Source organism: Amblyraja radiata, chromosome 13 (genome assembly GCF_010909765.2).
Source record: "Amblyraja radiata isolate CabotCenter1 chromosome 13, sAmbRad1.1.pri, whole genome shotgun sequence".
Lineage (NCBI taxonomy): Eukaryota > Metazoa > Chordata > Chondrichthyes > Rajiformes > Rajidae > Amblyraja > Amblyraja radiata.
The window spans coordinates 8,867,064-9,011,242 of NC_045968.1; the positions used below are offsets into that span (position 1 = coordinate 8,867,064).

Genomic DNA, 144,179 nt, shown 5'->3' on the forward strand with positions numbered 1-144,179 from the left:
TCTCAACAATAATGCAATAAGTGGAGCCCCAACTCCATTTGCCAGAAGATAGACACAAAATGCTGGAGTAACTCAGCGGATCAGGCAGCATCTCTGGATAAAAAGCATGGGTGACGTTTCGGGTTGGGACCCTCCTTCCAATTCAATAATTTCACAGCTTTTTTTTAATTGATTAGTTTGATCTTTTTCATTGATCTTTTATTTCTATCATTGAAGTCTTTGAAAAGTAAGAATAAGATCAAGATGAGATACTGTTCGTGAACCAGGATCTAACCCAAATCTCTCTAATGTAGGACAAATACGTGGACTTCCATTGGGTACGGTATCACTATGTTGTTATTTTATGTTCCCACTTTTAAGAGCACTTGTTTAGAAATGGACCCATCTGTACATGGTTTAGTCACTAGGGGCGCTGCACTGGCAGCAGCCTCTACCTACAGCCTGTCTGTTATTTCTATCTTTAAAAAAAATTTTAGTTAGTCTAAAGTCTTGTGTTGGGGGAAACTTTAACTTTTCTATGTGGGGGAGGGAGGCAGGGTAAGGGGGAAACCGTTTCCCAGTCTCTTCCTGGCGGGGACGCGACTATTTCTCCGAGTCGCGTCCTCGCCCCCCACCTCGCGGCCTACCAGCTGGATCGGAGCGGCCTTTCCTGCCGGGAACCGGACCAGGGCTGCTACAGCGGCGGCGCAGCGCTGGAGTCACCGAGGAGCGGGCGATGCCGACCTGGGTCGCCGTTTGGAGCTCCGGATCGTTGGGCCGCTGCTCCAACATCGTGGAGCTCTGGTGCGGGGAGCTTCCAACGCGGGCGGCGCTGACCGTCATCGTGGAGTCCTGGGGCGCCTTGCAGAGGGCCGCCAGCAGCAGTCTCCACCCGGCGCGGCCTGCGGACTTTGGGAGCCGCCGACTCCGGTAGGAGGCGGCCGACTCTGGTGTCCACGCCGCTGAGGACGTCCCGCAGCCCCGACGTCGGACTTACAACACCCCGGCGAGCGGTCCTGAACATCGGGCCGCCCGTAGCGGCAACTGCGGAGGGCACGGGGAGGCCCTGACCACGGGGAACAATGGAGGAAGAGACTGACTTTGGTGTCTTCCCACACAGTGGGGAACTTTGATTCTGTTGTGTGGGGATGTTTTATGTCAAACCCTATAGTGTGTTGTGTCCCTTTTTTTATTGTATGGCTGTATGGGAATTTCATTTCACTGTGCTATCTGGCACATGTGATGAATAAATCTATCTTGTATCTTGTACCTTGAACACATTGTAGATAATAACAATGTTCTCCCTGCTAATTTGTGATATTAATTAATTCCAGGGCATTTGGTAGCTATTTTAAACCATAGGTTTAAGTTTAGTTTAGTTAAGGGATACAGCACGGAAACAGGACCTTCGACCCGACGAGTCCGGCCGACCAGCGATTCTCGCACATTAACATTATCCTACACACACTAGGGACAATTTACACTTATACCGAGTCAATTAACCTACAAACCTGTACGTCTTTGGCGTGTGGGAGATCTCGGCGAAAGCCCCTGCGGTCACAGGGAGAACATATAAACTCCGTACAGACAGCACCTGTAGTTGGGATCGGAACCGGGGTCTCTGGCGCTGTAAACGGTGTAATGCCCCTGTCCCACTTAGGAAACCTGAACGGAAACCTCTGGAGACTTTGCGTTCCACCCAAGGTTTCTGTGCGGTTCCCGGACGTTTTTGTCAGTCTCCCTACCTGCTTCCACTACCTGCAACCTCCGGCAACCACCAGCAACCTCCGGGAACCGCACGGAAACCTTGGGTGGGGTGCAAAGTCTCCAGAGGTTTCATTTCAGGTTTCCTAAGTGGGACAAGGGCATTAGGCAGCAACTCTACCGCTGCGCCACCGTGCCACCCTGGTGAGAGTGCCGCCCCGGTAAGGTGAGGGGAGAAAGATTTAATGGGAACCTGAGGGGTAACTTTTGAGGGTGGTGGCGTATGGAACGAGCTGCCGGAGGAGGTAGTTGAGGCAGGGCCAACGCAATGTTTAAGAAACATTTAGATAGGTACATGGAGAGGACAGGTTTAGAGGGATATGGGCCAAAATCAGGCTGGTGGGACGAGTGTAGATGGGGCATGTTAGTCAAGTTGTGTGGACAAGTTGGGCTGTAGGCCTGTTTCAACGCTGTATCACTCTCTGACTCTATGGCTCTATTGGAAAACTGGCCCAGGTAATTTCACACGTACTGTAATTCCTATGGGAATGGTTGACATGTGCCTGGAATCAGCCACACACCTAATCGCATCATAGATCATGCATGGTGCCTGTGGCCCTTCAGCCTTTATTGTTCACCCACAGAGAGCCAAGGAGCACACAGTGCAGGGTTTTGACATGAAATGACAATTAGAGGGTCTGCACTGTGACCTTGCATAAAGCATCTCACTGCCTGAGCATCTCAATGTGCTCAGCAAAGTGTCGGTATAACTAATTGCAAATGTGGGGCCAAATATAATTTGCAGCAGGCTGCTTACATTTATTCTGCCTTGTCATCCTGACCAGTAAATTGGAGACACAGGAACTGCAGATGCTGATTTACAAAAAAACCCACAAAATGCCAGTGTAACTCAGCGGGTCAGGCAGCATCACAGGAAACACATGGACAAGTGACATCTCGGGTCGGGATCCTCCTTCAGATTGATTGTGGTGGGGGAGCTGTGGTGGGGGGCTGTGGGGGGGGGGGGGACTTGGGCTATCTTCAAATATGTTTACGATGAGAAAACAGCCCAGAAGATTAACAACACAACAAGATGTTTTATATTCGTGTTCAAAAGGGAACTGCAGATGCTGGAATATCGAAGGTACACAAAATTGCTGGGGAAACTCAGCGGGTGCAGCAGCATCTATGGAGCAAAGGAAATAGGCAGGGTTTCGGCCCGAAACGTCGCCTATTTCCTTCGCTCCATAGATGCTGCTGCACCCACTGAGTTTCCCCAGCAATTTTGTGTACCTAAGATGTTTTATATTATATGGTTTACTTAGTTTATTGTTATGCATATTTATTTTAATTGCTTCATTTATTGGCACTATTAATAGAGGTAGATGAATATATAAATATGCAAAGAAGTACGAGAGAATTTGACAAGATACATCTATCATCCACAGAGGCAACTATAACGGCAGGTACTTCAATAAGGTCTTTGTGTCCTTTTAATTCAGATGATAGATACATGCTGATATTGCACTATTGAAATGTATATCATTTTGAAACATGGGGTGAGGCAGAGGTTCACTTGCAACCTCCAACCTCATCTACTGTATCCGGTGTTCCCGGTGAAGGCTCTTATATTTTGGCGAGACCAAGCGTAGACTTGGCGATCGTTTCGCTGAACACCTATACTCAGTCCGCCTTGACCTACACGATCTCCCGGTTGCTAAACATTTTAACTCTCCTTCCCATTCGCACACTGACCTTTCTGTCCTGGGCCATTGTCAGAGTGAGGCCACACGCAAATTGGAGGAACAGCACCTCATATTTCGCTTGGGCAGCTTACAACCCAGTGGTATGAATGTGGATTTCTCCAGCTTCATGTTACTCCTGCATTCCCTCCCCTCCTTTCCCCCCACCCCTTTCCCCATTAGATGAGCCATTATGGGCTCCACCTTTCCTGAGGTCACCTGTTGTCAGCCCTGATTTGTTCTGGCTCTTTCTTACCTCAAGTTTATTTCCCCCCTCCCTGCCCCCCTCACCAACACTCCCACCTCTATTTTCAGTCTGAAGAAGAATTCCGAACCGAAACGTCACCGATTCTTTTTCACCAGAGATGCTGCCTGACCCGCTGAGTTACTCCAGCATTATGTGCATTATCTTTAGGATACTATTGTTGTTTTTTTCCGAGTTTTGAACTTTAGTGTTCAAGAAAGTGGCACAGTTAAAGATGTGAAATCATGAATTAAATAAGCAAACATGTGTCGTAAAAGGACATATTCATGAATGAATGAGTAATGTTGCTGTTGACTTTGTGAAACTGGTATTGAAGATGGTGTTTCTCCGCACTGTGCTTAAGAACTTAAATGCACACGTTCTTGGGAGATCCATTCAATATGATCATAGCTGAGTGTAGGGAGTGGATGTGAAAGTGGGATAACATAGAACTAGTGTGAACGGGTGATCAATGGTACGTGTAGACTCAATCACCTATTTCCATGCTGTATCTCTAAATTAAACTAAGCTAAATTAAAGCTTAATGACATAGTTAGCGTAAAGGAAATGTGCAGAGTGTGGCTGTTGAAATGAGGGGTTTGCAAAGGGTAGAAAGAATGAGAAATAAGGTTTAAATATGGTTGCTGCAAAGAGAGAACATTAGTTTAGTTTAGAGATACAGTGCGGAAACAGACCCTTCGGCCCACCGGGCCCTCGGTAACCAGCGATCCCCTGCACATTAACACTATCCGACACACACCAGGGACAATTTTTACATTTACCAAGGCAGTTTACCTTCATTCCTTTGGAGTGTGGGAGGAAACCGAAGGTCTCGGAGAAAACCCACGCAGGTCACAGGGAGAACGTAGAAACTCCGTATAGACAGCACCTGTAGTCGGGATCGAACCCAGGCATCCGACGCCGCATTCGCTGTAATGCAGCCACTCTACTGCTGCGCCACTGTGCTAGCCAATTGTATTTGAAGAATATTTAGCTTTTACATTGTACAGAAAATGTAAATAAATGTGACTAGTTCATTAGAACCCACATAATGGACCAATTCCACTTGTTTGGAGCATAATGACATTAACTACAGTATACAGGTCTGCTGCCGATTTTCCGGCACCCTTGGTTCCAGAGCTTTTTTCTCTGAATTGTGTATTGTTGCTGTATATGTAGTTTTTGTTTCATGCTTGTTTTGACTGTAAGGTGTCCATGAGAGTCATAAAAGGCGCCCATAAATAAAATGCATTATTATTATTATTATCCGCTTTGCCGGACCAACAGAGGTCACGGCCTCCGACTAGTACCAGACAGTCTGCCTAGGCCGCTGAGGGGCCGAGATACCGGCCTGCAAAGTCGGCCTCAGAGGTCAACTATGGGAGTTCCAGAGCCTCGTCCACAGGGGAGCAAATTCGACCCACCGATCGCCCGCAGAAGTCGCGATGAGGTTGAGATCGGCCGCCACACCCGGACTAGGCAGCACTTTTACGGGGGGACTTCCGGGGGTGGGGGTGGGGGGGGAGGGGATTTCAACTACGCTCCCATAATTCTCTCCGGATTAAAGGAGGTGTCGGACCACCAGCTGCCGAAAAATCTTATATAAAAGATGATATATATAATATTTTGTCAGAATCTTTTCCCCAGGGTGGAAATGTCAAAGATGTGCATAGCTTTAAGATGAAAGGTGCAAGGTTTAAAGGAGATGAGTGGGCAGGTTTCTTACACAGATGATGGTGGGTGCCTGGAACGTGGAGATATGATAGTGGCATTTAAATAGGCACATGGATATGCAGGGTATGGAGGTTTATAGATTATGTTAAGGTCGATAATTTTGGGCCAAATAGCCTGGTCCTGAGTTGTACTGTTCTATTTTCCTAAATGAGCTTTACGTACTGATTTAAATTTAGACTAGTCCTTTGCCATGAATTAATATGGCGCTCATAATACAAAGCATCAATTTTCTTTAAGAATGAAGATATCAATCTAGTTAATTAAACTGTAAAATCAATTTCTTATTAATGAAATTAAACTTAATTGAGAACAAAAATGACGTCTTGATATTCTTCAGCAGCGATGTTTTCCATGTTAATCTCTGCATGAAAATGAAGATGAAGGTCAAACGTGTAGAAAAGACTACCTGGAAGATGAGAATTGAAGCTCTGGTCCTTTTGGGACTGCAGTGGTAATGTGCTTAGAAAGGGTACAATATTTTCAAATTGCATAATAGTCATCAATTGCTGTGATATTTTACTCTTTATCCTTCATCGCAAGGTAATTTTGACACTAAAGCCATTTCAACTAATTTCAAAGTTAATAAGCCTTCATATAAGACAGCTGTCAGGTACACTTGTTGTTTCCTTGTAGGACAATGATAAAGAACACATAAGCTGCAATCGTATTTTGCAAGACATTTTCTTTTGTCTCTGCAATTTATCATTAATTTATCATTAATCACTGGCATCAATTAAATCATCCAGTATCTAATCCTGAGATGCTGGCCATGTAAAATAGCACAAGAGACAGAAAGGAAGTTGTCAACCTCTGGCAATGAGACATTTTTATTTTGATCTATATTTTGCAAGCGTTGCCAGGAGCGGAAGATTGAGGAGAAAATATTATCTTTTGCATTGTTACAGCTGCCATAATGCCCTGCTACACAGTAATCCTCAGGTACAGATTTATGTACTAAAATTATTCGGATCAAACTCAGGGGAGATTTGAAGCCACAATCAGCAGTAAAGTCTGGATACAAGAATACAATTCCCCGAGCCCAACCTGGACTCGCACCCATTTCTCTCCGTCTACCTCTCCTTCCTCTTATATGTCTTCACAATTTGCTCACGCCTTTTGTCTTTTCATCTCTAGCTTTTGTCCAACCATCTGCCTATCAACCTCCCCTCTCACCTGTATCCACCTATCACTCGCTCGTTACTCCAGCTTTGTGTCCATTTTTGTAAACCATCATCTGCAGTTACTTGCTTCTACATTTATCCTGCCCTCCTCTCTTCCAGCTTTCTCCTCCCCCGACCCATCACACCATAATCAAGGTACAGGAGTAACTCGGCAGGCCAGGCATCATCTCTGGAGGACAGTCTGAAGAAGGGTCCCAACCCAATATCAAATATCCATGTTCTCCTGAGATGCTGCCTGGCTCACTGAGTTACTCCAGCACTTTGTGCCACCAGGAGTGGGCAGCACAGTGGTGCAGCGGTAGAGCTGCTGCCTTACAGCGCCAGAGACGCAGGTTTGATCCTGATTACGGGTGGTGTCTGTACTGAGTTTGTACGTTCTTCCTGTGACCATGTGGGATTTTTCCAGATGCTCCGGTTTCCTCCCACACTCCAAAGACATGCTGGTTTGTAGGTTAATTGGCTTTGCTAAAATTGTAACTTGTCCCTAGTGTGTAGGATAGTGTTGTACGGGGCGATCACTGGTCAGTGTGAACTTGGTAGGCCGAAGGACCTGTTTCCATGCTGTATCTCACTAAAGTCTAAAGTAAACTCTCTTGTGTAGCAGTGAAACTGATATTTACCCTCTGACTTATTTCTATTTTCTCTCAAATATTTATTTGATACCGTGCTGGACGGATAGAGCATAGAACAGTACAGCACAGGAACTGGCCCTTTGGCCCGCAGTGTTCATGCTGAACGTGATGCCAAATTAAACTCATCTCCTCTGCCTGCACATGAGTCATATCTCTCCATTCTTTGCAAATCCATGTCTGCTCTTACCTTATCTGTCTCCACCGCCACCCCTGGCAATACCTTACAGACACCCAAATCTCTGTGTAAAAAACTTGCCCCGCACATCAATAGAACTAAAAGTCTCATCTTGACCACTTCCTGTCTGCACTGTATATTGATTTTAGAAAAAACGCTACCCTATATCGTTATGATTTTTGGCCATCTTACTCACAATCCTCCGCTGAGGCAGCCCCGAGGATTTTTCTGATCGACGATAAATAAAAATGTTATGAATGTTTAAAAAATCTTGAGATCAGCTGATTGGTCCTCTTGCATGTCAATCACCACAATTAAGGTAATGCTCCTTCCGGGGGAGGCAGGACTATAAAACCCCAGATGCCTGGACGTGAGTCAGTCACTCTGGAAGATCGTGAGGGAGAGTCCACGACTGTGATTCTAAGCTGTGAATCAACTGAACTGTGAGTCTGCAATGTACTTGCAATAAATGATTTGTTAGGAGGTTGAAATGCTATGAAATTGAATTTGCTGGCTTGCACTCTGCTTGAAATGCTCTGAAAATTTAATTTGCTGGCCTTCACTCTGCTTGAAATGCTGTAAATAATCTTTGGTAAATTTTTACCCCATAGTCTCATCTACATTGACGAAAAAATCTAATTATAACCAGAAACAATATCTGCCATAATAATTATTATTCATCTAATTTCTGCCAGAAACAGAAGAAAGTCTTATAGGAATTTTACTGTGGCTTAAAAATAAAACAAAGAATCACTCTGCTTTTAATAAATCCCCATTAGAAGCCACCAACTGTCATTGACCACGTCCTTGATTCTATGCTGTAATAAATCTGTTAAAGTGTGGCAGGTACACAAGAATCTGGGTGATAAATGTGAGGACTCCTATTGTTGCTGCAAGTTCAGTTTGCATTTTTTGTTAAACTCCCTTTGGAAGTGCAATGTTTGAATAGCCCTCAAACACTGAAGGGAGTAAATAACTCACATTTATGGAAATGCAAATATTTGTGAAATGTTTGTCAGTTGAGAATCACCATTCTTGTAAACAATGATTTAAACTGGACAAAATACCAAACTGCAGTTAACTACCTTCTTTAGACTTTAGACATACAGCATGGAAACAGGCCCTTTGGCCTACTGAGTCCACACCGATCACCCTGTACACTAACACTATCCGATACCCTGGGGACAATTTATAATTTTACCAAAGCCAATTTTACCAAAGCCAAGTTTATCCTACAAACCTGTACTTCTTTGGAGTGTAGGAGGAGGCCAGGGCACACATAGAAAACCCACGTGGGCACAGCGAGAATGTACAAACTCTGCATAGGCAGCATCCGTGGTCAGGATCGAACCTGGGTCTCTGGCGCTGTAAGGCTGAGAAAGCTCTGCGTCACTGTGCGGCCCCACTAGAACTTTGAGTTGGACATGCAGCTGAGGTCAATGTGACTTCAGACTGTGTACAGCAGATTTAGGAAGGTGGTTACAGCACAATTTAAAGTATGCAGAGAGAGACTGGTTGACTACCGGATAACCCAGGAGAACATCCTCCTCCCAACCCTTCTCCCCCATCTCTTTAATTAACAAACTTTGACTTTCAATGGTGATGAGGTTGCAGGCCCTTTGGAAGAATGAAGCCTGAGCCAGGAATGTAGCAGTGAGTTGCAGATACGTTTTGAGCGGCCTTTAAATAAGCACATACAGGGAATGGAGGTATATAGACCACGTGCAGACAGAGGAGATTAGTTTGGCATCATGTTCGGCATGGACATTGTGGGCCAAAGGGCCAGTTCCTGTGCTATCGTGCCCTGTGTTCTATCAGCGGCTCAGTTACACAGGAAGAGAGCAATTAGGATAATGGATTCAATAGAGGGATAGACAAGTGCTTTCAGGGTTGCATGTTGTCTTCCTGGTGTTAAGGTGCAATTAAGTGGAGCAACCTGATCGGAGGTGAAGAACCATATGTGGTCCAGACCCATGGCAACAACATGAGGAGGGACATGATATTTTAGAGAACTAGATAAAAAGTTGAATATACTGACCTCAAGAGAAGAAATCTCATCATTGCACCGAGTGCCATTTGCTAACGTACATGAGTCATAGTAGAATTAGGCCATTCATCCCATCGTGTCTAGTCCACCAGTAATACTACCAGGACGGTCACGGTGGCGCAGCGGTAGAGTTGCTGCCTTACAGCGAATGCAGCAGCCGGAGACCCGGGTTCGATCCTGACTACTGGGTGCTGTCTGTACAGAGTTTGTACGTTCTCCCCGTGACCTGCGTTGGTTTCCTCTGAGATCTTCGGTTTCCTCCCACATTCCAAAGACGCACAGGTTTGTAGGTTAATTGACTTGGTAAATGTAAAAATTGTCCCTAGTGGGCGTAGGATAGTGTTAATGTGCGGGGATCGCTGGTCGGCGCAGACCCGGTGGGCCGAAGGGCCTGTTTCTGTGCTGTATCTCTAAAGTAAACTAAATAGGCTAATCTTTCCCTCTCAATCCTGTTCACCTACCTTCTCCCCATAGCCCCCCGACACCTTACCAATCAAGAATCTGTCAATCTCCGCCTTAAAAATACTCAATGGCTTGGCCTCCACAATTGTCGGTGGCAATGAATTCCAGATTAATCACAGCTTGGTTTGGGCACAGCTCCATCCAAGACCACAAGAAATTGCAGCGAATGGGGACGCAGCCCAGACCATCACACATCACACAACCTCTCTTCCATTGCCTCCATTTATACCTCACGCTGCCTCGGCAAGACCAGCAGCATCATCAAGAATGTGTCACACCCTAGCCACTCCCTCTTACCCCCTCTTCCATCAGGCACAAGGTATAGAAGTGGGAAAACGCACACCTCCTGATTGAGGGACAGTTTCTTCCAAGCTGTTATCAGGCAACTGAACCATCGTATCAGAACTAGAGAACATCCCTGAACTACTTTATTGGTGACCCTCGGACTATGTTTGGTCCGACTTTACAGGCTTTACCTTGCACTAAACATTATACGCTTATCATGTATCTGTACACTGTGAACGACTCGAATGTAATCATGCTCTACTCCCTCTTCACTCACGACTGTGTCCCTGCATTCGACACCAACACCATTGTGAAGTTTGCAGACGACACAACAGTGATTGGGCTGATCACCAACGGCGATGAAACAAAATACAGAGCGGAGGTGCAGAACCTGGTGGACTGGTGCGCCAATAACAACTTGGCACTAAACACCTCCAAGACCAAGGAGCTGATTATTGACTTCAGGAGGTCCCATAATGGAGAATACGCCCCAATCTCCATTTATGGGGAAAGTGTGGAGAGAGTGTCCAGCTTTAAGTTTCTGGGCACTCACATTTCAGAAGACCTCACATGGTCCACAAACACCGCCGCGCTGGTCAAGAAGGCACAGCAACGACTGTTCTTCCTGAGGACATTAAAAAAGACTGGTCTGCCCCAACAGCTGCTGACAACGTTCTGCCGCTGCACCACAGAGAGCATACTAACGTATGGCATCTCTGTGTGGTATCTCAGCTGCACGGAGGCGGAGAGGAGAGCTCTTCAGCGCGTCGTCAACAGAGCGCAGAGGATCACCGGGACAGAGCTACCAGCCTTGGAGGGCATCTACCACACGCGGTGCCTCAGGAAGGCCCTCAGCATCCATAAGGACTCATCACACCCCTGCCACGGTCTGTTTCAACTACTTCCCTCCGGCAGACGTTACAGGGCCTTCTACGCCTTAACCTCCAGACTCAGGAACAGTTTCATCCCAAGAGCTATAGCGGCTCTGAACCGGCCCTAATGAGTGCCCCCCCCCACCCACCCCCTTTGGACAGTCTCCCTCAGATGGTCACGTCAATCAATTCAGCTTGTTTATTTATGTATTGTATTTATTTACCTTTCTTGTACATCAGTGGAGCTGCACACTAAATCTCGTTGCACTGACGTGCAATGACAATAAAATATACATATTATTATGTATTGTCTTTCCGCTGACTGGTTAGCACACAACAAAAGCTTTTCATTGTACCTTGGTACACGTGACAATAAACTAAAACTGAAATTTTTACTAAAGGAATTCCTTCTCATCTACTTTCTAAAGGTTTGTCCTTTTATTCTGAGGCTCTGCCCTCTGGTCCTAGACTCTTCCACTGATGGAAACATCTTTCAGTGTAACTCAGTACATGTGACAAAAAACTAAACTAAGAGTCAGATACTTTAGATAGAATGGGAGAGGGTAAGACATTTTATTCACACTTGCCTTCTTTGCCCACTTGAATGTGCAGAGTCCACTGGTGTCCTTTGGATTCTCCTAAAACGATTGATAAATTTGGAGCAAAATATTAAAATGCAGATGTTTTATTCCTCCAGTTCTTATGGAGCAAAGGAAATAGGCGACATTTCGGGTCGAGACCCTTCTTCAGACTGATGTGGGGGGGTGGGGGGGGGGGGGGAGGGGAGGGGGGGGGAGGAGGGTGGGGGGGGGGGGGGAGGGGAGGGGGGGGGAGGAGGGTGGGGGGGGGAGGAGGGGGGGGGAGCACCCTCACATCAGTCTGAAGAAGGATCTCGACCCGAAATGTTCCCTATTTCCTTCGCTCCATAGATGCTGCCTAACCTGCTGAGTTTCTCCAGCATTTTTGTCTACCTTCGATTTTCCAGCATCTACAGTTCCTTCTTTAACATTCCTCCAGTTCTGCTTAGTTTCAGGTCACTCAGTAATGCAGATGTAAAAAATAAAATCTCCTACAGCAAGGGAACATTGGACAGTATATTAAGCAGTGAGCAATACCGATGATTCAGAGACTTTTCAATATGAAAGAAATGTGACTGCCAGTTTTTTTAGTTTTAGAGATACAGAGCGGAAACAGGTCCTTCTGCCCACCGAGTCCGTGCCAACCAGTGATCCCCGCACACTAATACTACCCTAACACACCAGGGTCAATTTCCTATTTATACCAAGCAAATTATCCTATAAACCTGTACATCTTTGGAGTGTGGCAGGAAATCGGAGCACCTGGAGAAAACCCATGCAGGACACGGGGAGAATGTACAAACTCTGTACAGACAGCACCCATAGTCAGGATCGAACCTGGGTCTCTGGCATTGTAAGACAGCAGCTCCATTGCTGCGCCACCGTGTCGCCCACAGATTGTCCAACCTGTCCAATAATTGACGGGTTGGACAATCCAACCCATTTTTTGTATAATCCGGGATGTTTTAACCAAGGAGGAAAAGGTTTTAATAGCTTCAGAAGCAAATCTCAAAGGTTATGGGGGGGGGGGGAAACACCAGAGATGGACAAACAATGGGCTTTTACTCATGATTCAATGCCTATATTGAGTTGGAAGAAGTCACCACCACCACTGACACATTGAGATAATTTCACCCTGTTTAATAGTAAGATTAAACGAGAACTTACCAGTTTGAAGTTTGATCTGTATTATATGAGGAGTTACGATGATGGATTACGTGAAGAACCAGCTCAGCGCGCATGCGCGGCATACTTCCAAGCAGCGGTGTAGAATCACAGATAGACACAGTTATTGAAGTTAACATAGTAAAGAAAAGGAGACATCAGTTATCAGTTTGACCCATATTATGAGGGTGGGAGCTGAGGGTACGTAATCCCTCATCGTAACTCCTCATAAAATACAGATCAAACTTCAAACTGGTAAGTTCTCGTTTAGTCTTACTATTTTACTTCGGAGTCACGTGAGTGACTACGTGAAGACTTCAAAGCTCTGTGATTTCAAACCATGTAACAGTTTTATTTCACTCACTGCCGAAGTTCTTGAAGGAGGAAGTGTTATCGTAATCAACCAATGAATCTGTTTGTAGAAAAACACAATGGTATTTTTTAACAATAACAACAAAGAAATTAAATTGCTCCCCTGGGCTTAAATTAAATATTTGCAGTCCGTAAATCTTTACTGCAAATAAAACAGGTTTTGCCAACGGCTTATTATAAAATTTCTGAACGGTCTTTCCCTCCACCATCCTGCTGTAGCCAGGATGTGGTCTATAGGCATGTCCATTCTTTTAGCCGTCGACGTGGATGCTGCCCTGGTGGAATAAAATTTGTACATGTTAGTGTTTATCCCAGCAGTTTTTAGCACCTGCTTGAGCCATCTCGCAATGGTTTGGCTCGTCACCCGACCATAAGGTTTTTTATGACTGACCCACAAGGCTTTTCATCTCCCTCGAATATTTTGGTTGTGTCTATGTAGGATAGTAGGTGGGTCATGGCACATAACCGTGGTTCTGGTGGGTAAGCCCGGAATTCCACGACTGGATTAGGTGTTCCTGGTCTGCTCTGTTTGAACAGTCGCTGGATAACGACAGATCTGGTCTGGAGCTGTGATCATGTTGTCCAGTCGCAATAGGTGTAGTGACTGGACCCTCTGTACAGATACAAGTGCCATCAACATGAGTGTTTTGAGCATAGATTGTTCCAGGTTAAGGGGTCTGGCTGGTGGCCATCCCCTGAGGTATGTCAGGACCACACTGACATCCCATGTATGGGTGTACCTTGGTCTAGGGGGTTAGAGTTGTAAATACCCTTCATTAGTTTGTCCACCAGCGGGTGGGACCCCATGGCCTGTTGTCCTGGAGCTGGTTTTAAATAGACAGGCATGGCACTTCTAGCCGTGTTGATGGCTCTGTAGCTGAGTCCTTCATCGTGGTGAAGGTTTCACCAGGAATTCCAGTACGTTGGTAACTGTAGCGGTTGAGTAGGTGGTCCCTTTATCCAAGCAGTGTGAACTGTGTGAAGATAAAGCTCTAGATGTAAAAGGGGCAAAAACGGAAAGGAAGGGTAGTAAAAATCATCTGAAAGTGCTTTATCTAAATGCACGGAGTATTCGTAATAAGATAAATGAATTAACGGTGCAATTAAGTATATATAGTTATGATATCGTGGCCATTACGGAGACATGGCTGCAAGGGGATCAGGACTGGGAGTTAAATATAGAGGGGTACTCGACAATTAGGAAAGATAGACAGGAAAGAAAGGGAGGAGGGGTGGCCCTTTTAATAAGGGAGGGAATAACGGCAATAGAGAGGAAGGATATTGCGTTGAAGGATCAGGATAGTGAAACAGCTTGGGTACAGATAGAGAATAACAAGGGGAAAAAAACACTAGTGGGTGTAATTTATAGACCTCCAAACAGCTGTGACGCTGTTAGTCAGAACATAAATCTGCAAATAGTTGACGCATGTAAAAAGGGAACTGCTGTAATCATGGGGGACTTCAATTTTCATATTAATTGGGCAAACCAAACTGGGCAGGGTAGACTAGAGGAAGAGTTTATAGAATGTATTAGAGACGGGTTCCTAGAACAGTATGTCACAGAACCAACAAGGGGGGAGGCAATCTTGGATCTGGTCCTGTGTAATGAAGCAGGATTAATTAAAAATGTCATAGTTAGGGACTCGTTGGGAACAAGTGACCACAATATGGTCGAATTCCATATTCAAATAGAAGGGGAGCAGGTTGAAACTCAGGCTAGGGTGCTTAGTCTAAATAAGGGGGATTATGAAGGTATGAGGACTGAGCTGATCAAAGTTGACTGGGATAGCAGACTCAAGAATAAGACGGTACATGAGCAGTGGTGTACGTTTAAGGGTCTACTGTATAACCTTCAAGAAAAATTTATTCCTATGAAGAAAAAAAGGGGTAAGGGTAAGAACAGTCAGCCATGGCTCAGTAAAACTATAAAGGATAGTATTCGCCTGAAGGCAAGGGATTATAAGGTAGCCAGAGATAGTGGGAGGGTAGAGGATTGGGAAGCATTTAAAGGTCAGCAAAAAATAACTAAGAGATTAATTAAGACGGGGAAAATAGACTATGAAAGGAATTTAGCGAACAACATAAAAACTAATAGTAAGAGTTTTTATAGCTATATAAAAAGTAAAAGGGTGGCTAAGGTGAACGTTGGTCCATTGGAGGGTGAGACTAGAGAGTTGTTGGTGGGGAACATGGAAATGGCAAAGGCATTAAACGAGTATTTTGTATCAGTCTTCACCATAGAAGACACAAAAAATATTCCAACGCTGGATAAACAGGGGGCGGTAGGAATGGAGGAGCTAAATACTATTAAGATCACCAAGGAGGTGGTATTAGGGAAATTAATGAGACTGAAGGAGGATAAATCCCCTGGGCCTGATGGATTACATCCAAGGGTCTTGAGGGAGATAGCGGTGGGGATTGTGGATGCATTGGTGATAATTTTCCAAAACTCCCTGGAGGCAGGAACGGTCCCAGTGGATTGGAAAATGGCCAATGTAACACCTATATTTAAAAAAGGAAGTAAACAGAAGGCGGGTAACTATAGACCGGTTAGTCTAACATCGGTGGTGGGTAAAATGTTAGAGACAATTATTAAAGAAACACTAACGGGGCACTTGGATAAACATGACTTCATCGGACAGAACCAGCATGGTTTTGTGAAGGGGAAGTCCTGTTTAACGAATCTGCTCGAATTCTTTGAGGAAGTAACAACCCGGGTGGATAAAGGGGAACCGGTGGATGTGGTATACTTGGACTTCCAAAAGGCTTTTGACAAGGTGCCACATAAGAGACTATTGCTAAAAATAAAAAATTATGGGATTGGGGGTAATATATTAGCATGGGTAGAGGATTGGCTAACAAATAGGAAGCAGAGAGTGGGGATAAATGGTTCATACTCGGGATGGCAACCGGTAACTAGCGGGGTTCCACAAGGGTCGGTGCTGGGACCTCAGTTGTTCACAATTTATATAAATGATTTGGAGGAGGGAACCAAGTGTAATATATCAAAATTTGTGGACGATACAAAAATGGGAGGAAAAGTAGGGGATGAGGAGGATAGGAAGAGTCTGCAAAAGGATATAGATAAGCTAGGTGAGTGGGCAACAAATTGGCAGATGAAATTTAATACTAATAAATGTGAAGTCATTCACTTTGGGAAAAAAAATGATAGGGCAAGTTATTTTCTAAATGAGGAGGAGCTGCGTTGTAATGCAACGCAAAGGGATCTAGGGGTATTAGTACATGAATCACTAAAAGTTAGTATGCAGGTGCAGCAAGCAATCAGGAAGGCCAATGGAGTTTTGGCCTTTATTGCTAGGGGGATTGAGTATAAAAACACGGAGGTCTTGCTGCAGCTGTACACAGTATTAGTGAGACCACATTTGGAATACTGTGTACAGTTCTGGGGTCCATACTTAAGAAAGGATGTACTAGCCCTGGAGGCAGTGCAGCGAAGGTTTACAAGATTAATTCCTGCAATGAGGGGATTGACATATGAGGAAAGGTTAAGTAGGCTGGAACTCTACTCTTTGGAGTTTAGAAGAATGAGAGGCGATCTCATTGAAACATATAAGATCGTGAGGGGCCTTGATCGGGTGGATGCACCGAGGATGTTCCCAATGATCGGGGAAACTAGAACTAGGGGACATAGTTGCAGAATAAGGGGGGGCTCTTTTAAAACTGAGATGAGGAAGAACTTCTTCACCCAGAGGGTGGTTAATTTATGGAATTCACTGCCCCAGGGAGCAGTGGAAGCAGAAACTTTAAATATATTTAAGACTAAAATAGATGGTTTTTTAGCTGCCAAGGGGATAAGGGGCTACGGGGAGAGGGCAGGGATATGGACCTAGGTATGGTTAGTATAGTAAGACCTGAGTGATCTCCTGGACAAGTGTCGATCGCCTGGATTGGGGTCGGAGAGGAATTTCCCGGATTTTTTTCCCGAATTGGACCTGGGTTTTTATCCGTTTTTTTGCCTCCCCCAGGAGATCACGAGGTTCTTGGGGTGGAGAGGGGTGATAGCGGTATAAAGGGGAGGGTAGTGTCTTGTGTTCTGTGTCTTGTGTCTACTGTTTGTGGGTAAGTGTGTCTGTTTAGTGTTCAGCCATGAGCGAATGGCGGTGCGGGCTCGACGGACCTGGTGGTCTACTCTCGCACCTACTTTCTATGTTTCTATGTTTCTATGTAACAACCGTTTCCATTTTGAAATGTATATACTTAACAACCATATTTAGTGAAGTTAAGTCAATGATGATGCGACATCCACCATCTTTTTGGGTTTAGTGACGAATATTTGAAACGAATTCCAAGGGTTCATGTTTCCCATGATACCCTTTGTAATTAGTCTCACCAGTACAGCTTGTCCCTCTCGTTTCTTTAACGGAGAGGGAAAATACCCTCTGGGGTAAATGTTGAACTGGTGGCAATTTTTCTAGTATGAATTGTATTTTGTATCCACTAAAGCCATTGAGTATATACTGATCACTTGTGATAGACTCCCGTGCTTCTTAAAACAGGTGTAATCTCCCCCGTTAGTATTAAGCCCCTATTTTCTATACGTTGGTAGGAACCAGACCCACCTACCTCCATGGTTATGGGTATTCTTCTGTTTCCTGCCGGTCCAACGAGTCTTGCACGTTGTCTGACGTGGTGGTGGTGTTGGGGGGTGGCGCATTTTCCATGGGGCCTGCTCTGGGCCTTGGCCTGAAAGGCTTACGGGATTGGCATGCAGGCCCCGAGCTTTCACCAGTACCATGAGGTGGACCCTCCTGGTGGACGCGTTAGAGGTACTGCTGACTGGTTTACGTGTGGTGCTCATTCCAGACCCTGCCGTCTTGCGCCGATATTTTGGACACTTCGTCCAGCCAGACAGCAGGATCTGTGGTTGTGAGGTCGGCGTTCTTTGAGGGCAGGTTTTGTAACTTCCTGAGAAGTTGCGGAGCACTGCGAACAGTAGGTCAGGTGTTTTGCCATACTACCGTGACCCTCTGGAAAGAGCATGCGAAAATGATAGCCGACGTCGGGGATATCAAATTCATTTTTTGATATTTTGGCTTTTTTAAAGCGATGCTCAATGTACCCTCCAATAATGGTGGCCACTTTGAGTAAATGCAATTTAGGGGAAGCGTGATGAAATCCAACGCCTCATGACTACCTGTCTTGGAGATTTTTGAAAAGAACAGGTAGTAAGCTGGCCATCAGTTGAGACTGAAAAGCCATCTCGCTAGTGGTGGAGCCACATAGCGGCCACACCCAGCAGCTCTTCCTGATCCTGTACCTCAAGCATACTCCCGATGTTGTTCAGCCGGTGACCCCTCTTCATGACCAGCCCAGCCACTGGTCACCCCAAAGCTAACCACACTAAGGAGGAAGCGATGGGCAGTGCCTAGGCACTGTGGAGGGTATGCCTGAACCCTCCAGCGAGACTGCCCCTCACGTAGCGTGTCTCGCAGGAGCTCCTGCTCCAGGAGCCACTCAGGTGGCTGTCTCTCTCCCATGCGGGTGGAGAGACGTCCCCTCCGACAAGTCGGAAGCCACCGGCCGGATGCCTCTTCGGATGGCTAAACATCCAGCCCGCAGCTAAGGCACTAGCGGGACTGGGCTCGGCGATGGGGATAGCGGAGCGCCTGGTAATAGTTCCTACCGCCTGTTACTGCCCCCCTGCAATGGAACGCTCCTCTGTTGAAGTCGAGCGGGGGACAGGTTCTTCTAGAGCTTTTGTGCCTTGTAGAAGCGAGAGCGCCCCTCAAGCAGCGCGTCTCGCAGGCACCTGCTCCGAGAGCCGCTCCAGCAGCTCAGGCGGCTCTCTCTCCCCTCGTGCGGGTGGAGAGACGTCCCGTCCGAAATCGGGAACACCTGCCGGATGCCTCTTTGGGTGGCTATGCATCCAGCCCGCTGCTCAGGTACTAGCGGGCTGGGCTCGGCACGGTGTCGGGGAATAGCGGAACACCGGGTAAACGCTCCCCTCCCCGACGGAAAAACGTTCCTCCTTGAACGGGGGACAGTTTTGTTCCAGAGCCTTTTTCTCTGCCTGTAAAACACAAGCAGAAAAAGGCTCCCCTGTAATAGAAACCCGACCTCAGGGTACTCACCTGACGGTCTGTTTCATTCTGTAGCGGGAGCGCCTAACTCCCGTTGCAGCCGCTGTTGCACTGCTGGCGTTAATGCCGCGCATGCGCGCTGAGCGGGTTCTTCACGTAGTTACTCACGTGACTCCGAAGTAAAATTTGCAATCAATCATTAGAAACAAACGTAACTGCATCAAACTATGCACCATGAGAAAGAAATGATTTTGAGCAAACTTTATTGAGAATCCATAATACATCACCATGGATTTCCCCCTGAATAATGCAGCAAGGAAATGTTAATGTTCATTTAAGACATCAATGCAAATATTAAATTAATTGTCCTTTGGTTAATTATTACCAGCATAAGGCAACAATGGTCTATCATAAGCAGACCTCAGATGTATATAAAAGATGTCATATTACAAACTGCCTTATTTTATTGCGAAAGCATTCATTTATAGTGCCTTCACTCAATAACACTTTCCTGTAATTTCAGTATAGTGCCAGAGTACAATACATGGCAACACATTTCAGGCTTTTAAATAGCAATTGGAAGTTGTTTTTTTTTAAATTGTTCCTCTAATCACTCTATCATCAAATCAATTCAGTAGCAAAATAAAAAGAAGATGCCCGTATCTTTTTTTCTTTACAAGTAGCTGGATTGGTAAACCATCCTATATTTTAACACCAAGCAATGACAACAGCGGTGTTCAAATTATGGCCTGATATCTTTGAGTTGCCACCTAACCTGATATTTGGTAATTTGTGTAGCTCAGGACCATTAATTTCAAAACAGTTAAATCATGCAAAAGATAGACACAAAGTGCTGGAGTGACTCAGAGGGACAGGCAGCATCTCCGGAGAGAAGGAATGGGTGACGTTTCGGGTCGATATCCTTCTTCAGGCCCTTAAATCATGCAAATCTTTAGCAAATTGAAAGTGTTTTTAATAAAATTACACATATGTATATTTTTACAATAAAAGATCCACATAAACCAGAATGCAGTACATGAAAATGATTTGTCAGAATTGAGCTTAGACAAATACCATAACTGAAGAGTAAATATTTGACCCTTGTAGTTATTGCTGCATCTAGGCCTTTATTGCTAGTGTCACACTGGTTACATTTCTATTAACTCGTGACTGTGGATTCCCAACTTTAACTGGTGAACATTTTTAAAACAGAATGCTTCTTACTGCATTATTTGAGCCACAAGGTTATTGAGGTGCAAATTTAAGACTGCAGCCATGAAGTAAGTTTAAAATCCGTCCCAGAGTAGTCAGCAAGTCCATAGATACACAGGATCTCTTCTTAAAAAAAACCATCTGGATTCTTAAAATCATTACGGATCAAGTCATGATTGCAATTCTGCTTTCCGTCTGACCACCACCTAAGCCTGAAAAGAACTCCAGTGCCAGACAAATGTGAATGGGAATGAAGACGTAAGATGTGTACAGAACCATGGCCACGATGATGAGCAGAAATGAATTGAAAATTGTCTGTTCCCAGGGCTCCAACACATAACTACATGTAATAAGCAGGTATTGGTAATATAGCCAGGCCAAGGTATCCTTCAGACCTTTCATGTCCATATCTCCCACTGTGTGGAGGGCAGGTTAGCCTGTACAAGTAAAGAGAGAATTTGGTTAGAATCAAAGGGGCAGAAATGGCAGGCACATCATTGGTACTATATTCTGTGCACATGTAAACCTTAGTGACAAGGAACTGTCGATGCTGGAATTTTGAGCTAAACAAAGTAGTGGAGTCTCAATGGTATGAACATCAGATTCTTCAATTTCAGACCACATTTGTCCACCCCATCTCATTCTTGCGACACCCCCACCCAATGTGCACCCATTGATGGCAGAGCCTGTTGGCAGCGGGCTCTGCAGTCCGTCTGTCTTTTTATTTTATTTTTGTCCTGTTAAGTGGATGTCTTGGCTTTGTTTTTATATTATTTTTTTAGCTGTGTATATGTGGGGGGAGGGGTAAACATTTTAATCTCTTCCCTATACGGGGACCCGACTTTTCTTTGTCGAGTCTCCGTTGCTGTTGGGCCTAACATCGTGCAGCCGGCGGCCTCCAACAGGAACCTGGAGCTCCAGTCGCAGGGCTTGTGGACTCACCATCGCGGAGCTGGCCGACTTCTGAGTGCGGAGCGCTGTGGTGGCGCGCGGCTGCGACCCAACTTCGGAGCTCGGACGCTCCAGCCGCAAGTCTGTGGACGGTAACATCAGGAGCTCGCGGGTCCCTAGTGGGAGACCGCATTTCGGAGCACCCGCAATGGCAACTTTGACTGCCCTAGTCAAGGGGTTTAAATCGACACGAAGCGGGGCTTTACATAGCCCGGCGCGGCTTTAACCGCCGCGGGACATACCATCGCCCACCAGGGGGCTCTAACATCTAACATCAGGAGCCTCGATCGGCTCGATGCAGCAGTTTGGCTGCTTGACTGCCGGAGAGGAATGGGCACAGAGAACAGGGAAGAGATAAGACCTTGCCTTCCATCACAGTGAGGAGGTGTGGGGGGATTCACTGGTTGTTTTATGAGAAAATGTGTTAATTGTGTGTTTTTTTTTTTTTTGTTTGATGACTGCAGAAACGTAATTTCGTTTGAACTTATGTTCAAATGACTATAAACGATATCTTATCTTATCTATCTTTTGCCAACTATCTCTTCCCTCTTCCAACCACACCACCCCCCCCCCCCCCCCCCCGGCCTTACACATGCCGCGGGCAACACAGTGACACAGAGGTACCGCCAAATACCCGGGTTCGATCCAGACTGTGGGTGTTGTATGTACAGAGTTTGCACATTCCCCCTGTGACGGCATGGGTTTTCTCTGGGTGCTCTGGTTTTCTCCCACATTCCAAAGAAGTATAGGTTTGGAGGTTAATTGGCTTCTGTAAATTGTAAATTGCCCCTTGTGTGTAGGACTGTGTGGCCAGGTTCAGCTCCAATTCCATAATCAAGTTTGCTGATGATACTGTGGTGGTGGGCCTGATCTCCAATAACAATGAGAAGGCCTACCGGGAGGAGGTGGCTGATCTGGCACTCTGGTGTCAGGACAACAGCCTCCTCTTGAATGTCATAAAAACTAAGAAGCTGATTGTGGACTTTAGAAAGGCACAACATCCGAGGACGTATACGCCACTGGAGATAAATGGGGCTACTGGATAGGGCGAGCTGCTTTAAATACCTGGGAGTCCACATCACAAAGGATCTGACATGGACATCACACGCTCCCGCACTGGTAAGGCAAGGCAGCGCCTTTACCACCTCAGGCAGCAGAGGAAATTCAGAGTCTCACTGAGGATCCTTCAGTGCTTCTACTCAGGGGCTGTAGAAAGCATCTTGTCCGGCAACATCACAATCTGGTTTGGGAACTGCTCTGCCCAGGACAAGAAGGCTCTGCAGAGAGTAGTGCGTTCGGCCGAACGCACTATGGGAACTACACTCGCCCCCTTGCAGGACCTATACACCAGGAGATGCAGGTCCAGAGCCAGCAACATTATGGGGGACCCCTACCACCCCAGCAACGGACAGTTCCAGCTGCTACGGTCAGGCAAACACCTCCGCTGTCATGCTATGAAAACAGAGAGGATGAGACGGAGTTTCTTCCCACAGGCCATCAGAACTGTAAACTCTTATCTCACCAGGAACTAATTTACTGTACTAATTAACTGTGGTGTGTCTTTTTTAAATTGCTGTTTTTTTCCTATTATGTAAATACTGATTCTGTTCTATTCTGTTCTGTAGCATTTTGCACAATCCGCAGGCATTGCCCCTTTCATTTCACTGCACATCTGGTATGTGTATGTGACAAATAAAGTTGACTTGACTTGACTTGACTAGTGATGGCGAACATGGTGATCGGCGCGGACTTGGTGGGCTGTTTTCACGCTGTATCTCTAAAGTCTAAAGTCACTCCTCTTCTCATATCTGACAACCTTGTCTCCATTGAATCTGTGTCCTTTGTCCACTCATTTCCCTCACAAGTATTTGCATCCACCTATTACTTGCCAGACTTGCTCTTTTTAAGCTTTTTACCCCTTACTATAATCATTCTGAAGAAGATTCGCAATCCAAAACGTTGCCTATCCATTCCCATTACGATTGCTGCCCGACCCACTGAACCCAGCACTTGGTATTTTGCAACTGTAAACCTTTCTAGGGTCACAAACCACCCGAATACTCACAGGGGAAATATGCAAACCAATGCAATCTGAAATTAAAACTAAGTGCTGGAAATTGAAAGTCCTGCAGCAATTCTGGAGAAGGAAAATGTTTCGAGTTAATGATATTTCCAAGAGAGAAAATATAGACTTGTGTCAAAAGTTAGTTCAGAGAGCAATTTGAGCAAGTAGAAGCTTTCACTGACTTAGAACTCAATTCCATTCGTGCCTTAGAGCTGTTGCATTCAACATTTCAATTATTGTACCCTAGTTAATAGCCTGATTCTGCCAAATAGAACTCGAAAGCTAGAGGATTAAAGATTAATTGAGCCTGTGCTATAAACAGCCATCTAGAAACATTCTATGGAAAGTATTCATTCCATGTGATAAAACAATGTAGTTAGTATCAGGTCTAACTTTATACGTGGCATTTATATGCATTACTTTAGACTTTGGAGATACAGAGTTGAAACAGGCACTTCGGTCCACCGAATCAGCGCCGACCAGCGATCACCCCATACGTTAGCACTATCCTACGCACAAGGGACAATTTACAGTTTTACTGAAGCCAATTAACCTATAGACCTGCACGTCTTTGGAATGTGGGAGGAAATCGGAGCATCCAGAGAAAATTCAAGAAGGGAGAATGTACAAACTCCGTACAGACAGCACCCATAGTCAGGATCGAAGCTCGGTCTGTCGCTGTAAGACAGTAACTCTACCGCTGCGCCACTGTGCCACCCTTGTTACAATAGCGGAACATTTTCTGCACTCACATCCTCCTTTCTGACACATGGGTACCTATCTGTAGGCCAAAGTTCCATAAATGAGGCTTTTTTTAAACATCCAAATATTTAATTTTTCACAAAGTTGAAACTAAAAAAATAACTTGAGGTTACAGAAATTGACAGAAATTTCTAGTTCTGTATTTAAAATCCTTGTGACAGTTGTCATATTACACTTCATTGTCCAAGGGCTAATCCATTATAGGACAGTGACATTACCAGTCATTCAACCATTGCAACTTGGGCTTTCCCTTATGCCCAATGGCAGGCTACACTTGTTATAACTTAATTTTGTTCTGGTCTGATTTATTGTTCGTATGTCGCGTGTGATAAACACACAGGTGGAGAAACACGAGATACGATAGTGTTTAAGACAATTTTAAAAAGGCACGTGGATCTGCAGGGAATGGAGGACTATGGATCATTTACAGGTAAATGAAATTAGTTTATCATGGCATCATGTTTGGCAGAGACAGTGGTCCGAAGAGCCTGTCTCTGTGTTGAACTGTTCTATGTTCCACATTAGAAGGAACACCAGTAGGTCACAAGTTTCTAGCTCACTCCAGGTTTCAATAAACTGATATGATCTTACCTCAACTTTGTCACTGCTCCCCAGAATCCATGACTTTTGACCTGCCTATTATCCCACCATCTATATGTAGTCAGACTTCAATATATCCAATAGCACATCTTCTAAATTGTCCAGCAGTAGAGAATTCTAAAGAATCACAAAAAGGACTTTCCCTTCCAATCGGAATAAGGGTCTTGACCCAAAACGTCGCCTATTCCTTCTCTCCATAGATGCTGCCTCACCCGCTGAGTTCCTCCAGCTATTTTGTCTACCTCCCTTCTTCTTAAATAACCAACAAAGTGTTTTAAAATTATGTTCACAGGTTCTAGATTCTCCAGATGCCCTGTAGAACACTTGCCGTTGGGTTGTATCATACCTTTGTTTGGGAACAGCTCAGCCAAAGACTGCAAGAAATTGCAGAGTTGTAGTTGTAGTCCCGTTCATCACACGTATCAGACTTTCAACATTGACTCCACCACACTTACCATTTGTTCTTCTAAATTGCAGTGGGTACAAGTTCAATTTTTTCTCAAAACCATCCATCCATTGCAGAAGTCAACTTTGTGACGCTGATTCAAACTACTTGTTTGTGGGGTGGCACAATGGCGCAGAGTGTAGTTGCTGCCTTACAGCACCAGAGACCCGGGTTCGATCCTGTCTGTACAGAGCTTGTTTACGTTCTCCCTGTGACTGCATGGGTTTTCTCTGTCTGCTCTGGTTTTCTCCCATACTCCAAAGGCGTAAGATTTATAGGTTAATTGGCTTCAGTAAAATTGTAAATTGTCCTTAGTGTGTAGGATAGTGCTGGTGTATGGGGTGATCACTAGTCAGAGTGGACTCGGTGGGCTGAAGGGCCTGTTTCCACACTATTTCTCTAAAGTATACTTCAAATGCATGTAAACCCTTATGAAAGAAAAGCACAGCACCAATGCCCTATACACGTTAACAAACTTTCCAAAGTCATATACTTCCTTCCCACCAAAGGAAGCTGGAGTACCTGGAGGAATCCCATGCGGTCACAGGAGAACGTGCATTCTCCACAGTCAGCACCAAAGGTGGGATCAAACCCAGGTATCTGATGCCGCTGTGCCGCATGTTTTATGCCTAGGAAGAGAATCTACGAATGAATGAAGCTAAAGGTAACCAGTGCATGGATAGGTGTTTCAAGAGCAGCAAAATGCACGTAGGCAGACTTAATAGAGACGTGAGGCTCAATTCAAGGCCAAAGTAGGATGTAGTAGTTATTGGAGTAGTGTGCTCCAGGCTTCATTCAACAGCTATACAGGAGGGCAAACTGAAAACTGAGGAATGGAGTTTCTGCCACGCGTGTCTGTAGAGATATTGATGAAAGGAAAACTATTGCAGGTAAACATTTTATCCCTGACAGAAAACCAAGAGAGGACCTGATGAAATCTCCACTCAATCGCAGGTTATTTGTAAACCACTGGGGTACAATGTCAACAAGTGCCTCTCTCCCCCCCACCCTCCCTCCACAATTAACCTTCCAACTATTCCTCTATGGATACACGTCCCCTTTTAACATCATGGTCTAAGCATGACAAAGCTAGGCAATATTTAAGTGATCATTATTTTTGCTTAACGTGGACTCTTGTTAAAACGCCACCTCGGTCTTGATGTTTGGCCTTTCAAAACACATTGGCAGACGCATGGAACCACATGCGGCCACAGTTTTGTGCTTTTAAGAGTTGGTCCACGCTTCACTAGTTTTTCCAGGCTACAGACTCCTGTGTGTACCAATTTCCGGCCACCAAGCTGCCTCTGTGAAATGGCTGCTAATATATTAATTATTGGTCTTCATTTCTTTTAGGAGCATCAGATATAATCTCCAAATGACACTGGGCCAGTTTCAACATACAAAGAGTTGTCCAGCGCCAGATGGAGAAATGTTTTTGCATGCTTTCTGCGCATTTTCTCCTCTCGTCTACAACAGGGGGAAGAGACAAGGCACGATTCTGCATTGTAATAAATATCACCGCTGTTCTTTTATCAATAATGAAGCGACTAGATTGGCCCTGGCTGCTTCACAACGGCACTGCGGCTACACTTAATCCTGCTACGGTTCTCCCCGCATTTGTAACGCTCCCTGAAGCAGACTCCCTTACTGCACCATTCCCCTCATCTCCTCTCCAGTTCTCTCTCCCCCCACTCAGCCACAGTGTGGTTCCCCGGCTACTCCTGCCGTCCTGTCCCATCCCGTCCTTACTCACCGGACTCCTGCCGCCGCCGTAGCTCCCTCCTGCCCCCTTCACCCCGGCGTGTGGACCTTCTCCCCACAGTCGCTGCTAACACTGCAGGACACGCACACAGTGCAGAAATGCTCCCGCTCCATCCCATCTACTCGCGGACCCCGCAGACCCAATTCCCTCCTACCATCCCCATGTCTCCCCCTTCCCCCCGCCAAGTCCTACGCGCCGCAGTCTAACCAACCTCCGTAAACCCAGTTTGCCCCGCAACCACTTTCCCCTCCGCAGCTCGTCTCCACCAGCCCCCGCACCGCCAATCCCCTCCCCATTCCCCCCACCAGCTCCCTTCCAATTCTCACCCGCTCCTTCCCCATTCCCCTCTCCAGCTCCCAATTCTCCTTCCCTTCATCTCCCACCCCATTCCCCTTCCCTCCCGCTCCATTCCATCCCCCACCTCATTCCCCCTCTCCCACCCCACTCCCATTCCACCCTCCCAATTGCCCTCTCCAGCCATAGTTTCCTCCCTTCTCACACGGTCCACGCTCCCCACCTTCTACCAGAGCCCCAGATATTCCCAGCCACCCACCGTGACCCTTTGCAACCTCCAGTCTCAGTCGGATGCGCTGTCTAGACTGCAGCCCCGATCTCTCCACATGCACTGTGTCCGGTGATGGGGTGTTTCGATTTTAAATGCCTATTCTATTCCAGGTCTGACAGCAACCGGCCGGAATTATACTATTGGGGCAGACTCAACCCAGTCCTGAATTAACCGGTATCTTCAGGTTTAACACCCATGGTCCAGGGCGAGACTTCAATTGACAACAACTTATCGATACACGTGGGGTTTAAAAACTCCTCTATTATCTTATCGATTATCAGGTCATTACCACAGTGTGAATATCCTACTTGTTGATCTTTATTAAGAAATAGAAGTCACTGCCAAAATAACTTTGAAACAAAATATTATACTGCCTTAAAAGAACACTAAACAAATCCTAGCTGACGAAGGGTCTCGACCCGAAACGTCCCCTATTCCTTCGCTCCATAGATGCTACCTCACCCGCTGAGTTTCTCCAGTATTTTTGTCTACTAAACAAATCCTATCTCACTTCAATGTAGAATGAAATCGATCACAGGCTGGCAATATTATCTTGGAGTTCAAATGGTTGTGATAAAAAGTTGAAATATTTTGCTCAATTAATGGTATCCTTTAAAACAAACTCCACACACATTCTTGTCTACTGTCTGTGGGTACAACTCTGGGATTAAAAGGCTTGTGGCAGCTTTGAGTTAGAAAGTATGTGAAAATGCAGAGCTGTTTTACAGACCGAAGAGATAATTTATTCACATGCCTCAGGAGTAGCAGTCTAGTTTGATCTGCCAGATTTACCCATGTTGTTGGGCGGAATTAGGAGTTTCAAGTGAAGGTGGAAATCATAATCTTTCACTGAGTTGATTGCCGCTGCTAGAATAATTGAGCCTAACATTGGACTCATAGAGTCAAAGTCATAGAGTGATACAGTGTGGAAACAGGCGCTTTGGCCCAACTTGCCCATACCGGCCAACATGTCCCAACTACACTAGTCCCACCTGCCTGCTTTTGGCCCATATCCCTCCAAACCTGTCCCCTCCATGTACCTGCCTAACTGTTTCTTAAATGTTGCGACAGTCCCTGTCTCAACTACCTCCTCTGGCAGCTAGTTCCATCCACCTACCACCCTATGTGTGAAAATGTTACCCCTCAAAGAGTTCAGTGCGAACGTGCAAACTCAGTAAGTTCAGTTTTATTCTGTAACCACAGAAGGTACACAAAAAAGCTGGAGAAACTCAGCGGGTGCAGCAGCATCTATGGAGCGAAGGAAATAGGCAACGTTTCGGGCCGAAACCCTGTAACCACAGATGTTGGTTTACAAAAAAAAGACACACGGTGCTGGAGTAACTCAGCGGTCAGGAACATCTCTGGAAAACATGGATAGGTGACGTTTCGAGTCGAGACTCCAGCACTTTGTATCCTTCAATATCATAATGGATTCTAATGGAGGGATGGGGGGGTTGTTGAAAGCTGAAAAAAAGGTAGAGGAAGGCCAATGCCTGGCAAGTGATAGCTTAATACAGTTGAGGGTTTTTTAGATTGGTAGATGGGTGAACAAAGGTATTTTCTCTCCTTTTTATCTCTAGCCTTTGTCTACCCAAATGCCAATCACAAAACACTCCTTGCCTTTGTAAAGCTGTCGCTTGCCAGGCTTGGTCCTGCCCCCACCTCTTCATCAGCTCTCTCCCCCCCTACCTCAACTGGTCTGACGAAGGGTCCAGATGTGAAATGCCACATATCCATGTTCTCCACAGATGATGCCTGATTTGCTTAGTTTAGTTTAGTGTAGAGATACAGCGTGGAAACAGGCCGTTCGGCCCACCGAGTCTGCACATCGACCAGCGATCCCCGTACACTACCACTGTCCTACACACTAGGGACAATTTTTTCCAAAGTCAATTAACCCACAAATCTGTACATCTTTGGCGTGAGGGAGGAAACCAGAGCACCCAGAGAAAACCCATGGGGTCCCGGGGAGAAGGTAAACACCGTACTGACAGCACCCGTAGTCAGGATCCAGGTCTCTGGCGCTGTAAGGCAGCAACTCAACCTCCCTCTACTTACTCCAGCATTGTGTTTTTCCCAGCAGGTCCAGCAGCATCTGCGAAGGGAATGGATGGGTGACATTCCTATTGCAGTCTACCTGAAAGAAGGATCCCGATTCAAAACATTGCCTATCCCATCCAAACATGCTGCCTGATCCCCTGAGATGCTCTAACACTTTGAGTTATTTTCTTGATAGCTATAGATAAGTGGCAAGATTAACAATATTCAATGTCAGTTACTTCTGTGCGAATCTGATACCAATGCTTAACCCACTTCTCAAAGAATTTCGAGGTGGATCTTGTCAATTTGACTGTTAGGCCCCTCATCATGTTTGATCTTACCAATCAGCTTGAAACTGGCTTTTGCAGATGGTCCTTCTCCAAGCAGGTGTTGAGAGCAGCCAGGAACACAGCCAATGCCAGAAACACTCCACACGTCAGACAATGTTTATGGAAAGGAAATCTGAGAATGTTTCATCAGGACCGTGGCTTGAAATTAGTTTTTTTTAGTTTAGCAATACAGTGCGGATACAGGCCCTTTGGTCCGCCGAGTCCACACCGACCAGTGAACCCTGCACACAAACATTATCCTACACACACGAGGGACAATTTACATTTATAATGGCCAATTAACCTACAAACCTGAACGTCTGGAGTGTGGGAGGAAAGCGAAGGTCACAGTGTTGAAAGATGAGACCTATACACAGGAGTAATAATTCATAGTCTTTATTGTAGTACAAGCGGAGGGAAGATTACATGCTATCATCTCTGTGGTCAGCAACATGTCTGCTGGGAGACAGTGACGCGCTATCTTAACAGTACTAACAGTCCAAGGTAGGGATGAAGATCTGAACTGGACAACATAAGGAATGTGCAGCATGCCTAATTTATGTGGTGAAGACAGACTAATCTACACACGGGGAGAACGTAGAAACGCCGGACAAACACTCATGGTTGGGATCGAACCCGGGTCTCTGGCGTTATAAGGCAGTAGCTATACTGCTAAGCGAGTGTGCTGCCCTAAAGGTTAACTCCGTTTCTCTTTCCACAGATGCTACCGAGTGTTTCCAACATTTTTGCTTTTTATTGCAGGTTGCATTCCAGTGTTCTTTTTATTCATAAGTTTCTATATGCATAAGTTTCTATCTGCATTAAGATGGAGAGTGACAAGGTTAATTCAGAGACAAGGGGCTGAACTTAAAGAAAGGTAACTTTGATAGTATGAGACGGGAATTGGCTAGGATAGACTGGCAAATGATACTTAAAGGGTTGACGGTGGATATGCAATGGCAAAGATTTAAAAATCTCATGGATGAATTACAACAATTGTTCATCCCTGTCTGGCGTAAAAATAAAATGGGGAAGGCGGCTCAATCGTGGTTAATGTGGGAAATTAGGGATAGTGTTAAATCTAAGGAAGAGGCATATAAATTGGCCAGAGGAAGCAGCAAAGGACTGGGAGAAATTTAGAATTCAACAGAGGAGGACAAAGGGGTTAATTAAGAGGTGGAAAATAGAGCATGAAAGAAAGCTTGCGGTGAATATAAAAAGCTTCTATAGATATGTGAAGAGGAAAAGATTAGTGAAGAGAAATGTAGGCCTTATAGTCAGATACAGGTGAATTTATAATGAGAAGCAAGGAAATGGCAGACCAGTTAAACAAGTATTTTGGTTCTGTTGTCACTAAGGAAGGCACAAACAATCTCCCAGAAATACTAGGAGACCAAGGATCTAGTGGGAGGGAGGAACTGAAGGAAATCCACATTAATCAGGAAATGGTGTAAAATAAATTGTCAGGACTGAAGGCAGATAAATTGTATTGTATTCAAATTTGTATTCAAATTTATTGTCATTGTCTCAATTAGAGACAACAAAATGAATTTTCCTTACAGGCAGTATCATAAAAATAAATAAATAATAAATAATAAAACATATTAAAAATAAAATTGAATTAAAAAAAGAAAAGCACAAACACAGAAAGTCCACGACACAACATAACACAGTGGCACCAAGGTGAGGAAGGCACCATAGTCCAGCCATCCTCCCCTCCGATCTTCCCAGATGTTCATCCGTGGTCTGGGCCTTCCGAGCACCCGCAGTCGCCGCACCGGGTGGCCCGATGTTCAGGCTGGTGGAACGCCGACGCCGATCCCCGACGGTGAACATCCTCCTCCTCAGCGGCCCGGACCTCCTGATCAGCCGCCTCCCACAGCCGGAGTCCGCAGCTCCCGAGTCCGCAGGCCGAGCCGGGCGGAGTCGCAGGACCCCGCGTTGTTGATCAGCGCCGCCCGCGTTGGGAGCTCCGCAAACCGCAGCTCCATGATGTCGATGCAGCAGGTCCAGCACTCCGGGCTCCAGACGGCGATCCCCGGTAAGGCATCACCAGCCCCGCGATGTTACAGCGCTGTCCCACCGCTGCTGGAGCTCTGGTCGATCCCGGCAGGAAAGGCCGCGCCAATCCAGTAGGTAGGCCGCTGGGGGGGTGAGGACGCGACTCGAATAATAGTCGCGTCCTCTCCAGGAAGCGACCGAAGGACGGTATCCCCCTTACCGTGCCCTCTTCCCCCACATAAAGACATTTAAAAAAACATAAAAAATACTTTAACATAACTAAAAAAAGAAAAAAAAAAAAAGATTCCGGGCTGAAGGTGGAGGCTGCTGGCACCAGCGCCACCGGAAGTACAACAAGGCCTGATGGTCTGCATCCCAGAGTACTCAAGGAGGTGACTTTAGAAATCGTGGATGCATTGGTGATATTTTCCAATGTTCTATAGACTCTGGATTAGTTCCTGTGGACTGGACGGTAGCTAATGTAACCCCACTTTTTAAGAAAGGAGGGAGAGAGAAAACAGGGAATTATAGACCAGTTAGCCTGGCATCGGTGGTGGGGACGATGCTTGAGTTGATTATGAAAGATGTAATAGCAGCGCATTTGGAAAGCAAAGTCAGCATGCATTTATAAAGGGGAATGTATGACTCCAAATGCTGCCTGACCCGCTGAAGTTACTGCAGCACTTCGAACTTTGCTCAGGGAATAGAAGGATATGGACCATGTGCAGAAGTTGGCAATAGTTTAATTTGGCATTAGGATCATTGCACACCTGGTGGGCTGAAAGGCCTGTTCCTTTGCTGTACTGTTCTACCTTCTATATTCAGGTTTCCACCAACTGCAGTTTTTATTTTTTTAATTCATTTTGAGAGCAGATAATCAGAAAGATTTGGTGGAATACTCGTTTGCTGCCAGAGATTCAGCCTCTGTTTTAGGTGCTGTGTTTTCAGTTGGTAGGAGAAACAGAGCTTGCAAACAGAATAGCAGATCTTAGGAGGATGTATGAGCAGACCAGATGACATACTTTATCGTAGATGACATAAAATGGGAAGATTTGTAAAGTGCTACTTAAGGGCCTGTCCCACTGACGAGACTTTTCAGCGATTGTCTTCAACCTTCAAGCTCGAGGTCACTCGCCTGAAAAACCTCGAGCTGGATCGACCGTCAGTGATGAAACAACGAGCCAGATCGACCGTCTGCACACACACAAACACATCGCAAAGGCGGTGGCCAGGGAAAGCGGGGGAGCGCTGTCTGAGATTTACACCCGCGATGAACAGGAAGGTAAAAGACGGCTGGCACCAGTATAGTAAGTCCTTTAGAGAGCGCGGAGAGGATGGGGGAGGGGGGGAGAAGGGGAGAAAGGGGGAGAGAAGGGAGAGAAGGAGTGAAGACACTTTTAAGAAGCCAGACAACTTTTAATAAAGTTTAGTGGGAATTTAACATTACCGGTCGGCCTACTTATCTTTTTTTTCTCAATGAGCTTTACCTTTGATTGCCTTTGATTACCTAGGAAAGCATGCCGACCTACTATAACCTACCTCAACTAAACCTACGAGTAAAAAAATATCGATTTTTTTCCATGGCAAGTGGAAAAGTGGACAAATAGATAAACAACAGAAAAGGCTTAAACAATACAAAAGGCTTAAACAATATAGGAAAGCCAGTGTTGTATTGCAAAGACAATATAGATCCTACTTCTTGATAAAGAACCAGAAAGGTGACTTAAGAAGACGAGTAGATGAACAACAGAAAAGGCTTGAACGATGCAAGGCATTGCAGAATCTCATGAAACACCAAGAGCAGATAAATAAGCAGAGAAGGGAAACTGAACAGCAGAGGAAGCTGCTAGAAAATGGAAACTTGCAGCCATGGGTCAGATCCCACCTACCAAGAGGAAAACAAAACAAATACATGAACCAGAAAATGAGAACTCATAAAGCAAGGGGTAATGTATTTGGTTTAAGTATAATACCATTGTGTAACAGTGTATTATTCAATGATGGGTAGGAATAGTCCCCGAGGATTGACGTACTGCGCATGTTGTTCCATTGTTTAAAAAGGGTTCTAAGAGTAAACCTAGCAATTATAGGCCTGTTAGTTTGACTTCAGTGGTGGGCAAATTAATGGAAAAGATACTTAGAGATAATATATATATAAGCATCTGGATAAACAGGGTCTGATTAGGAGCAGTCAGCATGGATTTGTGCCTGGAAGGTCATGTTTGACTAATCTTCTTGAATTTTCTGAAGAGGTTACTAGGGAAATTGACGATGGTAAAGCAGTGGATGTTGTCTATATGGACTTTAGTAAGGCCTTTGACAAGGTTCCTCATGGGAGGTTGGTTAAGAAGGTTCAACTGTTGGGTATAAATGCAGGAGTAGCAAGATGGATTCAACAGTGGGTGAATGGGAGAAGCCAGAGGGTAATGGTGGATGGTTGTTTGTCGGGTTGAAGGCAGGTGACTAGTGGGGTGCCTCAGGGATCGGTGTTGGTGTCACAGTCTGCCCTCTCCTCATTCTCATCCACTTCACCTCCCAGTACTTTTCCACCGGTCCCTCCTTCTCCTCACCTGCCTGCCTGCCACTCCCCTCTCATCAGCCCAACTCTCCTCACCTGTTGCACTCAGTTGCCTCTGATCACCAATTAACCCGGTATATAGACTCTCCTCACCGTTCACACAGTGCCAGATTATCTCAGCCTTCATGCAAGACTCTCCAGCGATTTCCCGACTGCCTTCACGGATTCGAACCTGCCTGCCCCTCTTCGGAACCCTCGCTCAATCCTGAGCCTCTGTGTGAGTATGGTGTACCCATTCCTGTGTTTACTACTCTGTGTTACAGTATCGGAATAAAGTCATTACCAACTATACCTGCCTGATTCTGTGCTGCTATTGGGTCCAAGCTATACCCGTTACAGTACAATCTGGCCAACAATGGACTCAGCGCACACAACGTCTCTGTCAAACCGCTTCGAGAGGATTGAGCACACGCTCCTGCAGCACGAAGCTATGCTCACTGTCTCCAACTCCGAGGTTCGACAGGCTGTGACAAAGCAAGAGCAAGCATTGGTTGCACTAGCCACCCAGGTCCAACAGCTGACGACTACCCTCGCCCAGGCTACACCCCATGCTTCGCCTCCGGCTCCGACAGCACCAGCTCCCGGTCACCAGGACCATCACCTGAGCCCCGGGTGGGAACCCTGGAGCGCTACGCTGGAGACCCGGAGGGCTGCAACCCATTCATCACGAACTGTTCCATTCTCTTCGCCCTACAGCCCTACACCTTCGCCCAGGAAGCGTCGAGAGTGGCGTTTACCATTAATCACCTGACTGGCAGAGCTCGGCTGTGGGGAACGGCTGAATGGGAGCGACGCACGCCGGCTTGCTCCTCTTTCCAGACCTTCGCCGCGGAGCTTCGCAAGGTGTTCGGTGAGGTTTCGATGGGTCCGGATGCTGCGGGAGGTCTGCTGGGGTTGAGCCAGGGGAACCAGAGCGTCGCTGACTTCGCCATCGACTTTCGCACCAGGGCCCGTCAGAGTGATTGGAACGCCCCGGCCCAGTGTGACTGCTTTCTTGCTGGGCTTGAATGACTATATCAAGGATGAGTTGGTGTCCCACGACCTTCCTTCTTCTCTGGATGGGCTTATCGAGCTAACGACCCGTCTGGACCGACGCATCCTGGCGAGACGTCGGGAGAGGCGACAGGGCCTGGCGAGTCATTACATCTCCAAGTGTCCAGTAAAAGGGCCAGATTCACCAGTAGCGGAGGAATTACTGGTGAGTCGAACCTCTGAACTTTCCTCTGCCCGACGCCCTCTGTGTCATGCCCGTCTGCTGTTGTCTGATGGTTCTCACACCCTCGCCACCTTCATAGACTCTGGTTGTGACATTAATCTTATGGACAAGGAACTAGCCCGCCAGCTAGGCATCAGTTGTGTTCCCCTGCCTGAACCTGCTCCCGCCAACGTCCTCGACGGCCATCTCCTGGGGACTGTTTCTCACCAGACGGTCCCAGTGCGCATGCTCCTGTCTGGTAATCACCATGAGACCATCCAGTTCCACATCCTGCAGTCTCCCCGTCTTCCCCTCATCCTGGGTTACCCCTGGCTTCGGCGACACAACCCCAACAACGACTGGAGGACGGGGGTCATCTTGGGTTGGAGCCCTTCCTGCCACCAAGTGTGCCTGAAGCAAGCCTCAGCTCCTCAACCGGCCACCTTCTCCAGTTCTGCTCCAGATCTGACGGGGGTCCCAGCCGAGTACCATGACTTTGGGGAGGTTTTTAGCAAGTCTAGGGCCACCTCCCTTCCTCCTCATCGGCCCTATGACTGTGCCATAGACCTCCTGCCTGGTTCCGCTCCTCCTAGGGGTCTCCTTTACTCCCTGTCCCCCCCTGAGAGGCGCCATGGAGAAATACATAAACGACTCCTTGGCTGCTGGTCTCATCCGTCCCTCCTCGTCTCCTGCTGGGGCTGGGTTCTTCTTCGTGGAGAAGGACAAATCTCTGCGTCCCTGCATAGATTACCGGGGGCTCAACGGCATCACGGTGAAGAATCGCTACCCTCTCCCACTCATCTCTTCTGCTTTCGAGCTCCTGGAGGGGGCCACCATCTTTTCGAAGTTGGACCTACGCAACGCCTACCACTTGGTCGGCATCAAAGAGGGAGATGAGTGGAAGACCGCCTTCAACGCTCACTCGGGACATTATGAATACCGGGTGATGCCCTTTGGCCTCACCAACGCCCCGGCCATCTTCCAGGCTTTGGTCAATGACGTTCTCAGAGACATGTTGAACAAGTACGTGTTCGTCTATCTTGATGACATCCTCATCTTTCCACGGACCAAGGAGGAACACGTACACCATGTCCAGGCAGTTCTACATCGGCTCCTGGAGAACTCGCTCTTCGTTAAAGCTGAGAAGTGCGAGTTTCACTCCCCGTCAGTCTCCTTCCTAGGATACATCGTTGGCCAAGGGAACATCAAGATGGACCCCGCCAAGGTCTCTGCTGTCACCTCCTGGCCTGTTCCTGACTTCCGCAAGCAGCTCCAAAGGTTCCTGGGGTTCGCCAATTTTTACCGACGTTTCATCCGTGGCTACAGTACTGTGGCCGCACCCCTCACGGCACGCACCTCCTCCAAGGTTCCGTTCCGGTGGTCTGCCACGGCCGACAAAGTTTTTCAGACACTCAAGACACGGTTTACATCGGCCCCCATCCTCCAAGTTCCGGACTCAGAGAGACAGTTCGTGGTGGAGGTGGACGCCTCCGACGTGGGGGTGGGAGCTGTTCTGTCCCAGCGGGCTGCCGGGGACCAGAAGCTCCATCCATGCGCCTTCTTCTCCCGACGCCTGATCCCTGCTGAGAGGAATTATGACATTGGCAACCGAGAACTGTTGGCGGTTAAGTTGGCGTTGGAGGAATGGGGTCACTGGCTGGAGGGAACCGAGCAGCCTTTCTTGGTTTGGACTGACCACAAGAACCTTGAATACCTCGTCAGCCAAGAGGCTCAACTCTCGTCAGGCCCGCTGGTCTCTCTTCCTCACCCGCTTCAACTCCTCCCTCTCCTACCGACCTGGGTCCCGCAACGTGAAGCCCGATGCCCTCTCTCGACAGTTCTTGTCGAAGGAGGAGCCGGCCTCTGGCCCCAAGACCATCCTCCCGTCCTCGCACAGGGTTGCCTCCCTCACCTGGGAAGTGGAGGAGAAGGTCAAGGCGGCCTTGGAGAACCAGCCGGGACCCAGCGCATGCCCTCCTGATCGCCTGTTTGTGGTTTCTGCCCTGCGGTCCGACGTCCTTCAGTGAGCCCACAGCTCTCGACTCACCTGTCATCCCGGCATTCAGCGGACCAAGGAGATGGTGCTACGGAGGTTCTCGTGGGCATCGCTGGAGGAGGACACTCGGGAGTTTGTCAACGCCTGTCCCGTTTGCAACCAGCACAAGGTCTCACACCAAGCTCCTGCGGGTCATCTGCTTCCACTGCCTGTACCCCATCGACCATGGTCCCACATCTCCCTGGACTTCGTTACCGGCCTGCCCCCATCCAGTGGTCACACCACCATCCTGACCGTGGTCGATAGATTTAGCAAGATGGCTCACTTCGTGCCCCTGCCCAAGCTCCCGTCAGCCAAGGAAACTGCCGAGCTCATGTTACTCCACGTCTTCAGGCTCCATGGTCTCCCCGTCGATGTGGTCTCCGACCGGGGACCCCAGTTTGCCTCTGTGTTCTGGAGGGAGTTCTGCACGCTTGTGGGGGCCACCGTGAGTCTGACATCCGGATTTCATCCCCAGTCCAACGGCCAAACTGAAAGGAAGAATCAGGAGATGGAGACGGCGCTGCGGTGTATGGTGTCCAAGCATCCCTCCTCCTGGTCTCAGCAGTTGTGGGTGGAAATTAAGCCTCAAACTGAGAAATTTCTCTCTCCTACCAATCATAGAAACATAGAAAATAGGTGCAGGAGGAGGCCATTCGGCCCTTTGAGCCAGCACCGCCATGCATTGTGATCATGACTGATCATCCCCTATCAATAAACTGTGTCTGCCTTCTCCCCATATCCCTTGACTCCACTAGCCCCTAGAGCTCTATCTAACTCTCTCTTAAATCCATCCAGTGATTTGGCCTCCACTGCCCTCTGTGGCAGGGAATTCCATAAATTCACAACTCTCTGGGTGAAAAAGATTTTTCGCACCTCAGCCATAAATGACCTCCCCTTTATTCTAAGACTGTGGCCCTGGTTCTGGACTCACCCAACATTGGGAACATTTTTCCTGCTTCTAGCTTGTCCAGTCCTTTTATAATTTTATATGTTTCTATAAGATGCCCCCTCATCCTTCTAAACTCCAATGAATACAAGCCTAGTCTTTTCAATCTTTCCTCATATGACAGTCCCGCCATCCCAGGGATCAATCTCGTGAACCTACGCTGCACAGCTTCAATCACAAGGATGTCCTTCCTCAAATTAGGAGACCAAAACTGTACACAATACTCCATATGTGGTCTCACCAGAGCCCTATACATCGTTAATAATCCTTCGTTTAAACCGTCTAATTTAGATAAGGCGTTTGCGCAATGGAAAAACTCAGGAATTAAAACGGTGGGAGATCTCTACGAGAAGGGGATTTTCCTCTCGTTTAAAGAACCACGGGAGAAATATCATTTGAAAGCAAGCAATCTTTTTAGATATCTTCAAATCCGAGATTATGTGAAAACATATACACAAGACTGTAGTTTTATGGGTCCAGATATACTAGACGATTGTTTGAATAGACATGCCGACAGAAGTAAGTTAACATCTTACATTTATAACACTCTTTTAAATGCGCATACCCTATCTTCTGAGGTGTATAGGCGAGCATGGGAAGACGAGTTGAATTATTAATTTCAAAGGATATCTGGGAGGAAAGCCTACTACAGGTGCACAACCTTTTATCCGAAGATCCAAATAACGAAAACCTCCGAATAGCGGACATTTTTTCGGTCCTTGAAGAAAGGTCCTTGAAAACGTTCACCGAGGGCGGCCCGCAGAGGTGACAGCGGAACCTCCGGTCGGTCCTCGAAGAAAGGGGAACTAAATCCCCATTCATAAAAGAGAAGGTGAGGGTATATTGCGCGGGAGGGTTAATAATTGACAATATGCTGCTGCCTGCCCGCTGAGGTAAAAAGTTCCCACGATAGACTCACGATACACAGTGTATCGTGAGTCTTGCGTGGGAACTTTTTAACTCAGCGGGCAGGCAGCAGCAGATTGTCGCTCCCTTAAGTTTCACCTCACCTACACCCCTCTGCTTCCCGGCCATGTGTGTGACCCCTTCCCTCCCCTCTCCAGCTCCCCGCTCATTGCACCGGCGCGGGGGCTTTGCACTGTCTTCACGTCGTCGATACCAGCAGGGCAGTGCCAGTCACCGGAGACGTCGGGACCAACGGGACACCGACCCCCAGGCCCACTGCAAGCACGGAGATCCCAGAGACCCACAGCCAGCAGCAGCCCAGCCCCGTTCCAACTCCAGAGGAAAACTGCAAACTGGCCGGAGACGTCAGGACCACCAGAAGCCGTTCGCCGAGCTGCGCCCCCTCATCGGGACACCGACCCCCAGGCCCACTGCAAGCACGGAGATCCCAGAGACCCACAGCCAACAGCAGCCCAGCCCAGCCCCGCTCCAACTACAGAGGAATCTGGGTTGCGGATGACGGGGCGCAGCTCGGGGCTTCGTAGGGGCCCATCGGGGAGCGGGTTCCTGTTGGTCCTGGCGTCTCCGGCCACCTGCCATCCTCTGGGAACTGTACCGCCCTTGCAGGAGAGTGGGGTTGTTTGCAGTTGCAGAGGGAGGGGGCAAGGGCGGTACAGTTCCCAGTCTCAGCTCCAGTCCAGGGGGGTGGCCGGAGACGTCAGGAACAACGGGACACCGACCCCAGGCCCACTGCAAGCACGGAGATCCCAGAGACCCACAGCCAGCAGCAACTCCAGCCCCGCTCCAACTCCAGAGGAACACGTAGGGGCAGAAGCTGATGGTGTGCAAGGTACGTCTTGTTCTTGGGGTGGCGGATGAGGGGGCGCAGCTCAGGCTGTGGGCGAACTGCCACTTGTCGCCGTAGCGGCCCATCGGGGAGCGGATTCCTCTGGAGTTGGAGGGGGAGGGGGGTATTGTGCTGTTTGATCGCCCCCTGCTATCCCAGGGACAGGGAGACACAGCGGCTTTTTAGACCGGTGGGCAATCACTTCCAAAGTTCTGCCCACACAGTCAGTACACCTCTCCTACACTGCATTTCATACAAACATTTATTCTGCAAGAAAAAACTACATTGAAGACTCAAACTCGCGACCGAGTAACTGCCGGGATCAAGGCGCAAACTCGTGACATAGCTCGGGGATTCAAGAATCCCCGAGCTAGGCGCCTAAGGGCATGTAGCCCCGCTAGGGTGACATGAGTGCGAGAGGTGATTCAATGCTGCGGGCACATTTACAAATTCAGGAATTCATTCAACACACTGCATTTCATACAGACATTTATTCTGCAAGAAAAAGCGACATTGAAGGCTCAAACTCGCGACCGAGGAACTGCCGGGATCAAGGCGCAAACTCGCGACCTTGCGGATATGAGCCGAGCACTCTACCACTGAGCCAGCCATTAAAATCTACGCTAAAGAATTTCCATTCCGAAGGCCGACAAATTCTGAATTACGAAAAGTGTCTGGTCCCAAGGCTTTCGGATAAAAGGTTGTGCACCTGTACTACATACATGTCAGGCACTCCCTGATACAATTTAAAATACTGCATAGGCTTTACTACTTAAAGACTAAATTGAATAAGATCTTCCCAACCGTCTCCCCTATTTGTGATAAATGCCATCTCCAAGAAGCGATTTTAACCCATTCCTTTGCTTCCTGTATAATGATACAAAACTTCTGGAGGGGAATATTTGATATCTTCTCTAAAATACTTAAAATTAAACTGGAATCAGATATATAACTGATACCATTAAGTATGTCAGAGGCCTGTTCTAAGTTAATGATATTTCAAAGACGTTCCCTTGACTGCGGGCTAATAACTGCAAAAAAACTCATACTCAAATTTTGGAAAAAGACAACAGTTCCCACAATGAAGGTGTGGATTACTGACATACCCGAGACACTACATTTATAAAACATTAGGCTTGTTTTGGCTGAAAAAGCAGATACATTTCTCAAAACATGGTCTCCTTTCACTGAATATCTGCAACAGAATGGTTGAACATAAATTTAAAACGATGCTAGGGATGGGTGAGGGGCGGGGGGGAAGGTATATCTCCATCTTTCTTTATCTTATTTCTCTTCTGTCTTCTTGCACTTCTTTGGTGGTGTAGGGGTCTTTTTTCCCCCTTTCTTTTATTTCTTTTTCTTCATTCTCTCTTTTTTTCTATTTTTTTAAGTTCAGGTTTCAATGTTAAAAATGAAGCTGTACAAAAATTGTATAACTGTCATGTCGATTGCTTTATTCTTGTACAATTGCTTCTAATAAAATAAGCATAAAAATAAATAAATAAATAAATAAAGAGACTCGCAAATTAGGTCGCCGCAGTGGGACAGGCCCTTTAGTTTGCAAAGATCTAAAATGGGAATGTTTACCCCATTTAATACTTACAGTCAATAACATTAAAAATATATCGAGTGACCACAAATGTGGAACTCTGCCCACATCTGTGGCTTTGTTGTTTGCTGCTGTGACTTTGATGCTTTATTAGAATTGCTGCAATTAATTATGAAAACACTCAACAAGCACAATGAAATCGGTCCTCATTTCAAGCAGCAACCTTTAATTCCTTTAATTGCAACAAATATATGTCCAGCAAAACAATTCTACATTAGCCTAAATTGTCATAGCCACCAAAGTGGTACCCCTGTAGTTATTCAGCAAACTTGATCTTGCCCTTGATGAAATGGGTGGCAAAGCAATCGGAATTAACTGTGTAACTATGCTGGGCAGAGTTTGGGGATGTATCAGAAAACCTTCAGTAAATTACCCATTAATATTGAAAATATGCCATGTTCACAAAAGCAGTTCAAATCCAATCCACTAATCCAGATGGGCAATTTACAACCTGACGATTTGAACGTTGATTTCTCTAAGTTCAAGTAACTCCTGCATTTCTCCCCCCTCCCTCCTAGTCATCCTACTAGTTTCGCATCCTTGTATCCATGTCAATGTGCTGGAGTAACTCAGCTGGTCAGGCAGCATGTTCATAACTTCCAGGAGCAGAATAAAGCCATTCGGCACATCAAGCCTACTCCACCATTCAATCATGGTTGTTCTATCTTTCACTCTCAATACCATTTTACTGCATTCACCCCATAACCCCTGACACTTTACTAATCAAGAATCTGTCAATATCTCCGCCTTAAAAATATTAATTGACTTGGCGTCCACAGTCGTCTGTGGCAATGAATTCCACAGATTCACCACACTCTGACTAAAGAAATTCTTTCTCATCTCCTTTCTAAAGGTATGTCCTTTTATTCTGAGGTTATGGTATTTCCGGAGAAAAAGGATAGGTGATGTTTCATGGTCGTGACTCTTTCAGGTCGGAGCTCTGCTTCAGACTGATGTTGTTGTGGGATGCAGGATATTGTTAAAGTGGTGGGGTGCCACAAAAAGGCAATGCTGGTGGTGATATTTAAGTACGAAACAATGATAGAAACATAGAGACATAGAAAATAGGTGCAGGAGGAGGCCATTCGGCCCTTCGAGCCAGCACCGCCATTCATTGCGATCATGGCTGATCGTTCCCAATCAATAACCCGTGCCTGCCTTCTCCCCATATAATAATAATATCTTTTATTGTCATTGCACGTCAGTGCAACGAGATTTAGTATGCAGCTCCAACCGATGAAAAAGAAAAGTAAAATAAATAAATAAGCTGTGTGTCATGACCATCCAAGGGAGACAGTCCATGGGGGGTGGTGGGCACTCAGCAGGGCCGGTTCAGAGCCGCTATAGCTCTTGGAATAAAGCTGTTTCTGAGTCTGGAGGTACGGGCGTAGAAGGCCTTGTAACGTCTGCCGGAGGGAAGTAGTTCAAACAGTCCGTTACAGGGGTGTGATGAGTCTTTATGGATGCTGACGGCCTTCCTGAGGCACCGTGTGTGGTAGATGCCCTCCAAGGCTGGTAGCTCTGTCCCAATGATCCTCTGCGCTCTGTGGACGACGCGCTGAAGAGCTCTCCTCTCCGCCTCCGTGCAGCTGAGATACCACACAGAGATGCCATACGTTAATATGCTCTCTGTGGTGCAGCGGTAGAACGTTGTCAGCAGCTGTTGGGGCAGACCAGTCTTTTTTAATGTCCTCAGGAAGAACAGTCGTTGCTGTGCCTTCTTGACCAGCGCAGCGGTGTTGGTGGACCATGTGAGGTCCTCTGAAATGTGAGTGCCCAGAAACTTAAAGCTGGACACTCTCTCCACACTTTCCCCGTAAATGGAGATTGGGGCGTATTCTCCATTATGGGACCTCCTGAAGTCAATAATCAGCTCCTTGGTCTTGGAGGTGTTTAGTGACAAGTTGTTACGTGTGCACCTGTTGTGTCGTCTGCAAACTTCACGATGGTGTTGGTGTCGAATGCAGGAACACAGTCGTGAGTGAAGAGAGAGTAGAGCATGGGGCTTAGTACACAGCCCTGTGGTGTGCCGGTGCTCAGGGTGATAGTGGAGGACAGGTGCGGGCCCAGTCTCACTGCCTGCGGTCGCTCCGTCAGAAAGTTCAGGATCCAATCGCACATCGGCGAGCTGAGGCCTAGCTCGTGGAGTTTGGTGGTGAGCTTGGTGGGGATGACCGTATTGAATGCAGAGCTATAGTCAACGAAGAGCATCCTCACGTACGTGCCCTGTCTGTCCAGATGAGTCAGGACAGTGTGAAGAGCCAGAGAGATGGCATCCTCTGTTGATCTATTTGCCCTGTATGCAAATTGATGAGAGTCCAGTGAGGCAGGGATGCTGGATTTGATATATAACCATATAACCATATAACAATTACAGCACGGAAACAGGCCATCTCGACCCTTCTAGTCCGTGCCGAACACATAATCTCCCCTAGTCCCATATACCTGCGCTCAGACCATAACCCTCCATTCCTTTCCCATCCATATAACTATCCAATTTATTTTTAAATGATAAAAACGAACCTGCCTCCACCACCTTCACTGGAAGCTCATTCCACACAGCTACCACTCTCTGAGTAAAGAAGTTCCCCCTCATGTTACCCCTAAACTTCAGTCCCTTAATTCTCAAGTCATGTCCCCTTGTTTGAAACTTCCCTACTCTCAGTGGGAAAAGCTTTTCCACGTCAACTCTGTCTATCCCTCTCATCATTTAAAAAACCTCTATCAAGTCCCCCCTTAACCTTCTGCGCTCCAAAGAATAAAGCCCTAACTTGTTCAACCTTTCTCTGTAACTTAGTTGCTGAAACCCAGGCAACATTCTAGTAAATCTCCTCTGTACTCTCTCTATTTTGTTGACATCCTTCCTATAATTAGGCGACCAAAATTGTACACCATACTCCAGAATTGGCCTCACCAATGCCTTGTACAATTTTAACATTACATCCCAACTTCTATACTCAATGCTCTGATTTATAAAGGCCAGCACACCAAAAGCTTTCTTTACCACCCTATCTACATGAGATTCCACTTTCAGGGAACTGTGCACAGTTATTCCCAGATCCCTCTGTTCACCTACATTCTTCAATTCCCTACCATTTACCATGTACGTCCTATTTTGATTTGTCCTGCCAAGATGTAGCACCTCACACTTATCAGCATTAAACTCCATCTGCCATATTTCAGCCCACTCTTCCAACTGGCATAAATCTCTCTGTAGACTTTGAAACTCTACTTCATTACCCGCAACCCCACCTATCTTAGTATCATCTGCATACTTATTAATCCAATTTACCACACCATCGTCCAGATCATTGATGTACATGACAAACAACAGTGGACCCAACACAGATCCCTGTGGCACCCCACTCGTCACTGGCCTCCAACCTGACAAACAACCATCCACCATTACTCTCTGGCATCTCCCATTCAGCCACTGTTGAATCCATCTTGCTACTCCACCATTAATACCCAACCATTGAACCTTCTTAACCAACCTTCCATGAGGAACCTTGTCAAAGGCCTTACTGAAGTCCATATACACAACATCCACTGCTTTACCCTCATCAATTTCCCGAGTAACATCTTCAAAAAATTCAAGATTAGTTAAACATGACCTTCCAGGCACAAATCCATGTTGACTGTTCCTAATCAGACCCTGTTTATCCAGATGCTTATATATATTATCTCTAAGTATTCTTTCCATTAATTTGCCCACCACTGACGTCAAACTAACAGGTCTATAATTGCTAGGTTTACTCTTAGACCCCTTTTTAAACAATGGAACAACATGCGCAGTACGCCAATCCTCCGGCACTATTCCCGTTTCTAATAAAATATGGGAGAGGACCAGCCTTTCGAAGCACTTCATTGGGATTGGAGTTAGGGCAACCGGGCGGTAGTCGTTCAGGTTGGTGACTTTGGGCTTTTTCGGCACCGGCACTATGGTGGCTGTTTTCAGGCACTTGGGGACCGTTGCCAGAGATAGAGACAAATTGAAGATTCTCGTGAATACCTCCGCCAGCTGTACAGCACAGTCCTTTAGTACCCTTCCCTGGACTCCATCCGGGCCTGCAGCCTTGCGTGGATTGATCCTACGCAGAGCGCACTGTACCTCCTGAGTGCTCAGTGTTAAGGCCCGTCATGGCCGGGGTTATTCCACTTCTGGTGGTGTTGCCAGTTTCGAACTGGGCAAAGAAGGTGTTCAGTTCGTCAGTTCGTTGGCCAGTGTGATATCACCGTGGGGGCAGGCGGGGCTGCTCTTGTAGTCAGTGATGTCCCTGACACCCTGCCACATGCTTCTGGTGTCCGCGACATTGAAGTGTTCTTCTACCCTTTGCCTGTGGATGTCTTTGGCCTTTTTTATGCCTTTGTTCAGGTTCGACCTGGCCGCACTGTAGGCAGAAGTGTCCCTGGATTTAAAGGCATTGTTGCGTGCCCTTAGCAGATCCTGAACCTCCTTGTTCATCCAGGGTTTCCGGTTTGGGAACATCTTTATTTGCTTGTCCACTGTGACAGTCTCCACACAGCAGTTGATGTAGGAGAGCACAGTGGATGTGTACTCCTCCAAGTCTACCTCTGTACCACTGGTATCCCTTGATTCCACCAGCCCCTAGAGCTCCATCTAACTCTCTCTTAAATCCATCCAGTGATTTGGCCTCCACTGCCCTCTGTGGCAGGGAATTCCACAAATTCACAACTCTCTGAAAAAGTTTTTTCTCACCTACCCTTAAATGGCCTTTATTCTAAGACTGTGGCCCCTGGTTCTGGACTCGCCCAACATTGGGAACATTTTTCCTGCATCTAGCTTGTCCAGTCCTTTTATAATTTTATATGTTTCTATAAGATCCCCCTCATCCTTCTAAACTCCAGTGAATACAAGCCTAGTCTTTTCAATCTTTCCTCATATGACAGTCCCGCCATCTCAGGGATCAATCTTGTGAACCTATGCTGCACTGCCTCAATCACAAGGATGTCCTTCCTCAAATTAGGAGACCAAAACTGTAAGCAATACTCCAGATGTGGTCTTACCAGAGCCCGAGACAACTGCAGAAGAACCTCTCTACTCCTATACTGAAATCCTCTTGTTATGAAGGCCAACTGCTGTACCTGCACGCTAACGTTCAGTGACCGTTGTACAAGGACACCCAGGTCTCGCTGTACCTCCCCTTACCTTACCTAACCCCATTGAGATAATAATCTGCCCCCTTGTTTTTGCCACCAGTGGATAACCTCACATTTATCTATATTATACTGCATCTGCCACGCATCTGCCCACTCACTCAACCTGTCCAGGTCACCCTGCAACCTCCTAACATCATCTTCACAGTTCACACTGCCACCCAGCTTTGTGTCATCCGCAAACTTGCTAGTGTTGCTCTTAATTCCCTCTTCCAAATCATGAATGTATATGGTAAACAGTTGCGGCCCCAACACCGAGCCTTGCTGCACTCCACTCATCACTGCCTGCCATTCTGAAAAGGACCAGTTCACTCCTACTCTTTGCTTCCTGTCTGCCAACCAATTTTCTATCCACGTCAACACCCTACCCCCAATACCATGTGCTCTAATTTTAGTCACCAGTCTCCCGTGCGGGACCTTATCAAAGGCTTTCTGAAAGTCTAGGTACACTACATCCACTGGCTCCCCTTCATCCATTTTACTTGTCAGTATTAAAAGCAGTATTTGAAACAAATATCACTATAATGCTACTCCTCCAATGGTGAGTCTCATTTAATGGTGCCCAGTTGCATTGGTTTGTGTTTAGAGTGATTGGTATAGCTGAGGAGCTATTATAAGCTTCGCCGAACACCTCCGCTCGGTCCGCAATAACCAACCTGACCTCCCGGTGGCTCAGCACTTCAACTCCCCCTCCCATTCCGTATCCGACTTCTCTGTCTTGGGTCTCCTCCATGGCCAGAGCGAGCAGCACCGGAAATTGGAGGAACAGCACCTCATATTCTGCTTGGGGAGTCTGCATCCTGGGGCCATGAACATTGAATTCTCCCAATTTTGTTAGCCCTTGCTGTCTCCTCCCCTTCCTCGGGCTCCTTCTCCTACTTTTTCCTTTCTTCTCTCCGCCCCCCCACCCCCCATCCCCCATCAGTCTGAAGAAAGGTTTCAGCCCGAAATGTTGCCTATTTCCTTCGCTCCATAGATGCTGCTGCACCCGCTGAGTTTCTCCAGCATTTTTGTGTACCTGAGCTATTATTAGCTCCTGTTTTTTACCTACGAAGAGTAATTTATTTCCAAGCAGAGTGAATGCATCAACCTGTTCATCAAGTTCAGCAAGATGTTTTGAAATAAACAGTTATCTAAAGGCCAATTAGTTACATTATGCCTGGTAAAGGGGTGTAAATAATGTCTTTACAGGCCCAATCAACATAATTGAACGGGTTCTGTGTGTGAATTATCCCCCTTTTACTGAATATCAATAGATGCTGGAAGGGAAATAAAAGACTGCAGATGCTAGAAAGCTGATCAAACTAGAAATACTGGAAAACTTAGCAGGTTGGACAATGTCTATGGAAAGAGAAAGAGTCAACATTTCAGGTAGACAAAAATGCTGGAGAAACTCAGCGGGTGAGGCAGCATCTATGGAGCAAAGAAAATAGGCAATGTTTCGGGTCAAAAACCTTCTTCAGACTGATGTGGGGGGGGGGGGGAGGAAGAAAGGAAGAGGAGGAGAAAGTAAGGACTACATGAAATTAGAGGTCAATGTTCATACCACTGGGGTGCAAATTGCCCAAGCGAAATATGAGGCGCTGCTCCTCCAATTTACGGTGGTTCTCACTCTCGTCATGGAGGAGGCCCAGGACAGAAAGGTCGGATTCGGAATGGGAGGGGGAGTTGAAGTGTTGAGCCACCGGGAGATCAGGTTGGTTATTGCGAACCGAGCGGAGGTGTTTGGCGAAGCGATCGCCAAGCCTACGCTTGGTCTCACTGATGTACAGCAGCTGACATCTAGAGCAGTGGATGCAATAGATGAGGTTGGAGGAGGTGCAGGTGAACATCTGCCGCACCTGGAAAGACTGCTTGGGTCCTTGAATGGAGTTAAGGGGGGAGGTAAAGCGACAAATTGGAGGAGCAGCACCTCATATTTCGCTTGGGCAGTTTGCACCCCAGTGGTATGAACATTGACTACTCTAATTTCAGGTAGTCCTTACTTTCTCCTCCCCTTCTCAACTCTCCCTCTCCCTCTGGCTCCACCTCTTCCTTTCTTCCTCCTCCCCCCCACCCTCACATCAGTCTGAAGAAGGGTTTCGACCCGAAACATTGCCTATTTCATTCGCTACATAGATGCTGCCTCACCCGCTGAGTTTCTCCAGCATTTTTGTCTACCTTCGATTTTCCAGCATCTGCAGTTCCTTCTTAAACATTTAGTCAACATTTCAGGTCCACTTTATGGAATCAATATTTCACCTATGTTAAGTTAGATAAATTAAGAGGGGCATCCTCATTTCAGGAAACAAAAATAGAAGTTTCATTGATGAAGATACCTGTTATGGCATTGCGATAATGCCACTGCACGACCCAGTTCAGTTCAGTTTAGTTTTTCATTCATTTCAGTTTAGTTTATTTAGTTTAATTTATTGTCAGGTACAGTGAAAAGCTTTAATTCGAAGGCAATGTTGTTATCCAAAGTTAGTATTGATGGTCAGGTCGGGGGGAGTTCCCCCGCCAAGGGTACCATGTAATCCCGTGCTACCTGCTCCATGGTCGGATAGTCGGCGACCAAAACGTCTCTCACACCTGGTTTGCCAGGAGAGGAGGGGGCTGTGGACCCCCAGCAGGACCAAAAACAAAACCTGTCAAAGGGTGGATGATCTCCTAGTGAGCCAGCCATCCACACTTCACTAGACGTTGCGATCACTGTCGTACATAGCATTGTAAGGCACCAACGATGATGATGATGATAGTATGGTGATGGAACTTTTAATAGTTGGAAAGGGTTAGTGTAGCCCTTGAAATGGAGTTGATGTAGACAAGTAATGCCTTTCACGTGTCAGATGTCAAATCCAGCTTTATATAAATGGAACAGCAGTTCTTTGTGGCACCCGATAGCTGAAAAGGTGCATTATCCATAGCAGTTCATGAAAAGGAGAGATATATTTCCATGTGAATTATTCTGTCTGCCATGATGTATTCCTGTTGGGTTCTCTGATGGTTTCTGAAAAGCAAGCAATGTAGAGTATAGACATAAAGAGCTGGAGTGACTCAACGGGTCAGGCACCATTTCTGGAAAAACTCAGCGGGTCAGACACCTTTGGAGAAAATGGACAGGTGATGTTTTGGGTCAGGATCCTTCTTCAGACATACAATGTATTGGGAAATTTGATTATGTTTGCTGAATGCAGCAGGTCAAAAGTTTAATCAATATATTGAGGCACAACATTTTGGGAAAAAACTAGTCAGCCCTGCAGTTACTAATCAATCCTAAAATGACATCCTTATTATCTCTGATATAGTAATTGAATGAGACACAAACATACCTCTACATATATAACATATCAACTCAATCCTCATTCATTAAGAAATTGAACCACCCACCTATTACAGAGAGCATGTCTTTATCTGCGTCCAGGGTGCATAGAAACATAACATCCTGAATGAGACCTGATTTGTTTTGCAAGATCATCTCATGAAGCTATGGCAAAGCAAACAATGTCCATTTCCATTTTGAGCATAAACAGGATGCAGCCATATTGATTAAGAAGCAGCTTCACTTCATCTTGAAGACTATTTAGGCAAGGATATATTTTCTAATATTTCCATATAGAAACTTTATTCTTTCTTCATACCAAATGGAAGGCACAGTGGATATGTACATCACATCATCCATCCCAAGATGGATGTTATTCCAACAAATATGGGACATTTTGATTTACAAACAAGAATGCACCCAAATAAGTAATCAAATTAAGACAAAACTTACTTTGTGATGACTTTAGAGATACAGCACAGAAACAGGCCTTTTGACCCAACGAGTCCAAGCCGACCAGCGATCACCTCGTACACTAGCACTATCCTACAAACTAGATTATTTACAATTTTCCCAAAGTCAATTATTCTACAAACCTGTGTCTTTGGGGTGTGGGAGGAAACCGGAGCGCCCGAAGAACACCCATGTGGTTACAGGGAGAACATACAAATGTACAGACAGCGCCCGTAGTCAGGATCGAACTCGGGTCTCTGGGGCTAGAAGGCAGCAACTTTACCGCTGCGCCACTGTGCCACAATCTAAGTTCTTCTATTTCAGATGCAAGTTTCTCTGTTATAAATTTATGTTATGTTTTATTCACAGTTATAGAGTTTATACCATAGCATTAACATAATAAAATGCTCCGAAGAGGATTAATAAAATAAAATTGAAGTCCCATATGAATAGATACTGGTGGAATTGACCCATATCTTGGTCAAAATAAGAGGTTAAAGGAGTAAACTTGGACAAGCAAATCAAATTAGAATAATGGAGATGATATTTCAGAGGTTAGGGCTTGAAGGCACACCCTGCAAAGAGAGAATTATTAAAACTGTAGTTAAATCAGTCAAAACCAGATGTGTGTGGATATTTCAGTAAGGTGTAGGATTGGCAGATATTAGTGAGATATGGAAGGAATGTGAACAATATGAATCTTAAAATCAAAGCACTAAATTATTGCTTAATCTGCAACCAGTGCAGGCCAGAAATGCGAATGTGAATCAGACATACCTAGCCAAGAGTTCCATCACCTACAGGTTAAGGGAGTGTAGCAAGTGGGAATCCAGCCTTGAGTGCAAAAGAATAGTGGGCAATTAGAGGAGTCAAGCAGAGGTAACTGAAGTCTTGGTTAAGGATTTGGCAGCAGATAAACAGAGGTCGGGCAGAGCCAGTTGATGCTATAGGACATGGAACAGAGAGCAATACAGCGCAAGAATTAGCTCTCTGGCCCACAAGATCCATGCAGAACATGATGCCAAGTTAAACTAATCTCCGCTGATTACACATGATCCATATCCCTCCATTCCCTGCCTATCCATGTGCCCATTTAAAAGCCCCGTAAAAGCCCCCATCGTATCTGTCTCCATCACCACCCCTGCCAGCAAGTTCCAGATGAAGGATGTGTTTACATGTGTTCAAAAACAGTCTTTATTGGAGCATGAAGCAAAAATGTGCCCATTCTGGTTCAGTCTCATATGAATAGATGAGAAGATTGTGTAACACCCAGTGCTGGATGTTACACAATCAGAGAGACAATGTTGAGATTGTGTTGTGGGCATAAGGAGTGATGGTAAGGCTTGTCGGTGTATTCAGAAATGAAGGGGTGCATTTAGATGAGAAATAGGATGTGTCAGTGATTAGTCCATAAAGGGCACGCAGAACTAATAGTTTGGGAGCATCTCCAAACAAGACTGCAAGAAATTGCAGAAAATTGTAAACGCAGTAGAGACCATCACACAAACCAACCTCCCCTCCATTGACTCCATTTACACTTCATGCTGCCTCGGCAAGGCCACCAGCAAAATCAAGGACGAGTCTCACGCCGGTCACTCCCTATTCTCCCCTCTCCCATCAGGCAAGAGGCGCAGAAGTGTGAAAACGCACACCTCCAGAGTAAGGGACAGTTTTTCCCAGCTGTTATCAGGCAACTGACCCATCCTATCAACAACTAGAGAGTGGTCCTGAGCGGTTATCTACCTCACTGGAGTGGAGAGACCCTTGGACTATCTTTAATCGGACTTTACTGGATTTTATCTTGCATTTAACATTATTCCCTTCACCCTGTATCTATACACTGTGGGTGGGTCGATTGTAGTCATGTATTGTCTTTCCACTGACTGGTTAGCATACAACAAAAGCTTTTCACTCTATGTCAGTACATGTGACAACTAACCTAAATAATGAATGATGTGGGAATGGGAAGCAAATGCATTGCAGATGATTCTCTGAACATGATTGGAGAGAAAGGATGAAACTAAATGAGTGCAATCCACCAGCTGTATATCCCTAGACAAGTATTAGAAATGGATGCTGTGGTCACATGTGCAAAATGCTGTTGGCTAGTTGGAAAGGACCTTTGATAAGGTGTCTTAAATGACAGATGAATCTGACAGTAGAAACTTAAAAAACCCAGATTACTTAAACAGTCTGAATTTTAAACTTAGCTTTGCACCTATTAAAATATGTTGATCTCAAAACTGAAGCAGTTTATTCCAAGTGGTGTCATACCTGAATACTTGTTGGCATCCTGATCAATCTTGCCTGAGGCTAAATTATATTATGCGTGCATACACACTGCAACACATTAAAGGCACAGCTAAACAAAATGTTGCCTCTGAATAGCTACCTAAAGTGAAGGCTTCAAGGCTGTGGGCCGAGGAGCTTTATTCTGCAGTTTCGTGACCCAAGTCACCAAACTACATGAAATTTTCACATATTGAGTAAAAATATTTATATAAATCACCCCTGAAACTCGATATGAAGAAGACTTGCACATTTTTTATTAAATTAGAGAAAAACCGGAAAAATTTCGGGAATTTTTTAGTCCAATCAAAGCACGTTTAACATTGAGTTGTCTGCCAGTTGGCCAATCACGCGCTTTGTTTCAGGCTAGCACACAAAATGGCTCAGGGGGCTTCACAGATGCCTGTTTTACTGGAGATTCCGATTTGTTGTTCTGTGGAATAAATGTCGGAAACCTGCAGCAGGTAATTGTATTTAGTGGGAAAAGCATTAAAAAGGCTGAAGAAAGTGCTGCGAAGTGGATTAAAGTGCAAGAAAGCCTTGAAAGTCCCTGCTGATGTGCTGGAACACAAAGAAGGCCCCCATTAATCAACTCTAACTGAAAGGTAAGATTCAAGTCTGAATTTATGAAAATCCATCAGTATGGACTTTAATTAATTTAATATAATGTGAATAAATTCATTCATTCATTCCTTATTCATTCATTCATTCACTCACTCACTCATTCATTCATTCATTCATTCATGAAATTGAGGGCCTAAACTATAACACAGTCAATTAAACATTGTCACTAATGCCAGCTTGTTGTAGATTAAAAACTGCTCTAAGATCTTTGGTAATAAGTCTTTAACAACTAATCTCGGAGCTGCCTGCGAAAACTTACCGGGAAAAAGTGCTCCGATCGCGGGACCTAGGTACTCGCGGTAAATAGCGATCGATATCCCTCCGTTTTTCTCCCGTTGTCGGGGTCTGAAAACGACCGCTACAGACGGCACTATGTATAGCCTCCCCCCCCCCGCCCGCGGAGATGATCCGCGGCTCCGCGTCGCGAATCGACCGCTTATTAATTGAGTCCGCGGCTTCACTTTACCGCGAGTACCTAGGCCCCGCGATCGGAGCCTTTTTCCCGGTAAGTTTTCGCAGGCAGCTCCGAGATTAGTTTTCGCAGGCAGCTCCGAGATTAGCTGTTAAAGACTTATTACCAAAGATCTTAGAACAGTTTTTACTCTACAACAAGCTGGCATTAGTGACAATGTTTAATTGACTGTGTTATAGTTTAGGCCCTCAATTTCATGAATGAATGAATGAGTGAGTGAGTGAATGAATGAATAAGGAATGAATGAATGAATTTATTCACATTATATTAAATTAATTAAAGTCCATACAGATAGATTTTCATAAATTCAGACTTTAGTCTTACCTTTCAGTTTGAGTTGATTAATGGGGGCCTTCTTTGTGTTCCAGCACATCAGCAGGGACTTTCAAGGCTTTCTTGCACTTTAATCCACTTCGCAGCACTTTCTTCAGCCTTTTTAATGCTTTTCCCACTAAATACAATTACCTGCTGCAAGTTTCCACGACATTTATTCCACAGAACAACAAATCGGAATCTCCAGTAAAACAGGCATCTGTGAAGCCCCCTCAGCCATTTTGTGTGCTAGCCTGAAACAAAGCGCGTGATTGGCCAACTGGCAGACAACTCAATGTTAAACATGCTTTGATTGGACTAAAAAATTCCCGACATTTTTCCGGTTTTTCTCTAATTTAATAAAAATGTGCAAGTCTTCTTCATATCGAGTTTCAGGGGTGATTTATATAAATATTTTTACTCAATATGTGAAAATTTCATGTAGTTTGGTGACTTGGGTCACAAAATCCTATTTCTAGACACATTTTTGATGCTCGGCCCACAGCCTATTTCCCAAAAGAACCTCTCCAATTTCCTGCATTCTTGCTTTGCTGATTTTTATGGTCAGCCTTGGAAGGATACAAAAACGATGCTCATTTTGATGATAACAGTCTGCCTGCATGTTCATCCTATGAAGCAGAACCAACTCTTACTTAAGCTTTATTATCCCCTTTTTAAACCATTTTTAAAGTGTGTGAATCCATAAAGTTAGTTATGTACCATTGCCATAATGGAGCCATGGAGTCGTGCAGCATTTAAGTTGGCCCTTCAGTCCATTGAGACTATACCAACCATCAAACATCCATTTACACCTCTCCTACACTAATTCCATTTCATTGCCTCCACATTTCCATCAATTCCCCCCCAGATATTCTGAAATCAATGTTATGCATTCAACCCTGGAATATACTCGGTACAGATTTCACTTTGCAAACATATATATTTAGTTTAGTTTAATTTTGAGATACAGCATGAAAATAGGTCCTTCGTCCTACCGAGTATAATCCGATCATCGATCACCCATTTACACTAGTTCTGGGATATCCCACTTTCTCATCCACTTCCTACACATTACAGGCAACTTACAGAAGCCAATTAAACTACAAACCCACGTGTTTTTGGGATGTGGGAGGAAACCGAAGCACCCGGAGGAAAACCACGTGGTCACAGGGAGAACGTGCAAACTCAACACAAACTTCACCTGAGGTCTGGATTGAAACCAGGGTCTCTGGCAGTGAGGCAGCAGCTCTACCAGCTGCACCACTGTGCCACCCTAGATATAGAATCATAGAATCATAGAAAGTAGGTGCGAGAGTAGACCATCAGGTCCGTCGAGCCCGCACCGCCATTCACTCATGGCTGAACACTAAACAGACACACTTACCCACAAACAGTAGACACAAGACACAGAACACAAGACACTACCCTCCCCTCTATACCGCTATCACCCCTCTCCACCCCAAGAACCGCGTGATCTCCTGGGGGAGGCAAAAAAACGGATAAAAACCCAGGTCCAATTCGGGAAAAAAATCCGGGAAATTCCTCTCCGACCCCAATCCAGGCGATCGACACTTGTCCAGGAGATCACTCAGGTCTACTATACTAACCATACCTAGGTCCATATCCCTGCCCTCTCCCCGTAGCTCCTTATCCCCTTGGCAGCTAAAAAACCATCTATTTTTGACTTAAATAAATTTAACGTTTCTGCTTCCACTGCTCCCTGGGGCAGTGAATTCCACAAACTAACCACCCTCTGGGTGAAGAAGTTCTTCCTCATCTCAGTTTTAAAAGAGCCCCCCCTCACTCTGCAACTATGTCCCCTAGTTCTAGCCTCCCCGATCATTGGGAACATCCTCGGTGCATCCACCCGATCAAGGCCCCTCACGATCTTACACGTTTCAATGAGATCGCCTCTCATTCTTCTAAACTCCAAAGAGTAGAGTCCCAGCTTACTCAACCTTTCCTCATATGTCAATCCCCTCATTGCAGGAATTAATCTTGTAAACCTTCGCTGCACTGCCTCCAGGGCTAGTACATCCTTTCTTAAGTATGGACCCCAGAACTGTACACAGTATTCCCTAGCCTCCCTTAGCTCACTGTACCCTTACTAAATCACTGTACCTTTAACCAAAAAGCAGAAATGCTAACCTGAGGTTGCACCCAATCAGCTGCTTCCTCTAGTCTGCTCCCACCAATCAGCGGCTTCCCCAGAAACCCTCCCTATGGAGTGTGGAACGTCACGGGATTTGGTAAGCTCCGACCCTCCACCGCTGCCTCCAACGGTCCTGGGTCTCCGCGTGAACAAGCCCCGTGCCCGACTCAAGCCCCCACCGCTCCGACCCTCCACCGCTGCCTCCAACGGTCCTGGGTCTCCGCGTGAACAAGCCCCGTGCCCGACTCAAGCCCCCACCGCTCCGACCCTCCACCGCTGCCTCCAACGGTCCTGGGTTAAAATGTAAAATTGCTACTGAAGAAAATTAAATCATTCTTGCAATGAATCAGTGAACTCGTGAACAAGACGGAGCCTCCCATAGTTAGATTTTCAGATAACATCTAAAACATTTGGCAGAATTCCAGAGGGTTTTAGATGACAATAATGTCTCAACAATATCTTTACACCAAGAGTTTGGTGCAGGAAATCTTTACATGAACTTTGACGCACCTGATTGAAGAAGATTGAAGTTCTAATTTTAAGATTACACAGCTTAACATCAATGATGCCAGTCACAAAACTCGATCACCCTCTGGAAGTTGCTTTTTCTCACAACTGCAATGAAAACAAAAATAAATTTAACCGAACAATGTTAGAGCAACTATTAAGAAAAAACATAAGGTACTGGAATAAGTCAGTGGGTCAGGCAGTATCTGTGGAGGGATGGATAGGCAAAGTTTCAAGTTATTACCCAGCTTCAGACTGCCCCTTCCATCAGACTGAATGGTCCTGACCTGAAACACTGCCTATCCATTCTCTTCACAGGTGCTGCCTGACTCGCTGAGTAACTCCAGCACTTTGTGTTTTGCTAAATGTTCCAGCATCTGCAGTTCCTTGTATCTCTATATTAGCATTAAAATATTTTTGCACTGATAAAGTTTAGCATTTGGCCAATTATTACGCATGACTAATCATCTGCCCTTTATGGATTTAGGGATTCCAGGAGGAAAGACACAAAATGCAGGGGTAACTCAAAGGGTCAGGCAGGATCTCTGGAGAAAATGGAGAGGTTACATTTCAGGACGTGACCCTTCTCCAGATTGATTGGGTGAGAGGGGGGGGGGTGGAGGGACTGGAAGCATGACAAGATCAGGACAAATCAGGCTCAGCAACAGATGACCTCAGGCAGGTTAGTTCCTTGAGCGGCCAATTGTTGGCAAGGGACGGAGTGATCCCAACATGGATACATCGTTGCGAATTGGTTAATCTAAATCTGGGATGTTACCTAAAATTAAAGACTACAATGTAAACTGGCCAAGTAAAATGTGAGGAGCTGTTCCTCCAATTTGTACGTGGCCTCACTCTGGCAATAGACGAGGCCCAGGCAATGCTGGATTTAGATGAAGAGAGGCCCTAGGCTATTCCACTTGTGAGGCCCCTCCCAATCCCCTATGTAAGGCCCCTCCCAATCAGCCTATGAAGCCTATAGGTAAATCCAGCCCTGCCGAGGCCCCCCTAGATCTCGAGGCCCTAAGCTTCATACATAAATCCGGCCCTGGGCCCAGAGCAGACATGTCAGTATGGGGAATGGGAAGGGGCAGATAAAATGGTCAGCAACCGGGAGATCCAGTAGGCCTTGGAGGACCAATTGCAGGTGTCAGCGAGACGGTCAGTGAGTCTATGCTTGGTCTCATCGATGAACAGGAACCCACATCGGGAACACCAGATGCAGTAGATGAGTTTAGAGGAGGTGCACGTGAACCAAGTATTTCACTTGGAATGACTGTCGGGGTCCCTGGATGGAGTTGAAGGAGGGGGTATAAGGGCAGTTGTTGCATCTTTTGCGGATGCAGGAGAAAGTTCCTGGGGAGGGGGTGGTTTGGGAGGAAAGGGATGAGTGAACCAAGGGGTTGTGGAGGGAGCGGTCTTTGTGGAAAGCGGATAGGGATGGAGATGGGACGGTGATTCGTGGTGGGATTCCTGGAAGACTTTTAATTTCAATGACAGAACCACAGCAAATTTACCAAGACCAGCTCTGAATTCTTTAAGTGATTGAATTAGTGCAACAGACCAAGATACAGAAGCTAACGATCTGGAGCTTATATAGCCTAGTATTGGAAAATGGGTGTTAGGATTGCAATGGACAATTAAACCCGTATCTGTTCAATGGTGCAGGTTGCACTCAAATTTAACACAAGCTGGAAAGGGTACAGAGAAGATTTATGAGGATGTTGCCAGGACTAGAGGGTCTCAGCTAGAGGGAGAGGTTGAGTAGGCAGGGACTCTGTTCCTTGGAGCGCAGGAGGATGAGGGGTGATCTTATGAGGTGTATAAAATCATGAGAGGAATAGATAGGGTAGATGCACATAGTCTCTTGCCCAGAGTAGGTGAACCGAGGACCAGAAGACATAGGGACATAGGTTTAAGATAAAGGGGGAAAGATTTAATAGGAATCTGAGGGGTAACCTTTTCACACAAAGGGTGGTGTATGTATGGCAGAGGAGGTAGTTGAGGCTGGAACTATCCCAACGTTTCAAAAACAGTTAGACAGGCACATGGATAGGACAGGTTTGGTGGGATATGGACCAAACGTGGGCAGGTGGGACTAATGTTGCAGGGACATGTTGGCCGGTGTGGGCAAGTTGGACCGAAGGCCCGTTTCCACGCTGTATCACTCTATGACTAATGCAAAAGCTCATTATTATCAGTCTGAAGAAGGGTTTCGGCCCGAAACGTCGCCTATTTCCTTCACTCCATAGATGCTGCTGTACCCGCTGAGTTTCTCCAGCATTTTTGTGTATCCTCATTATTATGATTCTATTTTTCAGCTAGCACTAAACAGGGTGTTCATAGCCTCAATGCATCATCGCAGTGCCAGTTCAAATCCGTTGAAAGCCAACCCAGGCCACCCAAAGTGGGAGTCATTGCAGCTGTCCTAGTTGCGAGATGTCACCTTAGCAATGACTGGAGCTTGTCACAGGAAAGCACATTGCAAGTATGTTCATTCCTGGCACAAAACTGGAGAGTGGGCTCCGTCATTGTTTTATACAAGTTTGAATCCTTTTGAGCATCCAGAGTGGCAAAGGGCTATACACAGGCGACCAAGACAGGTACTGAGAGGAAACAATTATTGAGTTAATGAAATATAGCCTAAAAACCTCACAGGTTATGGGGAGGGGAATGGAGTTGAGAGGAAAAGATGGATCAGCAAAGATTAAATAACAGAGTAAACTAGTTGGGCCGAATGGCCTAATTTGATTTCATGACATGAACTTATGAAAGATGCAGTTCAATGGTCTCACACAGCTAATTGTGCATGGAAGTCAGAAAAATAAGTTCTTCAAACGTCTCATTCTAGCGATTGCATGACTACTGCGTCGTCCTATTACTTCGTTATTCTTATTTTTCTCTCACCCACAACCTCTCTGATAGAATCAGAAGAATGATAGACGTGTGACGGGAGAGGCGGCGGCCACTCGGTCCATCTAAAGTCAATGCCGGCTCCTCGGCCGGAGCAACTCACCGGCGTTTGACGCGCGCGGGAAAACACGGAACCCGCAGTGCGGGCGGTCTCGCAGCGCGCGCGCCGAATCTCAGCCCCAACTGCCGCACCGGGCTCGCGCGTCCCGTCACCCGAACCCAACGGCCGCGCCGGGCCCGCGTCGTCGTCCGCGCGGCGCCAGAAGGCTGCGGGCGGGCGGGCGGGAGGGGTCGAGTGTGAGGGGAGGGCCGAGATTAGTCAGGGTGGGTGTCATGGGTTGTGGGGAGAAGGCGGGAGAATGGGGTTGAGAGGGGAGAAGGTAGATCGGCCACGATCGAATGGCGGAGTGGACTCGCTGGGCCGAATGGCCTAATTCTGCTCCTATCACTGATGAACTTGGGTGAGAAGAGTCCAGCACCATCGAATGTGAGGACGGGCCCGTGCCGTCGAGTGTGAGGAGGGGCCCTGCCATCAAGTGTGAGGTGAGTCACACCCTATCGAGTGTGAGGAGGGGCCCACGTCGTCGAGTGTGAGGAGGGGCCTATGCCATCAAGTGTGAGGAGGGTCACACCCTATCAAGTGTGAGGACGGGCCCACGTCATCGAGTGTGAGGAGGTTCACACCCTATCAAGTGTGAGAAGGGGCCCGTGGCATCGAGAGAGTTTGGGAGGGACCCGCGCCCCCTTGAGCGAGGAGGGCCATCGAGAGCGAGGAGGAACCGCGCCGTCGAGCGTGAGGGGAACCTGCTCTGTGGAAAGCAACTCAGCCAGCAAGCCTAGATTAGTCAGAGTGCCTGGGGTTATGGGGAGAAGGCAGGAGAATTGGGTTGAGAGGGAAAGATAGATCAGCCATGATTGAATGGCGGATAGACTTCATGGGCTGAATGGCCTAATTCTGCTGCTATCACTTGCGAACTTGTGAGAGTAAGGAGGGAACCACGCCCCCTTGAGCATGGAGGGCCGTCGAGAGCACAGAGGGATCTGCGGCGTTGATAACGTGACAGAACCTGCAGCATCGAGTGGGGTGGAGTCCGTGCAATTGAGAGTGAGGAGGGACTTGCACCGTCGAGAGGAACCTGGTGGAGAGCATAGATTAGTACGGGTGTCAGGAGTTATGGGGAGAAGGTGGGAGAATGAGGTTGAGAGGGGAGAGATAGATCAGCTATGATTGAATGGCGCAGTAGACTCGATGGGCCGAATGGCCTAATTCTGCTTGTGACCGTGAGAGCGTGGAGGAACCCACGCTTTTGAGAGAGTAAGGAAAGACCCACGCCCCCTTGAGCGAGGAGGAATGAGGGCTGCTGAAAACAAGGAGGAACCTGCTCTTGAATGGCAGAGTAGACCCAATAGGTCAAATGGCCTAATTCTGCTGCTCCTTGCGAGCTTGTGATTGCGAACCTGTGAGAGCGAAGAGGGACTTATGCCAACGAGAGTGAGAGGAAACCTGTGACGTCGTGAGCAACCCGGTGGGGAGTTGTCGAACGTGAGGAAATACCTGTGCCACCTTGAGCGGATGGGACCCACGCCGTTGAGAGCAACCTGGAGGCGGGCCTTGATTCGTAAGGGTGTCATGGGTTATGAGTAGAAGGCAGGACAATGGGGTTGAGAGGGAACGATAAATCAGCCACGATTAAACAGCAGAATAGACTTGATGGGCCAAATGGCACAATTCTGCTCCTATACCTTGTGAGAGTGAGGAGAACCCATGCCGTCGAGACTGAGGAGGAGCCCGTGCAGCTGAGAATGAGGAGGGACCCACAGCACCTTGAGAGAGAAGGGCCGCAGAGCATAAGCAGATCCGTGCCGTTAAGGGGTTTCCCCTACCCTCATAACGGCACGGATCTGCTTACGCTCTCAGCGTAGCCAGGAGTGAGGAGGGACCCGCGTCGCCAGGAATGAGGAGGGACCCGCTCCGTTGAGAGTGTAGGTGGAATTGTGCCGTTGAGGTGAAACCTGCGCCGCCGGGAGTATGAAGGAACTCACACTGTCGAGAGTTAGGAGGGACCCACGCTGCCTTGAGAGAGGAGGGCCGCCGAGAGCATAGGCGGACCCCTGCCATTGAGAGCGTTGGGTGCCTGCGCAATCAAACCCACGCCGTCGAGAGTGAGGAGGGATCTACGACGTCGAGAGTCAGGAGAGCCTGCGCTGCCGAGAGTAACTCGGCCAGTGAGCCTAGATTAGTCAGGGTGATAGGGGTTATGGGGAGAAGGCAAGAGAATGGGGTTGAGAGGGAAAGATAGGTCAGCCATGATTGAATGCCGGAGTAGACTGATTAGCTGAATGGCCTAATTCTGTTCCTATCATTTATGAACCAAGAAGGGACTTATGCTGTTGAGAGCGAGGAGGGACCAGCAACGTTGTGAATAACGATGGACCTGCGCCGTCGAGAGCGACCCAGCTGGAGGCCTTGATTAGTAAGAGTGGTTATGGGGAGAAGACAGGAGAATGGTGTTGAGAGGGAAAGATAGATCAGTCATGATCGAATGGCAGAGTAGACTCAACGGGTCGAATGGCCTAATTCTGCTCCTTTAACGTGCGAGCAGGAACCTGCACCACCGAGAGCGAGGAGGAACCTGCGCCATCCAGAGCTACTTGGAGGTGGGCCTTGATTAGTAAGGGTGTCAGGAGTTATGGAGAGAAGGCAGGAGAACGTGATTGAGAGGGAAAGGTAGATCAGGCATGATCAAATGGTGGAGTAGACTTGTGAACTTGTGAGAGCGAGGAGGAAACCAAGCTGCCTTGAGTGAGCAGGAACCCACGCTGCGGAGAGCAACCCGCAGGAGGCCACCGCGAGCGTAGGGGGACCCGTCGAGTTCGACCAGGAGGCGAAGCGGTGCACCTACCCCACTTTGCAAAGACATGGCCGAATTAGAAATGGTTGAAAACTTCAAATTCCTAGGAGTCAATATCACCAACAACTTCTCCTGGACCACCTATATTGAAGAAACGACCAAGAAAGCACACCAACGTCTCTACTTCCTTTGAAGGCTTAGGAAGTTGAGAGCAACTCGGCAGCAGGCATTGATTAATAAGTGTTGGGGGTTATGGGAAGAAGGCAGGAGAATGGGGTCGAGAGGGAAAGATAGATCAGTCATGATTGAAATGTGGAATAGACTTGGGCCAAATGACCTAATTCTGCTCCTATAACTTGTGAAAGTCAGGAGGAACCTGCGTTGTCGATAGCATGGAGGAACCCGCACTGCTGAGAGCCTCGGGGGACTGGCACCACCTTGAGCAAGGAGGAACTCGCGCCGTCGAGAGAGAGATGGAACGCGCACTGTCGAGGGAGAGGAAGGACCTGACCCGTCGAGAGAGAGGAAGGACCTGACCCGTCGAGAGCAAGGAGGGGCCCAACGCTGTCCTGAGTGAGGAGGGCCTTCAACTTATTTTCTTTTTTTAGTATGTTTTAAAGTATGTTCTTGATGTTTCTCGGTGCGTTTTGTGTGGGGGGTGGTGTGGGGGGGTAAGGGGGAAACCGTTTCGGCCGCCTCCTCCATGGAGAGGCGACTTTTTCCAGGTCGCCTACCCATGGCCTAACAGCAAGGATTGGCGCGGCCTTTCCCGGAGACGCGCCCGGGGCTTCAGCGGCGGGCGCAGCGTGGACTCTCGGCATGGAGCGGGTGAGCCCTCGCTGGGGCTCGCTGGAGAGGAGCGCTCCGTTTCGCTGGCCCGGGGCAGCCGGCAGCCTGAACCGGGGCAGCCGGCAGCCGGAACAGTCTGCACAGCTCCAGCTGGCGCGGCGTCTACAGTCCGGGATCCCTCGTGGGGGACCTGGGGGAAGAAGAAGCCATCACGGCCGTCCCGCGGCCAACTTCTACCGCGGGTCCGGCATGGACTTACCATCACCCCTGGAGGGGAGCTTCGACCGCCGGCCCTGCGGTCTGCGGTGCTTCTAGCTGCGGCGCGGCGGAACCTTAAATCTTCGACCGCCGGCCTGCGGCCTACACCAGCCTGAAGCCGCGGTCTCCGGTGGGGAAGAGCCGATCCTGGACTTTACCCTGACTTTGACTTTGTCCCTTACCATCTGGACGCCCGCAGCAACGGCAGCGGAGGGTGGAGGTCCCGACCACGGGGGGAAATGGAGGAGGACTGGCCAAGTTCTGTGCCTTCCACCACAATGATGAATGCTGTGGTGGATGTTTGTGTTACATTTTTATTGTGGATGTGTGTTCTTTATTATTGTACTGCTGCTGACAACTCAAAATTCCACCGACCCTGGTTGTGGCAATAAATTCTATCAATTCTATCAATTGAATCCCCTCTCTTTGTAGATTTGCAACCTTTTCTTTATCCATATTTTTTTCTCATTCCGTCTTGAGGACCACAATTGAATGCACCTCCACTGTATAGAACATGGAAGAGTGCAGCACAGGAACAGGCCCTTCGGCCCACAATATCTGTGCCAAACATGATGCCATGATGAAAATATTTTATTTGACTACGTATGATCTCCATTCCCTGTATATTCATGTGCCTATCTGAAAGCCTCGTAAATGCTTCTATTGTGTCTACCTCCACTACCATCCGTGGCAGCACATTCCAGGCACCCACCACCCACTGTGAAAAACCTACCCTGCACATCTCATTTAAATGTTGCCCTCTCACCTTAAAGCTATGCTCTCTAGTTTTTGATATTTCCACACTGGAAAAAGGTTCTGACAGTCCACCTTATCTTGTATACAGGTACTATATTTCAGATTCCATTCCACACTGAATATAGAATCTTTCTTTATGCCACTCGTAATTTTCTTACCCTATACTTTATACTTGTCACCTTTAGTCTGACCCATTCAACAAAGGGACCATCTGTTCACTGTCCAGATGCATCATCATTCAAAAGACTTCTATCAGATCTCCTCTAGGTTGTTTTCTCCAGAAATCAGTCCCAGCCTCCTCTGTCACTGCCTGAACTGCTGGGCATTTCACACAACATAGTATTTCACAGATTTTACATTCCTTTGTTTGTATTCATTGAACATAAAACAGTACAACACAGGAACAGGCCCTTTGACCCTCTATGTCTGTGCCAAACATGATGCCAGTTAAATAAATCTCTTCTGTCAGCACATGATCTATATCCTTCCATTTCCTGCATATCCATGTGCCTATCCAAATGTTTCTTGAAAGGAACTATATTATATACCTCCACTGCCACCCCTGATCATGACCCGCTGAGTTGCTCTAGCCTTTTCTTTGTTCAACAGCCAGTTCTGGGTCATTTGGCATCATTTGGGGATTTGCTATTGAGAGCACCCATTTTGACTCCAGTACAACATTTGGACGTTGGTCCATTTGACCCCTGTCCTACAATAAGGCTAGTTCAACACTCCCCTGCCTAAAGACATTACCAGTGCAATCCATCCCCTCCCTACAACACAGCCCGTCATTTTCTCCTTCCCTACAACATTGCTCATGTATCCCCTCTCTCCCTCCAGGACACTGTCAGTGCAATCACACCTCCCCTCCAAAACATCTAGTTTAGTTCAGAAATACAGCATGGAAACAGGCCCTTCAGCCCACTGAGTCTGCGCCGACCAGCGATCATCTGTGCACTAGTTCTATCCTACACGGGACAATTTTCAGAAACCAATTAACCTACAAACTTGCACATCTTTGGGATGTGAGGGGAAATCTAAGCACCAGGGGGAAATCTGCGTGGTCACTGGGAGAATGAGCAAACTCGTACAGACAGCACCGGTAGTCAGGATTGAACCCAGGTCTCCTATGCTCTAAGGCAGCAACTCTACCACTGTGGCTGTCAATACCACTTCCCTGCCAGTACACTCCCTCTCCCTTCCTCACATCACCATTCTCAATCCCAGGAAGGCAGCAAATACATGGGACCACCACCGGAAGGACAGCAGTGGTTCAATAAGTAAGTTCATTAATACATCTCAAAGACCACTAGAAATCGGCAACAAATGCTGGACTTGCCACCAACATAACTATTTTTAAGGCAATACTTCCCTTTTATTCTTCACTTCTAATTAAAGGCTTACACATTTTTTGAAGTGTTAAATATAAAAACAAATTTTAATCACAGTATTTGAAACCCAAGCCAAAGATAATTTCAGCCTCTAATTCAGTTTCGAATCATGTTGCTTCGTTAAGAAACATTCCATCATGGTTTAGTAAAAGAACTTCATCTATTCAGACTGAACGTCTCAGCAGCTAAACAAATAATTTCTTGCTTACCAATATCAGCTCACTTGTTTAGGCAATCCGGGTTGGATGTACAACATTCAGAGAGAAGGAAATGTTGGTGTCAACATTGATTACTGTACCGCTGCTGGCAACCCAAATTCCACCGACCTTGGTTGTGTGGCAATTAAATTATATCTAATCTAATCTAATCCATCTGCATGTATTGATTTAAGTTTCAGTAGTACATTTCAGAAATCAGAAGAATTTAAACTAACACATACAATAAGTTTTTGTTAAAAGACCAGGAATGGTTTTCATGCAGAAACCTCGAAAGACAGGTCCTGCCACATACTTGCACTGGGTACATTTTACATTAACCAACAAGCTAGTTTCAACAAACTTTACTTAGAATATTAAGTACTCACCTTTCTTTCCACGACTCGGAATATTTAATAATGTTCCAGGTTCCAATCTCAGTGAAAGAGACAAGTGTTTAAAGCCAGTTTTATCTGAAAGTGAAACAAATCCTGTTGGGTAGCTGTCTTTGCCACACCTGTTCCCATTTATAACTGAGCAATTGATGAATAAATTCACAAGAGTTGCTGATAACCAGTTGTAATGCAAAAACTCAGACGTCTCCTTGGGGAAGCAGGCAACACCCAAATTCTCCAGGATTGTATTGAATAGGTTTGCTACAAATCAAGATTAGTTGCCATGTTAGAGATTCTGAACCGCAGATCCAGGTTTAACTCTGCAAGTGTAACTTGGAGCGCTGATTGTAGTCGGTGACAGGTTAGTCTGCCAGAACTCTGCGTTAGTTTGTACATTTGGAAACAAGCAGTACATCCACCCTAATGCAATTGGACGTGTCCTGTCCTGCTGCAGCATTATAAGTAGTGGAGGCAGATATGACAGTGGCATTTAAGAGACATTGGATAAGCACACGGATCTGCCAGGAATGGAGGGATGTCAATTATGTGCAGGCAGATAAGAGTAGGCCTTGGCATATTCGGCACAGTCATTGAGGCCGAAGATCCTGTTCCTGTGCTGTACCTTTTTCCCCAGAGATGCTGAATTACTCCAGCACTTTGTGACTAAATTTGGTATAAACCAGCATCTGCTGTTCCACGTTCTATATTCTATCTCGTCGGAGAATAACAGATATATAAAAAGCCAGTTTACCTCTTTTATACATCCATGCTGTATTTTATGTTCGCATGTGCCCACAATTAAAGTTTAGAAATTGAGATTTTAAATAGTTATCTGGAAATTAAATGAGAATCAGCCACATTACTAGATTGAAATACCATTGAGAAGATTGGAATCTGTTTGATTACAGATAATACTAAGTGGGACCCGTTGGGTCCCAGCATCACACAGGAGGGCTGGTCATCCAACGCAATATTTCACCTCTCCACCAATTCTAATATTGGTGGCCAGTTGAGGGGGGGGGGGGGGGGGCAGGGGCTTTCTGGAGCTCTAGTATGGGTGTTGTGGGCTGAAGGGACTGGTTTCCAGAGGGCTAGTATGCAAATTGTGCGCCAAATGGATTCTTGGGCTGGCGTCTCAGTCAATCAAGCCTGTTGTGCTGGCAACTCACTCACTCATGGCTGGTGGGCTGGTAGTTGACTCACGGCTAATCCTTGAAATTCTATTTCAAGCAGGTATAAGGCCACCAAATTCAAGTGCAGTTTCTTACCACTTCTAGCAGGGTGCAAGGCCACCAAATTCAAGTGCAGTTTCATACCATTTGAAGTAGGGTGCAAAGCCACTAAAGACAGCGAGTCGTGACTTCTCCCTCCTCCATCTTGCAGAGACTGAGCCACACCCACCCTCTCCTAACCTCTCCCCCCCCCCCCCCACCAGAAAAGGTGTGGCTTTCATGGAGTGATTGACAGGAGAGAGATTCTCAACATTTAAAAAAAAACTAATAACACTTTTATTTTTCATTGATGGGAAGAATTCTCTGCACCTGCTCAGCGGAGGGGGACTGAGTAAGATGGCCAAAAATCACAGCCGTAAGTGGTAGCGTTTTATCTAAAATCAATATACAGAGCAAACAGGAAGTAAGTGCATTTACAGTAGTGCCTTTTAACTTCAAGCCAAAGCACCGAAGCCACCATTTGCAGTAAGTAGTGCCTTTCAACTTCAAGCCAATGCACCTATGCCACCATTTGCAGTAAGTAGTGGCTTTCAACTTCAAACAACACCCAAGCCACACCCAAGCCACCATTAGCAGTAAGAGGTGCCTTTCAACTTCAAGTCAAAGCAACCAAGCCACCATTTGCAGTAAGTAGTGCCTTTCAACTTCAAGCCACCATTTGCAGTAAATAGTGCCTTTCAACTTCAAGCCACCATTTGCAGTAAGTAGTACCTTTCAACTTCATGCCACCATTTGCAGTAAGTGGTGCCTTTCAACTTCAAGCCAATGCACCCAAGCCACCATTTGCAGTAAGTAATGCCTTTTAACTTCAAGCCATTGCATCCAAGCCACCATTTGCAGTAAGTAGTGCCTTTCAACTTCAAGCCAATGCACCCACGCCCACCATTTGCAGTAAGTAATGCATTTTAACTTCAAGTCATTGCACCCAAGCCACCATCTGCAGTAAGTACTGCCTTTCAACTTCCAAGCCAAAGCAACCAAGCCGCCATTTGCAGTAAGTAGTGCCTTTCAACTTCAAGCCACCATTTGCAGTAAGTAGTACCTTTCAACTTCATGCCACCATTTGCAGTAAGTGGTGCCTTTCAACTTCAAGCCAATGCACCCAAGCCACCATTTGCAGTAAGTAATGCCTTTTAACTTCAAGCCATTGCATCCAAGCCACCATTTGCAGTAAGTAGTGCCTTTCAACTTCAAGCCAATGCACCCACGCCCCCCCATTTGCAGTAAGTAATGCATTTTAACTTCAAGCCATTGCACCCAAGCCATCATCTGCAGTAAGTACTGCCTTTCAACTTCAAGCCAAAGCAACCAAGCTACCATTTGCAGTAATAGTGCCTTTCAACTTCAAGCCAAAGCTCCCAAGCCACCATTTGCAGTAAGTAGTGCCTTTCAACTTCATGCCACCATTTGCAGTAAGTGGTGTCTTTCAACTTCAAGCCACACCCAAGCCATCATTTGCAGTAAGTGGTGTCTTTCAACTTCAAGCCACACCCAAGCCATCATTTGCAGTAAGTAGTGTATTTCAACTTCAAGCCACACCCAAGCCATCATTTGCAGTAAGTGGTGTCTTTCAACTTCAAGCCACACCCAAGCCATCATTTGCAGTAAGTGGTGTCTTTCAACTTCAAGCCAAAGCAACCAAGCCACCATTTGCAGTAAGTAGTGCCTTTCAACTTCAAGCCAAAGCAACCAAGCCACCATTTGCAGTAATAGTGCCTTTCAACTTCAAGCCAAAGCTCCCAAGCCACCATTTGCAGTAAGTGGTGCCTTTCAACTTCATGCCACCATCTGCAGTAAGTAGTGCCTTTCAACTTCAAGCCACACCCAAGCTTTTGCCAGCTTTAGAACCAATAGACATATTTTTGCAAGCTTTAGAACCAATAGACATTTTTTGCAAGCTTTAGAACCAATAGAGACACTTTTTGCAAGCTTTAGAACCAATAGAGACACTTTTTGCAAGCTTTAGAACCAATAGACATATTTTTGCCGGCTTTAAAACCAATAGACATATTTTTGCAAGCTTTAGAACCAATAGACATATTTTTGCAAGCTTTAGAACCAATAGAGACATATTTTTGCCAGCTTTAGAACCAATAGAAACACTTTTTGCAAGCTTTAGAACCAAGAGACATTGTTTTGCAAGCTTTAGAACTAATAGAGACATTTTTCGCAAGCTTTAGAACCAATAGAGACACTTTTTGCAAGCTTTAGAACCAATAGACACATTCTGCAAGCATTTTAGAACCACTAAGGGCACTTACATTTGAGTAGACATGTGTTCAGTGTTATTCACAGCTCAGAGAAACGTGACCCTCTGCCTTCCTCCATCTTGAAGAGTGAGTGAGGCACACCACTTCCTGGTTTTATAGTCCCTCCCCCCTGCCGCCAGCGGGGGCAGCAGAGAGAATGGGGAATTTTGTAAAAACATTAATATCTCTGTCATTTTTAATCGACGGGAAAAATCCTTGGCACACATGCGACGGAGGGGGGCTCTGAGCAAGGTGGCCAAAAATGACGGCCATAGGTAGCGGCGTTCTCTCGGAAATCGCAGCACAGATGGCCAAAACCGGTCAAGAACAGACTTTTAGTAATATAGATAGATAGATAGAAGATAGATGACTCCCCTTTCTTGTGCCACTTATTTCTCAAACCCAATGTTTACTTTCCTATCTTAGGCCTTCTTTATCGCTCTTAGTCATCTCAACGAAGGATGTTACAAAGTTACAAAGGTCATATAACCGTCACAACAGATTTACGCTAAGTGGTGAGCTAGCTTTGAGAAAAGAACCCAAACACCTTCGCCCTCAATTTATATAAACAAAACACACAAAGGCGAGCACAACTATCTTGCACAAATGTCTTATCTCAACATAAACAAGCTAATCCGAATATGCAGAGCAAAGCCAAATCCAAACATGCGGAGCAAAGCTAATACAAAGGATAATAGATAAAGGATAATATTTAAGTATCTCAAGTATTACAAACACCAAGAATATAAAATATAAAGATAATATACTCCTATAATGCTTGGGTCAAGACCCTTCTTCAGACTGATCATCAGTATGAGGAAGGATCCCGACCCAAAACATCACCTGTCCATTCCCTCCACAGGTTACCTCATTGGCACGTACAGAATAGTGAATGGCTTGGATAATGGATGTGGAGAGAATGTTTCCGCTAGTGGGAGAGACTAGGACAAGAGTTCATAGCCTCAAAATTAAAGACGTGCTTTTAGGAAGATGAGGAGGAATTTCTTTAGTGAGAGGGTGGTGAATCTGTGGAATTCTTTGCCACAGAAGGCTGTGGAGGCAAAGTCAGTGGATATGTTTAAGGCAGAGATAGATAGATTCTTCATTAGTGCAGGTGTCAGAGGTTATGGGAAGGCAAGAGAATGGGGTTAGGAGGGAGAGATAGATTAGCCATGATTGAATGGCAGACTTGATTGGCCAAATGGCCTATTTCTTCTATCACTTATGATCTTATGAGTTTAGTTTAGTTGTTTAGAGATACAGCATAGAAACAGGTCCTTTTGTCCTCACCGAGTCCATTCCCTCCACAGATCCTAAGTTACTCCAGCATTTTGTGTTTTGCTCAAGGTGCCAGGATCTCATCTCTTGTGACTTCACACACATATCACCCGGATCTTGTTGAAAAGGACTTTTCTTCACTTTGAGCACGCATGTCCAAAACTGTGAATGAAGTGTGGCCCATAATGAATTTCAGGAGTGAGTTTAGAATGAAACAAGCAATCCAGCATCACTACCACCCATAGTTTTAGAAGATGGATGCTGCATAAGCAAGTGTCTACCAATCATTGCAATATCTACCAATGCCAGCTCATAGCATATATTGGTTTTGCTCTCTTCTGAACCTCCATCTTAGTAACTAATAATAAATGACAGCAAAACTGTGTAAGCAGTTTTAGTGATATTGCTCGTAGACCCATAACAGGTGAACCCCCAAAATAAATTGACATTTTGGTCACTTCCTCTCAAGTGTCATGGCAGAGAAGAGAAAGCTCATACAGAAGCTGACTATTTTTAAGCTCTAAAATGTAAGATTTAATATTGATAAATTTCCACCTGTGTGGAAGATAGAATCCGTTAGAGGTTAGTTTAATGGTCATATGCTCAGATCATTGCATTCTTAAGGGAAAAAAACCTTGGTTTCTATTGTACTGAAGATGCCTCATATCAAAGTGAGTCCAATCCTACCATATATCTCTGTATCAGTGATAAGAATATTCCTGAAAATATTTGCCCCTCCCTAACGGTACACATACACCAATATAACAAGATTATGATTACTGGCAATATGCGGCCATTTATGATATGTACAGGAAGCTTGGAAGAACTTTTATTGGCCCTAAACAGTTGTGATAAATAGCCTTCAACTTGAAACATGAATCCTGTTTCTCTTTCCACAGACACTGCTGAATGTTTCCAGCATTTTGTTTTTATTTAACTTTGGAGTTCCATCAAGTTCATTACTTTGCACGGTCTAAAATGGTGACACTGACAACATGCTTCAGAATGTACTTACATCACATACACTGCTGTCACCGGCCATGGTTGTTAGTCCTGACAACCCTGAGGCATTAAGGTCCCAGCATACTGTGATTTTCACCATCAAGGACACCACGTGGATTTTTGACTGTTTGCTCAACTTCTTGCGGCAAGTTGACAGTACGAGGGCACGATTTAACGTATGGCCATATCATAGTTCATTCATCCAGAGACATCTTTAACTTCCTCCACTGAGGCAAACAACTGTTTGTGAAATCAAGAGTAAGAAGGAAGGGAAAGGAGCAGGACTACTGGGGTGGGATAGTGGGAGGAATGAATGCTCACCGGGGCCCAAGAAGAATATGAGGTGCTCTTCCATCAGTTTGTGTGTGGTCCTATCTCCGTTAGGTATAGATCTCCCAGTTCACAGGCACATGGAATAAAAAGGAACTGTGGATGCTGGTTTATACCAAATGCTGAAGTAACTCAGCGGGTCGGGCAGCATCCCGAGAGAAAATGGATTGTTGACATTTCGGTCAGGACCCTTCTTCAGACTTCTTCATCAGAATGGTGGGGGGGTGGGGAGATTAGAAGCAAGAAAAGACTAGAACAATCAGGGCCGGCGACAGATGACCTCAGGCAGGCTGGCTCCCTGATAGACCAATTCTTGGTTAGGGATAGCGTGATCGCAAGAGGGATACATCATTGCGAAATGTGGAACTGGTTAACCAACTATTATTGGAGGGAGGGAGCAATGGGAGGGGAGGAGGGGGATGAGGTGATGGGGAGAGGAGTGTAGATATTAGTTAGAGATTGAACATTCTCATCACTGGGCTGCAAGCTACCCGAGTGAAATATGAGATGATGTTCCTCTGATTTGTATGTGGCCTCTCTCTGATTGTGGATGATCAGCCATGATCACAATGAATGGTGGTGCTGGCTCGAAGGACCGAATGGCCTACTCATGCACCTATTTTCTATTGTCACTCTGGCAATGGAGGTAATGGTGGTAAAGATATTGTTGTACCAGGAGTGTTAAACAAGGAACATGCTCCTCGTTTCCAAGCGGTGCCTCCACAGAAGTTGTATTGCACAAGTACTGCACCCATAATGATAAGGAAATAGATCCTGTTGTGGTAGAAAAAACTATTTGTATTGTATAATACTGAAAAGACAGCATAATGCAAATATTTTTATAGGCATCAGTCGTTTTGCCTACACTAATCCTCTTCCAGATATGAACGTGGTTCAAAACTCACTAATGACTAACCGCTGAGTTAATAAAGAAATAGTTGTGGTGTGAACAATAGATACCGCACAGATTTACAAGGCCTGGACCCTATAGAACAAAAGGAAAGTACATGAAAGCAAAGAAAAGTACATGAGAGACAGCGCAGTGGCACAACTGGTAGGGCTGCTGCCTCACGTTAGAGATCCTGGTTCAATCCTGACCTCAGCTGGGAAGAAACTGTCCCTGAATTTGGAAGTATGTATTTTCACACTTCTGTACCTCCTGCCTGATGGGAGAGGGGAAAAGAGGGAGTGAGCGGGGTGAGACTGGCACTTGATTATGCTGGTGGCCCAAGCGAGGCAGAGAATCACTTGACACATGGGTGATGGGAACAGTCAACCTCTCTTTAGAAACTGCCACCAAGGAGTGGGTGTGACAAGTGGTCAAACTGAGTTGCTGGGCAGTGTCCAACATGAAGGAAGAGCAACACAGTGGCACAGCTGATAATGCAGCTGTCTCACAAGGTCAGGTTTAATCCTGAGCTTGGGAGCTGTCTGTGTGGAGTTTGCACGTTCTCCCTGCGACTACGTGGGTTTCCTCCAAGTGTTATGGTTTCCTCCCACTTCCGAAAGAAGGGTTTGTAGGTTAATTGGCTTCTTTAAAATTGTTCCTGATGCATAGGGAGTGGATGCTTAAGTGGGATAACACAGAACTGGTGTGATGGGTGATTCGTGGCCCAAAGGGCCTGTTTCCATGCTGTGTCTCTGAAACTAAAGGGGCTGTCCCACTTGGGCGACCTAATTGGTATGTTTAGATGAGTTTGAAAAAATGACATGTTGAAGACCTCCTTCGAATATGTAGAAGACCTCCTTCGACTATGTTGAAGACCAGCTTCGACTAGCTACGACTCACTTCGGGAAAATTGGACACCGAATAGTGGAGAGTGAAGACGACCTCCTTAGATCTCCTTCGACTATGATGAAGACTATCTACGACTACCTTCGACTACCCTTGATTACCTACAACTAACATGCCGACCAACTTCGACCTACTACGACTAAACCTACGAGTAAAAAAAGTATTGATTTTTTCCATGGCGACCTTTTTTTACTCGTGGGCATTTTTTAACATATTGAAAAAAATGCCGCGACCTAGCTGAGGCCTCAAGTACTCCGAGACCACTCTCGAGCATGAAGGAGAGTTATGAAGACCTCCTCCTCGTGTCAACCATGCTGCGAGTATGAGTCGAGAGCATACTCGCCAGAACTCGCGGATTAGGTCGCCCAAGTGGGACAGGCCCTTTACCCTTCAGTTGAAACATGAATCGTGGACCTACATTTACTTTAAATAAAAAATTGTAAACCCACATTTTACCATCTTTGTAAAGTTGCAAAACTACTTTCATAAAATCCTCAGCTAACTTTAGGAATGCAAACTATCCCGACCTTCCAAAGGTCATTTTTGCATGATAATTGGTTTAAAATTATGAATAATACCACATCGAACTAAGTTGTCAAATTTAAACACAATTGACATTGAGATAAAACTAAAGGGAAAGCTTTGCTTACGTAGTTTCAAACCCAATTTCATGGGAGATGGCCAATGTTTTCAAAGCAACCACTTATTGCCAACTGGGAGTTCTTACAAATTTCTCTCTCCATTACTTAAGCATCGTTGGGCATATTAATCTGAAGTTTGTCCAACAGTTCAGACACTGTCTTCGCATGAAATGAATAGTGTCACAGTTTAATTCTGCTACGGCTTTCTAGATCCATCCTTGGTAAAAACTTGTAAAAGATTTACTGCAATTGGAAATTCTATAAATCAGTCATGACTAAGCCATGAACTAAAATATTAGAAAGGACATGTTTATTTGAAGAAAGAGACATTTGAGTAATTTACTGTGCAAAGTGTAAGTTGCAATGTCATTTAATACTGTATATTATCACATTCCTTGCTGAGAAATTTAATATGAGTTTCAAATGAACCAAGTTAACTTTTTCTCATTCTTTATTGATCTCTTACTCAGCCTACCAAGGGCAGGTCTGAAACTTATTATTAATCACAAGAAAATGAATGCTTAACTTATCCTTGAACAAAGACTAAGTTTATTGGCCAAGTATGTACACATACAAGGAATTTGCCTTGGAGCTCCGCTCATGAGTAACCACCACATACAGTGAACAATTAAGAATAAAACATAAAAACATTAAGAATAAAACATTATAGTTTAAACATGTGAATGAAATAAAATACCAGAGCAAAAGGAGGCTACAGACTTTTGGTTATTGAGTAGAGCTATTGCTTGTGGAAAAAAGCTGTTTTTATGTTTGGCTTTGCCAGTCCAAGTCTCCTTCCAGAGGGAAGCGCTTCAAAGGGTTCATGATGGATGTGAGGACAGACTCTGGGATGGCAGTACAGAATTAGACCATCATTGCCTGCGGCAGGTTGTGTTTCCTCAGCAGCCGCAGGAAGAACATCGTCTGTCGGGCCTTTTTGGCTGTGGAGTCGATGCTGGCCACCGATTTAAGGTCCTTGGAGATGATGGTTACAAGGAGCTTAAAAGACTCCACAGATGTAACTCTGGTGTTGTTGATGGTGAGTGGGGGGAGATCTCCTAAAGTCCACTATCAATAAGCGAGTTCGGTATTCCGAATGCGCATGCCCAGGTCATGCACTGCTGGCGATAAACACACTCAGTGCATGTGCTGCTGCATGGGTGCAGACCTGCGTTTCGTCCGTGGTCGGGGTCGGGCCCGGGCATTGTTGAGTTGGTACTGGGCCATCCCTGTCCCCTCCTGAGTGCCCTGTCCCTGTCCGGGTGCGGCTGGGGATGTCCGGGGTAGCCCTGGGCTGGTGGGAGTCGGACGGGAGTGGCGGACCAGGCTTCCAGCCAATGCAGAGGCGGGTCTCTGGCTCCGGCTCGGATCTGCCTGTCCCGCCATTGGCCCTGGACTGACAGGACACCGGCCCGGAGCAGTGGAGTTGGTGCTTCTTCTCTGTGCTGGCTGTGGGCCTGGGCCGCTGTTGCACCGGGCTGATGTCCCGTCGGTCTAGGGCTGTCGGTTGGCCCGGTGGGACAGGCGGAGTTGAGCTGGAGTTTGCGTTTCTTCTCCACGCTTGCTGTGGGCCTAGGCCACCTCTCCCGTCTGATTCCGGTCGGTCCGGGGTCACCTCGAACGTCTCCGGCTGCCCCCGGACTGGGGTGGGGCACTCGGGAGGGGACGGGGATGGTCCCGTGGCGGTTCGGCAGCGCTTGTGGCATGGGGGACCCGGGTTCGATCCTGGCTGCGGATGAGGCGCAGGTCTGTGTACATGCAGCGGCACGGTTGCCGTGAGTGTTTATCACGAGTGACCTTTGACAAATCCCATGATTCATGTGTTTTTCAGAATACCGAACTCGCTTATTCCACTGAATTGCGCTCCAGGTTGTTACAAAGGCACCAGGATTCCAGCTGTGTCACTTCCTGGGTCATTTCCTCCCCATCCTGGATCAGTCCAATCAGGGTTGTGTCATCCGCAAACTTGAGAAGCTTGTCAGAGGAATCTGTGGAGGTGCAATCGTTGGTGTAGAGAGAGTAAAGGAGAGGGGAGAGTACGCAGCCTTGTGGTGCTCCTATGCTGAGGGTCTACGGGTCCGAGATGTGCTTTCCCAGCCTCACATGCTGCTTCCTGTCTGTCAGGAATTTGGTGATCCACTGACAGAGGGGTTCAAGCAGTCAATTTGGAGAGTTTGGAGTGTAGTAGCTCTGGTACAATGGTGTTGAATGCAGAGCTAAAATCCAGAAACAAAATCCCTGGCAATCTAGTTGCTGGAGGATGAAGTGCAGGCCTAGGTTGAGTGTGTCATCCACTGATCTATTCGCATGGCATGCAAATTGCAGAAGGTCCAGCAGGGGGTTTTGTGATATTTTTCAGCTGGGCCAGCACAAGTCTTTCAAGGGTCTTCATGACCACAAAGGTCAGTGCGACAGAACTATAGTATTTAAGACCAGTAATCCTTGTCTTTTTGGGTACAAGGCCAATAGTGGAGACTTTGAAGCAGGCAGGGACAGTACTGGTTTGCAGGGACTGGTTGAAAATGTCTGTAGACCGGTGTCAGTTGTTCGGCACAGAGCTTGAGGGCAGAGGGGAAAACATTGTCAGGTCCTGGAGATTTCCGACATTTCTGTCTTCTGAATAGCCTCTCCACTTCCTCAATTTCTATTGTTGGTGATGGAGAAGTGGCCAGACTTATGTTGGGCAGCAAGGAGGGGGTGGGTAGTGGACGAGGGTCTAGTCTTTGCAGACTGGAGTCAGGCTGTAAGTAGGTGTGAAGTGGTGATTGAAGAGGGGGGGTGGAGACACTAGGGTTATGTTTCTGTTTATCGAACCTGCAGTAGAACTCATTTAGGTCGTTGGTCAGCTGACGATTGTCCAAGGAGCGGGGGGGGGGGGGGTTTCCTCTTGTAGCTGGTGATTTATTGCAAGCCCTTCCAAACTGAAGAAGAATCATTAGCTGAGACTTCTCAGAGTACCTTTCCTTGGCAGCTCTGATTCCTCTTCTCAGCTTGTACTTGGCCTACCTGTAGAGGTCTGCATCCCCGCGCCTCATCTTTAGACCAGCGGAGCTGTCTGGGTTCTGCTGTAAACCAGGCCTTGTCGTTGTTGAACCAGATCCGGGCCTAGTGAGAATGCAACTATCCTCACAAAAGCTGACATAAGCTGTCTCAGTGTATGTATATTGTTACTCAGGAGGAAACAATGTGTTCCTAGATATATGGACATGGACCAAACACCTCTTTGATAATTGCTTGATTGAAAGAATTGGTGGGGAAACAGGCCCTTCGGCCACCTATTAAACGCCGAGCATCGATCACATATTCAGACTAGTTCTATGTTATTCCACTTTTGCATCCACTCCCTACACACTAAGGGTAACTTATATAGGCTGATTATTCTACACACCTGCTCGTCTTTGGGATGTGAGAGGAAACCGGAACACCCAGAGAAAACTTGCACGGTCATAGGGAGAATGTGCAAACTTCACACAGATAGCACCTAAGATCAGGATCAAACCCATTTCTCTGGCACAGTGAGGCAGCAGCTCTACCAGCTGTGTCAATGTGCCACCTGTAAATTAGTCTAAATATCGCTCACTTCTCAACAAGAAGGTGCCTTTCTAAACTCAGTAAAATCTATACATCACGTCTGGAATCATTAAACCTGACTACATCTGTTGCAGAATGAACATCATTTTTCCTCATATTATAAATATTTTAAATAAAATGTACCATAAATTAAGGAACTGAAAATACAAGCATACTGTCAATCTTTTTTGAAACAAGCCTCATGGAACCATAAATAGAAAATGAAGTTGGATTAATTAGAGAGTAACTTTCATATTCTCTAGATACCCAAACCATTTCACACCCAATGAATTATTTCTGACATGCAGCTCCTCTTAAAGTGCATGAAAACATGGCAGGGAAAATACATTTAAATTCCCATAAACAAATAATAACTCAGTTAATCTATCTTTTTATGTACAGTGAGGAGGGTCAATTTTAAGCATGTTTTGAAAAACTCTTCTTTGAATAATGCCACCGAAACAGCTCTTGCCCAGGTGTCACCCCCAGTGCTATAGATATGTACAAATAATGCAGGAGGCATGAGAAGAAATATCTTCACTCAAGAACATGTGGAATTCTCGACTGGATTTGGTTGTGAAGATCGAGTCACAGAGTACATTTAACCAAATGGTAGGCACAATAAATTCTTCAAAACTAACCAACACCCTTTCCCCACTTTACTCCCCCCTCTCTTCCTGTGCCCCATCTGGATGCACACCCAATTCTCCCACAATCACACCCCCATTCCCCATCTACCAGTATCCCTTCCTCTGGCTTCACATTTCACACCTCTGTTATCCTCATCTCCTTATCTTACAGCATTTTGTCATTGCCTGTGTCCAATCATCATCAAGCCCACTTCACCTGTATCCATCCACCTGTCACTTGCCTGGCTTTGTCCTGCCCCCCACCTTTCTTTAAGCTTTCTCCCTTCTACTACAATTAGTCTGAAAACGCATCCTAACCGAAAACGTGGCCGAAATATATCCTACGGGTTTGTTAACCCAGCAATTTTTTTTGTTGTAAAACAGCATCTGCTATCCCTTATGTCTATATTTAAGTAAAGATATCTGAACACAAAAGGCGTCAAGTATGGGGAGAGAGTGGAATATGATATTAAAATAGAGAATCTGCCACGGTCATACCAAATAAACAAAGCAGACTTTAAGGAACAAATGGTCTAATCCTGGTCCTGGTTCTACTGTTCAGTTTCTATTTTATTAGAGTGAAACTCAGATAGTTAATTACAATGCCATCAACATGTCAAACATTAAGTCCAGCATTTCTAATGATTCAGTGACAGGGGTAAAACTCTATCTTTATTCATACAGTAAGTATTAAACGTGCATGAAAGCATTCAAAGCCCATGTAATTCCCCTCCTGACACTTGACGCCATTGACTTCAGTGACACCACTAAGTCAAATAGTATAAGGTAAGTCATGAGTGGAGACATAGGAACTGCAGAAGCTGGAATCTTGAGCAAAACACAAAGTGCTGGAGTAACTTCGCCGGTCAGGCAGCACCTATGGATGGAATGGATAGGCGACATTCTGGAGTTAAGAGTGTTTACTTGTCAGGTTGGGTATTTGCAAATCGTCTGATTTGAGCTTAAATCATCTCTTTCACTGAGCAATCAGAATTGTACAAAATTAACTTTCTTTAACAAAATATTTTCCAGATCTTCTTGATATTAAAGTAATGAATATTCTAGACGGTTAACTTTTTAAACCTATCCAATGACTACTCACTGTGGTGGCTTACCACTACTAAAATATAAACGAACCTTCAATAAACCTCCCCCCACCCCGACATCAGTCTGAAGACTGGTCTTGACCCGAAATGTCGCCTATTCCTTCTCTGGACTAAACCTGGAATATTGTGTGTGGGTCTGTCTCTTTACTAAAGAATAAATATATATAAGAGAGTGCAACTCTACCCATTGTGGCATTGGTCTTTGTCTATGGAACTGATGTGCTGAAATGCTGAGAACTATGTTCTGAAGATAGACACAAAAAGCTGGAGCAACAGCCCCACAGGCAGCATCTCTGGAGAGAAGGAATGGGTGACGTTTCGTGCCAAGATTCATCGGGTGGAACCACCTTTGTGGCTGCCTCGCCAGCAGTCTGTTCGTCTACTTCTCTGTTTTTATTATTTCAAGTACGTTTTGAATGTTTGTTTTAATGTTTCTTAGAGGGTGGGGGTGGAGGGTCAGGAGAAACTTTTTCCAGTCACTTTCCTCGATGGAGATGCAATTTTTTCCGTGTCGCATCTCCGTTCCCTCTGCGAAGGAAATAGCCAACGTTTCGGGCCGGGTCTGAAGAAGGGTTTTGCCCCGAAACGTTGCCTATTTCCTTCGCTCCATGGATGCTGCCTCACCCGCTGAGTTTCTCCAGCATTTTTGTCTACCGCAAAACGTCAATGATTCAGGGAATGTCGAGAGAGCTAGAGACGAGATGGGGAGCGGGAGAGAGAGAGAGCGCGCATGAGAGAGATGGAGGGAGAGAGCGAAAGACAGAGAGCCACAACGTGGGTCGGTAGGTAAATTGAATGACTAACCTGCTGCACACCAAGAAGCTCACCAGGAAGAAGCCCTCAATCATGATCGTGAGTTTTAAGAAATTCTCAATGTGTCATCAATGCATCGATCTACATTCCTCAGTAAATGTAATTGTGTTTTGAACAAGTATTAATGATGCCGCGTGAATTGTATTCAAAGGAACGCAGCGTCATTAATACTTGTTCAAGACACAATTACATTTACTGAGGAATGTGGATTGATGCATTGATGAAACATTGTATAACTACTTGTTAACTACTGGCTGTTAACAAGTGCTACAGTAGTAGTTAACAAATCGTTTGCGTTTGATGGCCGTGCAGCGGTTGTTATCCATGTTCGTTTTGTAAAAGAATCCATATGGCAAATGTTTTTTTTTTAATCTTTATTTAACAAAGCGAGTTTGTATTTCCGTGCGAAATACGGAAAATTAACGCGGGGCCCCCATTAGGCGCGGGGCCCAATTGGGAGAAATCGGTCCAATCGGCTTAAGGCCAGCCCTGTTGGTGAAGGCACAGATACTGAAAGAGATCAATAGCTTTTTGGATATAAAGGGAGTCAAGGGATCAAGAGTCAAGAATGTTTTATTGTCACATGTCCTGAAACACAACAGTGATTAGTGCAGGAAAGGAGCACAGAGGTAAAAGATCAACAATCGTCTCATTGAATAGAAAAGAATGCATGAGAAGCTAAATGGTCTAGATTTGTTTTGATTTCTTATGTTCTTATGACACAAGGTTGGTTGGTGGAGGAATACATTTTAAATTAAAGAGGTCTAAACCTACGTGCAGTTGACTCTGGTCCTCTAAACAATAATGAATGATCTGACATGAAACAACAAAGTAGATGAAGAATTGATCATTTGGACACTGAAATCTGTTCCACTATTAAATATCATAATAACCGATCTGATTGTAACTTCGGCTCTTCTTGCTGGTCCACCTATTGAAACCTTTCCTCCCTCACTTTTAATTAAGTATGAACCTCTACCTTAAAAATATTCAAATATTCTATTTCCATCACCCTTTTAAGATTGTTAATCTTCTGGGTAGAAAATGTTGCCTTAATTTTTTTTTCAAATGGGTGACACCTTATTTTTAAATGATAGGATCTGGTTTTAAATTCTCCTTCAAAAATAAATATTCCCTCCATATCCACTCTGTCCATACCATTCATAGACGTTCTCATCAAGTGTTCTCTCACTCTTCTGAACCCCAACAGAAACAAGGTTTAGATTTAGAAACAAGGTGCTGCAGACGTTAGTTTACACAAAGGACACAAAGTGTTAGAGTAACACAGCGGGTCAGGCAGCATTCCTGGAGACAATGGATAGGTGACGCCTCAGCCAGGATCCTGAGTCTAAAGGGCCTGTCCCACTTGGGCATCATTTGCGCGTCACGCAGATGGCGCACGAAGATTTTGTACATCCCAAATCCTGGGGCGCATCACTGCCTACGTCACCAAGCACCATGCGCGCGTAATGCGCACTATGCGCGCATCACGTGCGCGTCACGACGCACGCGTCGTGCATCATGACGCATAAATTATGTCGCGCAAATGACGCGCAAATGATGTCCAAGTGGGACAGGCCCTTAAGAATCTGAATAAGGGTCCCAACCCGAAACATCACCTAGCCATGTTCTCCAGGGATGCAGCCTGACCCACTGAGTTGCTCCAGCATTTTGTGTCTTATTTCTGGCGAACATGGATAGGTGATGTTTCGGGTTGGGACCCTTTTAGCTTTAGTTTTATTATTGCCATGTCTACTGAGTTCATAAGTTCACAAGTTCTAGGAGTACTGAGGTACAGTGAAATGCTTTATTCGGCATGTTATCCATCAAATCAGGTAATACCATATATCAATGCAGTCAAACCAAGCTCAAGTACATTAGGTAGAGCAAAAGGAAGGATAGAGTGCAGAATAGAAATTGTGCTAGATTTAAAGGTAGAAAAGAGAAACAAAAGGGTAGGACAAATGATAACAGACCCTCCTCTGGGATCAGCTTGTCAAGAGTTGCCACGCTCCAGCACCAATGCAGCCTTTAGAACTGCCTCATTAGACATCTATCCTGTCCAACCTCTCCTTGTAAAGGGCCTGTCCCACTTTCACGACCTAATTCACGACCTTTTTTACTCGTGGTCGTGAATTAGGTCGTGAAAGTGGGACAGGCCCTTAAATCAGCCTACCTATTCCAGGTATTAGTCTAATAATCTCTCTCTGAACTGCTGTCAACACATTAATATCCTTCCTTAAACAAGGAGATCAATATTTTACACAATACTTCAGATGTGGTTTCCTCAATATTCGGTGTAACTGAGGCATTATGTGTACAGCCTGCAACTTAGTGAATGATCTGATTCCATTTTGAGCCAAGAATATTCACATAAAAACTATGAAAATGGTATCCAGATGTATATTTCACTCCTTTTAACGCTACTTTATAAACCCAGGCAGCTCTGCGTATTAATCTACCAATTGCATGGATGATCCAGAGGAAATTTGCAGACCTCGCAATAGATGCAAAAGTTAGTAATATTCTTGAACACAATTGTTTTCATAGAAATTGATGAGTTTAGCATATGTAACCATTGTAGAAATATGTCATTAGCCTTCACATGCAAATTGATGCAGTTTTCAACAATAATGCAAATTATATTTTGTAACCAATAATGCAAATAGTTATATTTTGTAACCTTAAAACTCTTTTTCTGAAAGGATGACAGAAGTAGAGTATTTGAATATTTTAAGGCTGAAATTGATAGATAATAGGTAAACGAGGGAGGAAAGGTTTGTAAGCAAATAAGCATGCAGAGCTGAGAATACAATCAAATCAGCCATGATTATATTCAATAGTGGGAAAGATTTGAGTGACCAAGTGGCAAACACTTTACCTAATTTCTGTAGGAAGGAACTGCAGATGCTGGTTTAAACCGAAGATAGACACAAAATGTTGGAGTAACTCAGCGGGACAGGCAGTATTTCTGGAGAAGGAATGGGTGACGTCGAGACCCTTCTTCAGACCTGGATAAAAAGTAAAGATGAGGGAGTGGGGGCTCAGAAAGCAGGTCATTAAAAAGATGGAGGGCGAGTGAGGTATCTTGGACATAGGTTGGGAGAGATTGGACCAGGGGAATGGGGTGGAGTCAAGGTACGTGGAAATCATTTCAGTGGGACAGGATCAGGTAGAAACAATGGTTCTGCCAGGGCAGTTGTTTATGTATTTTGGGGAGAAGTTAAAACTGGCCGTGCGGGGCTGGGGAATGATAAGGTTGAAGGCCTTGGAGGGCAGTGATAAAATCAGAAATGGTCTGTGAGATTATGGCCTGGTGCTCATCTATGGGATCATGGTCTAAGGATAAGTAGGAGATGTCCGAGAGTTGGTGGCTGGCCTCAGTACTGTAGAGGTTAGCTCGCCAGACTACCACGGCACCTCCATTGTCAGTGGGTTTGATGATAATGTCGGGTTTGCTGCAGAGTGAGCGGAGGGCTGTACATTCAGAGGGGGTGAGGTTAGAGTAGATAAGGGGAGTGGAAAATTTGAGACGGTTGATGTCACATCGTCAGTTAGAAATAAAATGGTCTAAAGAGGGTAGAAGGCCATTTGGGGTATTTGTTGGTTCAGCTGGAGGCAAGCAAAGGCCAGAAAAAATCAGGGCCAGCAACACATAATCTCAGGAAGGGTGGAGTTCATAATGGCCCGTTGTTGGTTGGAGAAGATATGCAAACGAGAGGGATACAAGGAGGTGAACAGTATTTGTTTCTATGCTGTATAAAACTATACAACTACAAATAGAAATATTTGCAACACCTGGGCATAGCCAAAAGGTGAAAGGGGAAAGTTAAATGGAGATATGCGGGGCAAGTTTTTTAACATAGAGTGGGCAAGGACCTGGAATGCTCTGCCAGGTGTGGTGATGGAGCCAAATATGATGGTGGTGTTTAAGAGGCATTTGGATAGGTACATTGAAATGCAAGGAATGGTGGGATATGGATCATGAGCAGGCAGACGGGATCAGTTTATCTTGGCATTATGTTAGGTGCAACCATTGTCGGCCAAACGGCCCGTTCATGTGCTGTAGTGTTCTGTATTCTAAGACACACCAAGCTTGGAGTCGGGAGCAGGATGAAAAGAAACTGCCTGTGATTCTATAGCTGCTGGGTGGTTGAAGATTATTATTCTAATTTAAACCTTTCACTTTGCAATCAATTTACATATACCAGTCTTGCGTTGAGTAGCTGTCCAAATATTGCTGTTGGTCCACAGCTGGCTGCTGCTGGGAGAGTGGGGAAATGAATTAAAATAACCAGTCTATTTTGGAGAAGCTTGTTGCAACTCAGCATACTGCACTATCTATCTATCTTCTATCTATATTACTAAAAGTCTGTTCTTGACTGGTTTTGGCTATCTGTGCTGCGATTTCCGAGAGAACGCCGCCACCTATGGCCGTCATTTTTGGCCACCTTGCTCAGAGCCCCCCTCCGCCACATGTGTGCCGAGGATTTTTCCCGTCGATTAAAGATGACAGAGATATTAATGTTTTTACAAAATTCCCCATTCTCTCTGCTGCCCCCGCTGGCGGCAGGGGGGAGAGACTATAAAACCAGGAAGTGGTGTGCCTCACTCACTCTTCAAGATGGAGGAAGGCAGAGGGTCACGTTTCTCTGAGCTGTGAATAACACTGAACACATGTCTACTCAAATGTAAGTGCCCTTAGTGGTTCTAAATTGCTTGCAGAATGTGTCTATTGGTTCTAAAGCTTGCAAAAATATGTCTATTGGTTCTAAAGCCGGCAAAAATATGTCTATTGGTTCTAAAGCTTGCAAAAAGTGTCTCTATTGGTTCTAAAGCTTGCAAAAAGTGTCTCTATTGGTTCTAAAGCTTGCAAAAAGTGTATCTATTGGTTCTAAAGCTTGCAAAAAGTGTCTCTATTGGTTCTAAAGCTTGCAAAAAGTGTCTCTATTGGTTCTAAAGCTTGCAAAAAAAAATGACTATTGGTTCCAAAGCTTGGGTGTGGCTTGAAGTTGAAAGGCACTACTTACTGCAGATGGTGGCTTGGGTGCAATGGCTTGAAGTTAAAATGCATTACTTATTGCAAATGGGGGCGTGGGTGCACTGGCTTGAAGTTGAAAGGCACTACTTACTGCAAATTGTGGCTTGAGGTTGAAAGGCACTACTTACTGCAAATGGTGGCTTGGTTGCTTTGGCTTGAAGTTGAAAGGCACTACTTACTGCAAATGGTGGCTTGGTTGTGGCTTGAAGTTGAAAGACACCACTTACTGCAAATGATGGCTTGGGTGTGGCTTGAAGTTGAAAGACACCACTTACTGCAAATGATGGCTTGGGTGTGGCTTGAAGTTGAAAGACACTACTTACTGCAAATGGTGGCTTGGGTGTGGCTTGAAGTTGAAAGGCACTATTACTGCAAATGGTGGCTTGGTTGCTTTGGCTTGAAGTTGAAAGGCAGTACTTACTGCAGATGGTGGCTTGGGTGCAATGGCTTGAAGTTAAAATGCATTACTTACTGCAAATGGGGACGTGGGTGCATTGGCTTGAAGTTGAAAGGCACTATTTACTGCTAACGGTAGCATGAAGTTGAAAGGCACTACTTACTGCAAATGGTGGCTTGGTTGCTTTGACTTGAAGTTGAAAGGCACCTCTTACTGCTAATGGTGGCTTGGGTGTGGTTTGAAGTTGAAAGCCACTACTTACTGCAAATGGTGGCTTCGGTGCTTTGGCTTGAAGTTAAAAGGCACTACTGTAAATGCACTTACTTCCTGTTTGCACTGTATATTGATTTTAGATAAAACGCTACCACTTACGGCTGTGATTTTTGGCCATCTTACTCAGTCCCCCTCCGCTGAGCAGGTGCAGAGAATTCTTCCCATCAATGAAAAATAAAAGTGTTATTAGTTTTTTAAAAAATGTTGAGAATCTCTCTCCTGTCAATCACTCCATGAAAGCCACACCTTTTCCGGTGGGGGGGGGGGGGGGGGGGGAGAGGTTATAAAACCCGGAAATGTGGGTGTGGCTCAGTCTCTGCAAGATGGAGGAGGGAGAGGTCACGACTCGCTGCCTTTAGTGGCTTTGCACCCTACTTCAAATGGTATGAAACTGCACTTGAATTTGGTGGCCTTGCACCCTGCTAGAAGTGGTAAGAAACTGCACTTGAATTTGGTGGCCTTATACCCTGCTTGAAATAGAATTTCAAGGATTAGCCGTGAGTCAACTACCAGCCCACCAGCCGTGAGTGAGTGAGTTGCCAGCACATCAGGCTTGATTGACTGAGACGCCAGCCCAAGAATCCATTTGGCGCACAATTTGCATACTAGCCCTCTGGAAACCAGTCCCTTCAGCCAACAACACCCATACTAGTGCAGCAGCATCTATGGAGCGAAGGAAATAGGCAACGTTTCGGGCCGAAACCCTTCTTCAGAGTTTTTCGTTTTTTTAGTTTTTCTTCGTTTTTGTTGGATTGACAGTAATTTATATGAATCTGAATCTCAGAAGCTACTTCACTATAATTCCCTGCACTTGCTCTTGTATGCATAATGGTCTCTCCTGTAAATATAGTTTCAACATGTATCACTCTGCTTTCTTAGCTGAACTGAGTTTAGTTATTTGATATAAATAGATGCGATTTGGGAGTTAAGCAAATTTAATCATTTTGGACCTACTTATTTATATTCTTCATTATCATTACAATTTGAATAGATATGTTGCTGAGAACAAGTCACATTCTACACTTGCAGTAAACTCAGGCTTATCCAGTTTTCATTCATCTTGAATTCTCAAGCGATCAACAAAACTTTCCAATAATATTAAGAGTGAAGTTATTTCAGGTTGAGACGAAAGAAACGGCACTTGTTGAAATCTTGAGCAAAACAAACAAAGTGCTGGAGGAACTCAGCAGGTCAGGCAGCATCTGTGGAGGGAATGGACAGACTTAGTCTGAAGAAGGATCCCAACCCAAAACGTAAGTTTGAAGAACTGCGTGGCTTTTCTCCGAGATCTTCGATTTCCTCCGACATGCGGAAGACGAACAGGTTTGTAGGTTAATTGGTAGGAAAATGTAAATAAAAATATTGTGTTAATGTGTGGGGATCACTGGACGGCACGGACTCAGTGGGCCAAAGGGCCTGTTTCTGCGCTGTATCTCTAAACTAAACTAACGGGACCCAAAATGGGACCTGCCCATCTACAGATGCTGCCTGCCCTGCAGAGTCATGCCTCCTCCATACATGCAAATTGGAGGAACAGCACCTCATATTTCGATATATATGCAATATATCAGCAAAATGAACATTGAATTATATTTTAGATAACTTCCACTCTCCTCCCCTCGCTTTCGACACACGTGATGGATTATTACTTTAGCGGCATGGTGGCGCAGCAGTAGACTTGCTGCCTTACCGTGCCAGAGACCCAGGTTCGATCCTGACTATGGGTGCTGTCTGTATGGTGTTTGTGCATTCTGCCTGTGACCGCCTGGGTTTTCTCTTGGTGCTCCGGTTTCCTCCCACAATCCAAAGATTTGTATAGGTTTGTAGGTTAAATGAGCTTCTGTAAATTGTCCCTCGTGTGTAGGATAGAACTCGTGTATTGGTCATTACTGGTCGGCGCGGACGCGGTGGACCGAAGGGCCTGTTTCCACGCGTGTGTCTCTAAACTAAACTAAATTTACATTCTGTGGGACCAAGGATGAAGAGTCAAGGTGTTGCTCATGGTGTCGGGGTGCAGAGGAGAAGGACTATGTAGCTCACACATCCACCAAAGTCACTGTGGAAGGCTTCTTGCATTCTGAAAGAGCAAGTTTATTGTGAAAATGATCAGGATAGTTCTACAATGTAGCCCATACAAAATGTTGGGTTATTGTTCCCTGCTGTGTGCTCTCTAATGTATCTGACAATAAGCCATAATGATCGAGTAGCCCGAAGAATAAAGACATTAGGAAGTTGATGAGGCTGCATAATCTGCTCGGACTAATACCTTCATTACACAGGACCTACAGTAATTACCCAGTCCTTTTGTTAATGGCTTTTCCCAAGCATTATGTATCAGTTGTCCTTCCTAAAAATGCTTAATTTCAAACCAAAGTTAAACAGGTTTTACTCCCTTATCCCTAGATGTGCATCAGAATTCATGAATAAAAATTGATTTATATTATTACAACCTTATTATTCCTTAAGATATGTTCTGTTGCTTTGTTTCAATATCTTAAGAATTAGATTTAAACATTTTAGTGGTCAGCAGGACGTAGCTGCAACTATATTATTCAGGATGGAGAATTTACAAGTATGAAGCTATCAGAAGAACTAAAGCACAATGGCGCAGTGGTAAAGTTGCTGCCTCAGTGCCAGAGACTCGGGTTCAATCCTGACTATGGATGTGCGAGCTCCCTGTGACCGTGTGGGTTTTCTCTGGGAGCTCCGGTTTCCTCCCACATTCCAAAGATTTGCAGGTCTGTAGGTTAATTGGCTTCTGTAAATTGTCCCTAGTGTGTAGGATGCAAAACTAGAACAACATAGAACTGGTGTATGGATGATCATAGGTTGTGGACTCATTGGGTCGAAGGGCATCTTTCCACTGTATCTCTAGACTAAACTAAATGTAAAAGTCAACTTTATACCCACACAAATACAGCATTTCCACACACAGGTGCAGGGAAAAGACAGCAAAGAAGGCAAAGGACAATGAGAAGAGGTTATTTTTAGTACAGCACATGCCACGGATAGACAAGAGCACCCTGCAAACAATGAGCAGAGGGGTCTTGCAACACAAAAGCGCCTCGTAGGCAAATGCAATTTACAATCTTTTCACTGCGCATGTTTCAGACCGTTTGCGACATCGCCTTCGATTTAATTGTGATTGACAATATTGGTGCTTGATCATAAAGATGTCATGGTTATATGGTTCAGAGAGCACTCCCAGAAGAGGAGCAGACGGAGGAAGAAGAATGGATTTTGAAGAGGCTGATGAAGTCCATGTGGGACTTGCAGTGGGACTCTCCCCCACGCATTAGGCAGGAGTTTACAGGTGAATATTTCTTGAGGTGATGCACTCCTGCTGATTCCGTAGGGGCCTCAAGATCCTCAATGCTTTCCAAAGTGCTGCTTCTCCACTTTGAGTGGTAAAGGGCCAGAGATTCCCAGGGATCATTGGTGATGTGCCACTTCTTAAGGAAAATTGGACAGACTTGAATTATATTTTCACAGCATGATGGAATTTACATTTTTAAAATAATTTGTCAGTGATCAACATCTCTGCAGCATTTCATCTCCTCCCCCCCCCCCCCAGTTATCTTTAACCTATTTTTTCCTGTTATTTAGAAAACCATTCTCCCATTTGTCCAACAAATAGATGCAATGACATCGTGCGGCACGGTGGCACAGCGCTAGAGTTGCTGCCTTACAACGCTTTCAGCGCCAGAGGCGCAGATTCGATCCAGACCACGGTTGCTGTCTGGACCCTCTGACCATGTAGTTTTTCTCCGAGATGTTCTGTTTGCTTCCACACTCCAAAGACATACAGGTTTGTAGGTTAATTGGCTTGGTATGCATGTAAATTGTCCCTAGTGTGTATAGGATAGTGTTAACGTGCAGGGATCGCTGGTTGGTGCGGACTCGGTGAGTCAAAGGGCCTGTTTCTGCACTGTATCTCTAAACTAAACTAAAAAAAATAAACATTGTGCTGGAATCTTTTGAACCAATAACTAAAACAATTCTGAGTCATAGTTTCTAGAGTACGGAAATGGGCCCATTGTCCCAACTTGTCCATGTTGACCATGATGCCAATCAATGCTCATACCTTTTGCCCCCATAAGGCCCGTTTTTCTCTAAGCCTTTCCTATCCACACATCCAAATGCCTTTTAAACACTATCGTTATAATTACATCTGACTGCAATGTTGGAAAAGGAAAAGTCCTCAGCAGGGAGATTGCTAGATTTGTGTGAGATTCTTTGAGATATCACTTCACAGGAGAGGCTGGTATGTGGTATTTTTAAAGCAATATTGAGTTCTGAAGGCTGCATAGTAATGAAGCTGATGGAATGTAACCAGTCTATCCTGTTTGTGCCAGATCTGACCTGTTCTGGCGTAAGGTCATCCACCTGTAATATTAAATCAATATTTTCTCTCCTCAGATGCTAACTGAAGTGTTGAATATTTGCAGCATTCTCTTTCATTTTAGATTTCCAGCAGCTGTTCTGACCCTTCAGCGTCAGAGTTCAGTGTTCGACACAGACTATCACACAAACCAGCCTCCCTTCCATTGACTCCATTTACACCTTGAGATGCCTTGGCAAGGCCACCAGCATAATCAAGGATGAGACCCACCCTGGTCACTCCCTCTACTCCCCTCTCCCATCAAGCAAGAGGTATAGAAGTGTGAAAATGCACACCTCCAGATTCAGGGACAGTTTCTTCCCAGCTGTTATCAGGCAACTGAACCATCCTACCAACAACTAGAGAGCAGTCCTGAGCTATCATCTACCTCATTGGAGACCTTTGAACAATCTTTGATCAGACATTACTGGACTTTGTCTTGCACTAAACGAACTTCACATTATACCCTTTTCCATGTATTTGCACACTACATAGCTTGATTGTAATCATGCATTACCTTTCCGCTGACTGGTTAGCATCCAACAAAAGCTTTTCACTGTACCGGTACGCGTGACAATAAACTAAACTCAATTCAACCGGCTACTTTTGGTTCCACCCTTGCATTTTCTTTTCTTTCCTGCTCCCATTTCTTCTCCTCTATTTATACTTCTCTGGACAGATGAGCTTTGATGAATAGTGTAGGAAGGAACTGCAGATGCTGGTTTAATCCGAAGATAGAAACAAAATGCTGGAGTAACTCAGCGGGTTCCTTACCTTCCTTCTCTCGGACGGCATCAACGGCATTTCAAGTAGCCTGAACAATCTTACATTGGCACCCCATCATGGCACCCCAGCGATGTAAAGCGCCTTGAGTATTAGAAAAGCGCTATATAAATCCCATCCATTATTATTATTATCGTGTGTATTCCCTTTGTTCTCCCCACTGCCCCTGTTCTGCAACTTAAAACATGTTTGTTTTTGGCAATTCCGACAAAAAAGGTCACGGACCTGAAATGTTAGTTTTGTTTCTCCCTCCGGGCATGCTGGCATACCTGCTGAGTTAGACTTTAGTTTAGAGATACAGCGTGGAAACAGGCCCATCGGCCCACCGTGTCCGTGCCGACCAGCGATCACCCCGTACACTAACACTATCATACACACCAGGGACAATTTCCAATTCACAGAAGCCAATTAAGCTACAAACCAGTATGTCTTCCAGCAGTTTTGCGTTTTATTTCTGCTTTCCTGCCAAAGTAAATTCACCCTGACAGACAGAATCTGGGGTGTGTTGAGGGGGAAATAAAGTGGGGTTATTGTAAATGATGTCAGTGGAGATTTAATAAGCCAAAGGGCTTGCCTCCATGCTGTATAATTGAATGAAATTGCATTTTTTCTGCTCACATTCCTGCAGCTTCAACCTATGACCCACATGTTACAGGAACACAGCACCCTCTGGTGACATCTCAATGAAAAAGTATCATATAATTGCTTATATAAAAATGATCACAAGTAAATATGGGGTAGCTTTTACAGATTGCTATTCCCTCTACAGGGCAGATGAAGAGCCAAGAGTGTTTAATTGTCATATGTACCGGAAACAGAACAAGGAAATTCTTACTTGCTGCACCATGCAGATCTGTAAACACAGTACTCATATATACATAATAAACAAAAAACAAATTTAAACGCATGAAAAACCTCAATACTAATGCAAAAAAGCCTGAAGTACTTGGAGCAACCAAGACAGTTTGCAATTCATAGTTTAGTTTAGTTTAGAGATACAGCATGGAAATAGCCCCTTCAGCCCACCCAGTTCACGCTGACCATCGATCGCCTGTTCACACTAGTTCTATGTTATCCCACTTTCTCATCCGCTCCCTGCACAGTAGGGCCAATTTAAAGAGACCAATTCTGGCAGGCAGGTTTGCCACTGCTACACGGGTGGTTTTAAACTGAATAAGGGGGGTGGGGTGTCGAATGGGATAGTGGAGGATGGAGTTAAAGGGAAAGGGTTTCTTAAATGTGTGAGCGTAGAGACAGAGGGGTGTAAAATGAGGGTAGAAGCAATAGGTAGCAAGGTGAAAAGTAAAAGTGGCAGGCAGACAAAACCAGGGCAAAAATCAAAAAGGGCCACTTTTCAACATAATTGTATAAGGGGTAAGAGTGTTGTAAAAACAAGCCTGAAGGCTTTGTGTCTCAATGCAAGGAGCATTCGTAATAAGGTGGATGAGTTGAATGTGCAGATAGCTATTAATGACTATGATATAGTTGGGATCACGGAGACATGGCTCCAGGGTGACCAAGGCTGGGAGCTGAACATCCAGGGATATTCAATATTCAGGAGGGATAGAGAGAAAGGAAAAGGAGGTGGGTAGCCTTGCTGATTAGAGAGGAGATTAACGCAATGGAAAGGAAGGACATTAGTTTGGAGGATGTGGAATCGGTATGGGTAGAGCTGCGAAACACTAAGGGGCAGAAAACGCTGGTGGGTGTTGTGTACAGGCCACCTAACAGTAGTAGTGAAGTTGGAGATGGTATCAAACAGGAAATTAGAAATGCGTGCGACAAAGGCAAAACCGTTATAATGGGTGACTTCAATCTACATATAGATTGGGTGAATCAAATTAGCAGGGGTGCTGAGGAAGAGGATTTCTTGGAATGTATGCGGGATAGTTATCTAAATCAACATGTAAAGGAACCAACGAGAGAGCAGGCTATTTTAGACTGGGTATTGAGTAATGAGGAAGGGTTAGTTAACAGTCTTGTTGTACGTGCCCCCTTGGGCAAGAGTGACCATAATATGGTTGAGTTCTTCATTAGGATGGAGAGTGACATTGTTAATTCAGAAACAATGGTTCTGAACTTAAAGAAAGGTAACTTTGAGGGTATGAGACGTGAATTGGCCAAGATTGACTGGCAATTAATTCTAAAAGGGTTGACAGTGGATATGCAATGGAAGACATTTAAAGACTGCATGGATGAACTACAAAAATTGTTCATCCCAGTTTGGCAAAAGAATAAATCAGGGAAGGTAGTGCATCCATGGATAACAAGGGAAATCAGGGATAGTATCAAAGCGAAGGATGATGCGTACAAATTAGCCAGAAAAAGCAGCATACCGGAGGACTGGGAGAAATTCAGAGACCAGCAGAGGAGGACAAGGGCTTAATTAGGAAAGAAAAATGGATTATGAAAGAAAACTGGCAGGGAACATAAAAACTGACTGCAAAAGTTTTTATAGATATGTGAAAAGAAAGAGATTAGTTTAAACAAATGTAATAATAATAATAATGGATGGGATTTATATAGCGCCTTTCTAATACTCAAGGCGCTTTACATCGCATTATTCATTCACTCCTCAGTCACACTCGGTGGTGGTAAGCTACTTCTGTAGCCGCAGCTGCCCTGGGGCAGACTGATGGAAGCGTGGCTGCCATTCTGCGCCTACGGCCCCTCCGACCACCACCAATCACTCACACACATTCACACACATTCACACACATTCACACACAGGCAAAGGTGGGTGAAGTGTCTTGCCCAAGGACACAACGACAGTATGCACTCCAAGCGGGATTCGAACCGGCCACCTTCCGGTCTCCAGCCGAGCACTTAGCCCATTGTGCCATCTGTCGTCCCGATGTAGGTCCCTTGCAGTCAGAAACAGGTGAGTTGATCATGGGGAACAAGGATATGGCGGACCAATTGAATAACTACTTTGGTTCCGTCTTCACTAAGGAAGACATAAATAATCTGCCGGAAATAGCAGGGGACCGCGGGTCAAAGGAGTTGGAGGAATTGAGTGAAATCCAGGTTAGCCGCGAAGTGGTGTTGGGTAAATTGAATGGATTAAAGGCCGATAAATCCCCAGGGCCAGATAGGCTGCATCCCAGAGTACTTAAGGAAGTAGCTCCAGAAATAGTGGATGCATTAGTAATAATCTTTCAAAACTCTTTAGATTCTGGAGTAGTTCCTGAGGATTGGCGGGTAGCAAACGTAACCCCACTTTTTAAGAAGGGAGGGAGAGAGAAAACGGGGAATTACAGACAAGTTAGTCTAACATCAGTAGTGGGGAAACTGCTAGAGTCAGTTATTAAAGATGGGATAGCAGCACATTTGGAAAGTGGTGAAATCATTGGACAAAGTCAGCATGGATTTACAAAAGGTAAATCATGTCTGACGAATCTTATAGAATTCTTCGAGGATGTAACTAGTAGCGTGGATAGGGGAGAACCAGTGGATGTGGTGTATCTGGACTTCCAGAAGGCTTTCGACAAGGTCCCACATAAGAGATTAGTATACAAACTTAAAGCACACGGCATTGGGGGTTCAGTATTGATGTGGATAGAGAACTGTCTGGCAAACAGGAAGCAAAGTGTAGGAGTAAACGGGTCCTTTTCACAATGGCAGGCAGTGACTAGTGGGGTACCGCAAGGCTCAGTGCTGGGACCCCAGCTATTTACAATATATATTAATGATCTGGATGAGGGAATTGAAGGCAATATCTCCAAGTTTGCGGATGACACTAAGCTGGGGGGCAGTGTTAGCTATGAGGAGGATGCTAGGAGACTGCAAGGTGACTTGGATAGGCTGGGTGAGTGGGCAAATGTTTGGCAGATGCAGTATAATGTGGATAAATGTGAGGTTATCCATTTTGGTGGCAAAAACAGGAAAGCAGACTATTATCTAAATGGTGGCCGACTAGGAAAAGGGGAGATGCAGCGAGACCTGGGTGTCATGGTACACCAGTCATTGAAAGTAGGCATGCAGGTGCAGCAGGCAGTGAAGAAAGCGAATGGTATGTTAGCTTTCATAGCAAAAGGATTTGAGTATAGGATCAGGGAGGTTCTACTGCAGTTGTACAGGGTCTTGGTGAGACCACACCTGGAGTATTGCGTACAGTTTTGGTCTCCAAATCTGAGGAAGGACATTATTGCCATAGAGGGAGTGCAGAGAAGGTTCACCAGACTGATTCCTGGGATGTCAGGACTGTCTTATGAAGAAAGACTGGATAGACTTGGTTTATACTCTCTAGAATTTAGGAGATTGAGAGGGGATCTTATAGAAACTTATAAAATTCTTAAGGGGTTGGACAGGCTAATTGCAGGAAGATTGCTCCCGATGTTGGGGAAATCCAGGACAAGTGGTCACAGCTTAAGGATAAGGGGGAAATCCTTTAAAACCGAGATGAGAAGAACTTTTTTCACACAGAGAGTGGTGAATCTCTGGAACTCTCTGCCACAGAGGGTAGTCGAGGCCAGTTCATTGGCTATATTTAAGAGGGAGTTAGATGTGGCCCTTGTGGCTAAGGGGATCAGAGGGTATGGAGAGAAGGCAGGTACGGGATACTGAGTTGGATGATCAGCCATGATCATATTGAATGGCGGTGCAGGCTCAAAGGGCCGAATGGCCTACTCCTGCACCTAATTTCTATGTTTCTATGTTTCTAACCTACAAACCTGCACGTCTTTGGGATAAGGAAGGAAATGGGAGCACCTGGAGAAAACCCACGCAGTCACAGGAAAAACATACAATCTCCGCACAGGCAGCACCCGAAGTATGGCTCCTCCAAAAAGCAAAAAAGTAGATTTTCAAATATTTTGAATTCTAATTTACTTATTAATTATTGCTTTATTAGTTTACTAATTTAGAAATTGATTGGTTACAAAAACCAAAACAGAGGAAAGGGTATTTTTTAATTTTATTTAGAGATACACCGTGGAAACAGGCCCTTCAGCCCACTTTATCCACGCCGACCAGCGATCCCCGCACATTAACACTATCCTGCACATACCAGGGACAATTTACACACACACCAAGCCAATGAACCTACATACATGTATGTCTTTAGAGTGTGGGAGGAAACCGAAGATCTCGGAGAAAACCCACGCAGGTCATGGGGAGAATGTACAAGCCCTGTACAGACAGCACCCAAAGTCAGGATCGAACCTGGGCCTCCGGTGCTGCAAGCGCTGTAAGGCAGCAACTCTACCGCTGCTCTACCGTGCTGCCCGGTATATTGTTGGGAAAAAAGTTGATACATGCACCAAGCGTTATCAGGCAACTGAACGGTCTTTTTATCAACTAGAGTGTGGTCCTGTCCTCCCATCTACCTCATTGGCGACCTTTGAACTATCTTTAATTGGAATTTAACAGACTTCAATGTTTCATCCTTGTTTTATACCCCAGTCATCTTTAACCTTCTGTTTCCAGTTATTTAGAAAACCATTTGTCTTAACAAATAGGTGCAATAAAGGACACCTCTATTTCCTGATTAATTTTATTGGTACATCACTCTGGTTTACAACCTATGTTTATCTTTACTGCAGCTCGCAATGCCCCTAATCTAAACACTTTCTACATCTATTTATTACCTTTCCTAACACGATCCTAATGTTCCCTTAATATGGCCACATTTCTCATCATGCTTCCCAAGAATGTAAGCTCTATGGTTTAGTGTGATGATACAGCGTGAACAGGCCCTTCGGCCCACCAAAGCCGCACCGACCAGCCATGCCCACACATTAACACTATCCTACACTAGGAACAATTTACACTTATACCAAGCCAATTAAAAGGCCTGTCCCACTTGGGCCGTCACTTCCGGGACAGGCCGGTAGTGACGGTCGCTCGATGGTCCCGCGAGAGTCGCGCGCGTCATCATGCGCCCGCACAGCCGTCTGGAGTGCGTGATGTCATTTGAAGATGGATACAAAATGCAGGAGTAACTCAGCGGGACCGGCAGCATCTCTGGAGCGAAGGAATGGATGATGAAGGGTCTTGACCCGAAACATCATCCATTCCTTCTCTCCAGAGATGCTGCCGGTCCCGTTGAGTTACTCCTGCATTTTGTGTCCATCTTCAATTGTCTTGGCCTTGCTCTGGGAGTAGGAGTGGATCCGCAATGGCCGTGAGCCCTAGGCTGAGTTCGACGATTGTTTGCCTGCTTCTGCTGCAGTTGGAGGTGAGACGTTGCGTCGCGCCAGGGTCTTGGGCCTGTCCCACTTTGACCGTCAGTTACGCAACAGGCCGGTGGCGCGCAAAGATTTTGTGCAGGACGAAGTTCACACTCCTCCACACCACTCCATGCGCCCGTCCCCTACCCACACGCTAGCAGGTCGTGTAAATGGCGCGCGAAAGACAGCCAAGTGGGACAGGCCCTTAAGCCTCAAACCTGCACGTCTTTGGAGTGTGGGAGGAAACTGAAGGTCTTGAAACTGGAGTAACTGGAGTAAACCCACGCGGTCACAGGGAGAACGTACAATCGAACCCGAGTCTCTGGCGCTGCAAGTGCTGTAAGGCAGAACCCGAGTCTCTGGCGCTGCAAGTGCTGTAAGGCAGAAACTTTACCGCTGCGCCACCACGACGCCAGAAATTCGCATAATTTTCAGTATTTCCCACATCAAGCCACACTATATATCGAAAATATTTCATCCGTCATAGAGTCATACAGGTTGGAAACAGGCCGTTTGGCCCAAGTTGCCCATATGCCAACCAAAATGCCCATCTACACTATTCCCACCTATCTGCATTTGATCCATTTCCCTCTAAGCCTGTCATTGTACCTGTCCAATGTATTTTAAATGTTGTTCTAGTACCTGCCTCTACTATCCCCTCTGCCAGCTTGTTCCATATATGCAGATATCCATACCTTATACCCACATGCCCAGTCCTTCATAGTCATTGATTCTAAATTCTCCCTCCTCAACAGCACTAGTGGAGTCCCTTTATCAGAAGGACTGCAGCAGTCCAAGAGTTGCTCACCTCCACTTCCCACAATCAATTGGGTATAAATACTTGGCTTCTTGGGACAGCCAGATCCTAAAATTGAATGTTAGTGAAACCACCCATTAAAATTATGAAAAGCTCATGTATTTTAATGGAAGCGAAGTGTAAACTAACTTGTCTCTTATGAAGGGTTTCGGCCCGAAACGTTGCCTATTTCCTTCACTCCATATATGCTGCTGCACCCGCTGAGTTTCTCCAGCATTTTTGTGTACCTGTCTCTTATGAATGTATACTCCAACCAAAACTGTCAGCCAACACAGGGCACGTGGGTCTCCACAAATCTTTACTGCAGTCCTCTGTTGGCAAATATATTGGGGGATGTGGGAGGAGTTGAGGGTGTTCAATGCTTCAATGGTAGCTTATTCTCATATGTATTGAGGTCCAGTGAAATGCTTCTTTTTGCTTACAGATCAGTAAATTATCACTACACATAAATACAATCCCAGATTAAATACAGAGTGTATGGAAATTGTCCACTGAGGACATATACAAGTGTTGCCGTGTTTTGGTGCCATTATCAAAGTCCACCTCGCTTCAAGTGCAGCTTCAGGTTTAGTTGAGTTAGTTTATTGTCACGTGTACTGAGGTACAGTGGAAAGCTTTTGTCGCATGCTAACCAGTCAGCGGAAAGACAATGCATGATTACAATCGAGCCATTCACAGTGTACAGATATATTATGAAGGGAATATCATAGTTAAAGTAGGAAATGTTACTGTAGGTGTAGAGATTTAAAAGTGTGGAGCGATTGTAATGTATAATTGCAGATCCACTTCTGTGACTAGCACACAAATAGACAGTCCTGAAGTTTGCTGGGAATATGCAACAGTAGCACTCGCTGTGCTATAGGTCCCAGTGGATACTATCATCCAACAAACAGTAATAAGCCCATTATATTTTCTCTTTCTGCCACTATCCCCTTCTCAAGCTAGTCTAACGACTCCCAACGTCTGCATTTGACGAAACCCTCTCTCCATCACTGTTTATTTATCTCGTTCTCTTTTGAAGGTAAGAATGGAAGGACAAAACATGGTTACAATTGAGCCACTCACAGTGTTACAGATACACAATGAAGGGAATTTAAAAGAGTGGAGCGATTATAATGCGTGATTGCAGAACCCCTTCGGTGACTAGCACACAGAGTGGCGCCTGCGTTTGGCGCCATCTTGTGTAACTTGTTGGCCTGACGGCATTGCAGGGACAGCTTCACATTTTAATTCAATTCAGGTACACAAAAATGCTGGAGAAACTCAGCGGGTGCAGCAGCATCTATGGAGCGAAGGAAATAGGCAACGTTTCGGGCCAAAACCCTTAATTAAATTCAGTTTCAGTATAGAGTCATAGTCGTAGAGTGATACAGTGTGGAAACAGGCCCTTTGGCCCAACTTGCCCACACCGGCCAACATGTCCCACCTGCCAGCATTTGGTCCATATCCCTGTCCTATCCATGTACCTGTCTAACTGCTTCTTAAATGTTGGGATATAGAAAATTAACAACATAGAGCTTGACAATTGCAAGTGAATTATCTTGTAAAGCAGGACGATTTTGCTGTGTGGATGTAGAAATACACTGTGAAAATGTCCTTGACAAACGCCACCGTTGCCATGCTGTGAGAACGGAGAGGTTGAGAAGGAGTTTCTTCCCAGAGGCCATTAAAACTGACACTGTCCTATCTCACCAGGGACTAACTTTACTGTGCCATTCTACTGTTTTTTAAAATTGCTGTTTTTATTCCCTGTTTTTTTTTCCCCCTTTTTCCTTCCGCCACAATATTTAATATGTAAAAGAATATGTGATTCTATTCCATTCTGTTTGTAGTTGTTTGTTTGTTTGTTTTTTTGCACAAAGTCCGCGAGCATTGCCACTTTTCATTTCACTGCACATCTCGTACGTGTATGTGACGAATAGACTTGACTTGACTTGACTGGACTTGTTTATTGTCACGTGTACCGAGGAGCTTTGTTTTGGAGGTACTGTACTAGGAACATTTTACATTGTAACAATTCATTCTCAGTGAAGTCCATATTTAAAGAAATAAATATGGTGAATGTAAATTACAACAATGCATCATTTTCATTTAAATCTCCATGAAAACTTTCACTGTTCCAACTGTGTTTTTTACGACTGTTATACTTTTGTGCTGTCCCCTAGTGGTCTGTTGCTGTAATCTTCATTAAATATTAATCCCAGAATTAGACTATTGATCGTTTAACTTGAGCCAATTTAATTGTGTTTTTCTTATCAAGTTGAACATATAAATTGTATTTCTCTTATCAAAACTATTTTATCGCACTGAAAAGATCACAGTGTTCTTGCGGGTCTTGAATAGAGTCTGTGATCATGGAGAACATAAACGTAAGGCATAATAAAACCTCTGGTCATAGTCATACAGCATGGAAACAGGCTCTTCGGCCCAACATGCCCATGCTGACCAAGATGCCCCATCTACACTAGTTTCACCTGCCTTTGATATTTGGCTCATATCCCTCTAAACCTTTTCTATCCATGTACCTGTCCAAATATCTCTTAAATGTTGTTATTGTACCTGCCTCAAGTACCTCCAATGGCAGCTCATTCCATATACCAACTACCTTTTGGTCATATCTTCAAAAAGCTCAATAAGATTAAAAAAAAACCTCAAAAGTTAATGTTAGTTTAGTTTTAGTTTCGAGATACAGCATGGAAACAGGCCCCTTGGCCTACCAAGTCTGCTCCAATCAGCGATCCCGCACACTAACACTATCCTACACACATTAGGGACAATTTACAATTTTACCAAAGCCAAATAACCTACCAAGTTGTATGTCGTTGCAGTGTAGGAGAAAACGGGAGATCTCGGAGAAAATCCACGCAGGTCACGGGGAGAATGTACAAACTTTGTACAAACTGCACCCATAGTCAGGATCGAACCCGGGTCTCCGGCGCTGTAAAGGACCTGTCCCACGAGCATGCGACTGCATGCGGCAAGCGCGACCTAACGTGGTCGCTTGAGCCGTACGGCCTTGCGGGGCCGGTCCCACTTCGATCGCCGGAGCTGAATGGAGTTGTACGGAGTTGGTCCCGACATCGCGCGAGGCTCCGAAAAACTGACACTGTTCAAAAATTCCGCGCGACCACGGCCTGCCGGCCCGCACCGCCTCGACGGGCGTATGCACGGCCTCGATGCCGTACGCAGCGTCTTGACGGCATACGCATAGCGCGAACTTCCCGCGGACTTCGCTCGAACTTCACATCAACTCGTACGGGATCACTCGACCTTTGCGCGGCCCTCACTTTCGGTTTGGTCGCGTTCGCCGCATGCAGTCGCATGCTCGTGGGACAGGCCCTGTACGGGGAACACTCGACCTCCGCGCGGCCCCCGCTTCCGGTTAGGTCGCGCTTGCCGCATGCAATCGCATGCTCGTGGGACGGGCCCTTAAGGCAACTCTACCGCCGCGCCACCGTCTTTAGTTTCATTTATTTATTTTGAAAATCCCGAATGGTCACAAGTTACGACGATGTCATGCCACTTTATGCCAGCAGCACTGGTATTACCTGCAGTGTTTAGATGAGTTTTATGTGGGTTGCTGGAACTTGAGGCGTGGCAGGGCACAATTGGCATCAATTAATTCAGACCAAGTGGAATCTCAAATTTATTTTAGCACACCGTTTTTGTCAAGCTTCCGATCATCATTCAACCAAGTGAATCGACCTCATCATAACAATAAAACAGTGGAAATTACCCCCTAGTAATAGCTCATGCAGAACGCTAAAATGAGGTATAATCATTTATTGAGAAAGTCATTTTAAATGTAGGTTAGGATCATTTTTTTCTCGATTACCTCCCATTGTGAAAGCACTGTTATAAGAGCAGCATTGTGCCAGTAAGTGGGTTTTCTGGTAGTTGGAAATTTTATATACATTTTCTCTTGTTATTTTTCTAATTAACTGTCTTGAGTTGGAGTTTCTTGGCTTAGAAATTTCATTAACTTATATGAAGTACAAAGTATAGGATTCAATTGATTGTCAATTGAAAACGGTAATTATGATTGAGAACTGAAGCATGATGCTGATTTCATTTATTCCAAGATTATTAAAACATAAAAGCACAGGCAGCCGATATGTAATTAGTGAGCAAATGCCTCTTCTCAGTCATGCATGGTCATTCTATTTAAAAGACTTGCTGTTGATCGGATAGCAATATTTCTGGTGAAAACTACCACAGCAAACGTCAAGCTCTGAAGGTAAACCTGCATTCTTAGCGCAATCAAAAAAAATGACGAGGGAAGTTTGAAGCAGAATCTTTAGCGTTTTACAGCGATCAATTTTAAAAATGCATTTTTTTGTGTATTTCCTTAGAATGCAAAAGTACTCTAATTAGTTTAAACTTTGATAGACACAAAATGTTGGAACTCAACGGGTCAGGCAGCATCTCTGTAGAAAAAGAAGAGAGTGCTTAGGGTCGGAACCCGTCTACAGACCGCTAACTTAAATTAAGTTAAAATTAAGAGTGCGTATGTGATTTTTTTTTTAGCATTAATTTCTTTTGAGCAAAATATTGATGAATATTTATTAAGGAACTTATTTAACTTCAATGTTGATTCAAAAGGGTTTAGATTTCATTTAATGTTCAATTGAATCATAACACAATGGTAACTTTGACTGTCTTTTCAATGGAATTGGTAAACTAAGCACTGAGCGGTGTTGTTGAACATTTGGAAGTGAAACAGTTGATTGAAAGTTTCTGAGAAATGCTCAAAGGCTTTAGATCCAAAAGATTCTACCAACTGATGGTTTCATGTTCCTTTTCAACATAAAACACAATTGCTTTAAGTCTTAGATGTCACAAGAAAGTGGTAAACAGCAATGTGGAAATGAGAAAAGAACTTGCTTCAATTTAACAAGTTTCCCTTTACACTTTGTGTTCACTTAAAGTAATACAACTAGTTGAATGGTTGTGCTTAATCCTGAATAGCAAATAGCATAAATCTGAGCGTCTCCACTGAACTATTTATATGATAACATTTTCAGCAATTAAGTTAGGTCGGTGTTTTCCTTAAACCATTTATCAAAGATAGACTTGTATATCAGGCTTGGTTAAAAAAATTGTGATTTTTAATTATATTTGCACTTTTCAATGGTAAGCACGTTAAGCACTTTCTAATGTAAGTTAAAAACAATAGTGACAAGGTAAAATGTGTGGGAAGGAACTGCAGATGCTGGTTTACACCGAAGATAGACACAAAATGCTGGAGTAACTCAGCAGCTCAGGCAGCATCTCTGGAGAGAAAGAAGAGGTGACATCTGAAGAAGGATCTTGACCCGAAACGTCACCCATTCCTTTTACCCAGAGATGCTGCCTGACCCGCTGAATTACTCCAGCATTTTGTGTCCGTCTTCAGTGACAAGGTAAATATCAACTCAACCTAAATTTTGAATATGCATGATGCAATCAGTTAAGATACTTTCTATAGTACATCTATAGAAGTGTTGTTTACTTAGTGACAAGATAATTACATTTCAAAGAAAGTAGAGGTGCTGCAACACCTTCTTCATAATTAACTGTATGTGCTAGGCGCAGGACAACATGGCACAGTGACGCAGTGGTAGAGTGGCTGCCTCACAGCGCCAGTGACTCGAGTACGATCCTGACTGTAGGTGCTGTCTGTGTGGAGTTTGTACGTTATCCCTGTGACCGCGTGGGTTTTCTCCGGGTTCTCTGGTTTCCTCCCACACTTCACAGACGTGCAGGTTTGTGGATTATTTGGCTATGTAAAAACTGGTAAATTGTCCCTAGTGTGTGTGGGATAGTGTTAATGTACAAGGTGATCGCAGGTCGGCGTGGCCTCGGTGGGCTGAAGAGCCTATTTCTGCGCTGTATCTCTAAAGTCTGAAGTCTAAAGGTTATCGGAGATGTTAACATCCAGGAATTTGAGGCTGCTAACGCATCCCACCACTGAAAACTGCCCTGTGGTCTCCCGACTTCCCATTTCAAAGTCAATGATTATTTCCATGGTCTTGTTGACATTGGGCAAGAGGTTGTTGTTACAGCACCATCAATCCAGGTGTTCTATCTCTCTCTCCTGTGCACTGGTACAACACCACTGGTGACTCAGCCAACGACAGTGATTTTGCGGGTGAAATTATAGATGGCATTGGAACTGTGCTTAGCTACACAGTCAAGGATATAAAGACAGCAGAGCAGGGGGTTAAGCACGCAGCTTGAATCTCCAGGTAAGTCTTGTACAAGTACTCTTTGTATCCGATGGGAGAGTGGAGAAGAGCGAATGAACAGGATGAAATAGACCCGTTACTGTGCTGGCTGCTTTCCTAAGGAAGCATGAAGTTAAGATGGAGTCGATGGTGGGAAGATGGGATGATGGTGAAGGATTGGGCTACATCCAATTTCTGCAATCTCTTGGATAGGAAGAATTGAGATGGTTAAGGGCCAAATGCAGGCAAATAGGACGTCCAAAATTCCAAATTCGGTTAGCATGAACAAAGTGGACCATCGGGCATGTTTCCGTGCTGTACAGCTCTGTGAATCGATGACCATAGAGTCTCCGCCAATGATTGATATTATCATTGGAGATTCAGGCATTCGAAACAGATATCAGTAGTTCTAGTTTAGTTTAGAGATAGAGCATGGAAACAAGCCCTTCGTCCCACTGAGTCCTTGCCCATCACCTGTACACGAGTTCTATCCTACACACGAGGAACAATTTACAGAAGCCAATTAACCTACAAACCTACACGTCTTTGGAATGTGGGTGGAAACTGGAGCACCCAGAGAAAACCCATGTTGTCACAGGGAGAATGTACAAACCTTGTGCAGACAGCACCCGTCGTCAGATCGAACCCGGGTCTCTGGCGCTGTAAGGCAGTAAATCTACCGCTGCACTACTGTGCCACCTATTGCTTTTTGATATCAAAGGTTTTTGGATATTAAAGCAATCAAGGAATATGGGGGTGGGGGGAAATTATGTTTGATGTAAAAGCTCTGTCATGATCTTGTTAATAGTTGCAGCATACTTGAAGGGCTGAATGGCCTACTCCTTTTCCTATGTCTTGTGTCCAAATGCATTCTTAAATCAACATTACAGGAAGGATGACATATTTCAGGTGGGTGTTGGCATTGAACACACATTACATCTTTCCAGCACAACTCATGACATGGAGGGCATACGGAAATCAATGTAAAAAACAACAGGATGGCACAGTGGCGCGGTTGGTAGAGCTCCTGGCTCACAGCACCAGAGACCTTGGTTTGATCTTGACGTTGGACGCTGTCTGTGTGGCGTTTGCACATTTTCCCTGTGATCATAAGTTTCATAAGTTCATAAGATCATGTCATAGGAGCAGAATTAGGCCATTTGGCCCATTGAGTCTACTTCGCCATTCTGTCATGGCTGATCTATCTTTCCCTCTCAACCCCATCCGTCTGATGCCCCCTTCCTCCAGTTTCCTCCATCATCGCAAAGATATTCGGGGTTTGTAGGTTAATTGGCTTCTTTAAATTGCCGCTGGCTTGTCGGGGGGTGGAAGCAAAGGTGGGATAACAGAGGACTCATGTGAAGGGGTGATTGATCATCGATATGGATTTGGTCGGCCGAAGGGCTTGTTTCCCTGCTGTATTATTAAATCAATCAAAGGAATAGGTGCTTGGAAAATGACATGTATCCTGCATATTCTAGTAGGCAGAGTATAGCAAGAAAGAGAACAAGGTTGGGAGATGCAGTCAGACAGAATCTTGACACATTTACATCTACCATCCAGAAGTGAATTTAATAGGACTGATAAGATGAAGGAATGCCTGGCAGATGTAACCACATTGACTCATCAAAATGACTAGATTTGGCTAAAAATTGCAATCTTTTAGTTTAGAGATACAGTGTGGAAACCGACCCTTCGGCCCACTGAGTCGGCACTGACCAGCGATCCATGCACATTATAACACAACCCTACACACACGAGGGCCTACAAACCTGGACGTCTGGAGAGAGGGAGGAAACGGAAGATCTCAGAGAAAACTCACGCAGGCAGCTCACGGGAAGAAAGTACAAACTCCGTACGGACAGCACCCGTAGTCAGGATCGAACCTGGTTCTCTGGTGCTGTACAGCAGTAGATTTACTGCCACGCCACCGTGCAGTAATATTACCCATTAGCACAGTAATCTATGTAATCAGCTGGCAACCGTAGCCAGAATAAATGGTAACAAAAAATATTCTGTGAAAAAAAAATTATTCTTGTGGAACACATTGTTGATAGTGGAGCAAAGAAGTTGAGCAGATCCTAACCTTGGAGTTCTGCATCTGAGCTGGGAATCTGATGTTGGCTAGTGAATACGTTGACGTATTTTATTCCCCCAACAAGGTGCTTACGTCGGTAAGTACACAAAACTCACAAAATATAAGTTATCCGAACGATTCTCTAAATATCTGTGTTTATCATGTTTTGGCACCTTGTAGAAATGCTCTGGACACTTGTGGCCATTTTGCCAGCATTGGCTTGGAGAACACAAGCTCAGAATGGAATCACCCCTGCAAGCATCGACTCCGATGTGGCCTTCGCACCAACGGACCAGGGTGAATTTGGATCGAGTGAAAATGAGCCTGAAGATCTAACAACAACTGCCTCTTCAGAAGTTAAGATTATTTCATCCGAACTGTTGACAACCATTCAAGGAGGGTTTCAAGTGAATGAAGCCCGTATCCTGAATACTGTGCTCCTACCACAGGTTACCACCCTTGTAAACGATGACAGCTCAGACACTGACCAAACGCCCTTTACAGATGACAATGGTAATGTATTTATTGTTTGGAATCAATATTTTATTAAGAAGCACCTACCAAACCTTTCTCCCATAATAAAGGCCATTTTGTTTCATGAGAATCACAAAATGATAAATTCTTAATTTTCTTTCCTGAGTCTCTACTGTAATGCATCTGAACCAGCAATATGTCGGTAAAATTACAGGGCGGGCACTAATAAAGTAAAATTGAATTATAACTTACCAGATTGCTGCCTGGATTAGACGGTAATAGCAGGAAGGAAAGATTGCATAAACGGGTTGTTTTCTCTGGAACGTCGGAGGCTGATGGAGACCTGATACAAGTATATATAAATGACGAGAGGCATCGACAGACAGTCAGAACTCTTGTCCCGGGATGGAAATGTCAAAGACTAGAGGGCATAGTTTTAAGGTGAAAGGCGCAGAGTTTAAAGGAGATTTGCAGGGCAAGTTTTATGCACAGAAAGTGGTTGGTGCCTGGAACGCGCTTCCAGGGGTGGTAGTGTAGGCAGATATGTTAGGGGCGTTTAAGAGGCTTTTAGATAGGCACATGAATATGCAGGGAATGGATGGATATGAATCACATGCTGGAAGATGAGATTAGTTTATCTTTGCATCATGTTTGGTACAGACATTATGGGCTGAAACGCTTGCAGCTATGCTGCATTGTTCTATGTCCTATGTTCTATGTCCTCTGTGGAATTCTCTGCCTCAGAGGGCGGTGGAGTCAGCTTCTCTGGATGCTGTCAAGAGAGAGCTAGATAGGGCTCTTAAAAATAGGGGGTATGGAGAGAAGGCAGGGACGGGGTACTGATTGGGGATGATCAGCCATGATCACATTGAATGGCGGTGCTGGCTCGAAGGGCCAAATGGCCAACTCCTGCACCTATTGTCTATTGTCTATTGTTCTATGGTGGGGACGAATCCCATTGTCACCTTCAAACAAGAATGAAATAAATAAATAGTGATGGCGATCAAATGCAGGCCTTTGGAGGCGCGAGACTAGATTGAGAAAGGGATAGTGGGGGAAACAGAGTGATTAGAATGGACTTATTACTGTTTGTTGGATGATAATATCCACTGGCACAATAGCACAGCCAGCAAGCTACTGTTGCATTGTACCAGCAACCTTGACGACTGTCTATTTGCGTGCTGGTCACGGAAGTGGATCTGCTCCACACTTTTAAATCTCTACTCCTAAAGCAACATTTCTTACCTTAACCATGATATTCCTCTTATCATGTATCTGTACACTGTGGACGGCTCGATTTTAATCATGTATTGTCTTTCCGCTGACTGGTTAGCACGCAACAAAAGGTTTTTTCACAGTACCTCGGTACACGTGACAATAAATACATAAACTAATAATGAAAAAATTCTCCCTGTGGTTTTTCCTGGATCTTCCCATTTCATCCCATGAGATGAGTAGGTCAGTTAATTGGTTGCTTTATATTTTCCCTGGTGTCGGTGAGGGTAGAATTAAGGAGTAGTTGATGGGCAGGGAAGAAATAATAGTTTACAGGGAGCTGAATAGATTTAGTTTAGTTTAGAGATACAGCGTGGAAACAGGTATTTCAGAACATTGACTCCACGCTGACCATCGATCATCCCTTCACACGAGTTCTATGTTGTACCACTTTCATATCCACTCCCTACAAAGTAGGGACAATCTTCAGAGGACAATTGACCCACAAAAACGCTTTTATGTGGGATGTGGGAGAAAACCGGAGCACTAGGAGGAAACCCGGGAGAATTTGCAAACTCCACACAGACAGCACCAGAGGTCAGGATTAAACCCTGGTCTCTGGCGCTGTGAGGCAACAGCTCCACCAGCTGCGTCACTGTGCTATCCAAAGTCCGGTGAGAGCTGGCATTGAGTCGATGGGCCAAATGGCCTCATGCTATTTTGTGAAAATATGAAATATTTTAATCGTACAAAATATCACAAGGGCAGAGGGAGTCATATATTCATTCAATAATATATCTCATTCCTCACCAGAAAATGGATACGGTAAAGCCCTATTTCTATTCCATTCAATTTTATGTCATGATATGCAATCTTAACAACATTTGCTCTTGTTTATTATAGACAATAGAATGAATTTTATAATTTATTGCAAAAATTTAATTTGTGTCTGTTTCTCATTCTATTTCTTTCGCAGTGTAATGACAGCAGCAGCCAAAAGACTGTCTGCTTTGTTTTACATTAACTCAATAACTCAATAATTGATGAATGACTCTATTTCAATGTGTCTGCTTTTTTATTGAAGGGCTGAGTTTCTAACAAGTGCTTTGCTCTGAATATTGTTTTCAGGCTTGTCTGACAACAGCGATGAAAACACTTTCACTGAAGAGCCAAATGGGAGTCAAGAATTAGAAGAAGACAGTGAACAAAGTGATTCGGATGAAATGGAGCTGCCAGATGTAACGGACAACTCTGTGAGTCCGCCCAGCTCAACGGGCGAAATATCCGATGAAAGAAGCAATGGGAATTCTGGAAAGGAAGACAGTCCTTCGGGGGAGTTCCGTGCTAAGCGAGAGGCATGGAAACATAGAAAATAGGTGCAGGAGGAGGTCAGTCGGCCCTTCGAGCCAGCACCGCCATTCATTCTGATCATGGCTGATCGTCCCCTATCAATAACCCGTGCCTGCCTTCTCCCCATATCCCTTGACTCCACTAGCCCCTAGAGCTCTATCTAACTCTCTCTTAAATCAATCCAGTGACTTGGCCTCCACTGCCCTCTGTGGCAGGGAATTCCATAAATTCACAACTCTCTGGGTGAAAAAGTTTTTTCTCACCTCAATCTTAAATGACCTCCCCTTTATTCTAAGACTGTGGCCCCTGGTTCTGGACTCACCCAACATTGGGAACATTTTTCCTGCATCAAGCATCTAGCTTGTCCAGTCCTTTTATAATTTTATGTTTCTATAAGACTACCCCTCATCCTTCTAAACTCCAGTGAATACAAGCCTAGTCTTTTCAATCTTTCCTCATATGACAGTCCCGCCATCCCAGGGATCAATCTCGTGAACCTATGCTGCACTGCCTCAATCACAAGGATGTCCTTCCCCAAATTAGGAGACCAAAACTGTACACAATACTCTAGATGTGGTCTCACCAGAGCCCTGTACAATTGCAGAAGAACCTCTTTACTCCTATACTGAAATCCTCATGTTATGAAGGCCAACATTCCATTAGCTTTCTTCACTCCCTGCTGTACCTACACGCCAACTTTCAGTGACCGGTGTACAAGGACGCCCAGGTCTCGCTGCACCTCCCCCTTACCTAACCTAACCCCATTGAGATAATAATCTGCCTTCTTGTTTTTACCGCCAAAGTGGATAACCTCACATTTATCTATATTATACTGCATCTGGCTCGCATCTGCCCACTCACTCAACCTGTCCTGGTCACCCTGCAACCTCCTAACATCAGGCAGGCATTGCTGATCCAACTGGTCAGTCCCCACCAGTGCAGGCATTTTCAGTTGGAATATTCGATCAATGCCAATTTCCATCAAAAGACATTCCAGTTTGGTTTCAAAATGTTTTCTTTGATGAACGGCAGTTGTATAATAATAGCACGGGAAAGTTTACGGTTGAAATGAATGGCGTTTACTTATTCGCCTACAGTGCGATTTTCTCAAGCAAGATTGCAGGGGCTGTTTTAATTCTCCTGTTATCAATAGTGATGCGTTCCAGGGGAAAGGAAACAATATTCTGTCTTCTGCATCTCTGATCTTGTAGGGATGAAATCTGGTTTGAATTTAAGCTAGAGACAAAGAGCCGTAACCAAGAGGCCAAAGTGCGCACGATATTTACATTTTCGGGATTTCTGCTGTCTCACTAATTAATTGTACGCTCATTGCTAAAATGTACTTACTGCAATGGAATATAGTGATGTTCTTTATCATCCTTACAATTCGTTACTATATTGAACATATCTAGAATATCGGGGGAAAAAATCACGTATTTCCTACCTGCTGTAACACATAATGCTTTTTTTTCTTTCTGTATAACTTGTGTATCATCAGAATAAAAATATTTCATCAGCAATCCTTTTGTGATGAAGAAAGGTACATATTTGTCGAGAGATTTGCGGAAAACACTCAGTTTGTAGCTTGCATCATGCAACATGCATCATCAATTATGAGCTGGTCTGCACTTACCAAAGACTTTGCTGTGGTTTTCCAAGGGAAACTAGTTGAACGGAGGAAGCTTCATTCTCAGTGGGATATGCAACATATAAGTGCTGCTTCAGGGGAAAATGGATGAGGTGTGATAGAGATCAGAGGAAGAGACTCTGCCATGACAAGGCAGGATAGTACACATAGACGGACGTCCAAACTTTAAAAATGCAAGGCAAAGATTACTTCTTTATCAAAATATAAAGTGCTGGAGGTACTCAATGGGTCAGGCAGCATCTGAGGAGGGAATGGACAGGCAATGCTTCAAGACAGGGCTCTTCCTCAGACTGATTGCAATGGGTGGGGTGGGGGTGGGGGGAGAATGCTGGAAAAGAGTTGGGACAGAACAAAGGCTGGCAAGTGGTATATGTATAAACACAAAAAGCTGGAGGAACTCAGCGGGTCAGGCAGCATCTTTGGAGAAAAGGAATAGGTAACGTTTTAGGTGAAGACCCTTCTTCAGAACTTCTCGACCCAAAACGTCCTGCTCCTTTTCTCCAGAGATGCTACCTGACCTGCTGAGTTACACCAGCTTTTTGTGTCTATCTTCGGTTTAAAACAGCATCTGCAGTTCCTTCCTACTCAAGTGGTATGTGGATACAGGTGAGGGGTGTTTGTGATTATCCACTAATCACTTGTCAAGCTTAGTCCCACCTCCACCTCTCTTTTCCAGCTTTCTCCCCCCCGACAACCCCCTCCCCCCTCCCCTCCCACACACCCCACCCCTCTCCTTCTGCAATCAGTCTGAAGAAACATCCCAACCTGATAGGTTGCTTGTTCATGTATTAAGGCATTTTTGCATCCTACACACTGGGGTTAATTTAAAGAAATCAATTAACCTGCAAACCTGCACGGCTTTGGGATGTGGAAGGAAACCGGAGCACCCGGAGGAAACCCACATGGTCACAGGGAGAACATACAAACTACGCACAGACTGCACCCACTGTATAGGATAGTGTGCAGGACTCGGTGGGCCGAAGGGCCTGTTTCCATACTGTATCTCTAAAGTAACCTAAGCTAAATATGTATAAAATTGTTGAGATTTCCTCACGAAAATTGAGCCCAATAATTGAACATTGAGATAAGACACAAATAACAATGATACTGTGCATCTATAACACATCCTTGAACACTCATTTTGCATTTCATTTTACTTGGGTTTATCTAAAAACTTTGTAACTAACCAAGTATTTTTGATTGGGCGGTTGAAACTTTACTGAATCCAGTTCAATTCCAAATGATTTCCTTCAAGTACAAAGATCCCTGAAGATGGTGAAGATATAGACATAAAAAGCTGGAGTAACTCAGCGGGTCAGACAGCATCTTGGGAGAAAAGGAATATTTGACATTTTGGCTAGGGACCCTTCTTCAGACTAGGAGATGGGGACACTGGGTGGTAAAGAAGGCATACAGAATCATTAAGCGGCCTTTTCACGGGGCGACTTGACGCAAGAGTGAACCAGAGTTTAACATCGTGGGAACCTCGTGCGGTAACAGTACGGCATTCGTGGACCACCGTGGACCACCGTGGCGCTAACGGCAGGTAATCGTGTAACTTGGGCACTCGGGAGAAAATTCAAGAAAGTTTGAATTTCTCCAAGAGTGACTTGTACACTTGTGGTTGAGCATTGCAACATTGTATGGACGTAGTGGCCAGTGCGATATCCGTAATAACTCTTGCGGGTACCGTGGGAACTCCTGCGAACGGTGAACCCGGAAGCTGGACAGAGGGGACAGAAGGTGAGTAAAAATTGTCTTATGTGGGATTGAATTTTAAAAATAAATAAAAATAAAGATTTGCATCCGCATATGGACATCAACTTATTCATGAGTTATGTTAATGAGATTCAAGAAAATAACTATAATCTTTAAAAGGGACTTTAAAAGGGACTTTACTGAAAGGTTACGCATTTTTATGGTCCGTGAGAAATTTTTCACATGTACTTCTTTGAGAGATACAGCTCGGAGTCCTCGCCGACTAGCAATCGATGCCTTTCCGAAGCAGGGTCCGGAACGCTACCAATCAATGTTCTCCAGAGACCCGTGTAAGGAGTGAACTGCACATGCTGGTTTAAACCGAAGACAGACACAAAACGCTGGAGTAACTCAGCGAGTCAAGCAGCATCTCTGGAGAAAAATAGCTGATGTTTCGGGACGAGACACATCTTCAGACTCAGTTCCGATTAGGATGTCTGAAGAAGGGTTCCGATTCGAATCGCCACCTATTCTTTTTCTCCAGAGATATCGAGACCCTTCTGATATGCTGCCTGTGGTCGATAAATGCGTAACCTTTCAGTAAAGTCCCTTTTAAAGTCCCTTTTAAAGATTATAGTCGAGGGAGAGAGATGTTTTTGCCATGTTGCGCTATTCAGTTTCTATATTGTTTCAGTTTCTATATCTATATTGTTGCTCTATTCAGTTTCCCAGGGGGTCGGGACGGGACTGGAGTTGGGAGGGAAAGGTGGGGGAGTCGAGGGAGAGGAGGGGGAGACAGATGGGGGTGTCTTCATTTACTGGCGGCGGGTGTCTGTCACTGAAACAGGCAGGTGAGATTTCACATCCACCTTGTGTGTGCCTCTCTCTCTCTCTCCCTCCCTCTTACACAGGCTGAGAGACTCTGCCTCTGTGAGTGTACGTCTCTTTCTCCCCCTCTCCCACACACAGTAAGACCGAGGTACTGTGCTCATTCCATCTGTGTCTCCCACATACACAGTAAAACATGTCTCCAAATGAGCCAATTCAACCAAGGGAGGATATTTATAGTGTGTGAAAAAAAAAGTTACATCATTTGTGTCACGTGTAGTTCACGATGTTCATTCAAGATTTAACGCGAAAGCTCGGGAGACGGACAAGTCACTCGCACAAATAACAGAAATGCCGAGTACCGTGGGAACTCTTTATCTACTGCCGTTATATCGTGCGAGACTCGTGCTGGACCACGACCACTTCACTCTGGTGACATCTTGCGTCAACTCGCCCCGTGAAAAATTATACGGCATAAAATAAGATTTGATTATCTTGGCATCATGTTTGGCACGGACATTGTGGGCCGAAGGGCCAGTGCCTGTGCTGTACTGTTCCATGTTCAATGTTCTATGACACTAATGTTTAATAAAATGGCTTTGCTTTCTGCAAAGACAGCATATATATTTTGGTTTAAGTAAAAAAATGTTAATGCCTGTGAACAGACGTACAGATTTGTGGGTTAATTGGCTAGATTAAATTGTAAATGGTCCCTAGTGTGTGCAACATTGTGTTAGTGTGCGGGGATCACTGGTCGGTGCAGACTTGGTGGGTCGAAGGGCCTGTTTCCGCACTGTACCTCGAAACTATACTAAACTAAACAACTCAACAAATGTCGATGGGTACAAAAAAGGCTCATTATTCCAAACAACATTTTTCCATACATTCACTGAGTAATTTTTTTGAAAATTTGATTTGTTTTGGTTAAGCAGTTGACATCACTGAATATCTCCAGTCTATCTACATGTCCAGCGTTTGAGCATGTCAGGACTTACACTTCATCATATCATTTAACTATTAAAACTCTCTTTGTGAGTTTGTTTGTTTGTTTGGTTGGTTGGTTGTCAGTGACATCTCCTCCAAAACCCAATGCCGAAACGGGGATATTCATATTCCGGTAGAGATTTACCTCATGATTTCAAAAATCTCCTCATCTGTAAATTTGGTTAATTATTTCCCGTGTTTTTCACTAAAATTGTTCACAAATCTGACTTTTTTTTCAAATCTAACTGCTGGCCAGCTGATGACGTCACAATGCCTTTGCTCGTGGCCCGGCCCCCCCGGCTCTGGATTAAAGCAGCTGCTGTCAACGCGCAGGCGCATTGCTTTCCACGAGTTACGTCACCACCCTCCCCCCCCGTTCTTCAAAAGGCGCTGAAAGAACGAGCAAGTTCTGCAGATCTCGAGGTCACCTGAGGTCACCAGCGCTCACCAGTGTTCACCAGTGCTCCCGCTTGCTTTTGAAGAACTTTCTCTTCACGCCCTGCGCAGCGAGTGAAGTCACGTCCCTCTCCGCCCCATACCTCCCGCTGCTACCCGCTCCGGGTTTCCAGATGGTGGGGCCCTGTACTTTCTCCCCAGACTATCTCCGGTTTTCGCAGCCCACTCACTCGCTCGGCTCCCCTCCACCTCTCCCCCCTCCCCTCTCCTCCCTCCCCCTCTCTCCCCCCCTCCTTCCCTCCCCCCCCTACCCTCCCCTCTTCCCCCCCACCTCTACCCCCCTCTCTCCCCCTTCCTCTCTCTCCCTCTCCTTTTCCCTCCCCCTCTGCCCCTCTCACCTTTATCCCCCTCCACTCCCCCTCCCCCTCCACCCCCTCCATCTCTCCCCCCTCCTCTTCTCCCCCCCTCCTCCTCTCCCCCTCCTCTCTCCCCCCTCCCCCACCTCCCCCTCCCCTCCTCTCTCCCCCCTCTCCCCCTCCCCTCACCTCTCACCCCTCCTCTCTCCCTGCCTCCTCTCTCAGTATTTCAGTATTTACTTTAATGTCATTTTAACCGAGTACTTACATACACAGATTAAACGAAAACATTGTTTCTCAATCAGTTCCCATCAGTGCGGTTAATAAAAACAGAATAAATACATATAGCTTTAAAAAATAAAATTACCATATCTAAAATAGGCCTAAAAATTGAAATAAAAACAGACATTCAGACCGAACAGTGGCTTTGCTTTGACAGGTGCCTAGCTGTCAAAGTATGGGCGAGGTTAGATGTGTTGGTGTAGGATATATGGGGAGGGGACACAGTCCGTTAACTCTCCCCACTCCTCTCTCCCCACTCCTCTCTCCCACTCCTCTCTACCCTCTACTCTCGCTCCCCCCTCTACCCCCCCTCCCTCTCCCCCTCTCTCTCCCCATCCTCTCTCTCCCCCCTCTCCCTCTCTCCCCCTCCTCCCTCTCCCCCTCCTCTCTCACCCCCTTCCCTACTCTCTCCCCCTGCTCTCTCTCCCTCTCCTCTCTTCCCCCTCCACTCTCTCTCCACATCCCCCGCTCCCCCCTCTCCCCTCTCCCCTCTCCCCACTCCCCACCCTCTCCCTCCTCTCCCTCCCCCTCTCCCTCCTCCCCCCTCCTCCCTCCCCTCCCTCCCCTCTCCCCCTCACCCCCCCATCTCCCTCCCCTCTCACCCTCCACCCCCCTCCCCCCTGTGTGAGTGTGTAGGGTGGTTAATGTGTGTGTGACGCCACACGTTGAGGGGACGGGACCCAACGGGTCCCCCTTGGTCTAGTTGAGATTAAAATCATAATCAAATTTTTAAATGTCCACACCTTTGATCAAAATTCACCTCTTTGCGCTACAAACGTCTGTTCATCGAATGACTCTATGCGTCAGCACTGTGGGAATACCTCAACAAGACAGATTGCCATGTTTCAAGGTTGAAGCACTCCATCTCATTCACAAGGGCCATAAGGGAATAGTGATGAATTTTGGACTTGCTATTAACATTGCAGCAATTTGATGAATAAAAAAAAAGAAGGTTGGTACTTTTCCACGTGAGTAAATAAACCAGTATGGCATTTTAATCTGATGCCACCAAGTTCTGCACTTGATGAAATGCCCTTTTTAATGAGGTTGATCTATAACGATTATATTTTCTGATCAATAAACAATAGACAATAGGTGCAGGAGTAGGCCATTTGGCCCTTCGAGCCAGCACCGCTATTCAATGTGATCATGGCTGATCATCCCCAATCAGTACCCTGTTCCTGCCTTCTCCCCATATCCCCTGACTCCGCTATTTTTAAGAGCCCTATCTAGCTCTCTTAAAAGCATCCAGAGAACCTGCCTCCACCGCCCTCTGAGGCAGGGAATTCCACAGACTCACCACTCTCTGTGAGAAAAAGTGTTTCCTCGTCTCCGGCTTACTCCTTATTCTTAAACTGTGGCCCCTGGTTCTATATCATAGTCATAGAGTGATACAACGTGGAAACAGGCCCCTCAGCCCAACTTGCCCACACCAACATGTCCCAGCTGCACTAGTCCCACCTGCCCACGTTTGGCCCAAGCCAATGTGCAGACCAACAGGTATTGCATGTCAATTCTTTCCTAATGGAGCTGGTTCAAGTGCACTCCAGAAACAGTAAATAAAAATTAAAAACATGCAAGCAGCTCACTTATTCCTGAGTGCTCTTGGTTACAGCTGTAACCTTTGAAACCTCACCTGTTCAATATGCAGGTTAGTAATTCATCACACAACCACCGGAATACTGGATGCAGCAATCTATTTTTCAACAAAGTATTATGCAATCATTATTAATATTTATAACAGTAATGTACATGTTCACTGACCTATCACAATTCATAGTAATTTCAATATCTACAAAAATGGTAGTTACCTGAACAATTTTCATCAACATTAGCACGGTACTGCAGACATTACACTTAACATTTGGAATCATTTTCTGGCTTCTACGTTGAAGAAAATTATTTGCTACAAAGTGCCCTTTTGGATTTGAATATCTCAAATTCATTCAAAAATTATGCATTTCATGATACAGGTGCACAACCTTTTATCCGAAATTCCAAATAACGAAAAGCTCCGAATAGCGGACATTTTTTCGGTCCTTGAAGAAAGGTCCTTGAAGACGTTCACCGAGCGCGGCCCGCAGAGGTGACAGCGGAACCTCCGGTCGGTCCTCGAAGAAAGGGGAACTAAATCCCCATTCATAAAAGAGAAGGTGAGGGTATATTGCGCGGGAGGGTTAATAATTGACAATCTGCTGCTGCCTGCCCGCTGAGTAAAAATTTCCCACGGTAGACTCACGATACACAGTGTATCGTGAGTCTTGCGTGGGAATTTTTAACTCAGCGGGCAGGCAGCAGCAGATTGTCGCTCCCTTCAGTTTCACTCCACCTACACCCCTCTGCTTCCCGGCCATGTGTGTGACCCCTTCCCTCCCCTCTCCAGCTCCCCGCCCATTGCACCGGCGCGGGGGCTTTGCACTGTCTTCACGTCGGCGATGCCAGCATGTCAGTGCCCGTCACCGGAGACGTCAGGACCAACGGGACACCGACCCCCAGGCCCACTGCAAGCACGGAGATCCTAGAGGCCCACAGCCAGCAGCAGCCCAACCCCGTTCCAACTCCAGAGGAAAACTGCAAACTGGCCGGAGACGTCAGGACCACCAGAAGCCGCTCCCCGATGGGCCGCTACGGCGACAAGTGGCAGTTCGCCCACAGCCCGAGCTGTGCCCCCTCATCGGGACACCGACCACCAGGCCCACTGCAAGCACGGAGATCCCAGATCAGCAACTCCAGCCCAGCCCGCTCCAACTCCAGAGGAACACGCTCCCCGTAGGGGCAGAAGCTGATGGTGTGCAAGGTACGTCTTGTTCTTGGGGTGGCGCAGCTCGGGCTGTGGGCGAACTGCCACTTGTCGCCGTAGCGGCCCATCGGGGAGCGGATTCCTCTGGAGTTGGAGGGGGAGGGGGGTATTGTGCTGTTTGATCGCCCCCTGCTATCCCAGGGACAGGGAGACACAGCGGCTTTTGAGAATGGTGGGCAATCACTTCCAAAGTTCTGCCCACACAGTCAGTACACCTCTCCTACACTTGTCTCCCGCACTAAGATCATCTCGCAGAGAATGATCCCAGCCTAACCCTCCCTATTCTCTCCTATTCTGCAAGAAAAAACTACATTGAAGACTCAAACTCGCGATCGAGTAACTGCCGGGATCGAGGCGCAAACTCGCGACCTTGCGGATATGAGCCGAGCACTCTACCACTGAGCCAGCCGTTAAAATCTACGCTAAAAATCTTCCATTCCGAAAGCCGAAAAATTCCGAATTACGAAAAGTGTCTGGTCCCAAGGCTTTCAGATAAATGGTTGTGCACCTGTAGATGAAAATGTCCCAAAAAGTAATTCAATCATCATAAACATAAGGGGTGGCACTGAGGCGCAGTGGTAGAGTTGCTGCCTTACAGCACCAGAGACCCGGGTTCGATCCTGACTCCAGGTACTGTCTGTATGGAGTTTGTACGTTCTCCTCGTGACCGCGTGGGTTTTCTCCGGGTGCTTTGGTTTTGCACAGGTTTGTAGGTTTATTGACTTCTATATAGATTTGTAAATTGTAGGATGGTGCTAGTGTATGGGGATCACTGGTCAGTATGGACTCGGTGGGCCAAAGGGCCTCTTTCCACGCTGTATCTCGAAACTAAACTAAATGTTAAAATAATAGTAATTACTAGACTAAGTTGGGTCCCAGCATCACACGGGAGGGCTGGTCACCCAACAGAGAGACTGGGCAGTAGAGAGAATTGCGATTTTAAAAAAAACATTAATATCTCTCAGATTTTTCATCGGTGGGAAAAATCCTCTGGTCCAGTCCGGCGGAGGGGGGCTCTGAGTGAGGTGTCCAAAAATGACGGCCGTAAGTGGCGCTGTTCTCTCGGAAATCACGACGCAGTGAGTCAAAAGCGGTCAAGGACTTACTTTTAGTAATATAGATTTACAGTGCAGACAGAGGGACAGGGAAGCCAAAAAATGAAGAATGCGGTGGGTGTTCTGCTCAGCACAATGGCTGGAAAATGGCCAAGGAATTGAACTAATTCCGGCGTTTAACCCACGGAACTGATTCACGGCCGTGTCCCTGAGCGAGGTCTGACTCAAAGACGGCCCTTTAGTATCCAGATATAAATGGTAGCGTTGGTTTTTAGTTTTAGAGATACAGCATGGAAACAGACCCTTTAGCCCAACAAGTCCACGTCGACCGACTGATCAACTGTTCACACTAATTATTCCACTACACGCTCGGGGCAATTTACAGAAGCCAATTAAACTACAAATCTGTACGTCTTTGGGATGTGGGAGGAAACCCCCCTTCCGGCCATGGGGAGAACGTGCAACCTTCACATAGACAGCACCCGAGGTCAGGAACAAACCCGGATCTCTACCGCTGTGCCATGGTGCTGCCCAGGTACTGTTTGAAAATATAATTACACATATTCCATTCTAGTTTTGCTCTTTTAGTTTCGTTTGGAAATACAGAGTGGAAACAGGCCCTTCGGCCCACCAAACCTGTGCTGACCAGCGACCACCCCACACACTGGCACCATCCTACCCACTAGGGACAATTCACAATTTTCACCGAAGCCAATCAACCCACAAACCTGCACACGTCTTTGGAGTGTGGGAAGAAACCGGAGCACCTGGAGAAAATGCACACGGTCACAGGGAAAACATACAAACTCCGAACAGACAGCACGCATAATCAGGATCGAACCCGGCTCTCTGGCACTGTATAGCAGCAACTCTACCGCTTCTCGAAGTTAAACAACAACGGAGCATTTATATACATGAATGTTCTCGATAGCTAGTTTTATTTCCTTTGCCTACTAAGACTTCAATAGATTGGGTACACGACACGCTTCACTGTTTCATTTTAAGTTGATTTTCAAAGATCTGCGGTAACATCAAAACAGCCAATGCAGAAAAATTCTGACATCCATAAATTGGAGCTTTTTTTAATATTACACGTTACATTTAAGATGGATCGCTGAGACTCAGATTTCAAATTCCACGTTGACTCTTTAATCATTAAACATACATTGCAACCATAGAATAAAAGTTTTGCAATGGCCTTTTCAAATTAACCAGTTGGCATTACACAAACCCATTTGCATCGAATTTAGGGTTGGCTGCATGGCTCACTTTGCAGAATCCCTGCATTGATTTAATATTCGACTTTGCCCTGCAAAATGTAGGCTTCCGAACTCATTCTTTTTGAAACCTGCTGTCTGTTATTATAACACAGTAATGTGAAAATATCTCTTACATACTAAAAATGGATTTAACTCTTTTGGACATTAATTATCTAAGACTTGCAATAATCTCTGCACAATTACATAACAGCATGGCATAATTCGAAACATAATTAAAAATGAATAACACAATGTAATCGCTATTTTCAATCCTTTAGTTTTAACTCCAAATATGCCATTTGAATTGAAAGGTGACATCCTTTTGAAATTCATTTCTATAATTAAATAGTTGAATCACATTTTCAAGAAATAGAAAGAACTGCAAGAAGTCGTTGAGATACAGAATACAACTGTTAAAATACTTTCTGCCTCATCATTGGAGTTTAGAATTAGGTTAAAAAAAATCAGCCAATCCCCCTTCTGAAGAAAAACAATCTCCTAGATTGCCATTGGTCCAGAGGAAAGATAATTAATAAATAAATCAGTGATTGTAAGTCAAGTACTACATTTAGTCCAACTGATGCTGGGTGACTGGAATAAATGGTAAGACAGCAACACAGCAGGTATGTCCATATGTTTAGTGGCATTTGCTTCACTATTTTGTTAATTCACGGTGGAACAATTAACATTGGTATGTTCCAGGGTGGTGTAATACTTACTGAAAATATGGCTTGGCAGTTCTAACTATACGTAATAATCAACAATGGGCATTTAAATGATTTATTTTGACATTATAAACCGTGAGTAGTTTAAAGCAAAAAAGAAAAATCACGCTTTTTATTCAGATGTAAAATGTTGAGGTGCAATTTTGCTGGTGTTATTTGGCGCGAACGACGCTATAGTCCGATAACTCTTAACATTTCTCTTTGAATCCTTAACCCAATTACCGAGAAAACTGTGCTAATATGTTGCTCTTTCCGAATCCTGTTTGGTATATCAATGGCCAGTACAAAATAATCTAATGGGAGTGCTAATGGTAGTGTTCATACATTTATCAACATAATTATTTCCTCCAGTTATGATTATATATAATACAAATGATTGTGTATAAGATGGGTTCTTGTATATATATATATATATATATACAATTATTGTACATAATATTGAATATTCTATGTATACAATATGATGAACATTTATAATACTGAATTGTAGGCTTAACAACTTTGAAATTTACTTGGGAGTAATAAGAACTGTTAAACTCTACCGCTGTGCAAAAGAAGCGACAACTATTTGATTTCAGTAGTTTTAAAGAACCTAAAGGGCAGAGTTACAAAATACTCTAGTTACATTTTGCAACAAAGACTTGAGTTGTTATTGGGTAACTTGGTTTTTGGTTACCCCAACGAACGTCAAATAACCCTTTGCCATTAACATATTGCACTAGCATGGATATGCTCGTACCACTAAGTGTTCAGCACAATAGTGAGTCTGTTTGTGTCTTTCTATTGCACTTTATACAAGTGGAACAGAGAACTGCTCAGTGATACCTGAGTTAGGCTATTGCTTTGAGAAACACATAATATCGGCTCCATTGGAAGTCATATGACCAAAAATCAACAATCAAAGGCAAATGGCAAATATTTGGTTTCTCCCTTTTCACTTGTGAATAGGGACTGTAAAGGATGTTAATGATCATTATCTGCTATTTGAAATGGTGAATTACACTGTTATTTTGTGCTTTTCTTTTTGAACTGCCCCCAGGCAAAATTTAATTTCTGTTAATGTATAATATGAATAATTCAACAATGACAAACAATGATGGCACAAGAAACTGCAGATGCTGGAACCTTGAGCAACTGTTGCACTAATATTGGGGTTGGTGCTCTCATTGAGTACAGTGGTTTATCTATTCTGCACTGTGTTTACAAGCCTTTTGAGCTGCTGAAAGTAAGAATTTCATTGTTCCGTTTCGGTACATTTGACAATTAAACATTCTTGACTTTTGACTATCGTTTTTATTTAATTTATTGATCTCTTTCTTTGAGAAGTGGATATGCTGCAAAGCATCAGGATGATATAAACCTCCAGAACAAAACAAAGTTGTGGCCTGTTCACGTTTAAGTAATTTGTGTTAAACGTTTATTGAACAATAAAAACAAAATGACAATGGTTTCTGAAATACAATTTACTTTTCTTTAGTCCTGCACTATTAAAACATTTACTCATCTTTGTTTTCAGCTGGAGAAAATGTTTAGTCCTTCATGGCATACCAAACTGCTGTTGTTCCTCTTCATAGCACAAATGTCTGCAAAAGATGAGTTCAAGAAAGATGAAGATTTCATACGAGCTCTAATCCCAACCTCAACTGCATCTGCAGAAGAACTTGGTACTGATTATGTGGACCTTTCATCTGAAAGCTCCACGTTGAAGTCGACATCTCTACGTCTAGTTGACACCTTCCCAACGGTGCCTCCATTTGAAGATAATGGAAACTTTACTGTCGATTCAGACGAGTTCCTGTTTAATTGCTGCGATTGCTGCCCGCCCATACCAGGACAAAAGGGAGACCCGGGAGAGTCAGGAAAAGCAGGTGACCATGAAAGAGTGGTAGAAATATCTAGTCAATCTTCCACAACCTCTTTTGAGCCAGTGCTCCTCAACACATCTTGCTCATTGTCATCATTGTCATCAATATATATCACATTTATATTTAAAAAAAACTGCATTAAAGAGCCATAGTCATACACCATGGAAACAGGCCCTTCTACCCAACGCCTATGGCAACCTAAATGCTTCACCTACACTAGTCCCACCTGCCTGCATTTGGCAATATCACTCTAAACCTGTCCTCTCCAGGTACCTATTCATATGTCTTTTAAATGTGGTTATAGTACCTGCCTCAACCACCTCCTCTGGCAGCTCATTCCATATACCCACGACCCATTGTGTGAAAAAAGCCACCATTCAGGTTCCTATTAAATGTTTCCCCTCTCACCTTAAACCTGTGTCTTCTGGTTCTTGATGCTTGAGTTATGCATGAGTTTGGTCACCCATGCTCTAAGTTATGTGATGCATGAATGCCCTCATCATCTTGGTCTAACTTGGTGCAAAACTCTGGGCAGCTTTGGTCTATGCACTCACATTTGCCATAAATGAAGTTGAAAACATTAAGATTCCAATTATGTAAGCTCCTTAAACAGATGGAGCAAAGGATATTATCATTTCTTGTATCTTGGTTGAAGGCAAGCAGAGCTAAATGTGAATGACAACCGTATCCTAAGGCAGCCTGCAACTCAATAATGCCACCCCTGGTTGCCTGCACATGATGAGAGTTACACCATTTATTCCGAAATGTTTTAACATGTAATATGAAAGGCAGCTGTATTAACATGAAAGAAAAATGGAAGTAAAGAACTGCAGATGATGGAATTCTGAAATAAAAACAGAAAATGCTGGAAACACACAGCAGGTCAGGCAGCATCTGAGGAAGAAGTTTCACCATGTAAATTGTCCCTAGTGTGCGCAAGATAGTGTTAATGTTCTGTGATCGCTGGTCAGTGCGCATTCGGTGGGCCAAAGGGGCTATTTCCACGCTGTATCTCTAAACTAAACCAAACTAAACTAAACTAAACTAAACTAAACTAAGCTACTCCATCAGTCTGAAGAAAGGTTCTGTTCCAAATCGTTGGGGTAAAGTGATGCGGTTACAGGGACTAGGTGCTAACTCCACAACTGAGTGCATTGGAGGCTAGACTTGAATGCAGGCTGTTGGAGCTGGGAGACAGTTGCACAAACCGCAATGGCAGTGGACCATACCCAACGGGTTTCTGCATGCCCTTCATCGACCATTTTGAGATACCTAAGCAGTGAAAGACTTCATTAGACAAACAGGTTAACAAATGGGCAAAAGGTATAGAAGTGTGAAAACGCACACTTCCAGATTCAGGGGCAGTTTCTTCCCAGCTGTTGTCACGCAAGTGAACCATCCTACCGCAACTTGAGAGCAGTCATGAACTACTATCTACCTCATTGGTGACCCTCAGACTATCTTTGACTGGACTTTATTGGCTTTATCTTGCAATAAATATTATTCCCTTATCATGTATCTGTACACCATGTGTGGTTCGATTGTAATACTGTATTGTCTTTCCGCTGACTGGTTAGCACGCAACAAAAGCTTTTCACTGTACCTCGGTACACGTGACAATAAACTACTGCTGAAACTCAAACAGAGTTGGAATGAGGTCCCTTCCAATATTGCCAACTAACAATTGTGGTTACTTTATTACTGTATGGTTTGATGAAATTGTCTGCATTGTCTCATAATGACAACACAGAAATGTTTCAGAATTTTCAACTCAACACTTATTATGTTGTAATTTTTTTCACAGGACCATCAGGTGGAAAAGGAGATCAAGGGGTAGAGGGCTTGCCTGGGGCTACAGGGTCATCTGGCATAAAAGGTTCTGAGGGAGAAAGAGGTAAGCTAAATATGACATCCCTGTCCATGATTTGACCAGTTGCCTTGTTCTTTAGGTACCAAAGGCACTAACATCATTGGAATTTGGTACTGATTCTGAAGGGCACATTTGCAGTTTACTTGAGCAGCACATCAAATTGACTAGTATGCTTATGAGGTATCTGACATGTATAAGGGCATCGCTGGAGATTGGAAGTATATCATGCGTGTCGCTGATTTGATAGCTTCCCTGTCAAACTGGGTCGAGCCAATATATTTAGCTCACTGTGTAAACTATGCATAGGAAGCTTGATCTAACCTGTAGGAAGAAATCCCACTTGCATTATTTAAAGAGATCTTCACATTCAAATAGTTTTGGGAGTATACTGTAACTAGGTTGGGATGTATAAAATCATGAGAGGAATAAATTGTGTAGATGCACAGAATCTCTTGCCCAGAGTCGAGGAATCGGGAACCAGAGGACATAGGATGAAAGTGAAGGGGAAAAGATCTAATAGGAATCTGAGGGGTAATTTTTTCACATAAAGGGTGATGGGGTGTATGGAATAAGCTGCCAGAGGAGGAAGTTGAGGCTTGGACTATCACAAAGTTTAAGACAATATTAGACAGGTACATGGATAGGACAAGTTTGGAGGGATATGGACCAAATGCAGGCAGGTGGGACTAGTTTAGCTGGGACATGTTGGCCAGTGTGGGCAAGTTGGGCTGAAGGGCCTGTTTCCACACTATATCACTCTATGACTCTATGACTATTGAATGGAGATTGTTATTTCAAAAACAGTGCAGGAAGACAACTTTGAAGGAAGAGATGTCATAAGGTCTTAAGTGTTAGTAGAATTAGGCCATTCGGCCCATCAAGTCTACTCCGCCATTCAATCATGGCTGATCCATCTCTCCCTCCAAACCCCATTCTCCTGCCTTCTCCCCATAACCTCTAACACTGTACTAATCAAGAATCTATCTATCTCTGCCTTAAAAATATCCACTGACCTGACCTCCACAGCCTTCTGTGACAATACGTGTCGGAATATTATCTGTGCCAAAAAATGGAAGTTTGTCTGCAGATCTTCTGGCCCTCCAATGAGAGCAGACAGAGGAGGACAGAGCTCCAGGAAGGCCAAGTTGACAGAAAGGTAGAAGGAGGAGGAAGAAGAGATGTTCTGCTGGTGTCTAAACAGCTTAAACAGGCCCTTCGGCCCACCAAGTCCGTGCCAAACAGTGATACACTAACTCTATCCCTATCCCACACACTAGAGACAATTTACAATTTACAGAAGCCAATTAACCTACAAATCTGTACGTCTTTGGAGTGTGGGAGGACACCAGAGCACTGGGTGTGCGGGTCTGTGGGTTAATTGCCCTTTCAATTGCCACTAATGTGTGGGATGAGAAAGTGGGATAACATCATGTGAATGGATGATCGATGGTGGGTGTGGACACGTTGGGCTTGTTTCCATGTTGTATCACTAAACTAAACTAAACTTTGAATTAATTGCCTTTTCCTTGAGTAGAGAGCAGGTGCACCCCAAATGTGATACGTGCAGTGAATTGTGACTCTTGCCAGCTACAGGTTCATACAATGATCTTAAGGCCAAAAGACTTAGTGTCATTGTGGTCTTCACATCCATTGTAGGGTGGTCCAACATGGCTCTACAAATGAAACTTGGTTTGATGCAAGCCGACAGACCTCAGCACTGGCCTCTGGTGAACCTCACCCTTTGGGGGGTATAGCAGCGCAGTGGTAGAGCTGCAGTTACAGCCCCCAGAGACCCGGGTTCGATCCTCACTCCGGGTGCTGTCTGTACGGAGTTTGTACGTTCTCCCCGTGAACACGTGGATTTTCTCCGTGTGCTCCCGTTTCCACCCACACTCCAAAGACATGCGGCTTTATAGGTTAATTGGCTTCTGTAAATTGTCCGTAATGTGCAGGATAGAACTAATGTGAATGGGTGATCAGTGGTCAGTGTGGACTTGGTGGGCCGTAAGGCCTATTTCCACGCTGTATCTCTAAACAAAACTAACCTAAACTAAACAGGATGGATGCTTTGGTTGTTATTTACATGTCAGGTACAACAATTTGAGGAAGGACATCCTTGTGATTGAGGCAGTGCGGCGTAGGTTCACGAGATTGATCCCTGGGATGGCGGGACTGTCATATGAGGATTGAAAAGACTAGGCTTGTATTCACTGGAGTTTAGAAGGATGAGGGGGATCTTATAGAAACATATAAAATTATAAAAGGACTGGACAAGCTAGATGCAGGAAAAATTTTCCCAATGTTGGACGAGTTCAGAACCAGGGGCCACAGTCTTAGAATAAAGGGGAGGTCATTTAAGACTGAGGTGAGAAAAAACTTTTTCACCCAGAGAGTTGTGAATTTATGGAATTCCCTGCCACAGAGGGCAGTGGAGGCCAAGTCACTGGATGGATTTAAGAGAGAGTTATATAGAGCTCTAGGGGCTAGTGGAGTCAAGGGATATGGGGAGAAGGCAGGCACGGGTTATTGATAGGGTACGATCAGCTATGATCACAATGAATGGCGGTGCTGGCTCGAAGGGCCAAATGGTCTCCTCCTGCACCTATTTTCTATGTTTCTATCTATGTTTCTATAACAAGCATCGGGTAGAATTGGCAGAGATTACATGTATATCTACAACTCAAGGTCATGTTTGAAAGTGTGATCCCGTTTCCCTTTTAGTATATTTTCAGAAGGAATTCCATGTTAATAAATCTTTCCTATTGACAAATTATCCTTTTTTTTGGTTGAAGTTACTTATTACTGAACTTTCATACATGGCACAATTTAATAGGGCAAATGTTGCTTTCATGGTTTAAATCAAGATGCTCTTGTGTTTAGGACCTAAAGGAGACCGTGGTCTGGATGGATTTGATGGGCTTCCAGGATTTATAGGAAAACCAGGGGCGAAAGGTATGGTAATGAAAATGCTACAATACATACGGTCTGTAATAGATCCAACCACAAGATCATTGTATGTAGGCGTAGTCTAATGAAATGCCCCTTTAAGATGCGAGATCTCAAGTAATAACAGCTGATTTTAATATCAACTATTTTAATTAAAGGCATTTTAGTTTATAATAAATGGCTGATTATTATTTACTGCATTCGCTGCAGAAGATAAAACAAACATCTCCGAAAATAACATATCTTCATTTGCTCCTATTCCCAAACAAAACACTTACTACAAAACCAAGAATTTTGATTTTGGTTTAAACAATGGCAGTATGCAGTATCTCGAAAGAGCTGCTAGAGGTAACTATAGAAATGACAGAAATGGATACAGTTATGACTTTTAAAAGATATTTGGATGGATATATGGATAGGAAGGGTTTACAAGGCTATTGGGCAAATGCAAGGAACTAGGCCGAGCTCAACAATCCAACTTGGTCAGCCTGGACAAGAGGGGCCTAACGGCCTGCGTCTGTGCTGTGCTATTCTAGGACTTCATCTCTGATGCCAAGCAACATAAACACATAGATAGACACAAAAAGCTGGAATAACTCAGCGGGACTGGCAGCACCTCTGGAGAGAAGGTAATAGGTGACGTTTTGGGTCGCAACCCTTCTTCAGACATAGAAACATAGAAACATAGAAAATAGGTGCAGGAGTAGGCCATTCGGCCCTTCGAGCCTGCACCGCCATTCAATATGATCATGGCTGATCATCCAACTCAGTATCCTGTACTGTCCCTTACTCCAGCTTTTTGTGTCTATCTTCAGTTTAAACCAGCATCTGCAGTTCCTTCCCAAACATAAACATATATAAGATAAAAGGGGTAGGAGGATTCCAGCCACCCACTCAACCCCCCCTGTTCATATGATCATGGCTGATCGACTCAGACACCAACTCAATTTCATTACACCTTGATCTTTCAACATTGTATCCATTTCCTCTTTAAATGCCTCCTCTGATCATTTGAGATCCTCTCACTCATGGAAACATCTCAATATCCACTCATAGGTTTAAAGGGAGAGCAGAAGGATTTAATAGGACTCAGAGGGACAACCTATTCATGCAGAGGATGGTGGGTATACGGAACAAGCTGCCAGAGGCAGTTACAATAACATTTAAAAGCAATTATGAACACATATGATTTTAAATGTTTCAATAAAACCTACTCATTGTTCTTCTCCAAAAAGAACAAATCTTTTTTTAGCTGTTTGTGATAGGATAATCCTCTCATCCCAGGAACTAGATCAGTGAATCTCTTCTGGACTGCCCCCCTAAGCTAGTAAACTGTTCTTAAATAAGCAGACCAAAGCTGTCTGCAGCACAGCACAATATACCATTTGCCACTTATTCACCTGCTACACCTACACGCTGACCTTTTGCGTTTCGTGCAGAACAGCTAGAGCTTTCTGTATACTTCTCGTTTGCAATCTTTGTCCACATAGGTAATAGCTGTTTTTTCGTTCCTGTTTTGACATAATACCTCGCGTTAATCCTGAAATTCCGTTCCCTCCAAATACTTGAAAAACTTCAACCTCACTGCCATCCACTTTCAATGGATGTGGATTCAATGGATCCAACATCCACATTCCACAAAGGACCCACATTCAATGGATCCAACATTTTCAGCACACTGTGTGATGTTACCACCAAACATGCTTTCCTGCAAAGGGCATGTCCTAGGAGCAGATGCCTTTGTGCCACATCATCTCTCCTTCCATTACCATCTCCCAACAACCACCTCTCCTGTTCCTGGCATCGTCCCATGCAAGCAACAGGGTTAAACTGGCCATTTGACTTTCTCCATTTTGACTGCCATGGGCACAAATGTTTTTGGGTGAAGTATCGATTTATTGCACTTATTTCAATTGAGTATGTGGCACCTGGTCCCTATAATAAGGTCTTCTCTACATTGCAAGACCACCAGCTGTTGCTTTGCGCTAGAACGTCTCTTGTCATTTAATCTCTAATTCCCTTTTTCTTTTTTACTTTACCTTCATCTTTCCCTCGCTCTCATACCTTGCTTTTCTTCTTTCCTATTGTTGATGAAAGGATACTGACTTGAAATGGTCAGTTTGATTTTGTTGGCTTTTGTTGATGGTTCAGTTTGGAGTTGCCAATGCTTGATTGTTGAAACAGCAGGGAGACTGGAACAGTTCCAGGAACGTATTTCAAATGCAGAAGCTCCAGAATTATTGACAGATTCAGGACACTGGGGGATAACAACCCTCTCCGTTTGTTCCTTCAGTGAAGTCTTGTTGAGTTCCTCATCTTTACTTTGGGCATTGACGCCTTTGATTCGGCACCAGGGTCCCAGAATTGTAGGACACTGGATCAAGAGACAAAGGGAAAGATTTTGGTGTTATTCCTTCTTTATTTTTTCTTTAGAACATAGAACATGGAACATAGAACAGTGCAGCACAGAAACAGCCCCTTCGACCCACGTTCTCAGCGAGAATGTACAAACTCTGTGCAGACAGCACCCATAGTCGGGATTGAACCCGCGTCTCTGGCACTGTATAGCCGCAACTCTACCGCTGCACCACCGTGCCGCCCCCATACCTTGCAGGAGTGAGAACCTCCTCTCCCTTTTCCATACCTCCTAGGGGTAGCAATTGGACAGGACTCTTTATTCGAAATGGACTTTAAAAAAAAAAAAACGAAATAAATAACCAAAGGGTTTTGAAAGATGCAAGATGAAATTTCAATCATTTTCTCCTTGAACATTTAAAATTGCAGTGTAAATTAGCAGGATATGAACATAGTTACAATTACTGAAGGATGTGTCATTGATAAACTAATAGTAAGCTGTACGTTTTCTGTTGACTTGTGAGGAGCTTGGCATACTTAATCTACAGCTCGGAATCGATAATCATGATAGAACTTAGTGCATAGAACAGCACAGCACAGGAACGGGTCCTTTGGCCCACAATGTTTGTGCCCAACATTATGACAATGGATCTCATCAGCCTGTACATGACCCATGTCCATCTATTCCTTGCACTTCCACGTGCCGATCTAAGAGCCTCTTAAACACCGCTACTGTATCTGTCTCCACCACCGCTCCTGGCAATGTGTTCCAGGCCCCCTGCACTCTCTGTGTAAAAATACTTGTCCCGCGAATCTCCATCAAACTTTCTCCCTCTCACCTTATAACACTGCCCTCTAGTGTTAGACATTTCCACCCTGGGAAAAAAAAGTTCTAAAAAACATAGAAACTTAGAAAAATAGGTGCAGGAGTAGGCCATTTGGTCCTTCGAGCCAGCACCGCCATTCAATATGATCATGGCTGCTCATCTCAAATCAGTACCCCGTTCCTGCTTTTTCTAAATCTCCCTTGATTCCTTTAGCCATAAGAGCTAAATCCAACTCTCTCTTGAAAGCATCCATTGAATTGGGCTCCTGTGGCAGAGAATTCCACTGATTCACAACTCTTTGGGTGATTTTTTTCTCCTCATTTTAGTTCTAAATGGCCTACCCCTTATTCTTAAACTGTAACCCCTGATTCTGGACTCCCCCAACATCGGGAATAGTTTTCCTGCATCTAGCCTGTCCAATCCGTTAAGATTTTATATGTTTCTATAAGACATCCTCTCATCCTTCTAAATTCCAGTGAATACCAGCCCAGTCGACCCATTCTTTCATCATATGTCAGTCCGGCCATCCCCGAAATTAACCTGGCAAACCTACGCTGCACTCCCTCAATAGCAAGAATGTCCTTCCTCAAATTTATGAACCTGGCAGTCTCACCAGGTCCATGTACAACTGCAGTAGGACCTCCTTGCTCCTCAACTCAAATCCTCTCACAATAAAGGCCAACATGCCATTAGTTTTTTTCACTGCCTGCTTTACCTGCATGCTTATCTTCAGTGACTGATGTACAAGGACACCCAGGTCTCGTTGCACCTCCCCTTTTCCTAATCTGACACCATTCAGATAATAATCTACCTTCCTGTTCTTGCCACCAAAGTGGATAACCTCACATTTATCCACATTATACTGCATCTGCCATGTATCTGCCCACTCACCAAACCTATCCAAGTCACCCTGCAGCATAGCATCCTCCTCGCAGTTCACACTGCCACCCAGCTTTGTGTCATCCGCAAACATGGAGATGTCACATTTAATTCCCTCGTAAAAAAACGTTAATATATATTGTAAATAACATGGGTCCCAGCACTGAGCCTTGAGGCACCCCACTAATCACTGCCTGCCATTCTGAAAAGAACCCATTCATTCCTACTCTTTGCTTCCTGTCTGCCAACCAGTTCTCTATACATGCCAATATAGTACCCCCAATACCATGTGCTCTAATTTTGCACACTAATCTCTTGTGTGTGACCTTGTTAAAGGCTTTTTGAAAGTCCAGATACACCACATCCACTGGCTCTCCCTTATCCATTCTGCTTATTACATCCTCAAAAAATTCCAGATTCAAGCATGACTTCCCCTTCATAAATCCATGCTGATTTTGACCGATCATGTCACTGCTTTCCAAATGCACTGCTATAACATCTTTAATAATCGACTCAAGCTTCTTCCCCACTACCGGAGATCTCGGAGAAAACCCATGCGGTGAAGGGGAGAATGTACAAGCTCTCTACAGACAGCAACCCGTAGTCAGGATGGAACCCGGGTCTCTGGCGCTGTAAGGCAGCAACTCTACCGCTGTGCCACTGTGCCACAGTAGTAACCCGTCACGATCATCGGTAAAATGGCTGTGAGAAATAATAAATAGAAATAACATGTCTATAAAAAAATAACTACAGATGCTGGTTTATCCCAAAGATAGACACAAAGGGCTGGAGTAACTCAGTAAAACTCCATACAGACAGCCACCCGTAGTCGGGATCGAACCCGGGTCCCCTGTGCTGCAAGCTCTGGAAGGCAATAACTCTACCGCTGCACCACCATGCCACACCGGTGGTTCCCCTACACCAGGACCACCTGGGTTACCTCAAGATTCCACTTAGAATTTGATTGCTTCTTTTCTGTCAGGACAATTTCACCAAATATGCCTCAGACTTCTCATGCAAATTGGTTCATATCAATAAATAAACTGCTTTGATCAACCTTTTTTTGTATCGTATACATATAAAGTATGTGATAAAAACAAGATTAGATTCAGATTAGTTTATTGTCTTCTACAACAGGGTGCAATGAAATTCCTTGCTTGCATGGAGCTCATAAACACACAACATGTATAATAATGTTAGACACAATAGTAAATACAATGAAGAAAGCAAAGCAGTAGGCTGGTGCAAAGATTGGAATGCAACATAAAATGTTTGCTACCCTCTGCCGTGATGTTAGTGCGAATAATTGATCAAGAAATGAATATGAAATTCAGCGGCTTATCATTTCTCCTTTATCTCAATTAATGTGCTTTATAACAGAATATCCATTGTTTTTTTTGTAATTCTACTTTCTCGATTAGGAAGGGCATCAAAAGTTTTAGGGAGAAGGCGGGAGAATGTGGTTGAGAGGGAAAAATGGATCGGTCTTGATTGAATGGCGGAGTAGACTCGATGGGCTGAATGGCCTAATTCTGCTCCGATATCCTATCGTCTTATGAAATGTGCTTCTGGATTAGTATTATCATATTAGACGCAAGTAACTTGTGAATACTTCCGAAGATTCTCCCAGCCATCTTTGTGTTTCTTTTTTTATTTCAGGTGAGCAAGGAACAAAAGGCAATAAAGGAAACATTGGCTTCCCCGGATTTAAAGGGGATAAGGGAGACAAAGGAGGTCTTTGTGAAAACGGAACCAAAGGAGATAAGGGGGACCTAGGTGAAGTGGGCAAAATGGGGCTAAGTGGACAAAAAGGTGAGACGGGTGAGAGAGGAGATATGGGAGAGAAAGGCGACTGTGGGGATGATGGCGAGAAGGGAAGTTTAGGAGAAGCCGGTTTACAAGGTGAGAAGGGTGACAAAGGAGAAAACGGGGAGCCGGGGACTGATGGCACCAAAGGAAACGATGGAATTGGTGGAGAGAAGGGAGATCAGGGACTAAAGGGAGACAAAGGTGTGCGAGGATTACAGGGGCTGAAAGGATTAGTGGGACCAAAGGGAAGAGACGGTGGAAGAGGTCTGCGTGGGAGAAAAGGTGGTCCTGGACCAAAGGGTGCGCCAGGACAAAAGGGCAAGGATACAACGATCACGCCATCCGCATTTAGTGTAGGATTGTTGCCAAATAAGTCCTTCCCTCCAGTCGACACGCCAATAAAATTTGAGAAGATTTTCTACAATGACCAGGATGCCTACAACCCAGAAACTGGAAAGTTTCACTGCAGTATTGGTGGGGTTTACCTCTTTTCCTATCATTTGACGGTGAGAAGTAGACCGATAAGAGTTAGTCTGGTAAGAAATGGCACTCGGATCCTGAAGAGCAGAGATGCAATATTTGGACAAGATATAGACCAGGCTTCTGGCATGACAATTCTCAAGTTGCAGCCCAGCGATGAGATCTGGCTGATGATAACCCGAGAGTGGAATGGTGTGTTTGCCAGCAACGATGATGATAGCACATTCACAGGATTCATTTTGTATCAAGCCTAGACTATATATATATATATATATATATATATATATATATATATAATTGGTGGAATTTTATATAATTCCATCATTTTGCAGCCACCTTCAAACACTGTTGAATGTACTGCTGGTCTTAGATCTAGTTCTCGCTGGGTCAAAGAATGAAATAGTCAATATTTGAAATAATCATAAAAATGAAAGTAATTTCTTTGATCTTTGTTTTGAATATATTTGACACTGTACTGAGTACACGACATTAGTTTATTAAATCAATAAAGACAGTGAGGATTTGGCATTTAGTTGATTTTCTTTGCAGCAATTTTATACCATCGGTTTGCACTAGGCATGTATCTGTAGTGAAATACTGGTTGCCTGCCATCCAATACATCAGGGGTCGGCAACCTATGGCCCACGGGCCGTATCCGGCACGTGACCCGAAATCATCCGGCCCGCAGGCGGTTTTTTTTTAATTAGTTTTCGCGACCTGGGAATTGCAGTCTGTCCCTGGGATGCGAGCTGATCTGGGCGCTATAGCCAGTCCTGGGGCACGCAGGCGACCTGGGCGCTACAGCCAGTCCCGGGGCACGCGAAGGACCTGGGAACTGCAGAAAACTAATTGAAAAACACGTGCAAACTAATGCGAAAAACAACACCAAGTGTCACACTATGGCGATAGATGTGGCCCGCCATCCGCTCACAGACATGGGCCCTGGCCCCTATGCAGAACAAGGTTGCCGACCCCTGCAATGCATGTTTAGTTTGGTTTAGTTTAGAGATACAGCATGGGAACAGGCCCTTCGGCCCACCGAGACCCCGTCGACCAGCGATCCCCGCACATTAACACAATCCTACGCACACGAGGGACAATTTGCAATTTTTTTACCAAGCCAATTAACCTACAAACCTGTACGTCTGTGGAGTGTGGGAGGAAACCGAAGATCTCGGAGAAACCCACGCAGGTCACGGGGAGAACGTACTAAATCCGTACAGACAAGCACCCGTAGTCAGGATCGAACCTGTGTCTCTGGCACTTTAACGTGTGACGTGTTTGGTTTTGTTCATCTATCACACTTGATGTATGACGAGTAATCTGAAAGGTTAGTCCCTGTTCAATGCCTTTAAAAGTCTCCAAAATGCTCCCATTGTATTTGCCGCCTCCAGCACATCTGGCAGTACGCTCCAGGCACCTTCCCTTTCTGTGTGTAAAAAAACATCTTTCAATGTTGCAACCTCACCTAAACCTGTGCCTTCAAGGATTTGTCATTTCCACACTGGGAAAAAAGGTTCTGACTGTCTACCCCATTTATGTCTCTAAATATTCTATACAGGTTTAGAGGGATATGGGCCAAACATAGGCACGTGGGACGAGTGTTGGTGGGACATGTTGGTTGATGTGGGCAAGTTGAGTTGAAGGGCCTGTTTCCACGCTGTATGACTCAATCACTGTATATACTCCCCGCAACCTCCTAGAAAACAATGCAATATGTCAAACCTCTCCTTATAGCTATTACTCTCTAATCCGAGCAGCATTCTGGTAAACCTCTTCTGCAATCTCTCCAAAGTGTCCACCTCCTTCCTTTAATGGGATGACCAGAAATGCCTGCAATACTCCAGGTAACATTGCATAAGCATCCCTGCACTTTATTTTCCGGAATTTGTGTGTTTTGGAGACACAATTGAAGATAAACAATCATATTTTATGGATCAGAGAAATAGAGACAGTTCGAGGCAGAAAATGTTTCAATTGCATTTGCGGTAAGAAGGAGATACTATCATCGGACAGTGCTATGTTGTAGGACTGTACAGATAGCAGAGATGGGAATGTATCAGCTGGTCACATAAAAGCTGGTTAGATGGGAGTAATAGCATGTAGAGCTCAGTCACCGTAGATTAGAGTGGAGAAAGTGGAACATGGAATGAACTTGGGAAGGAATACTGCACAGGAACCAGAGGAGAAATGTTAATTGAAGTTTAATGAAGGGCTATGATATCCTTAGTTAAAAAATAGTTGATGTTTTCATATAAGACAGTAACACAATATAATAAGCTAATTGCTGCTAATAAAAGAATATAATACAATTAAGGTCTTTCTGCCATTTGTTATAGTCAGACAATTAATCATATTGATTCTCTGCTTTCCTGGTGTGAGTTTGAGAGTTTCATTAATCATCTTTCCAATTTTAGTTCTTGGATTTAATTTTTTCATCATAGACCTTTTCCTCCCACTGTGGTTTTCTATTTTTCTAATTGTTCTGTAGCGCAGTGGTAGGGTTGCTGCCTTACAGTGCCAGAGACCTGGGCTCGATCCTGACTGTGGGTGCTGTCTGTGTGGAGTTTGTATGTTCTCCCTGTAACCAGCGTAGGTTTTCTCCAGGTGCTCCGGTTTCATCTCAAACTCCAAAGACATTAGGCTAATTGACTTGGTAAAAAATTGTAAATTGTCCCGAGTGTGTGTAGACAATAGACAATAGACAATAGGTGCAGGAGTAGGCCATTTGGCCCTTCGAGCTAGCACCGCCATTCAATGTGATCATGGCTGATCATCCCCAATCAGTACCCCGTTCCTGCCTTCTCCCCATATCCCCTGACTCCGCTATTTTTAAGAGCCCTATCTAGCTCTCTCTTGAAAGCATCCAGAGAACCTGCCTCCACTGCCCTCTGAGGCAGAGAATTCCACAGACTCACAACTCTCTGTGAGAAAAAGTGTTTCCTCGTCTCCGTTGTAAATGGCTTACTCCTTATTCTTAAACTGTGGCCCCTGGTTCTGGACTCCCCCAACATCGGGGGCATGTTTCCTGCCTCTAGCTTGTCCAAGCCCTTAACAATCATATATGTTTCAATGAGATATCCTCTCATCCTTCTAAACTCCAGAGTGTACAAGTCCAGCTGCTCCATTCTCTCAACATCGCTGAGATCGCTGGACGGTGCTTACTCATGCCTGTTTCCACGCTGTATCTCAGAACTAAACTAAACTTTCCCTGGAAGAGTGGTGAGTCTCTGGAATTCTCTGCCACAGAAGGTAGTTGAGGCCAGTTCATTGGCTATATTTAAGAGGGAGTTAGATGTGGCCCTTGTGGCTAAAGGGATCAGGGGGTATGGAGAGAAGGCAGGTACAGGATACTGAGTTGGATGATCAGCCATGATCATATTGAATGGCGGTGCAGGCTCGAAGGGCCGAATGGCCTACTCCTGCACCTATTTTCTATGTTTCTATGAAGTCCATGACAAGTTAAACTATTATGAAGTTCACGCTTCCTCCCACCCTGTTTCCAGGAAGGCCTCTTTTCTGTTCAATGTTAGTCACTTCTGCAGTGCTATGGGGGTGTTATTGAGAACCTCGAACCATTCCTCAGGAGAACAGAGGACCTGTGTGGGAAGCAGAATGACTATAGCACCACAAGACTTTACCAGCCAACTCTTGCCCCATCAATCATAGTGGGGTGGGAGATTGCAACCTTCACGTGGTCCGCCCTGTTTCAACGAATGCAATCAACCTGGCGTGCACAATCAAATAAGATCAAATAGAACAAGTTGTCCTACAACTTTAGGCTGTGCACACCATACGCAAGAAGAAGAAGTCATAGAGGGTGCAGTTGCCTCAATGACCACATCAACCATCTCAGAGCCACAAAATGGGAGTATGAGTAAGTCATCCTCAATCCCATTACTGCCTAAGCAGAAGAAGAAGAAATCTTCAAAGATTAAGGCCAGCATGGTGGTGCAGAGGTAGAGCAGCACACCAGACCCGGGTTCGATCCAGACTGCGAGTGCTCTCTGTGCGGAGTTTGTACGCTCTCCCTGTGACTGGTGCTCCGGTTTTCTCCCACATTCCAAAGCCGTGGAGGTTTGTAGGTTAATTGGCTTCTGTAAATTGCCATTAGTGTGCAGGATGCAAAAGTGAGATAACATGTAACTAGTGTGTGGGTGATCAATGGTTGGAGTGGACATGGTGGGCTGAAGGGCCTGTTTCCATGCTGTATCTCTAAACCACACTAAAATTACATTTGAACTTAGTTCAACTTTAAGACATCGTATTTATAATACCATTCTCATTTAATTTTTTTACACTAAAATCAAATCTGACCAATATTTTCACATTGACTATACCAACCAGCTAAAAACACACTTCTCCAAAGTAAAGATGAAAACTTTAAAAGAGCATGCAGGTAGATAACGCCATTAAAAGTTAACCATGATGGGTATTATAGAGTCATAGATCCATATAGTACAGCATTAGGCCTTTCAGCCCATTATATTCATGCTGACCCTTTTACCCATGTACACTAATTCCATTTGACCTTTCATATTTTCTGTCTCCCAATATAGAAAGAATATATATATATATATATATTTTTAAATTTATTTATTGTCATTGTCTTCAATTAAGAGACAACAAAATTATTTTTCCCTTAGTCATACAAATAATAATTAAAAAAAATAAATATATATATTATCACCGCAGAGAGTGTACATTGGCAGATTGTTTGTTTATATTTTAGATGAATTTGTGGAACATATTTTTTTTCATTTCTTCATGATATGGATGTTACTGTTAAAGGTGACATCTACTGTTCATCCTTCCTTGCTCCTGGGCAGGCCGTTCCTGGGCCATTTGAAATATTGAGCTCATTCCCGTGAATCTCTTCTCACAGCTAGCTAATGGGTAAGGAGTTCCAGGATGTAGACCCAGGAACAATGATTTAGTGGAGCTGTTCTTTAAAATCATTAATGTTTTTGATAAACTGACTATGGAAAGTTGAAGTCCTCTGTGTAGATTGACAATTATTGATTGCAAGGAGTTAAGAGGAATTTCTTTCCGAGGATTGTTGAAATGCTCAATTCTTTGTTACAATGAATAATTGGGGTGGATTCTATTGAATCTCTTGAAGGAAATAAATTGCTAAAACAAAAATGGATGCATAAGAAGTCATCATGCTATGGGTATAGGATGGGGCATTGGATGTGATTGATCCAGTGAAGAATATGTACAGTACATATTGGGGTGGCACGGTGGTGCAGCGGTGGAGTCGTTGCCTTACAGCACTTGCAGCGCCAGAGACAGGGGTTCGATCCCGACTACAGGTTGTGTATGGAGTTTATACGTTCTCCTCGTGACCGTGTGCGTTTTTTTCCCCAAGATCTTCAGATTTCTCCCAAAGATGGAAAGGTTTGTAGGTTAATTGGCTTGATATAAATGTAAAAAGATTGTCCTTAGCGTGTGTAGGATAATGTTAATGTGCGGGGATTGCTGGTCGATGCATCTCTAGACTAAACTAAACTAAACAAAATATAAAGGGCTGATTGGCCTTTGTTGTGATGTAAGCTTCTGCTACTTGGTTCTAAATCTTAGGTAATTATTTTTGGGCTGATTTTAAGAAAGACGATTTTCCAAAAGACAGTTCAAGTGCATCACAACTAGTTGTATCATTTTTCTACAATGACAAGCCAATGAATAATTTACAGCTCATACCATTTTAAATGTGACACATTCTGACTTTGAGGCCAGTTATTTGTTTAACCTAGTGCAGCGTTTAGAGCTGCCTTTGACAGTGAACCAGAATGTGCCATAAATCCCATGTCTATTGGTATTATACGTTTTTTCAATAGACAAGTTTCCAAACTACTACTGAACCACCTCCAATGCTATGAGTGCCATACCCATTCATTGAGCAACTAAGTTCAGCTTAATTAATTCAAGGCAATCACCATCCTCGCTTATACACAGAGGGCGGTGAATCTGTGGAATTAATTGCCACAGAAGTTAATGGATATTATAGGCAGAGATAGGTAGATTCTTGATTCGTACGGGTGTCAGGGGTTATGGGAAGAAGAAAGGAGAATGGGGTTGAGAGGGAAAGATAGATCAGCCATTATTGAATGGCGGAGTAGACTTGATGGGCCGAATGGCCTAGTTCTGCTCCTATCACATGAACTTATGAGGGTAGTGAGTGTCTGAGACATGGTGGTGGTTGAGGCAGATACGATAGTGGCATTTCAAAGACTTTCGGATAGGCACAGGGATATGTAGGGAATGGAGGGAAATGGATTATGTGCCAGAAGAGAATAAATGGTCTTGGCATCATGTAATGAGAAGGAATTGTAGATACTACTCTGAGGAAAGGTCCCAACCCGAAACGTTGCCTATCCATTTTCTCCAGAGATGCTGCCTGAGCCACTGACTTTGGTCTTTGCATCATGTTTGGCACAGGCATCAAGGGCCGAAGGGCCTCTTCTTGGGCTGTACTGTTCTAAGTTCAATGATCTATGTTCAATTAAATTGTGTGGTTGATCAAATATTATTCTAATCTTTATTTTTAAATGACCCAAATAATCACAGGATACTGACAATATTTCTTTCTTGGAATGAACTATTTCACAATGTTGCAAAAGTAAATATGCGGTCAAGTTGATCCTTGAATTTTATTCATTGTAAAATACCAGTAGAGGTAGTTGCAGCTAGCTTATTGATTATGTTTATTGGCTTAGAAATGGAGTAACTTGGCACATTCCTCTTGTCAAGCGGACTTTTATCACCAACCTTGAAGCACCATTATTATCTGTGACAAACGCCTGCATATTGATGTTATTCATCCATGTGAAACTTTGCAATTCCTTATATACGGTAATTTTAGGCTTTCTTGATCAGTTTACAGTTTAGAATTTAGAGTGGTACAGCGTGCAAACAGGCCCTTCGGCCCATCGAGTTCGTGCCAACCAGCGTTCACTCCGCACACCAGCACGATCATACAGACTAGGGACAATTTACAATGACACCAAGCCAATTACCCTAAAAAACCTGTACATTTTTGGAGTGTGGGAGGAAACCGGAGATCCCGGAGAAAACACAAGCATGTCACGGGGAGAACGTACAAAATGCTTACAGACAAGCGCCCGTAGGCAGGATCCCTGGCGCTGAAAGGCAGCAAATCTACCGCTGTGCCACCGTGCCACCCAGGTGACAAGTGACCTGAAAATACTGCACTTAAATACTTTGGTGGTGTTAAATTCTGTACCGTCAGAAAATAACTCCTAAAGCCCCTGTCCCACTTAGGAAACCTGAATGGAAACCTCTGGAGACTTCGCGCCCCACCCAAGGTTTCCGTGCGGTTCCCGGAGGTTTTTGTCAGTCTCTCTACCTGCTTCCACTACCTGCAACCTCCGGCAACCACCTGCAACCTCCGGGAACCGCACGGAAACCTTGTGGGGCGCAAAGTCTCAGGAGGTTTCCGTTCAGGTTTCTTAAGTGGGACAGGGGCATAACAGGGGAGCTCAAAATACTGGATGCCCGTAGTTAGTTTTGACTGGGAAAATTACCAGATGCAGGTTAGAAATACCTTCTTGATGAACTTCTATTGGAACCCCAGCTTTAAATAACAGTGCAGCTCAGTTTAGTTTTGAAGATAGAGCATGGAAACTGAGCCTTCGGCCCACTAAGTCCACACTGATTTTTGATCACCCGTTCACATCAGTTCTATGTTACCCCACTTTCACACCCCCCCTAGGAGCAATTTCACGGTGACAAATCAACCTACAAACTTCGGGATGTGGGAGGAAACCGGAGCACCCGTAGGAAACCCGGGTGCTCGCAGGGAGAACGTGCAAACTCCACACAGCCAGCACCCGAGGTCAGGATCGAACCTGGGTCTCTGGCGCTGTGAGGCAGCGGCTCCACCAGCTGCACTACTGTGCTTTGTAGTTAAAACAAGAATCATCAATGGAAATCTAAATGGTTGTCAAAATTATTTTGTTTGGAAAGATCCTATTGAAGGTATTATTGCCATCGTGTGATTCCGTCCGGCATATTTCTGTAAGCATTGCACAGCCCATGTGAGATTAAAATCTCATCTATGAGTGGAGTATCAATAGTCAAGAGTGTTTAATATTCACATGTGCTGACAATGGAACAATGACATTCTTACTAGCTTCCCCACAGCTTCCCTAGCTTCCCCTGTAGATACTATAACACAAAGATAAATATATAATGATCAAAAATATGATAAATTAATAACCGATTTCCAAGGGACATAAAATTCAATCTTTAATATATACATGCTACTTATTGAATTTCTCAATATCATTCTGTAATTCAGCACTCATGAAAAATAATAGTTCAGTGGAAGTATAAATCACAATTTTCACAAAAGCGTAATACGGAT

General features: G+C 45.0%; 2 protein-coding genes across 8 annotated transcripts; one reads left to right on the top strand and one right to left on the bottom strand.

The window, feature by feature from the left end:
• Nucleotides 1-20,163: 20,163 nt before the first annotated feature.
• Nucleotides 20,164-67,030, bottom strand: sptssb (serine palmitoyltransferase small subunit B). 7 transcript variants are annotated; one of them, XM_033031186.1, is made up of 3 exons: nucleotides 66,894-67,030; nucleotides 57,355-57,459; nucleotides 20,164-20,861 (listed from the first exon to the last, which is right to left on the bottom strand). In XM_033031186.1, exon 3 carries the CDS (start codon nucleotides 20,830-20,832, stop codon nucleotides 20,590-20,592), a length of 243 nt encoding a protein of 80 aa, XP_032887077.1. In that variant the 5' UTR covers nucleotides 20,833-20,861; nucleotides 57,355-57,459; nucleotides 66,894-67,030; the 3' UTR covers nucleotides 20,164-20,589. The 7 variants fall into 7 exon arrangements, with proteins under 7 accessions (XP_032887077.1, XP_032887076.1, XP_032887080.1 ...); XM_033031185.1 differs by lacking the exon at nucleotides 66,894-67,030 and adding an exon at nucleotides 66,520-66,602; XM_033031189.1 differs by lacking the exons at nucleotides 57,355-57,459; nucleotides 66,894-67,030 and adding an exon at nucleotides 66,520-66,600.
• Nucleotides 67,031-122,596: 55,566 nt separating this feature from the next.
• LOC116979601 (otolin-1-like) lies at nucleotides 122,597-136,045 on the top strand. The gene is made up of 5 exons (XM_033031191.1): nucleotides 122,597-122,657; nucleotides 124,276-124,627; nucleotides 126,429-126,518; nucleotides 129,375-129,446; nucleotides 135,161-136,045. The coding sequence occupies exons 2-5, from the start codon at nucleotides 124,285-124,287 to the stop codon at nucleotides 136,042-136,044; spliced, it is 1,389 nt and encodes a 462-aa protein (XP_032887082.1). The 5' UTR covers nucleotides 122,597-122,657; nucleotides 124,276-124,284; the 3' UTR covers nucleotide 136,045.
• The last annotated feature ends 8,134 nt before the right edge of the window (nucleotides 136,046-144,179 follow it).

Bases quoted from the DNA above. Each gene is read 5' to 3' on its own strand.
- sptssb (XM_033031186.1), bottom strand. From the start codon at position 20,832: ATGGACATGAAAGGTCTGAAGGATACCTTGGCCTGGCTATATTACCAA.
- LOC116979601 (XM_033031191.1), top strand. From the start codon at position 124,285: ATGTTTAGTCCTTCATGGCATACCAAACTGCTGTTGTTCCTCTTCATA. The intron at 124,628-126,428 runs GTGACCATGAAA...TTTTTTTCACAG, and splicing joins GGGAGAGTCAGGAAAAGCAG to GACCATCAGGTGGAAAAGGA. The intron at 126,519-129,374 runs GTAAGCTAAATA...TCTTGTGTTTAG, and splicing joins AGGTTCTGAGGGAGAAAGAG to GACCTAAAGGAGACCGTGGT.